At 39.3% G+C, this 144179-nt stretch overlaps 3 protein-coding genes across 4 annotated transcripts; 1 reads left to right on the top strand and 2 right to left on the bottom strand.

The window, feature by feature from the left end:
* Window positions 1-1938: 1938 nt before the first annotated feature.
* On the top strand, window positions 1939-4633 carry il19l (interleukin 19 like). Its single transcript, XM_033967244.2, has 5 exons — window positions 1939-2094; window positions 2745-2807; window positions 3248-3400; window positions 3965-4027; window positions 4535-4633. Exons 1-5 carry the CDS (start codon window positions 1939-1941, stop codon window positions 4631-4633), a joined length of 534 nt encoding a protein of 177 aa, XP_033823135.1.
* A 13161-nt stretch (window positions 4634-17794) lies between these two features.
* On the bottom strand, window positions 17795-97691 carry mapkapk2a (MAPK activated protein kinase 2a). 2 transcript variants are annotated; one of them, XM_055222190.1, is made up of 11 exons: window positions 96990-97677; window positions 72066-72205; window positions 66984-67048; window positions 66822-66901; window positions 65548-65674; window positions 65289-65364; window positions 63384-63508; window positions 62080-62165; window positions 61929-62009; window positions 59669-59814; window positions 17795-17805 (listed from the first exon to the last, which is right to left on the bottom strand). In XM_055222190.1, the coding sequence occupies exons 1-11, from the start codon at window positions 97239-97241 to the stop codon at window positions 17802-17804; spliced, it is 1182 nt and encodes a 393-aa protein (XP_055078165.1). In that variant the 5' UTR covers window positions 97242-97677; the 3' UTR covers window positions 17795-17801. The 2 variants fall into 2 exon arrangements, with proteins under 2 accessions (XP_055078165.1, XP_033822422.1); XM_033966531.2 differs by lacking the exon at window positions 17795-17805 and having other exon boundaries at window positions 57227-59814; window positions 96990-97691.
* On the bottom strand, window positions 22337-25219 carry il10 (interleukin 10). The gene is made up of 5 exons (XM_033966581.2): window positions 24966-25219; window positions 24826-24885; window positions 24136-24300; window positions 23200-23262; window positions 22337-22678 (listed from the first exon to the last, which is right to left on the bottom strand). The coding sequence occupies exons 1-5, from the start codon at window positions 25137-25139 to the stop codon at window positions 22556-22558; spliced, it is 585 nt and encodes a 194-aa protein (XP_033822472.1). The 5' UTR covers window positions 25140-25219; the 3' UTR covers window positions 22337-22555.
* Window positions 97692-144179: the final 46488 nt, after the last annotated feature.

Below are 144179 nucleotides of genomic sequence, written 5' to 3' on the forward strand. Positions count from 1 at the left end.
TTTGTATCTTACTGCTCAATGCGCTTAAAGGGCCTGTATTACACTATTTTCTGATCTATGTTATAATGTCGTTTCCTCATCACAAACAGACCTGGAGTTGTGTTTTGTTTCATTCACACATGTTTAAAACACAAATTCTGCATATTTAGGCTGAGTTCTTCTCTCAAACAGAAAACACTCTGTCCCACCTTGTGATGTCATGTGGTGATACAGGAAGTGCTCGACTGTGTTTTTAATCTCCATACATCATCACTAGAATCAGTTGGATAATTTCAGCCCTGGAATTGCCGATCTCGACATACTCAAGGCAAAAGCTAAATGTTAACTTGAAAACTATCTCTTCATGGCATCACAAAGTGGAACAGAGCATTTTGAGCTTTGGAGATGTTACAGACTAATAATAAAGTGTTACTCAAACATGTGCAAATGAAACAAAACACAACTCCAGGTATTTTTTGAGGAGGTAACAACATTATAACATGACTTAAAGCTTAAATATAAAACTTTTAATTGTAAGCAAATTATCAATACAACAACAGTTAATTAAAAGTCTATTAAAACAGAACTTAAAAGGTAACTATCTAAACTATCTAACAATACACCTGAATTCACACTTGAGAATTTCCCAGATTTCGTAAAGCTAACAGAGGAGCATGTCCAACTTCATTCATTTTTTTTTCAAACTGTTCATATTTCCACTTACATATTTAGCTAACAGCGTTTTTGTTTCTTTGCTCTCTTCTTCCTGGATGGTATTTCTAAACTTCCTATCTGCTCTTTTCCCTTTGGCTGAAATGTTTAGGTCTTGACTCGAAATTTGCTCCCCAGCGTATAGTCCAGTTGTTAGGGATTTCCATAAACGCGATGACGTTTCTGAAGTTTCTGGCTCCTGATTGGTCCAGACTCGTTTTTAGGTGACTAAGCTGATTGAGCGCCTACATGATGCTAAACCTTGCTAAACCTGTTGTTCAAGTCTAAATGCAATTGTGTAATTCCTCAAACATGATGCAAGGTGAACATGTGCAATAATAAAAGTAATAGTTGTTTAAGTGCCCTTCAAACATAATGATAAATGTCATCTTGGAGTGATTCATAGTTTAAAAAAAAAAAAAAAGACATGAACGTTATAAAACTGGACTTTCTTGCCTGACAATTACTGAATCCTCTTTTCCTGATATCGGCAGTTCCGTTAATGGGTTACTTCCTTCTCTAAAGGTAGATTTTTTTTTAGCACGTACGTGTGTGTGCTCTCCATCAGAAGTCCCCTGTTCTTCAGTATAAAGAGGAGGCAGCATGGAGGAGCAGACACACAAACGCACCTGGACTCAAGCAGCTAACACAGGTGAGACAAACACATTCATTCATTTATTACCTTGTGTTTATTCTAGTTTGAAATATTTCGTTCGATAGGGTACGATTGGCAAAGACTATCACCCATTCATTTCAACGCTGGTACTTCGCTCAGTTCTCCATAGTATTTTTGTGTCCTTGAGCAAGACACTTCACACGTCTCCTTGGAAACTGCTTTGAAACATGAGTAGATTTTAAACCATTCTGAGTTTAAAATGGTGGTCTGATCTGAATTTGAAGCGTGCAGTGTCGATAGAATAATTCAAACCAAACTTTAAATTTATCATTTTTATTTACTACTTGTAACTCAAGCATTGACCTACCGCTGGTCAATACCTTTACTCAGCATACCTGTGTGTACAAGTATGTTTAAGTTCAAGAGCGACCCTAGGCACAGTTGAAATTCTGTCCCAGTCTGTGGCTACAAAACTAGGTCACCGATCCTGAAGGCGAATAAGGGGCACTATTGATCCAGTGCATTATTAGCAGTTGTACAATTTGATTTTAACAATACTTCTATAGTTTCATGGACACGTGTATAACCTTTTCCTCTCTCGTCAGCTCTCTGCATAACCAAAGAAGACCACGATGAAGCTGCAGTGTTTCGCCCCTCTTTGCTTCCTGTTGTTTTTGGGATGGCTGAGTCAAAGGTCAGAGGGTCGGACGGTGATCATGGACAAATGCGTGGTGAATGTTCACATGAATGAGCTGCAGAAGCACTACTCCAGTGTGCGCCCCTCGGCTGTAAGTTACACACAAATAGAAAAATACAAATTATTTTTAGACTTACAAGGAATTTATTGATCGATACTAAGATTCAAAATAAGCAGCAAAAATAGCAAGAGACTTTATCAAATAAGGCAGTTGCAATTGAAGGGGCATTTGCAAGATATGTCTTTGTGTCAGGGCTAATGCTAATTTCGGAGACTAATAAATATTTAAATAACACTACAGACTGAAATAATCTACACCTAAAAATAATTGGGTCATCCTTAACATTTAAAGTTAGCATTAGCATTTGTATTGACACACAAACATCGACAATGTGCCAATTAAAAATATACTAAAAATAAAATATATCTGTGCTATATATATAAGAAGTGGTAGGATAAGGAAAAACAACAGTCCAAAGATGAAATAGTGATTTAATATGACACAGCTGAAGAAAATGGAGCAGGTTTATCTATTACATTCTATAGGACAATAATATTTAATACAGACGGGGGCAGCTAAAATTTATATTTGTGATAAAGTGAGTTCTTAGGTCCAGTCACTAATAGAAATGATCAGGTTCAACTTTTGCGTGTTTACCTTTTGTATAATTCATGGCAAAAAACAAAAACAAAAATCAAATGTAATCAAACGTTTAACTGAAATATTCACTATTTTTTCAGATTTCTGGAGACACAGCCATCGAGGTCAAACTGTTGGACAAAACACTGATCAGTAAAGTTACGGTGAGTCAAATACATCAACTTTGGAAAAAAAATATATTTAAAAAATCACATTTGAATTTTTGTGTCAAGTACTTAGATTAGAGTTGCTATATTTATTGACTTCTGCAGAGTCAGTTTACAGCTACACGCATGACACAAGTTCAAGCATTTGTATTTGTGAAAAGACTCATATTGGGACTGATGAACAGATACAAGAATCCCATGCATTTCCAATCATGTTTGTAGACATTTTAAGTACAAGATCAGGAGGTTATACAGCCTACAAAATACCACCACTTTCAGAAGAGATAAGATATCGTTCCTGTTTCATACCCTCACATAGTATGGAGTGAAATTTCTGTATAAATCTAACCCATTATGGTCTTATACTAAAGCCATTTCAATTAGAATTTTGTTTATGTTTTCATCCCTGGTTATATTGTTTTTTTTATTTCCATCAGGAGAGCCAGAGCTGCTGTTTCATTCGCCTGGTGCTACGATTCTTTGTGGAGCGAGTCTTTGTGAACTTCTCAGCGACTGACCCACAGGTGCAGACAGGCGTCAGCGCGATAGCTAATGGATTTATCAGCATACGCAACACTATACATAAATGTGTAAGTCAACTGTTTTGTTTTTTATATAGAGATTTTTTTATGACACAAAAAAATAAAAATAAAATCAAGTAAAATATGAGGAAAAAAATGGGGATTTTTGTTTAGAATTATGTCTTAAAATCAGGATTCAGTACAAAGTGCACTTGAAGGTTCACTATGGACCTTTGCCTGGAATGTTCTAATCCACACTATGACGTAAAGCATATCGATCTAAAAAAGTGCATTCTTATTGGGAGTGGGCTCGCCTCTCCGCAGATCTGATCCCCAGCTTGGCCTGGTGGTGTCACATGCTTGTCTTCAGTGAGATGTTTATGTGTGTCTGTACAACACTCCAGGCAAAGCACTAACATCACCATAGAGACTAGACGAAAAGTTCCTCTGGTTTAGTTTTGGACCATTCAGATTGTAAATAGTCTTGCAACCCATTATTTTTATTATTATTATTATTATTATTATTATTATTATTATTATTATTATTATTATTATTATTATTATTATTATTATTATTATTATTATTATTGCCTGTGTGATTGTGTTTGTGACCTCTGCTGTTCCTCTGTGCAGCACTGTCACTGTGAAGAAGAAACACAAAGAACCGTGGACTCCATCATCTCTCAGTTTGACAAGGTAAAAAGAGCCTCTAATGAAACATGTCACTCTAATGAATTTAATGTTCTGCAAAGATGGACGGATAGATAGATAGATAGATAGATAGATAGATAGATAGATAGATAGATAGATAGATAGATAGATAGATGATAACATTTCATCTTTGCCCCATTACTTGCTTATAGATGTCACGTGAGATTAAATTAACAATCATTGAACAGCAGGGGGAGCTAGACAGTTTGATAATATAGTCTGTAGACTATATTATTAAACTATATATATTATATCAGGTAGAGTTGTCCTTGTTATTTATAGTCATAATTGGACTAAAATATTTAACATTTGCCATAAGCTCATAGTGGATAAACTGAAATAATAATTACTATTACTATTATTATTATTATTATTATTATTATTATTATTATTATTATTATTATTATTATTATTAGTATTATTATTATTATTGTTGATTTATTTGTGAATTTTTAAGTCCAAGTTTTAACAATTTATTTATTTTACTTCCAGTTACAGACTGGTGAAGCTGCCAAGAAAGCTGTGGGAGAACTGGACACTGTTCTGGAGTGGCTCGAAAGCCTCAGTCAAAAAGCAAGAACCAGGAAATAAACTACTGCTACTACTAATACATGTACTACTACGTTCTACTAGTACTACTATTAACACTAACACTATTTGTGTTATTATGTAAGTGAACTCATAGTGAGTTATTGTTTTGTGTGGTTAAGCATTTCATGTATTTTATTTAAGTAATGTATTTATTGACAAAAACACAAAATTGTAAAATGTGGAATTTGAAGAATGTATTTATGGTCTTATTTCAACAATATAAATAAAGATTTATTTGATACAGCATCAGCTTTTTACTGACTGAGCAACACTGCCACCTGCTGGGTTGTACTAGCACTGATTCATGCAGGTTCTGGGGTTTGATAGTGACCATTCAGATCAGAGAGAGACATTTTAGGTTTAAAGGAACTGTATGTAAGACTTTTATTTTAAAGGTCCTATATTACACAAAATGAATTTTTGTGAGCTTTTAGCTGTGTTAGAACATCATTACCTCCTCAAAAACAGACCTGGAGTTGTGTTTTGTTTCATTCACACATGTTTGAGTAATCCTGCATTATTAGTCTGTTAAATCTTCAAAGCTCAAAATGCTCCGTTCCACCTTGTGATGTCATGAAGTGGTAGTTTTCAAGTTAACAGCTCCTTTTACCTCTAGTTCAGTAGAGATTGTCAATTCTGGGGCTGAAATCATCTAAATGATTCTAGTGAAGGTGTGTGGAGTTTAAAAACACAGTGGAGCACTTCCTGTATTACCACATGATGACATCACAAGGTGGAACAGAGTGTTTTCAGTTTGAGAGAAGAACTCAGCCTAAATATTCAGGGTTTGTGTGTTAAACATGTGTGAATGAAACAAAATAAAACTCCAGGTCCGTTTGTGATGAGGAAACAACATTATAACATAGATCAGAAAATATCAGAATATGGGCCCTTTAAGTTTCACACACTTCCCTCCCTGTGCCTCCAGATACGAGCTAAACATGTTGAAATCAAACACACCTTTTACTGATAATAATTCTAATGCTGATTTATTCTTCATTACAAAAACATTGGGCATTATATTTAGCTATTATAATTTGGATCATCATCATTTGGATCATCAAACACCAATCAGAACGAAGAATCAGCCCAGCATGAAGCTCCCTGGGTTTTGTGTTGCCAGTTTCAAAGCTGAAATCCAGTAAACCTAAAATGCGTCTTTCTGATCTGAATGGTCACTAGTTAAACCCCAGCACCTGCAGATAATCATGGCTCAGTGCTTTAGCTCAGTGAGTGAATTCTGGAGGTTCTGACCTTTCGTGTGAGAAAATGATCGGTGATACTGAGAAAACTGTGTATGTGTCTGTCTGCAGGTTTAGACACAGGCAGGTTTGTAGCTCCGTTTAGATACAGTTCCTTTAGCAGTACTTCAGTATAGAAACTGACAACCCAAATGACAGATTTGTGTAAGGCTCATTCTGCTTTCTGATTGGATGACTGCCTTAAACCAAAACACTAAATTATAACATAAACAAGTCCATCCTGTCCAGTGTTTTGTGATTAACAATAAACCAGCATTCATTACTATTAATAAAAACTATATTTGATTTCTACAAGTTGACCTCGTATGTGAGATCTATTTCTGACCAACCTGATCCCCGCCATCAGTAAAAAGCGAAATATATTGTGATGTGTTTAGCTAAAAACAGAAAACTGAGCTTGAAAATGCCAAAAATGCAGCGATAAGTGATGGGACTTTCAGCTTCTTTGTGGGATCTGAGTCTTTTGGAGCCGTTCAAAAGACTGGCTCTTTTACCATTTATTTATATGACAGAAGCCTCATTTTATCAACAAACTGATCCCAGAGAGAGATGACCAAGGCTCAGACGTGTTTAAAATAGTTCAAACTGAGCGTGAGAGTGAGTTATGAATAATCTAAATAAAACTTTAACTTTAATAAAAAATTTAACTATAATAAAAATAGCCTTAATTCAAAAATGAACTTTTATTTTGATCCCAGATATGTTTTCTTGATCACAAACCTCTCACTCGTGTCTCCTGCTCTGCTCTTGTGCTGGTTCACTTATACCATATCTCTATGAAGACAAACATATGACCTTACCAGGCTGAGTTACAAATTAGATCTGTGGAGAGGCGAGCCTACTCACTGTAAGAATTCAGGTTTTTCAAGGTATTTTAGCAAAATAAACACTTGGGAGGTATAAAACAGTGATGCAATACCTTGGAAAATTCTAAATGTAGCATTAATAGTTCCACGGATACTGGTGCCAGCCCATTCACAAGAAAAGTGACATAATCTCTCTGGATCTGTCGTAACGGATGGAGTTAGGAGGACCAAAGACGTGCAGACTCGAGGCAGATTTACAGTGTTTATTTACAAAGAGGTGAAACTCAGGTTTTAATAGTTCATTTAACACACTCAGGAAGCAGGGAGCGGGAGGCAGACCAGGCGGCGCAGTGCAGAGCGGGAACGGGAAAGCCAGGGCCGGAGCACGACAGGACCAGGAACGGGACCGCGGAGGGCCGAGCAGGAGTAATCCAGAGAGCGGGAGCCAGGGCAGGAGACGGGAAGCAAGCCGGAAACCCAGACAGGACAGGAGGTGAAGGCAAAGGGTGGACAGTACCGGAGCTGGAGCGTAGAGGAGCCGAAAGTTCCGCCCAGCTCCAGGTTCAGGCAGGTGAGGGAGGGGGAGAGCACACAGAGAGGCAGAGCAGAAGCAGAGATACGTGCCTCATGACAGGATCATTATGTTATATATATATATATATATATATATATATATATATATATATATATATATATATATATATATATATATATATATATATATATATATATATATATATATATATATATATATATATATATATATATAAAATTCGGCATTAAAAAATGCTCTAATCTGCCTTCAAATTAATGCAAGAAAACTCAAATGTGATAGTTCCTGCTGTGGGCCAAAAGTCATGAGAACAAAAAAACAGGTAAAGCACTTTTTATGAACACGTGTCAACCCACATACTGGTTTCACTCTTTATTCTTTCAAAAACAGTATTTCTACTCAAACAGAAACAATGCTGCTATTTCTCTGGAAACTAACCACAAGAATTAAAAAATATGGTACCTCACACGATCTCTCTCCACTTCACGTTTCCTTATTTGTTAATTATGCATTTTCAGTCTTACATAACATGAAACAGACTCCCTCTAAAAACAGAGATAAGGAGTTTTGAAATGTTTCGAGTGAGATTGTGCATGAAGAGGGTTAAGGGTTTCCCCCCTGCATTTGAGCACAATCTGTCTCACCCCAGTACAAATTGTGTAAGTTGCTCTTGGGGTCAAAATAAGTCCACTGTGTGCTGTCTGCATCTACAGCTGAAGCCAGAAATGTATGTACACTATATAAAAAGACACATATGCCTTTTTCCTCTGTCTGACATGGAATCAGGCTAAACATTTCCTGTTTTAAGTCAATTAGGATTACCAAAATACTGAGGAAAAAGAGAGAAGCTTGCAAGCCAGCACCATCACAGCCACCACCATGACAGCACCATCCCAACTATGAAATACAGGGGTGGGGTTGTTTTACTGTAGGAGGGACTGGTGCTTTCACAAAGTAGATGGCATCATGAGGAAAGAACATTATATAGAAATACTGAAGCAATATCTCAAGACATCAGCCAGAAAGTTAAAGCTTGGATGCAAATGGGTTTTCCAAATGGACAATAACCCAAAGCATACTGTGAGACTGGTTACAAAGTGGCTTAAGGATAACAAAGTCACTGTTTTGGAGTGACCATTACAAAGCCCTGAGCTCAATCCTGTTGAAAATGTATGTGCAGACCTGAAGAGGCATGTGTGAGCAAGGCAACAAACTTGGTTCAATTACACCAGTTCTGTCAGAAGGATTGGGCCAAAATGTCTGCCAACTATTGTGAGAAGCTTGTGAAAAAATATCCAAAACATTTGACCAAAGTCATACAGTTTAAAGGAAATGCCACCAAATACTAATGAAATGTGTGTAAACTTATGACTTTGAAAAAAGTATTGAAAAATTGTCCAAAAAATGTGTTTCTCATTATTCTGGCAATTAGCAAATAGAAATAATTTCGGTAATCTTAAATGACCTAAAACAAAAAAGTTTAGCCTGATTTCATGTCAGACAGTGAGGGAAAAAAAGTAAATTTGTCTTTTTATATAGTGGCTTCAGCTGTAATTATAAAGTGTCTTCCACTCATCCATTTTCTTCCGCTTTTTCCGAGCCTATAATCAGGAAGTGTGTGTTAGCATGCTGGTTGTTGTTATCTTAACTGTGTCAGCAAAACTCCGCTCTGGATGCTCAGCATGCATAAGTGAGAAATAACTTTGGACCACTGTAAAGTGTCTAAAATGAACTAAGAAAATTCTTTAAATGCAGATGTTTTTGTAGCTAAAGAAATACCTTGACAAATGTATTCTTGCTATGAGCGGACTTGCCTCTCCACAGATCTCTGGTCTTCCTCCTCCTCGTCTGGCCGATTTTTCTGGTTTTGTCTGATTTTTTCCTGTTGTTTTGTTTTTGTGTGTTGGCGGCACGGTGGCTGAGTGGCAACACTCATGCCTCACAGCAAGAAGGTTTGGTTCGATCCCCGGGTCGCCAGGCCTTTCTGTGTGGAGTTTTTCATGTTTCTCCCCGTGTCTGGATGGGTTTCCTCCGGGTACTCCGGTTTCCCCCATCAACCAAAACATGAACGCCCTTCGAGACAACTGTTGTTGTGATTTTGGGCGTTACAAAAATAAATGAATTGAATTGAATTGAAATGTAACCTGACTTTTTTTTTTCATATAAATTTAACAAAACAAAGTTGTCCATCAGAAAAGTTACACAGTGCAACTTTAACAAAAGCCAACAGACAAATAAATTTTCTTCACTGTGATATTAGCTTGGTCAGAAGTTTAATTTAAATTTAAATGTTGGCACAGTAAGTCACTGAACTTACATATCTCCATGAAGACAAGCATGTGAACCTGCCAGGCTGAATTACAGGTCAGATCTGTGGAGAGGCAAGCCCATTCACTGTAAGAATGCTGTTTTTCTGGGTAATTTAGCAAAATAAACACTTGCGAGGAATAAAACAGTGATGCAATACCCTTGAACATTCTAAGTGGTGCCAGCCCATTCACAAGAAAGTTACATAATGCCCCTGTAAAAAGGACCTTATTGTGCTTGTGTCGGCTCTATAGTTATAATCAATGACATGGATCATTCTGTTATAATTTACACATTTTAAATCACAATATTCATCTAAAACGACTTAATAAAATAAACAAGTCTGCTGATGTTAAAAAACTATGGTGTCCAAAGAGTCGGCTCCTCTGACAGCTGCAGATCACGCTATCGAGCAGTGGGTGTTTTTCATTTGTACCAAAATAAGTATGCATTGCTGCTGAATTCCAAAAATATCATTGATTAAGAAAGTAAAATTAGAGAACGGAGTAAGTGCATCATGGTGCTGAAAAGGTGGGTGGATCGGCAACATGGTAGCTTGGAAATAAGCGATTGAAGGCTCCTCAAACATGCACGAATCGCTACAAATACAACTTTGAGAGGGGAAATGAGAAAGAGAAAGAACTATAATATGGTGGAAAAAAAATTCACAGAATACGTCGGCTTTGAACATAATGAAAGTAACATGGGACAGCACAGGTCAGCTCGAGTTCAACGTCATGAGACTCAAATTTGAGTCAACGGCTTGTGATTCAGAGGAAATATCGCTGTGAATCTTTAAATGTGCCCGTATCCTAGAAACCAAATATCAGATATAGTACAGTATAAAAAATAAACAGATGATCTATTGTTGATTAACTGTAAAACTTGTGATGAAATATATGAAGTAGCATATATGGAATTATGAAGCAAAGAAAAAAGTGAAATAACTCTACTAATAATTTTTCGGCAAAGCAAAGAGTGAATAATTTGAGGATTTGAATATGAAATACAAACAGATATATTTAGTAGAGTTTTTTTCTCCTCACTACATAACTCCATTGATCTTACTTCATATATTTGATGTCTTCTGTATGTGTATAAAATGCAGAAAAATAAAGAAAAAACATTGAATGAGAGGATGTGTGCAAACTTTTGACTTTGTTCTAGAGTTTTATTTTCGTACTCTGTTTATTTTCTGACTTGTTTCTTTTATTTAGTCGTTTTAGATGAATATTGCAATTTAAAATGTCCAAATTATAACATAATGGTCCACTGATGTCATAGATTAGAACTAAACAGCAGATAAAAGCACAGTATGTCTGCTTAAAACTTTAAATATCCACATGGGGAAGTATTTGGACACTGAGTAGTAGTTAGTAACTTAGTAACTTAGTAACAAACAGGAAATACATTCGAATAAAAATAGCAAAGCAAAATAAATAAAGTCTATGGATTTAAAAGTAAAACAAAAACATAAAATCAACAGAAGCAAGCCTTTTTATCTTTGTGTTATTGCACCAGTCCAGTCAAAGCCAAATCAATATTCACCAAAAAAGTATAAAAGTGAACTATGTAACTTTCCTGGCCACTTGCTTGCCTCCATAGAGATGTCATTGCTGTTCCTGGAATGTTCTACACTATCTTATCTCTACGGGTAGCCGCAGGTCAGATCTGTGGAGAGGGAAACCCAGGTCACAGTAAGAATCCATTTGTTTAAAAGTATCAAAAGTTTAAAAAAAAATCGGACTAAAACTAGCATCGAAAGTAGACACTCATTTGAGCAGGTATCAATACTGAAAAAGTCACATTTACAGGACAGAAATGAACCTTTTAGAATGATTTAGAATGATCTTGAGCTGTATCAGAACAAGTATAAGACACGTAGACTAGACTACACCCATGGACCACTATTGAATCTAAGATACATTTGCTTAAAGGTATTTTCAAGCAAAAAAAACACCTTTAGTCGAATTAATGTGAGATATAGGGATATTCCAGACGAAGGAATAATATCTCCAAAAGGCAGATTATAGAAAATAAAATAAAAAGCTGTTGTTGCCTTAGTATGTGTTTCCCCGAACTGTAATAATGATTGAGACAGATCTGTGAGCGTATGTATAAATCCCTGTTGCCTCGAGGACAAGCAGGTGACAGTCAGACACACAGCGCAGAGCATAAGACGACTGGGCGACTGATGATGACCGAAGTTTCAGTTTTAAGAACAAAAATAAAACCGTGTCAGACTGTTCCCTGAAATCACAAGGACAATGGATCATCGTTGACGTCACGATCACATTCACTGCACTGATCAATCACCCAAGAGCTGTGTCATGTTAAAAGTCTGAATGAACGAAATCAGATAACTGAAATCAGACGACTCGATATTGAAATCAGACGACTTGATATTGAAATCAGACGACTCGATACTGAAATCAGACGACTCGATATTGAAATCAGACGACTTGATATTGAAATCAGAAGACTCGATACTGAAATCAGACAAGTCGATACTGAAATCAAACAACTCGATACTGAAATCAGAAGACTTGATACTGAAATCAGACAACTACAGTCATATCAAAATTACCATAGATACTCATTTGAACAAGTATCGATACTAAAAAAATCACTTTCACAGGACAGAAAAAGAAGAAATAAAGACTGTTTTTAGTATCATTGTGGTATCAAAATCAGTATTTAGTATCGAGTCTATTCCTTCCTTCTATGCCCTTCAAACCTGAAATCGTGTTTGAAATTGTGATATCGTAACAGAAGTGAGTCATTTAGGGGGTTGTTCTATCGTGCGTCTTTAACATTTTTGGCTAATGTGTATCTCTGTGGATGTGTTGTACTACTGCCAGGAAGATTCTGGACACAATTTGTAATTCTTCTGCGTCACCATGACAACTTTACATTTTTTATTGATATGTTTGTATTAAGCAGACTCATAACAATAACTTTCCCATGTGGCCTTATATCTGTGTAACCCCTTAGTCGTCCAGGCAGGTTCCATAGTGAGTGTTCTAATACAGCTCATGAATGACCTTAATTGCACTGCGGTGTAATCACAGTACAATTATAAACACGTACATTGTGTCAGCACGGTCAGCGATTCCTCGAGTCTCAGTTACATTTAAGTTTCTGAGGAAGTCTTCCCTTCCCTGATGTCCTGGATGATGCAAGCAGAGTGTGAGGCCTCTCACAATAATAACTACAGTTTTCGTTCAACATGTCATAGATGCAACAATAATAACTGGTGGTCAACATTTATTGTGGGAACTTTTTCTTTGTGCTAGACAGGAACTTTTTGTGATTTTTATGTTCTATGATCAGATTTGAGCTGTGGATTGAATAAATAACTTCTATGACTCATTATAGTTACAACATAAACACTAAAGTGTTTCATTCTGCTGTGTATTTATTTCAGTTTGTGCGTTTAAACCATATTAAACTATTAGAATACTTTTGGGGGATAATTCTATTTTTGGGTCTTTAGGACTCACAAGTATATCATGGACAAAGCCCCACCAGGCTATGAGCTCAAAGAACGTCTCAGACAGCGGAGAGCAGAGGAAGAGGTGCTGGAGGTACCATCAGGGAAAGACAAGCTCATGCATGGGATGTACCACATCAGACCCAAGGTGCAGGCTGTGCACACAAGTGCAGGGTGTGAGATGCTGGGCACAGTGTACATAGAGTCCAGATTGGAGACCCCGAGGTCAAGGCAGGAAACACCTCCCAAGGTTGTGGAGAATGACTGAGCCTAGATCCTGTGGGACTTCAGATACAGAATGGACAACATTAGGAAAAAGTAACATGAGAAAAACCAGGGGCTCAAAGAAGAGCTGGAGAAGGACTGGAAGGTGAAGGCATCAGTGGTGCCCGTGGTTATCGGAGCACTCGGGGCAGCGGCCCCCAAACTGGAGGAGTGGCAGATCCCAGGAAAAACATCTCAGTCCAGAAAAGTGCAGTATTAAAAACAGCAAAGATACCACACGGAACAGAGTGAGGTCAAGATTTTTAAATTTTTTTTTTTTTTTTTACAGTTGCATAAGAGTTTCAGTTGCATAAGATTTTGAGGAAGCTTTCCTTTAGGTTTATCCCTCTACTGATTCACTGACTCCACTTACAGTTTGGGAAGGTGCATTCAGAGAACTAGACCTGTCACAATAATTACTACATCAATTTACCATTCAGTATACTGTAATATATTGTGCTTAGTGACACTTGGTTGCTATGCCGACAAGTTGATGTGGAGGTTCTATTGTCAGTCACTTGTCAGTCGATTGAGACTGTGAGTTGTTTGACTCTTGGTTTGTTGTGGGTCACGGCCTACAGTTGCCCTCATGTTCAAGAAATAAGCAACAAGACGAACGTCGGAGTGTTTGCTCACACAAAGAACACTACACTGGTGTCTGAAGTGGGATGCTGCTTGTTTGGGTCCATGATAAACATTATTTGGCCTAAATGCATCAAATGCACAGTCAATGGCAGGTGAGATACTCTCCTTCACAGAGCCAAAACTGAGAAATGCCTCATTACAAAACCACAACAACAGTGTAGAGCAGGGGTGTCAATCATGCGGCCCGGGGGCCGGATCCGGTCCGCCTAGAGACTTGATCCGGGCCTCAGCTGATTTGTAATAAAAATACACCCAGCAAAAATAGAATTTTTATTTTTAATTTTTCTGATTCCTAGTAAAATAGCATAATCTTCAAAACCATAATAATGAACTTTAATAAAACAAAGCTACGCTCAAAGCTAACGCACAAGCACTTAAATGACATTTTGAAATTGGCAGCTACTTAGGATATGATGCCTGATATTTATGCACTTGTGCAGGCTAAAAGATGACAAGTTTCTGGATCAAAAACAAAACACGACTAAATCCTATAAAATAAAAAGGTAAAATGCTGATGATTTTAGGTTGGATCTTTTTTTTTTTTTATGTGCACAATGTTCAAATCATTTCTGTATTAATCTGCACATGCTCTAATAAAATCAAAATGTTTTTTTTTTTTTGTTTTTTTTCAAAATTACTGTATTGAGTTGTACTGCACAAAAATGAGACAGTTTCAGGTTGTTCTTAATATTTTATAAAGGAACAGTTCTCTTCAATAAAAATATTTTACATGTTTCGCTGCACAAATGTTTCTACTTATTGCTAGTATTTATGCTGTGAGTTTTCTGGTCCGGCCCCCTTGAGATCAAATTAAGTCGTATGTGACCCCCCAGACCAAAATGAGTTTGACACCCCTGTTGTAGAGTAAACTGGTAGCCTCTCTCTGATAGCTTCCTCTTGTGTTCAAAATATTAAATACCCCGAGATCAGCCGGGTGTGCTGAGTGTTTAAGTCAAAAATCTCATCTTGCTTCATTCTCATGGATAATCTCGTGTCTCGTCATCATATTCTTATTCTCTTTAGATCAGTAGCTCTCAAACTTTTCACGCGAAGAAAAGATTTGGTATTCCGAGTACCACCAGATCTAAACCAGGTCTATAACAGGACTTTTTCAGGTCTACTGTTGGACTAAACCAGGTCTAGAAGTTCTAAACAAGATTATCCAAAGGAGGACCAAAAAGTGGATAAAATTAACTCTAAATAGGGCAAACCCACAAACTAAAGACCTGTCTAAGTACTGCCTGAAGCAAACAAACTCCCTGATCCACTCGCTCCTCTGCAAACACAAATTGTAAGGTTCCAAAAAGATCCTCGGCCTTCGCTCAGTCACCTTTTCTTTTCAAACCATCAGATAGAGAATCAGCTCCAGACTCTGAAACTGTCTGTAGAGTTGAATCATTTTACAAAAAAATTGAAAAAAAAACCATTTCAGATAATTAAATATGTCCACATCAGTCTAGTTAAAATGTACTGTTCTGTATTCACTGTAAAAACCTGCACATACTGTTTTTTTATATATATTGGTTTGGACTGTAGGGGACATTTTAATGTAATTGTATTGAAATCTGGTGCAAATCATCTTTTCTTTTGTAAGATTAATGAATTTGTACATCGTCCCAGACAAATAAAGAAGCAAAAAACAAAGAAAGGTCATTTTGCTTTTATGACTCCCCCTTTTGCATATTGATGAACGGAGCAAGCCCACCGCAGCCCTAAACTCCACGTGCGTCTTTTGGAAACCCATTATCACATGGAATAAATTATTTTCTGCACAGATTGGGTGAACTTAATGTTCCTTACGGTCAGTGCTGTAATTTCCCTTCTCAAAGACACCCACTGTTTTTTTGTTGTGTAATATATGCATAATGTGTGAGTTACCCTGTGCTCAGCTTAAATATGTAAAGATCCCCCCCCAACCCTGTTCTCGACCCACTGCACTGTGTTCACTTTCTCTCCATGACAAAGAACGGTGAAAGTGAAAGGATAATGCAGTGTTTTCAATATTGTGCAATCCTCCTTCCGCTAAACTGATGACACGAAAAAAGCCTTTTAAAGTAAAGGTCTTCTATATGAGCATGTGAGTACCGTAAATTTCGGATTATAAGCCGCTACTTTTTTTCCACGCTTTGAGCCCTGCGGCTTTTACAGCAGTGCGGCTTATATATGGAATTTTACTGGATAACGGCCCCTGGGGGGCGCTCTCTAGCTGTAAACGTAAAAGTGAGACAGACGTGGGGAAAGATTCTGCTCTGAAGAATTCACTAGTTTTGATTTTGAACGATCATTTTGCGCATCATGAAATGGATATGATGCCGTTTTTAAGATAAAGAAACAGAAAGGAAACAGAGCAGGGGTCGGCCTTTAACACGCAAAGAGCCATTTGGATCCACTTTCCACGTAAAATAAAACACTGGGAGCCGCAAATACTTTTTGACATCTAAAATGAAGATAACACTGTATAATAACAATAATGTAACGGAATAATGTAGGTTTTACTTTCACGGACAAGCCTTCTACACGTGGCAGATAAATATGGCAAAAACAACTTAAGTGCATTAAAAAAATGCAACTCACCAAACCGCTGCATCATGCATCGCGCTGATTATGTGATTATGTCTACTCTACTCCGCAGTTTCTTTAAAAAAACAACAACAAAAAAACTCGCAGCGTATCATTTTATCCCAGGTGCTTATTCTCCATGTGCCAAAGCAGTTTTGAAGGTTTCATTGCCTTATTTGCTTTTCCCGTATGTTACACAGAGCGGACTGTGCGCGTGAGTCACCTGCAGCGACAAACCCAGATTTTAAGTAGGCATTGTCTGTTAAATTTATCTTTCTTTTTCTTGGAGGTCGTAGTCTCCTCTTCTGGCTCCTCAGTTGTCCTTTTCCCCTTTGTTAAAAGCTCTCCAAAGACTTTTGTTTTGGCTCATTTTCACTCGCTTTTGGCTCTACTTTTGTGCGTCGTGTCTGATGTGTTATACGTGATACGTAACCGCGGAGACAAGAGCAGATAATATACTTGCTACTACATCAAATAGATTTCTGTGGCGATTTCCAGCAGGATTTTCATGATACATCTACGGACGAGCTTATTAGTGTGTCATTAGGGACGGGCCAAAGTTGCTCCTGACCCCTGTGCGCACAGCGTCTGAAAATCAGGGCTCTTTACGCAGGACTGTGAGCTGTGTCTGTGTTAGTTCCCAAGCCACGCAGAGCCGCAGTATGAGGCTGAAAGAGGCGCATACGGCTCCGGAGCCGCGGGTTGCCGACCCCTGAAATAGAGCCACTGCACGTGAGCTCGACATCAATGAATCCAACTTGGTCAATGTAAAAGACGACAAAAGTTTTCAGAGGAAATAAAAGCAGATTTTCCGTGTTGGTGCAGCTTTATTTTCTAAACCTGCAGATGTGTTCATCCCGTGTTGTTGTCGTGTTGGTGCCAATTTTCAGGCACAGTTTAAAAAAAAGTGTGTCGGTGCACCGTCTTTCTGTGTAAATATCTCATGTTACAATATGAAAACCTGCGGCTTACATTCAGGTGCGGCTTATATATGTACAAAATTGATTTTCTCTTCAAATTTAGCTGGTGCGGCTTATATCAAGGTGCGCTCTGTAGTCCGAAATTTACGGTAAGTATAGGACTATATATGTACAGCCGAAACCAGAAGTTTACATACACGATGACAAAAAGACACATACACCTTTTGTCTCACATGACATGAAATCAGACTAAACTCTTCCTGTTTTAGGTCAATTAGGATGAACAAAATCATTTATATTTGCTAAATGTCAGAATAATGAGAGACTTGCCCATGCGTTACACGAAGAAGCAGTGTGTTTCAGGTGTACCATCAAATACATTCAATACATCCACAGTTGTGCCTCTAATTAACTCAAATGTTGTCAATAAACCAATCAGAAGCTTCCAAAGACATGACATCATCATCTGGGTTTAAAGTCATAATAATCTTACTGTATGTAAACTTTGAAGACAGTAATAAAAATTGTCAAAAAAAAATCCTTCTCTCATTATTCTGGCATTTAATAAATAGAAATAATTTTGGTAATCCTAATTGATCTAAAACAGGAAAGGTTTAGTCTGATTTCAGGTCAGACAGTGAGAAAAAAAAACAAACATGTGTATTTTTATAAAGTATATGTGAACTTCTGGTTTCAGCTGTATATTCAGGCTGAAGAGTTGAATTTGGCGTTATGTTCATTGAAATATTTAATGTTTTGATCCTTGTTTTTATCATTCTATCATTACTGCATTGATACTTTGCACTGGCACCATAATGGGGATGTTCTGCATGTATGTCTATGGCAGAAAGTTCAACAGTTTCCAGTTTTGACAATGCACATGATAGTAAACACAACCAAAAAACAGTTTAAATAGAATAGAATAGAATGGAATGCATTTATTGTCACTATACATATGTACACCATACACATGCACAGCAAGATTAAAAACAACTCACCCTTCAATACAAACAGACATGGAACAATTAAAGCATTAAAACATTAAAACACCCCAGACTACAACTCTCAACAAGATTTACAGTGAATACTGCAGAGTCACATGCTGCACTGAGCAAGTATTGCACTATATTAATTATTGCACTATGTTAAATATTGCACTACATTAAATATATTGCACTGTATCAAATATTGCACTCAGACATATTGCACTGAATCAAATATTGCACTATATTAAATATGAAATATTGCACACAAACGACCTTATTGCACTCAATAAAAATATTGCACTATTTTAAACATTGCACAAGTCGGAGGTCAGTGCATACGTGAGTTCAACAGGGTTATGGCATTTGGGAAAAAACTTTTTTTGAGTCTAGTGGTCCTTGCTTTAATGGCCCTGTAGCGCCTTCCCGAGGGCAGCAGATGAAACAAGTCAAAGCCAGGGTGGGAGCTGTCCTTAATAATGTTTTTGGCCCTGCTGAGGCAGCGGGAGGTGTAAATATCCATCAGCGAGGGGAGAGGGCAGCCCATGATCTTTTGGGCTGTCTTGACCACCCTCTGAAGCCTCTCTCTATCCACCATGGTACAGCTGCCATACCAGACTGTAATACAGTATGTCAGCAGGCTCTCAATGGATGCCCGATAGAACGTGAGCAGCAGGCTGGGGTCCGATCCATATTTCTTAAGCACCCTCAGGAAGTGTAATCGCTGCTGAGCCTTGGTAATAGCTATTATGTTCTCAGTCCAGGATAGATTATCTGAGATGAGAACACCAAGAAACCGGAAAGTGTGGACCCTCTCCACACACTCGCCATTGATGTAAAGGGGAGCGAGGTCTGTGCTGTGCCTCCTGAAGTTGATGATGATTTCCTTGGTTTTCTTGGTATTCAGAGCAAGGTTATTCTCCGAGCACCAAGCAGTCAACTTCAGGACCTCCTCTCTGTAGGCCGTCTCGTCACCTTTTGAAATGAGCCCGACCACGGTTGTATCATCAGCAAACTTCACAATGAGGTTGCTGTTACTGGCCGGGCTGCAGTCATGTGTGTAGAGACAGTACAGGAGGGGGCTCAGCACACAGCCCTGTGGAGAGCCGGTACTCAGCATGCGGGTGTGAGAAAGGTGAGGGCCAAGTCTCACAGTCTGGGGTCGGTTTGTTAAAAAGTCTTTAATCCAGGCGCATATAGGAAGTGGGAAACCGAGGGCATCCAGTTTGGTGATGAGAATGTCCGGGATGATTGTGTTGAAAGCTGAACTATAATCCACAAAGAGCATACGCACATAGCTCTGCTGTTGTTCTAGATGGCTCAGTGCCGTGTGGAGAGCTGTGGCAATAGCATCTTCTGTGGATCTGTTCGCCCGATATGTGAACTGGTATGGGTCAAAGTCTGCTGGGAGAAAGTCCTTAATATAACGTAGGACCAGTCTCTCAAAGCACTTCATGATCACCGGTGTGAGGGAAAAGATTAAGATTAATAAAAAACTACAAAAAAGATTAAGATTAATAAAAAGCTACAAAATTGATTTAAACAAGACATTCAAGAGCCTGCATTTGATTTTCAACAAAAAGGAGAGAGTGACTGAAAAACTGTTGGCTAATGCTAGCTAGCTTGTGACTGTAATGTTATTTTCCAGGGACTTGTTTAACAACACAAGTCAGCTCACCTGTTGGAGTTGTTCGTGGTCAGATTGTGTTTAAATAAAACTCAGATTGAACCCTACAGAGCTCCAGACAGAGCAGTGCCTACAGTTAGCTTCAACCCCCCCAGGGAATATTGATGACATCAGCTGCAAAGTATCAAAAACTACTCTATTTTTTCATGGTTATTAAACATGTACAGCACTTTGGGGCAGTATAAATGTGAAATCACTCCTACGAAAAACATGAACTTAAGAGGTCACTTCTTGACCCTCCCGTGTCCTAAAGTGTGATTTAAAGTAACTGTAGTAGTAGTGACAATAGTTGTGTGAAGACTGGCCCAGTTTTACCGTCAGAGTACAGGAGCCTTGCTGGTAAATGTACTAGTAGTGCATTGGGTATCTGGTACATGCAGTGTTGCTGGTAAACGCGTTCAAATGCAGTGTGTGTTGTGGGCCATAGTTGAGGTTAGTGGTGACACGGCTCTGTCGGATGTGAATGCACAGATGGGAACTGCTCACTTCAAAGTCTGAAGTCAGTGTGGTTCAGCTGATCTGGAGTTAATGTTGAAACTAAATATCGTTTCAGGTAATGTTGGGTGCAGAATGTGCAGTTAGAGTTACTTCACTCTGCTCTTCATGGCATATTTGAAACTCCTCACTGTGTTCTCTATGAAAGTGGGTTGGCCATCGCGGTCTATCAGAAGAGTACAGCACTGGATGAAATGTATCTGTAAGAGGCTACTTCAAAAATAGCCAGAATCCCTCACCTGCTTGTTGACACCGGAACATTTAATCCCAGATCACATGACTGCATAAGGCGGAGGATCAAAACTGAGGCGGGAAACAGTTTTTTTTTTATCTGTTCTGCTTCACAAAAATGGCATACACTCCAAGGAAAAGCAAAAGTGGATACACTGGTGACACAATAACAATTTAATAATCTGGCAATTAACTTTTATTTTTGAATGTTTTATATGGACTTGTATACTTGTTTATTTCATTTGTTTTTCTGTTTGTATTGTATTTTAAACAGTGCACCCATGAAAAAGAGTCTAAGTGCTTCCATTGGGTTCCCCTGTATAAAGTTATGGCAAAGCTCTTATAGTTGTCTAATTATAAGCTTACATGTGCTCATTTAAGAGCTTATGGGTGCTAGGTGTATATGAGTATATGAATCACAACTACTACAACAAATTGTGAGTTTTCAGATAAGAATGAAATCTTGAATCAGGTTTTCAAAATTGTTTTTTCTTTTTTTTGTCTTGGCCTACAGGCCTACATGGTGACAATGAAGTATGCCTTTAGTGTAACCGTCACCTTGTGGACTGTGGGTGAAATGGCGGTGAAGAGGAGGCAGGACATTCTCTGCTCTTCACCCCCATTTCACCCACAGAGCTGAGAATCCAAGTGACAGCAGCAGATTACACCACTGAACTACCAGGCAGCACAAGAGTACTTGTATTAAGAGTGGAAGTAGTAGTAACAGTGGTAATAGTAGTAGTAGTAGTAGTAATAGTAGTAGTAGTAGTAGTAATAATAATTATAGTAGTATTAGTAGTAGCAGTAGTAGAAATTCTTTTTCTAGTGCACATTTGATTACCAGTAACCCCATAATTATGATGCATAAAGCATTTAAATAAAATAGCAAAAAAATGCAATATCCTGTATTTACAAAACAAGTATTTTTATTTATAAAAATAAATACACATTTCTGTGTAGACTCTGCACACTTGACTGGGTGACAGGCGCGTCGGAGGAGGAGCACTTGACCTGACAGGTTAAGAACACTCCTGCACACTGTCTTTTTCTTCATTCACTTATATTCACATAATGTTTCAGTCCTTCTGACCTTCCTCAGGTCTGAGGACAGCCCCTTCCACTCCCCTTATATAAGTTAACAGAAAGTAATTAACCAATCACAACAGTGAAAAAACATACATTTACAACTTTGTGGTCTAATTGTAAATGTATGCTTTTGTGTGTGTTTGAATAAAAGTGAATGAAGAATGAGACAGTGTGCAGGAGTTTTCTTAACCTTTCAGATCAAAAATAAATACACATAAATACAAAAATACATCTTTTACTTTCAGCGTAGTTCAATAAATAAATGTATTTGAAATGAATTTGAAATTCTAATTGTCTAAAACTATAAGTCCCATAGGGACCAAAGAAGTTTAACGAGAACAGTCACTGTCCATAAGAAAAAATGGACTGTGTGAGGTTTGTTCAGGTAGAAGATGCTGAAATGTGATGGTCGTTCTTCATGTTCAGCCTGAGGAGGTCTATGCCAGGGCAGATAAAGCTCTATCATGTAACTTTACAAAAGGTCCATTCACTGCGTGCAGATGTTGAGAGGAGTCGTCTGGTGTTAAAGTGACTTCTAGAGCCTGGACAGTTCATTCTACACAGGCTGAAGATGGGCTGGGGTCATGGGGTGACAGGATCATGGGGTGAGACGGGGTCAGACTTGAAGATTTCAGGAAGAGGAAGAGGAAGAGGAAGCTGCACCGCGATCCCTCTTTGAGGCCAGGTACTTCTCAAAGTAGTTGAAAAGAATGTCCAACTCTCCCATTGCTTTAAACAGGCCTTTGCTCTCCATCTGTGAATTAAAAAACACTCAATAAGTCTGTCTTTATATACACATATTATAACATACAGACAAAATTGTGTTTAACTATTTGTAATATTGTGCTGAATTAAATAAACTATGTAACTAAGTAATGTTCTGCCTGTTCTATCAAAACAGATCACTATCAGGGTCAGTTACAATGCTAATTTACATTACTTTTGACTAGACAGAGTTGTTTACAGATTGGACCTATACTCTCTGATATATATATTTTGGATCAATCCTCTGCCCTTATATCATATCAGCACAAGTCAGTAATATGGAAGCAAAATAATCTAAAGCTAAACAGTTCTGGCACTAAACTGGGACTAAACATGAACTAGACCAGGACTAAACTAGCACCGTTCTAACCAAGACCAAACCAGGGCCTAAACTAGACTAGTTCAAACTACTCAAACCAAGATAAACATTCTGAATCCTAATGGTCACCGCTGTAACTGTGTGAGCGTTAAAACAGCGTGAATTTAAATAACTCATACAGCTGGACTCACCTGTGTGTAGGTGGAGTTGAGGTTCCGAATGTCAAACTGCTTCTTACATGAAAAATAATTCCTCTGCAACAAAACAAAAACAAATCAGAGTTCCTCAATGGCACATCATCATCGTTGTGTTTTAACATCTGCACTTCCACATTGCGTCTTGTGCAAACCCCGATGACGCACTAAGGAAGGTTCAACGTCTGACGCTCGGCTGTGACGTAGGGGTTGAGGGCTCGAGACAGAAACGTGTGCACTTGTTTTGAAATTACGAATGCAGATGGAAAGGAGTGTTGTTTAAAAAAAATTACAACTAGAGTTTGGTGTTTGGCTGTAGTTTAGGGCCTGTGAGGGAAAATTACGTCACAATTTTGAATGAATATTTTGCTCCTATTTCTTTCAATTGAATATTATTGTTAAAGGTGCACCGTGTAACTTTTCTGGGAGTGGTAACTTAGCCTGGTTGGGTCGCTTGCTTGTGTCCATAGAGATAGATAATGCCAGTTTAATGCCAGATTGTGAAATATTTCAGGCAAAGCAATAACATCTCCGTGGAGACAAACAGTTAATGACATTCCACCAGAAAAGCTACATTGTGCAGCTTTAATTATTATAAAGTGTTCATATTTGTACAGTGCATTTTGGACTCAGGACCACAGTAATATATGTAATACAATTTTATTTATTTATTTATATTTTAATTTATTTTATATTTTTAGGACCCAATTTGATTCCTGATTCCTATATGATTTTTTTTTTTTACTTGTTTTTTACATTTTATAATCTTGTTTCATCATGTGTTTTTAAGTCTATTTCTCCGCACATATTTGATATTTATAAACTATATTCGAACTGTATTTTCACTACTCAGCACAGCTATATAATAATGTGGTTTCTTTTTGTTTTATGCTCGTAACAGAGTGCAAACAGCGGAACACGTGGGTTACTTACACATTTGGTCACTTCGCGTTTCAGCTCGTCAAAGATCTGCTGTATAGACTCCATATAGGGCCGTAGCGTCCTTGCGTCCTCAGTGGCCACCGCGAGCGCGCTGGGCAGCACCGTGCGGAGGTAGAAGCCCAGAATCCCGTCCATAGCTTGGCACGCGAACGGACTCTGGAGGAAAGAAGAACAAAAAACAAACAATCAGTACAAATAGCGCCGTGTTACGACAGTCAGTGTTGTAAATAGCTGCGTTGCAAGTGTCTGAGTGCCAATGTTGGAACGGGAAATGGCTAAATGAATTGATTTTTAGGCCCGCTTTTTACGCATGACGCACGACTTGGAATGACATTGAGCCATGCTGTTTAGGTCTGTGTTATCTTAAACGTTATGTCAGTCAGTGAAGTCCGATTTTTTCCCTAGAATTTGTTGTTTACTTTAGATCGTAAATATTAGAACAACAAATTTACTCTGTGCGTAAAATCCCCCCGTTAAACACGTTACCTTGACTGGGTGGAATAGCTACTTGGCCAGTAAAAGAATTGCAGATTATTGGCAAATTCAATGTTTTACACAGTTTTACACACACAGAAATTCTCGAGTCTCCTCCCTCGTGAAACTCCAAAGTGCACAAATCTGCAACTTTTTCATTTGGCATTTTAAGGTTTTCGTCTTGCACTGACAGCTACAATCACTCACATTGAATGAATGCTCCACGGAATCGTCCAGCAGCACCGTGTCCAGCTCGTCATTGGCTTCCTGTGAAGAGAAAGGCGTTTTAATTTGAATGTAACCCGTGCGTAAAAGTTTGGAGAGCTTTTGGCACGGCGCGCACTCACGTAATAGTCGCGGATCTGTGAGTAGTCCTCTCGCAGTTTCCTCAGTCTGAGAGGGAACCCCTCTACAAAGCGACAGCATTGGTTATTGCAGGTGGGATTGCCTTGCACTTGTCTCGCGAGAACCAGAAACACGGCGAGGAGAGACGAGATGATGAGGAGCGGCCGCGGGTGCATCTTTATCGGTTGCTGTCTGCCCCAAATGGACTAAGTGGACAAAAAGGCGTAAGTAGTGGTTGAAATCTCGCAGAATGGAAGATTTGGGCTCTGAAACGCTTTAGAAAACTGCACTTTTCTAACATAATTTATAGTGGCAAAGGGTGGAGTTTGACTGGAAATGGTTAACGTGGGAATTCACAGGCAAAGGAGGGGCCTCCTTTGACACGAGCCGAAAATTGTGGTTAAATATTTATCTTTTTTTGCTCTTGGTTTTGTAGTATCAGTTATTCATAATTTCATTCATCACTGAATACTCGTTATTGAGAATATGCTGATCTATGCAATAATCTAGTGATTAGTAGTAGATGATTAGTAGATGTCATCTCCCTATGCATTCGCTTAACATCACGTTTAACTTAACTTTAGGTAGTAGTAGTAGTGATTTAAATGTGCAATCACAAGAAAAGTCAAATTATTTTACTTTTTAGTTGTAGATTTGTATTCATTTATTTTTGTAGCCTTGTTCTCATTTAAACAAACAAAACAAAGAAACACACATTTTTTTATCTGTATTTATTTATTTATTTATTTATTTATTTATTTACATATGATGCAGAAATGGGCTCACTTTTGACACTTTTGTATTCATGCCTTTGCTTATGTCAAAACACCTTATATTAAAATGGCCTGTGTAATATTCAGTCACGATTGCATCATTTTTTGTAGCACATTTTCTATTTAAAACATTCACTGAGAAAACATCACACATAAAAGGTCATACATATACACTTAGCTGTTTTATTTCACATTCCAACCCTGTTATAATGCTGATCTATTATCATAACATACCTGGGGTTTTGTTTAAGTATTCCTACATATGTAAGTGTAGAATAACATTATGATTGTGATGTGTTGTGAACATAACTGCTTATCACTGTCTGTCAAGTGTATTCATTTACGTGTGAGACTTCAGTTTTGAGGTGTTTGGTGTCTGCTGGGGTCATTTTTCTTTCTCTCTATGACACAGACTGTTCCCGTAACTCCCCTGTGAGTTTGTGCCCAGGGTGAAGTAGACACTGTATTTCTTATTATTATTCCCCCCGAGAGTATAGTGGTTTTATCAGTCAGTGCCATCGAGAGACAAGCAAATATCTATGTGATTGATACATGGGTGAAGTGTCTTGCTCAAGTACCCCACAGCAGTTTGCACAAGACCAGCTTTGATTTGAGACAGGAAATTTCCAGTTATAATATTGAATGCAGAAGATAACATTTTATTACTCAATATATTTCTGTATGCTTTCTAGGTAGTTTTCCATTTTAATGCCATACAGTTTGTCATTGGACTATAATTATTTGGCCATCCTCTAAATGACCTTTTCCATTTTGTGATGTCAATAGTTGATAATCAAGGAAGTGCTCCACGAGTTTTTTTTAAGTCTTTAAAGTTGCACCATGTAACTTTTTCTGATAGAGCGTCCACCATTTTGTTGTTTCCATGGAGATGTTATCGCTGTGTAGGGCTGATTTGACTTTGGAAAAATGTCGAATTTTGATTTTTCTGACAAGCATTACGATTAGATTTGAGATTATGTTTTAACAAAAGTGTTCTGTTCAAAGTTCACAGGGCATCTGACACACAGGGAGGGCATCTGACACACAGGGAGGGCATCTGACACATAGGGAGTTCATCTGACACATAGGGAGGAGTTCATCTGATGTCATTAGCTGGTAATCAAGGAAGTGCTCCGCTGGTTCCGCCGCCTGCTCGCTTTGCCTGAAATGTTGCATAGTACGGCATTTAACTTATCTGTTCTCTGATCTGTTATAATGTTTCATCATTAAAAACAGACCTGGAGTTGTGTTTTGTTTCATTCACACACGTTTAACACACAAACCTGCATATTTAGGCTGAGTTCTTCTCACAAATTGGAAACACCGTGTGATGTCATGTTGTGAAGTGCTCCACTGTGTTTTTAAACTCCACACACCTTCACTAGAATCATTTGGATCATTTCAACCCTGGAATTGCTGATCTCTATCGAACAAAACGCAAAATGCAGCTGTTAACTTGAATACTACCACTTCATGACATCATAAGGTGAAACAGAGCATTTTGAGGTTTGGAGATGTAACAGACTAATAATAAAGTGTTACTCAAACATGTGTGAATGAAACAAAACACAACTCCGGGTATGTTTTGATGAGGTAACAATAGTATAACATGACTTAAAGCTCACATTATAGAGTAATATAGGACTGTGTTTGGCAAAATGGGAGATATTGTGAAATTTGCTAGAGAAGATTTATTTGTTCGCTCTTGGTCAATATCGGGGTGAACCATGAGTGATCTCTGTGTATGGTCTGTACGGGAACTCCAGCTTCCTCTGACCTGGGTCAAGCAGCACTGGGTGATAATTTAAGGTTTATGTAACTGTTTTATTTTTACTATGTTGGAAGTATGCCAGTCTGGAGTAGTTGCATTACCATAGCAATATGTATGAATCCCCTTAGTGAGTAAATATTGCTCAGTCTTTAGCAGTGTTTTATGCAATATGATACTGTACTGCCTGCTAAATGTGTAGAAAAGGTATACTTAGAACAGGGCCTACTACTTTTAAAATAACTAAAAATAAAATAAATTAACTTTGTGTAGTCTTAAAAATAATTATAAAGTTATATATTTATATATTATATTTGTGGTTAATTTCACATTCACTTTCAGTATTTCACATATAAATTGTTTGTAAGCTACTATTTATAGCCACACCTGCCCCGGGGAAGACCGATAAGCCAAAACAAACCTGCCTATGTGCGTCATGAGCCTCTCCCAGCACCGGCAACACTCACCCACATACCACATTCATTCAGTGGGTGAAGTGTCTTGCCCAACGATGCAACAACTGTTTGCACAAGTACGGGGAGCGTTTGGCACAGAAACCTTCCAAAACAAAGACAGATAAGCTACATAGTTTTAATGCCATACTGCCATACATCCCAAGCAAAACAGTGGCATCTCCATGGAGACAAGCAGGTGGCTGACCCGTCTCCAGAAAAGTTACACAGTGCACTTTTAATCAACTTTAAATCATTGTTTACACTGAACCTTTAAGCATAGTAGTAACATCTGGTTTTGGAGTAGTAACATCTGGTTTTCTTCTTTATAAGACCCCATGAGGAGTTATATTTAGGCTTTTGTAGTAAAATAATTATAGCACCAAAATTGTGAAACCCAACAACTTCACATAAATCTCAATCCGTAGATGCTTTCGAATGAGTCAGAGAGAGCTTACTATAAAAATGTAAATCCTCAACCTTTACTCCAGGCTGAGTAATGAAAAAGGCAAAACTGGTTTGTCATAATGAACTTGTATGTAATTTTTGCGGTGAGTGACAAGTCTCAGTGGTTTGTTTATTTGCACTCGTGTGAGGAGGAAACTGCTGACAGATCAAAACGGACCAGCATTTAACAAATGGAAATGGAAGTGGGTTGTTGTGGTAAGATTCGCTGTATTAGTTTTCTGCTGGGGCGTCTGCCCGGCACTCCCTTGAAGCTAATGTTTTGCGTACAATGTTATAATATTTCTCTTCTTGACCTTCCCTCCATCCACCCAGATCCACCCACCAGCTGGTCAGCTGGGAATAAAACCCTGGAGCCACCTCCAGACCAGTGACCAGTGCATCCTCCACTGCACTGACCTTAGTTCATCTTAGTTATTTTTTATATTTATTTTTGTATTATCTAGTTATTTAATGTGTACACATTTTTCTGTATTTTTTTTTTTTTATAAATATTGTTTACCATTTTGGACATTTCTCCATGTTCCTGTTCTACGCCTGGTTCTACACCTTTCAGTTACCTACCAACACCCGAGACACAAGTGGCTCATAACAGATTGGGAGCTCGTCTCTTTGGTAATGTAGATCATTTTGTGTGTGTGAGTGTGGCTGTGTGTGTCACTGTCGGGTGGTGTTATGGGTGAGTGTGGCTCCTGTAGGGTGGTGCTATGGGTGAGTGTGGCTCCTCTCGGGTGGTGTTATGGGTGAGTGTGGCTCCTCTCGGGTGGTGTTATGGGTGAGTGTGGCTCCTCTCGGGTGGTGTTATGGGTGAGTGTGGCCCCTGTCGGGTGGTGTTATGGGTGAGTGTGGCCCCTGTGGGTGAGTGTGGCTCCTGTCGGGTGGTGTTATGGGTGGGTCCTGTTTGTTTTACACACATATCCCAGATTAGATTAGATTAGATTGTGGGGGATCTATCTTGGTTAATTTACTTCATCCACTCTAAGGGGCGCCCCTTGTTTAATTTTTTTAGTTTGTTATTCCCGGGGTGATCCTGGGTGGAGCTGATTCTCAGTTGGAGGCTTCACAGTGACCTCGAGCTCAGCAAACCCCAGATGACATACAAGGTTACTCAGGGCGTATGTGGTGCGCCCTGAGTAACCCTGGTGGATGGTATGTGTGTGGAGCCAGTGTGAGTCCTGACTAGGGTGACTCCATCGGGTCAGTTAGGGTGGAGCTCAGCTGTGAACTCCTTGTGTTTGTAGCTCAGATGTTGGCCCATCTACATCCTTTGATAACAACATCTGCACTGTGGCCGACAACCTGCAACTTTTACTGTGTTTTCAAGGGTTCCCATCTCCACCCGTGTGTGGTGATGGAGGCCTATATCCTTCTGAAAAAAAAATAATAATAATATTGTTGTGCTGGGCTCTTGATGTTGTGGGTGTAGTTTTATGCGGGGGAGGAGTTACAGACTAGTCCTATTTCTGTGCTTGGCCTTTCCTCCCCCCGTCCAGATCCACCAGTGACCAGTGTGTCCTCATTATTTTTGTATAATTTATTTTTTGTATTTTACAGTTATTTCATGTCTAAAATGTTTCACAGTATAGCATTATCTTAAATTCAACGACTGAATTACAATAGTTTCGAGTTGTGTTAAATATTAAAGATTCACTCTGTAACTTTTCTAGTGGGGTGTCTTGCCTGGCACCTGATTGTCTTTGTCGAAATGTTATTGGTTTTCCTGAAATGTTTCGCAGTATGGCTTTAAACTTAAAATACACTGAAAAACATGTCTTCTTACTCTGAGCAGGGTCGCCTCTCCACAGAGTTACACATCACTGTCTCGTTCCCATAGCGATGGTTAAACCCGGACTAAACGTTGAACTAAACCTGAAGAAGAATAAATGTTTCACTGTACAGCATTAAACGTAAGTTAAACTGTTTATGTGTTATTTTTTTTGCTGATGAATAACATGAAGAACATGCAGTGAGTGAGCGGGGTCGCCTTTCCACAGATGTGAGCTGTAACTTGGTCTGGTGGCGTCACGTGCTGGTCTTAGGTCACTAGTTACGTAGTGTTCCTTCAATTTTAAAATTGACCATGCGACTATAAGACTGCTTTAAAACACCACATCAAAACTGGAACTAGACCAGGACTGAACCAGGACTAAACCAGGACTGAACCAGGACTGAACCAGAACTGAACCAGAGCTGAACCAGAGCTGAACCAGGACTGAACCAGGACTGAACCAGGACTGAACCAGAACTGAACCAGGACTGAACCAGAACTGAACCAGGACTGAACCAGGACTGAACCAGGATTAAACCAGGACTGAACCAGAACTGAACCAGGACTGAACCAGGACTAAACCAGGACTGAACCAGAACTGAACCAGGACTGAACCAGGATTAAACCAGGACTGAACCAGGACTGAACCAGGACTGAACCAGGATTAAACCAGGACTGAACCAAGACTACATTAGGACTAAAACTAGGCCAAACCAAATCTACATAAAGACTAAACTGTCCTCAGACTTAAAGCTGTGAGCTCTAAACACATCTGTGCAGTGTGTGTGGTATTTCCTAATATTGACCAATAGGGGGAGTCCTCATTGAGAATTCTGTCTATTCACTGTTTCTATGCAAATGTGTGATGTTTTATGCAATACTGGTGGTGGTGTTTTTTATTTTAATTGAAGGGGGAAGAATAAAGCACATTTTACTGGCAATGTAAATATTTTGGGCCAGTTCCTTCACACACTGTACAGAGTGAACGCCTTGTGTGTGTGTGTGTGTTTGTGTGTGTGTTTGTGGTTATTAGTAGAGCTCAGATGATGTTAAATAGTTATTTCTACTGGGCTTTGAGAGATCCTTTTTTTTGCAGTTTTTTTTTCTCAGATTAAGGTAAACATTTTTGAAAATAAAGACATTTTCGGATCACGAATTAGTAAAAGTAAGTATCAGTTAGAAATGCATGTATCTCAAGTAACAGCAGAACAACCTGGTATAAATGAACATTCCTGGGCCTTTTTGGGTCAACTACAACCAGTAAATAGTCTTATATCATCAGTTTATATGGTCCGCCGGGTTATCAACTGAACCGATATTTGGAAGCCGATATCTCTCATCAAACGTGTCAGTACCGGCTCTGATATGTGACACCAGTATTTGATCGGTGCCTCCCTGTTTCAGTGAATAATTTTAATGTATTGGTCTGACACAGCACTTTTCCAGATCCTAAAAATCACTTTAAATTTTGTGCGTTATTTATTGCTGCCCTGAGACAGACTGATGGAAGTGAAGCTGCCGATCTGTGCCATGGGCCTCACAGACGCCCTCAGATCTGCAGATAAAATGATAAACAGTCACTCACAGTTACTGGCACCAGGACCGGAAACATCCTGTGTATTTAGGTAGAAAATGTTTTGGAGGTGATTATCTGAACATCAAGATGTTTCAGCTGCCATCCAGATATTTCAGCTGACACCCAGACGTTTCAGCTGCTACAGACTTCTCAGTTGACACCCAGACGTTTCAGCTTCTTCCCAGACGTTTCAGCTGCCACCCACCCAGACGTTTCAGCTTCTTCCCAGAGATTTCAGCTGCCACCCAGACGTTTCAGCTTCTTCCCAGACGTTTCAGCTGCCACCCAGACGTTTCAGGTGCCACCCAGACTTTTCAGTTGACACCCAGATGTTTCAGCTGACACTCAGATGTTTCAGCTGCCACCCAGACGTTTCAGCTGACACTCAGATGTTTCAGCTTCTTCCCAGACGTTTCAGCTGACACCCAGATGTTTCAGCTTCTTGCCAGACGTTTCAGCTGCCACCCAGACGTTTCAGCTGCTACACAGACTTCTCAGTTGACACCCAGACGTTTCAGCTGCCACCCAGACGTTTCAGCTTCTTCCCAGACGTTTCAGCTGACACCCAGATGTTTCAGCTTCTTGCCAGACGTTTCAGCTGCCACCCAGACGTTTCAGCTGCTACACAGACTTCTCAGTTGACACCCAGATGTTTCAGCTGCCACCCAGACGTTTCAGCTGCCACCCAGACATTTCAGCTTCTTCCCAGACGTTTCAGCTTCTTCCCAGACATTTCAGCTGACACCCAGACGTTTCAGCTTCTTCCCAGACATTTCAGCTGACACCCAGACATTTCAGCTTCTTCCCAGATGTTTCAGCTGACACCCAGAAGCTATTCTACCCAGAAGATTCTCAGGTCTGAGACGACCGCGATGTTCACGTGGACCAAAGTCTGATTCTTCTTTAAGATTATTTAAGTAACATGCTGCAAACTGCAAAATCTGAAGTGTGTTCAAAAGGGCCACGATCTGAATGAAGTGACATGTTTTTGCTGTTTCATGTCATTTTAGTAGTCTTATAAAAAAAAATAAAAAATCTGTTCATAATCAGATTTTGATCAAGCATGAAACCAGAAGTGTTACATACAATGACAGCACATCATTTCAGACGGCTTCCAGTAACATACTTATTCTTACATTTTCTCTGCCTGACCGCAGCTCAACTATGTTCTACTTTAAATCTATTTCAAACACTTTTCTGTTGAGACTGAGCTCGACACTTTCATGTGTCGCCGAAACAGGTCAGACAAGCAGGCACCTCTATGTAACATTCAAATACTGGGGTTTACCAAATTACCATATGTATATATATATATATATATATATATATATATATATATATATATATATATATATATATATATATATATATATATATATATATATATATATATATACTGCTGACGCAGACACACACCTGGAATCCATTTTATATCATAATAATATTACATAATACTTGTGTAGGGCTTTTCACGACTCAAAAACACTTCACACAATGCATCACACTGAGCCCTTTTTGGTTTATTAACTGGTTTTAGGTGTAGGATCTAGCAACTGAAATTGAGGAACTCATTCTGTGGTCTGTATGGTTTGCTAGGTTTAGAGCTGTAGCCTTGTCATGATACTATTTTTTTTTTTTTTTTTTTTAAACAATAGAATGTATTTTTCATCCATACTGGTCCATGGGTGTATACTAGTCTATGTGTCTTATACTTGTGAAAGATGTGACTTTTTACTGTTGACACCTGCTCAAATATATCAAGAGTATCAAGTTTCAATACTGGTTTTAGTATCGATTAGTCTGGTTTTCAATATCAAACCAAAATCTAAATACAACCAATATAAACTGTGGTTGTGTCCTGAGGCAAGACATTTGACCCGCGTTGCCTGGTGTAAATGTGGTGTAAGTGCCGGCGGGGGCGATGGTGCAGATCGGCCTCTACACTGTGGCAACAACTGTATCATAGCACCATGGTGTGTAGTGAATGAGAAATGTAAAAACAAAAACCCAAATCACAATATCATAACATTTTCACATAATTTATACCATTTAATTTCTTTAAGTACCAAATATGTTCTGTGCAGATATTTTAACAAACCCAGCCACAAAGCAGAAGCTAAAAGGTTTTGCAATCATTAGATCTGTAGGACAATATTCCAATAATACTCTTCCAGTAGTAACAGTATTTCTTATGAAGTGGTATTTCACATCACATCAATACGTTTGCACATTTGTCTGTTAAGAGGATTTTTGTAAGTGCAATCAAGTCTTGTCTGTCCTCATACACTTTTGTTTTCTCGTATTGTTAGTTGTCGAGTCCTTTTAGTAGCTGTTCTACGTAAATATGTTCCCGTAAAGCTGAAGCTAAAGATATGTACTCCGCTTCACAAGTAGAGAAGTTGTTTTCTTGTTTTCCATGAAGCTGAAGTTCTACATCTGTCTGTTTCATTTGATGCATCACAGTAAACTGTCAGGGAAAGTTTTTCGGTTGCATTTTTCTTGAAGTACAGTCCTTGTTCTGTTGTACCTTTTAAATACCTGAATACACGTTTCACTGTATTCCAATGTTCCACAGCTGGTCCACTAAAGTGTTGAGAAAGTTTACTGAAAACAAAGCTCTAGTACATGTGGATAAGTAAATTAAACGTCCCACTGCGTCTCTGTACTGCTAGTTTCAATTTTTCAGCATTTTCTGTATAATCCAGTTTTGATTCACAAGGAGTTTCTCTCGGTTTACAATTTTGCACGTCAAACCTTTGCAATATCTTTCTGACATATCTCTCCTGTGACATTTTGATTAATCCGGTTGATTATCTAGTCTGTTCCAAAGAAATGTTTCAGAGTTACCCAAATCTTGCATTCTGAATTAACATTCTTTTCACATCATTCATTGGATTTTTATGAGTAGCAGCAATAAAGATGTCATCTATTTGACATCATCTGACCATGTATTTCCTTTGTACACATACAGTGACCTGCAGCATTCTGTACAAAATCATTTTCACATAGATAAGTGTGTGGTACAGTATTCCAGTTTCTGCCTGATTGCTTGAGTCTTTCAGTCGACATACCAGTTTTTGAGTGTTTCACCTTGTGGTTGTTTTAAATAAATCTCACAGTCTGTAGGTACATGCAAATACACTGTCTTTACGTGCGTTTGGTGCAAAATCAAGTCCTGCACCGCTCTCTGCATAAGAGCTCTGGCACTTGTCATATCTGCTGTGGGTGAGAAAGTCTCCTCATGTATCCTTTACTAACAAATCTCGCTTTGTATTTGTTAGATCCATCTGTGCCTGTTTTCAATGCATCTCCCTCCTAAAACTTGTTTAGATTGTGATAAGGGACTCATTTTCCCCCTCAGAGCATTTCCTCATCCATGGCATTTTTCCACAGAACCGACTTGGAGAACGTCACTGCTTCCTCATACGTTTTTGAAATATCTCACAGACAGCTCGATAACAAAAATCAACACATGTTTTAAACTTGTCCATTGAATCGCCCTCAGTCTTAAAATCTTGCAGGTATCTTGGTTTCTATTTAACTCTGGGTGGATTTCTTCTCATCCCTGTTGCAGCGTTTATCTCTAGCTGCTTAGTATTTTCAAGTTTATCTAAATCCTCAGAACTACTTTCAGGTTGAGTTATGTCCTCATCTTTCTGGTCTGTATCATAGATGACAGTGTCATAGACACTGTCTCTGTTTCCATTGCCATATCCTTCGTTCGATTCTACAGTTTGTTTTTTCTTTCTTTTTCTCTTTTTGCTTTGGCTGTAAATTTCACCAACCTGTGCTTCTGGGTGTTGTTCACTTCAGGGTAAAATATGAGATTGGATTATTTTTTTTATCGTAGCCAATAAAAATACTCTGCTCCCCTTGATATCTCTTGCTTGTAGCTAAAATATGTAGATCCAAACTTTTGCATTTGTGACACGTTTGGTAACTTTCCTGTTAATATCTCATGCAGTTTTCTTTGTCCGACAATTATAACACCTGTTTGTCACGTGAGCAGCATGGTTCCATAAACAGTCTGGTAGCTTGCTTTCTATCAATAAACATCTGGTCTGTAGTAGCATCAACAGTTGGCAAATAATACAGTTTTTCATACTCGTGAATTTTAAATGTATTACCGTCTTTTGTAATCATGTGACTTTCTCTCTTCTTGAAGGTCACAGTTGCTCCTCCATTGGCTGCTCTGGCCACAGCAAAGATGTTGAGAGGATAGGAGGGCATGTACAGAGTCCTGTAGCATGAGCCGCCATGTTGCTCTCGGTCTTGCACCTTGTTAGCTAAACTTGCACTTTGCTATGCTAAGTAGTTCCTTAGCTTGCATAAAATACTGTGGTTACTTCTTCAAGAATGCACGCTACTTCACGTTCATGGTCGAGTTGTTCTTCTGCCCAAGTCTGTAGTAGTCTACATCCATACTTTCTCGGCTTCTCTGTTGGTGCATCAACTCTGCGTTACTGCGTGTGACTGAGCCCATAAAACTGTTAAGGTGTTTTGGACAGAAGTATTTCTTCATACCTGGGAAAAATGATTTTTGACTAGGTCGAGTATTTAGCCTTTGTGTGGCATATTTATTTAATACAACTTATGTACGGCGCAAGAGCGGCCTACAGTGTGAGCGCCATCATGAGAGGAGAGGGCGACATCACATCCTGTCTACAAAATAAATGTCTCTTTTATACAGGGAGTAAGAGCGCTACTTTTATCAACAATACTTAATAATTAAATGTGTTGAAACCTGATACTGATTTGAACAGATACCAGTACTGACAAAATGACATTATAGGTTAAAGTGGGGCCTTACTGTACATGGTCTAAAGCTGCATGAACGGAGCAGCTGGATAGTTCCAGTGTTCTGTCAAGCTTTGTTCCCCCATCGAGTTTGTATCTCTACAGGTTAAGGCAAATTATGCGAACCATAAATCCCTTCTGGAGATGCATGTTAAAATTTCACAAAGAACTAAAGAACATTTCAGCTCATGATTCATTATCAGCTTATCCTATTTTAGTTTATAAATCTTATATATTATAAATCAATGAAATCATACTTCGTAAAAACATCCTGAACAGAAGGTCATAATGTAGTGTTGCTGTTGATTTGCGCAGTAGTGCACTGAGCATGTGCAGTAGTGCACCGAGCATGTGCAGTAGTGCACCGAGCATGTGCAGTAGTGTGGGGACACATCTCTCCAGTAGATGAGTATGCTTACATATAAAGGCAATGGCCACATGAGCCAATAACTACTCTCTGCACAACATTAAATGCACTGTGGTGGGGTATAATGGTAGGGTGTAATAGAGGGGTGCAATTGTGGAGTATAATTGAGAGGTATACTGAGGTATAATGGAAGGGTATGACAGTGCAGTATAATTGAGGGGTATAACAGTGTGGTATAATGGTGGGGTTTAATGGAAGGGTATAACGGTGCGGTATAATAGAGGGGTATAACAGTGCAGTATAATGGAGAGATATAACAGTACGGTATAATGGAAGGGTATAACAGTGCGGTATAATGGTGGGGTATATGGAGGGGTTTAATGGAAGGGTATAACAGTGCGGTATAATAGTAGGGTATAACAGTGCTGTATAATGGAGGGGTATGACAGTGGGGTATAATGGTAGGGTATGAAGGTGGGTTAAAATGGTAGGGTATAATTGTGGGGTATATATTGTGTAACAAATGTAGTTCATGTAAAAGACTAAAGACATTTGCTCCACTGATGCAGCCTCTACTAGGGGTATTTTGTGCATTAGGAGTGGTAAGACTGGGCCTCTTGTTTTAATGTGATTTCTCTTATAGGCCCAAAAGATCTACATGATTCACATGTACTTTAATTTAGTGACAAATATTCTAACGATAACTATTATCTTAAACATGAGTTTTAGATAGTAGTTCAGAGTCAGACATTCTCCGTCAGTTATCCATTGTGACGTATGAAGTATTTTAAAGGTTAATGATGAGGACTCACTCTAATACACTGTGTGTATTAGAGTGAGTCATTTTAGCCTGCCACATTTTTCCTCAATACAAAGATATTTGGTGGAATTATTTATAAAACTGACATCACAGTAAATAGGTTTTATAAATGTTTTGAATTATAATAACTATCCCTGTTGTGTAGTTGTAAACTTGTATTCATATGCACTTTGTAAACTAATACTTTAGACCATGACACTGACTGAAGCAGATATCGATACTGACAAAATTACATTATTGGACAAAGTTGTGCCTTATATGGTTTAGAGCTGAATGGAGCTGCCTGGATAGTTCCAGTGTTCTGTCAAGCTTTGCTTCATGTTAAAATTTCACAAATAAACAACTAAACATTTCAGCTCATGATGACGATTATTAAATGTAGGTCTATATTAGTTTATAAATCTTATATATTATAAATCTATTAAATCATAAATTGTGACGGCCATAATGTAGTGTTACTGTTGATTTGTTATAATAACGTCATGACAGCATCATTTTACTAATTTCATAGTTTAACTTTTGACCTTGATTAACAAGGCGGATAATCTCTGGACAACATTAAATGCACTGTGGTGGGGTATAATGGTAGGGTGTAAGAGAGGGGTGCAATGGTGGAGTATAATTGAGAGGTATAGTGGAGTATAATGAAGGGGTATAATGGTGGGGTACCATGGTGGGGTGTAATGGTGGAGTATAATGAAAGGGTATAACAGTGCGGTATAATAGAGGGGTATAATGTGGAGTTTAATGTGTAACAAATGTAGTTTACATAAACTACATTTGAGCCGAATGACGTTCGCTCCTGTGATGCACACAGTCTCTACTAGGGGCATTTTGTGCATTAGAAGTGGTAAGACTGGACCTCTTGTTTTAATTGGATATCTCCTATAGGTCTGCCCAAAAGATCTAAAACTGATGCACATGCACTTTTATTTAGTGACAAATATTCTAACTATTAGCTGAAACATGTGTTCAGAGTTAGACATTCTCTTCAAGTGCGTTGCAGTACGATCCTCGCTATGATGTGTATTTTAAAGGTCAGTTATGGGGAATTCACAGGCACCTATTTATTTTTGATTGTTGTTCCTTTTTATTGTCTCTGTGCAGCACTTTGGAAACAATTTGTTTATGAAATGTGCTATATAAATAAAGTGGATTGGATTGGATAATGTGTTTCTTCAGATTTATGCGTGTCCCAGCAAAATTATAGTGAGTCATTTTAGCTGGAAACGTTTTAAATAAATGTATTTTTCCTTAATGCAAAGACATTGGGTGGAATTAGGTTCAAAAATTACACTGCAGAAATAGATTTTTATCGTTTTGCATTATAATAACTATCCCTGTTGTAAACTTGTATTCATATTCACTTTGTAAATCAATAGTTTAGACACTGTTAAATACTTCAGTGGTGCAGGATTTACCCTCTATTTAAAGAGTTGACAGTTCAATTCCTGCCCGATGTTGTGTTCATAGGTAACGATGCACATTCCAGTTATTACATACGATATTGTTGGCTGTGAGCGGAAGGGCATCTGGAGTGAAAGCTTGCAATTCACGAGGATTTTTACTTTTAGTGAATGTGTTGTTCTTGTAGAAATGTGCTTAGCGTTAGACCTGTAGCCTTACACATACACAGGCAGAACATGCAAACTCCTCAGAAAAGCCCCACTCTGTCTGGGAATAGAACCCAAAACGTTAAGGCAGCAATGTCTCCTTAGGCAAGACATTTCATCCACTTCACCTAGTGCAGATGTGGAGTGAGTGGTGGAAAATAATGCAGTGTAAAGCAGCACTGTGTCCATATGCTCTGTATAAATCAAATTCATTATTGTGCAGAATTCCTCTTGAATGAATAAAACATTTCTCTAGGCCTTATTGACCCTAGAGCCTCGTGGGGTGGAGGCTGTTGATTAAAAAGTGAAATCAGTGGCTAAATTAAATAGGAAGAGAACTGTCAGCTGACCACGGCAAACACACACACACACGCATACACACTTACAAACACATACATATACAAACACATATACCCACACATACATACACACACACACACACACACACACGCTCGTGTAGAGGGTCAAGAAATAGATTGGATTTTATTTTCAGAAATATTGACGTACAGCATTGTGGCCCTCCTCTTTCACGTTAATGCATTATAAAAATACCTGTCCAAAGCGTGCCGTTTTTACGCTACAAATACATGTGCAGAGTGCGGGGGCTTCTGTACTCTGCCTTTGCGTTGATGAGGTGGAGTCTACTGCAGCTGTCAGCTCCAGCTTTCTCCCGTCTGTCAGCTTTCCCATTTTTATTTCCACCTTTTTACGCCTCGCTCAAGGTGTTCTGACCACCAGGGTGGTAATACTTTATACCCTGTTAGGTATACTTCAGTAGTGCAGGATTTGCCCTCTATTCAAAGGGTTGGCAGTTCCATTCCTGCCTGAGTAGAAGGGAATCTGGAGTGAAAGCTTGCAAATCATTCTAAGGATAAGTCGTTATAAAGTTTCAATAAGGATGCAACCTGCAAATTAACAATTGGTATCAGTGTATCAGTGTTTTTATTTTTGGTGAATGTGTTGCTCTTAGATCTATATCATTACACATACACAGGGAGAACATGCAAACTTCTCACAAAAGCCCCACCCTCTGGAAATAGAACCCAAAACATTATGGTTATGAGCCAAGGCACCAATGGCTCTAGTGCATACTGTTGTTGTGTCCTTAGGCAAGACCATCCATCTTGCCTAGTGCAGATATGGATATGGATACAACTGGTGTTGAATATCCATCCATCCATTTCCCTCCTCCTTCCATCCTTCCGCTTATCCGGGGCCAGGTTGCGGGGGAAGTAGTCTAAGCACGGACTCCCAGACTTCCCTCACCCATCCTCCAGCTCCTCCGGTAGGACCCCAAGGCATTCCCAGGCCAGCCGAGAGACATAGTCCCTCCAGCATGTCCTGGGTCTTTCCTCGAATCCTCGCAGTGGGACATGCCCAGTGCCCATCCTAAACAGATACCTGAGCCACCTCAGCTGGCTTCTTTCAATGTGTAGGAGCAGCGGATCTACTCCGAGCTCCTCCCCTATGATCAAGCTCCTCACCCTATCTCTAAGGGAGCGTCCTGCCACCCTGTGGAGGAAACCCATTCTGGCTGCTTGTATCCACGATCTCGTCCTTTCGGTCATTACCCAAAGCTCATGACCAGAGGTGAGGGTAGGAACGCAAATTGACCGGCAAATCGAGAGCTTTACCTTTTCACTCAGCTCCTTCTTTACCACAATGGACCAATACAACGTCCGCATCACTGCAGATGCTGTACCGATCTGCCTGTCAATCTCACAGTCCATCCACCCCTCACTCGTGAACAAGACCCCGAAATAAGTGAACTCCTCCGCTTGATGCAAGGACTCCAAACCACCTTTTTCCAGTCGAGAACCATGGCCTCGGATTTGGAGGAGCTGATTCTCATCCTAGCCACTTCACACTCGGCTGCAAACAGTCCCAGTGCCTGCTGCAGGTCCTGGCTCAATAAAGCCATCAGGACAACAACATCCACAAACAGCAGAGATGAAATCCTGTGGTTCCCGAACCGGGCCCCCTCTGCCCCCTGGCTGCACTTAGAAATTCTGTCCATAAATGCAATGAACAGAACTGGTGAAAGAGGGCAGCCCTGTCGAAGTCCAACATGAACTGGGAACAGGTCTCACTGCCGGCAATGAACACAGCTCCTGTTCCGGTCATACAGGGACTGGACAGCCCTTAGCAAAGGCCCCCAGACCCCATGATTCCAGAGTACCCACCGAAGGACACCATGAGGGACATGGTCAAATGCCTTCTCCAGATCCACAAAACACGTGAACTCGTTGGACAAACTCCCATGAACCCGATGGAAAGTGTAGAGCTGGTCCAGTGTTCCACGACCAGGACGAAAACCACACTGCTCCTGCTGAATCCAAGGTTCAACTGTGGGTCGGATTCTCCTCTCCAGTACCCTGGAATAGACCTTACCGGGAAGGCTGAGGAGTGTGATTCCTCTGTAATTGGAACACACTCTCCTGCAGTGTTCCCTCTAATTTTTCACGAGTCTGAGCAAACACACAAACTCCCTGAGCGGTCCCATGGACCCCTGTGAGCGACATCAGACGTGCGCACTGTGGTCATGCTGCATCGCATCCATCCAAGTTAAATGGTTTATTAAAAGAATCAAATTACCGCATTTACTTTTCTGTTATAAGACTTTTAATTAAGTGCTTTAGCCACTTATACAATGAAAATGACAAAAATCTTGCTCATGATCTGTGTAGTATGTTAATGCTATTGGAAGTATAAATATTTAATTTAACTATGGCAAAACATGAGCTTCCAACCAAACCAAGACAACTGTAAACTCCAATGTTGAAAACACACTTAACATTTTTATGATAAAGCTCTGACTTGTTTTATGAGTATAAGCCATTGTGTGAAGCTTTTGCTGTGCACTGAGTGAGATTGTCCTACTGTGTCTGGGAGACAGTCCGTTAACTCTTTTTCAGTATATGACACGATCATTTGATTTTTACAACTCATAAACTAGTGACAGTATCAATGACCAACACACACTGAGGGGAATCTGTATCTGCACAGCTGCTCTATTACTGTACATTTACATAACATATCAAAACACAATATATCATGTATATGTGTATATAAAATATAGTCAAAACAAGTGGTATGGGTCAAAATAAATATATATTTACAAACCACACACTGCAAACAGTGAACAAACACACACACTTCAAAATGTAAACAAACACACACTGTAAACTAAAAATACACTCTACATGTGACAGTGTGACAGTCATTCTGTGACAGTGGCTCAGTGGTTAGAGGTTGGAGGATCGTGTCCCGCTCGGACCAACTTCTGTCATTGTGTCCTTAGGCAAGACATTTCGCCCAAGTGGTGTGTGCGTGATGATTGGTGGTGGTCGGGCTCAGATTGGCATTAGCTAATGCTAATGATTACACATAATGCACATTTTACCCACAATTAAGTCAATAGCAGAATAAACCACGTTTACCGACCAGGAACAGCATCCAGTCCATCAGCACATAAGGTCCTCTGCTCCTGAGTCCACCATGAGATCTTCACTCGGTTCCACGAACCGCTCCGGGTCCGAGATGCCTCTAGTTTAACTTGTACAAACATCCACAGTGTCCTCGGTCGCGTACTTCCTTTGTTTTGTTCGTTTCGTCATGTTTAAAACGCAAAACTGCTGCAAAACAGTGCGTAAAATTACGCAATTACGCGCGCGTAATTTTACGCTCGGATCTGTGCTCGAGGGCGGGCCGTCGGAACGTTAAGGGGTTAAACACTTAGAATCATTAGCGAGTTTTCAGTCCACATCGGCCACATCGGCTAAAACTCTGGCAGCGGCGCATGAGGAGCCTGTCAATGACGTGGATAAGCTGCGCAAATACGTGTGTGAATCACATAATTGTCTGGAGCAGCTCGTCCCCGGTCACACTCACTGACTCAGACTGAAAAATAGCGCAGAATGAATTGCTGTGTGTTTATTTTATTTTCAACTCCAGTTCGATTTTTTTGTGCGCGGCACAGATTTTCTGTGCGCGGAGACCGTGTCAGCAGTGCGCAATTGCGCACGCGCGCAGCTTAGAGGGAACAGTGCTCTCCGGTCCCTCGTCTTAAACAGAGGGACCACCACCCCGGTCTGCCAGTCCAGAGGTACTGTCCCCAACCACTACGTGATGTTGCAGAAACATGTCAACCAAGACAGCCAGTTGATTAAAAAGTGAAATCAGTGGCTAAATTAAATAGGAACAGAACTGTTAAAGTCCTGTGAGGAGCATCTGAATGTGTCCAACCTTCAAGCCCTAAACACACTGCACAAGTCAGCGTTTACGTGAGTGATCTCGAAAAACAACTTTAACGCCACAGTGGCCATGTGTGTACCATCAGTGCAGGCTGACCACGGCAAACAGGAGCATCTCCAAAGTCAATCTGAAAGCACAAACTAACAGTCTTTCTGAACCTGGGCTCCTTTGAACGATTCGTAACTGCCCCAGGAACACACTGTGCTGATGGCAAATGCACAAGAACAACAAATGCTTTCTCTGTGTTTCAGATGAGATACACTACACACATACATACTCACACACACATAGATGCACACCCACACATACATACACACTTTCTGCTCCAGTCTCAGACCTAGGCCTCGTGGAGTCTCAGTCTCTGGCGTTGCTCTCTCATTTCCAGCCCTCTCCTCCATCTCTCAGCTTTCCCCTTTTTGTTTCCCGGGCCATATAACGTCTGGTGTAATCTCACTTTTTAGACTCTGCTTAGATTTTTGCTGGACGCTGCCTTTAAGACAAATATACTGCTGTGACCATCAGTGAAGACGTAAAGAACGACTCCCTCTGCGTCTGTTCTTCATGCGGCAGAACAGAAGCCGACAGACCCTAAACTGACACAGGAGTTATTTGAGCAAGTATAGATCGCGTAGATTTTGCATTAATTCTACAATATCTGGACTTCTGGTTTGCTTTTCACATTCCCCTGGAGATATTTGTGAAAAATATACTTTCTGATAAAGCTCTGAACCTGTAACGTTTACTGATCGTGACAGTTAAAATGATGTGAAATTGATGAAATAGCAAAAACATGATGTTCTCTCACATGTTCAGATGCTGTGGCCTGTGAGCGGCTAAATCACGTCAATGTAAAAACACAAAAAATTGAATTAACTTTAGTTTGTGCTCTTATTTTCTATGTAAACGGCATTTGTGAACAGTCAAAAAGCATTGCTCTCTCCGTCTCTCTGTCTAATCAATAGACTATAATGCTAATGACAACACTCAAACCTACAATTTTTGAATTATTATGAGACTTTGTTTGAATCATTCAAATAAAACCGAAAAAACAAAACTATGTAAATGTAAAAATACATTTATAGCTGCAGTAATGTACGGCTTGATTAGCTGGAGAAATCATATCGATGTGGAGCTTTGTAAATCCTGTTAAAGGCTCAGTCTCTCTTCTGCCCCTGATAATATGGACTCATACACAACAATGATCCATCAATCTCTGAAACGCCTATAAAGTTTATTCATTTTGACTGGTGCTGTTTTTATGAGACTTCACTGTCAGTGTCGGTTTTGTGACCACAACTGCCCAGGCTCTGTACACACTTCTCCAATACTTTTAATTAGATTAGTGCTGTCATTATAGTAAAGTTACACACTCTGATACCACGATGATAATAAAAACACTCTTTTTTTGGACAATAGAATGTGATTTTCCACATTAAATGGTAGTACTTTGTTTTCTATTCCCATGTGGCCTTATATCTGTGTAATCCCTCAGTGGTCCATGGGTGTATACTACTCTATGTGTCTGAAAGATACAGCTCAAGGTCATTGTAAAGGTGTTCGGGAAAGGCTCAGTCCTGTGGTTGTGACTGTTTTAACATCGACATTGACACAAATCGAGTATCTAGTTTCGGTGTTGTGATCTAGATTGCATCTTTGAGTGAGAACTGCTACACGCTAGCGTTAGCTCGGTTTGGAGATGACTGGGCACTTCTTATAGGTCAGATCTCGTGTCATAAAAGAGGAGATATACAAGTAGTGACGCATAATGTACAAGACATAAAGGGATTTACTATAATCGGTCCAGAACATCTAATCCATTTGTTAATGTATAGTCTCATGTTTTTTCTCTGTTGCATATAACACCAAAGAACTTTCATTTGCCCATAAGAAAAGTGCAGATTTAATTTGTAAAATGGACTATTCAGGGCATTTATCCATGTTATAGTTGTTTCCTTCTCATTTACCCTCTCCAAGTTGTTTTTGGAGTGATTCACGTTTGAGCAATCTTTAATCACTTATTTTCAAGATGTTATTTTGCCGATCTATCTCCTTTTCATCATCTCTGGTACACGCCCGCTGTGACCGGTGACACTCATAGGATTGTTGTGATGACGTTTACAGTGATGTCAGCTTCCGTTGGACACCGCCCTTTTCTGTTTCTTGCGTTCAGTTGTTTTAGATGAATATTGCGATTTAAAATGATAACATAATGATCTATAATGATTTAATTATACTTTCTCACTATAATTTGAATAAAAATAAAGCTACTAAACTGTATTTTTCTACTGATTCAACAATTACCATTGTAATTGTAATACCATTGTTCATTCACAAGTAGAAGTATCATTTGCTAAAGTAGCCCTGACCGTCCTAGCAGAAGAAATATGAGTTTAAGGCAAGGAAAGTTTATTTGTATAGCATAATTTGTACACGAAGTAATTCAAAGAGCTTTACAGAAGAAGAAAGACATTAAAATCACAAGACAACAAATTAAAACTTAAATAATTACCATAAAATTAAGATTAAAAGAGAAAAGTGCAGAATAAAAACCTTTCAGTCGTATGCAAAGATGAAATGTACTGTTTTGAGCCTGGATTTAAACATTGTCAAAGTAGAGGCCTGTCTCACATCTTCAGGAAGATTTTAGCTGCATAAAACTGAAATGCTGAGTCCCCATGTTTGGTCCTGACTCTGGGCACCAGCAGGAGGCCGGCCCCTAAACCAGGACTAAAGCAGAACTGATCCAGGACTACATCAGGACTACAGCAGGAGTTGTAGCCCCATGTAGCCCTAGATAGTAAATTTCTGGGTCTATCTTTGACTTTCTAATTGAGTTTGAGCTTGAAAACAAAAGGACATGACTTGTTGCATGCGAGTACACAGTAAAAATCGTGGTACTACAATTAGAAGGACCAGCTGCTGACAGTCATAGCACAAGTAGTGTGGTTGATCGTGGTTGGAGTATTAGTAGTAGCGGTATTAGTAATAGTAATAGTATCGCCCTACAGTTTCAAGGATGATCAAACCTTTTTATGAAGACATCAGATGAAGAATTGATGACTTGTCTATGTGCGTGTAGATATACATTTGTGAGTACTTCGTGTGATGAGTTGTAAAATGCTTTGTAATGGAGTGACTGTATCCGGCCCATCTCCGTGGAACTGATGAACTAATGATGAATGGTGCATTTATATTATCTTTCAATAATAGGTGTTTTTTATTATTTCTAAACAAAATAAAAATCATAAAAACATGCATTACTGTGAGTGGGATCGCCACTCCACAGATCAGAGCTGCACTTCTGCCTAGCGATGGCATGGACCCTTACAGTGCCAGTGACTCCACTAAAACCATTGTTCATTTCGATTGTGTTTATTGCACTTAAAAACATGTGTCCCTCTTGGACCTGGGTGAGGACCTCCTTCTCCCTCTGTCCCTGAAAATGTTAATCCGTTGGTTATAATCTTCCACACGTTACGGCATAAGACTAAATATTTCGGAGTATGGTTTTAACTCAGTATTTTCATGTAATCGTGCAGGTGACATGCCACCTGACTCACAGACTCATCAGCTCTGTCCGTTGAAAAACTGCTGCTTGATCAAATAGTGATGATGATGATGATGTCCGACATGTCAGAGTGACTCATTCGTTTGGAGAGTTTATATTTTTTCCAGTGACTTCAGTAATGCACCTGCCATTGACTAGTCAGTGACAAACCCACATTTCACAATAAAACGCTCGCACACAGCAAATACATGTAATTGTGAAAGAGTTGGCATATAGACTTCCTCTTTTATGGTTTTGACCCTATATGTACATCCCTTACCGTAAAAATGCTGAGTTAGCACAAGAAGCTATAATCGTGCTAAAGATAGGGTTTCTCAGTTCTTCAGTGTTTCTTTTAATTTGCTTTGCAAGAAAAACCGCTTCCTCCTTTGCCCAGCCCCCAATACTTTAACATGACAAACTCCAGGCTCACGCTGTTACAATAATGCCTCCACTTCACCACCACCTGCACCTGCACAGCTCCACACCAGACATGTTTTATACTTTACTCTGGAATGTTATAGCCAAAGGAACAACATTTCCATAGAGACCAGCAGGTGAAGGCGCTCCTTCAGGCCAAATAAGAGTCAGGTTTGTGCAGATGCGAGCCTGCTCACAGAAAGGAAAATGTTAAAATAATTTTTTAAAGAAATCTTGTTATTTGAAGTTTTCAAAAAGCCTATGGGAAAAATGAATATAAAGTTTACTTCCAGAACCAGAGCTGACTTGGAAGTGGGTTTGACTGTTCACCTCCATTGTGCATGTTTTGGGTTGGGTTCATGTGAGCGGGTCCCTGTATTCCTTTTTGGGAAACATGTGTATAATACCTGTAAAACGAGCCGTGTGCGTCTGCCTCCCCTGAGCCTCTGTGATGTGGCTCTACAGAGGAAACATGCGGCTGCTCACGCTTCAGTCGGAAATCAAAACAAAACTACAGGCCCGAGGACACGTCTGCTGCATCAGGGGGAGGGGCTTATGGTTAATGAAGACCGTACAGTGCATGTGACAGACAAAACTTAAGAGAGATAAGAGACAGGAAGAAATATCACAAAACAGGCAAATAAAACAGAAGCTGGAGGTTTCAGTGGGTGACACAATGAGCCATTTAATCACATTTTACTACTGACTAAATGAATGATGAATAATGTTATGGAGTTGTTGTAGATAAAGGTGCACTATGTCACTTTTCTGGTGGAGGGTCTGCCACACGTGCTCGTCTCCATGGTGATGTTATTGCTTTGCCTGGAATGTTCCACAGTATTGTATTGAACTTACTTACCCTCTCTTTGGTTGCTATAGTACACACGCTTGGATTTCCAAATATGGATCTTTTCAGAGTATTTTTGGAAATGAAAAACTGTAATTAGATAAATGCAGGGTAAAGAGCAATAAGATCTCCATGGAGACAAGCAGGTAGCGGACCTTCCTTCTGAAAAGTTACAATTCTGTAGTTGCCATGGCTGCTCTTGTGGCTGACAGACTGACACACTGAGCAGTTATTAAACTTTCCATTTTTAACTTAATATTTGGGGATTTTGAGCAACCAAGAAGTGCAGCATGTGTAGTTCATTGTGTGATTTGAACATTTTGTTTTTCCTGTATCCATGGTGATCCTGTATCTATGGTGAGCCTGTATCCACGGTGATCCTGTCTGAAGCTAGTCATGCTGCAGACTTTTTACACTGACGTAACACCAAATACCAAATATGGCAGAAGGCACTCAGAGAAAACACTTTGAGGGAATGGCCTGTCTCATCACCGACCAAAACAACAGAGTGAAGGAAGAGTGAGCTTTAGAGAGGCTTTCCTGTGTGTCCAGACTTCACCTGGCGCCCGCTGGAGGCTGCTTTGATACTGCAAGACACAGAGGACACAGAGGAGGGGCACTTTTGCATCGAGGGATATTACTCACCTCAAACTGTGCACTGGATCTGATGACTCTCTCTGTTTGACCGTTCTATTACTATTGCGTTTTATTGCTCAAAGTGCTGCTCCGGGACAAATAAAATTATACTGATTGATTGATAGGCTGGAAAACACCAATGTCGAGGTGGGGAAAAATAGTTAAAAATGTCTGCTGCTCGGGTCCTGACTAGAAACAGGAAGTACTTCACACATGTGTCCTGTGCTCAGGTCTCTGGCTCCTGTGGCTCAGAGAATTGACTTTAAAGCAGCTCTGTGTGAACAAGTCTCTCCATGGACCAGCACCAAAGAACATCTCCCACATGTTAGAGCCACATGAACCATCTCACACTCTGAGGACAGGCCTCCTGATGTAGTCCTGGTTTAGTTCTGGCTTAGTCCTGGGTCAGGTCTTGTTTATTCCTGGGTTAGGAACTCCTGCTGTAGTTCTATAGTCCTGGCTTAGTCTTGGTCTAGTCCTGATTTAGTCTCCCTCAGACTTCAGGGACTGGCCTCCTGCTGGTGCCCAGAGTCAGGACTAAACATGGAGATTCAGTATTTCAGTGTTATGCAGCTAAAACCTGGAACAGTCTTTCTGAAGATGTGAGACAGGCCTCTACTTTGACAATGTTTAAATCCAGGCTCAAAACGGTTCTGTTTATCTGTGTATATGACTGAAAGGGTTTTATTCTGCCTCTTATTTTTTATTGTTCATATGTGATTATTTATGCTTTGATTTGTTGTATTGTGATTTTAATGTCTTTCTTATTCTGTAAAGCTCTTTGAATTACTTTGTTCTCTATAAATAAACTTCCATTTCCATATGATGTAAGCTGTAATCTGCCATCTTGTTCAAGTACTGAAGATGTTTAACAGAAAGCCAAGATTAACCGCTTGTTCCTATTTAGTCAAACGTTTTGGGCCACAATGACTGACTTTTCCTCATGTCTGTAATGGGAAATATTCAAACTGTCAAAACTTAACATTTGAATAGTAAAAGCTTAGATTGTAATCATAATGACTCAGTATTTGTGCAATTTGTTCTTTCACAGTAAAGCCGGATGTCCTGAGTTCTCTTACCCTGAAAATACTACTATGTGCCGTATAATAAATTTAAAAAAATATGACAAAGCACTGCTCCTCGAAAACAAAGTGAAATTGAAAATTCTCTGTAAAAGGAACTGGACATAACTCATTTATAATGTGAAGTTAATGTGATTCATCACCTAAGGTGATTATTATTATTATTTATTGTAATTAATGCTATTATATATTTGTTTATATCTTTTTATTAATTTAATTTCAATAAATTAATACTTTATTTATTTATTACTTTTTATTATTATCTGAAGAAGCGGTGCAATGAAGGGTATGAAAAGTATGTCTCATTTCTGGTTTCTGTCTCCTGCTCATCTATGTGGAAATGTTATTGATTTACCTGAAATGCTCCACAGTATGGCATTAAACCTATCTATCTTGCATTAAAGTATATGCAGAGTTATTGCTAAAAAAAAACTTTAAAAAAACATAAAACAAAAACATGTGCTCATAGTTTAAGCAGATTTGATTCTGTTTCCCTGTTCTTGAGTTTATCTTGTCTAACTGTAGTCTGTAGTACTGTAGTAAATACTGTGTGTTTATGTTTTATTTTATTTTATGTATTTTTTTGTAACACCCACCTGTAGCTGGTCTTCAGATGGAAATTAGCCCAAAGTCCAAATAGTGTGGAACGTTCTAGCCAAAGTAATAACATTTTCGAGGAAATAAAAAAGTCACATAGTGCAATTTTAAACTCTAACCCATCTCCAATTTCCCATCTATAATCATAATATCGAAAGGCAAAACAACAACGTGTATTTTTGTCAACCCACTGTCTAGACGTATCTCTTAGAATGAGCTGTATACTTCCTATAAGTGACTGTAATGTTATTCAAGATGGACTCATTGAGCAGCACGTATCCACTCACCTATTGTAGTTTCAGCCAAGTCTTACAAGCTTCAGATGGAGCAGTGCCTACAGCTAGCATCACACTCCAGGGGAAAGTTGATGACATCAGCTGCAAAGTATCAATACAGCAGTTTTAAAGTGGGACTAAACATATAAAAACTACACTCACAACCACATGCCACATTTCAAATACAGCTGCTAAACTGGGAAGTGTCTGGAGGACTAAAGAAGAGAGTGATAGGGGAGGAGGGGCGGGGCCTGGAGGTACAAGGAACAGTGTGATTGGTCTAACAGATATCCACATTTCGAACTACAGCCAGGTGTTTGTAATCAGAAACAGTCATGCATGATCTCACATAGTACTTGAAGAGAGTGAGGGGGGAGGAGGGGCAGGTCCTGGAGGTATAAGGAACAGTCTAATTCAGGGGTCCCCAACCCTTTTTTGCACCATGGACCAGAACAATGTAGGTTTTATTTTCACGGACCGGCCGTCTACGCATGACAGATAAATGTGGCAAAAATAAGTTAAGTGCATAAAAAATACAACTCACCAAACCGCCGCATCAGTGTGAGCCCTGCACTTGTTTCTTCTTTCCTTCTTGCTCACGTTTGTTTATTTAAAAAAAAAAACTCTAAATCTTATCTTTCAATCCCAGGTGCTTAGTCTCCATGTGCCAAAGCAGTTTTGAAGGTTTCATTGCCTCGTTTGCTTTTCACTTTTTCATTGCCTCATTTGCTTTTATTACACAGAGCGGACTCACCTGCAGCGACAAACCCAGATTTTAAGTAGGACTCCTGGTATTTCTGTTAAATTTATCTTTCTTTTTCTTGGAGGTCATAGTCTCCTCTTCTGGCTCCTCAGTTGGCCTTTTCCCTTTTGTTAAAAATCTCTCCAAACACTTTTGTTTTTGGCTCATTTTCACTCGTTTGCGGCTCTACTTTTGGGCAACGTGTCTGATGTGTTACACGTGATGCGTCATCGCGGAGACAAGAGGAGATCATGAACTTGCCACTACATCAAATAGATTTCTGTGGCGATTTCCTATCAGGATTTTCATTATATATCTACGGACAAGCTTATTAGCGTGTCATGAGGGACGGGCGAAAGTTACGTCGGAGAAGATGCGGTCGCTGATAAATTATGTACTGTTTTTGTGTGGCAGGGTAGCACATGCTTAACGGCCCTGGTGGATGGGGACCACGGGTCTAATTGGTCTCACAGGTATTCCCACTTCAAACTCCGCCCTTACAGCCTGGTGTTTTTAATCAGAAACTCCTGGCTGTAATCGGGGCAGTCATGCATGATGTCGCATAGTACTTAGTAAAGAGTGAGGAGAAGGAGGGGCGGTGTCTAGAGGTATAAGGAACAGTGTGATTGGTGTAACAGGTATCCACAGTTCAAACTCCGCCCTTACAGCCTGGTGTTTTTAATCAGAAACTCCTGGCTGTAATTGGCCATGCCTGATGTCACATAGTACTTGAAATTTAACAGTTTTTTTAATATAACGTTGCAAATGTATCTAATTTGCACAAAATAGCCAAAAAAAGACTCAGGACAATAGATAATGCTATTCCAACACCATGCATACAGCTTAGAAGCAAAGGGCTCGGGGATTTGATGGTTTGAAATTTCATATATTTTTGAGTTTGTGTTTTTGATGCAGACGTGTACAGTACAGATATCATGTATTCTTCCTTTGACATTGAATCATGCTTTTAACAGGAAGAGCCTACTTAAAACTGTTTACCTTTGTATATCCCATCTCCAGTCACTTACTTACTCATAGTTTAAGTCATCGTTATTTAGCTTTTCTTTTTGTTTCATCAGAAAAACGATCAGAGTCATGAAAACGACGAGGAAATGAAAAGGAAAATTCTGTGTATCTGTGGCATCTGACTTTAAATGTGGCTAAATCCTCAGTCACACTGGCAATTTTGAAAAGAGGAAATGGAAAGCAAAAATATAAACAGGTCGTGAAATTCAAATTACACAATATTATTATGTGCTTGCAGTGAGATTTGAACTGGTTACTGTGTCATCTGAGGGCAAACACTTTTGCCGGTTCAATTTTTGCCCAGGCACATGTGGAAATTGACAAAACATTTCTCTACATTGAATTTCTCCATCTCCAGTCTCAAATATAGTGGCAGCCAGAAGGGCATCTGACTTAAAATCCATCTAAAAAGTATTTCTAGTTAGCAACCTCAAAAAAAACCCAAAAAACTTTTTTTTTTTATCGAGGGCCACATATCATAGGTTGTGAACCTATCAACCAAGTTGATAGGTTCACAACCTATATTAGAGTTCAAAAGAGAAGAGAAGACAAGAGAGATTATTTTGTCTCAATATTGAGGAGAAAGAGCGGAGAGGCAAAAAACCCCAGTTACAAACCACCACCCTCTCTCTTGTCTTCTCTTCTCTTTTGAACTCTAATATAGGTTGTGAACCTATCAATATTTAAAGTGGAGGGCCACAGACAGTGATCAATGCAATGTGATGTTTGAGGGTTTAGTGGTAGAAATAGTTTAATTTGCTGTTAAAAGTACTGTTTATGATCATTTGGGCCGATTCAGCGGGAGGCTAAGGGCCAATAAAAACTTATCTGAGGGCCGCATTTGGCCCCTGGGCCGTAGTTTGGACAGCCCTGGTTTAAACTTTCAGAAGGTCACAAAATTTCAATATTTGGTTTAGGCCTATACAGCCTATAAGTTTAATATAGAAAAAAATAATAATAATAATAATATAATAAAAATATACAAAAAATAAAAATAAATAAAATAGAAATAAGAAAATGAGTAAGGAAAAAAAACAAAAAATGCTACATGTAATGCCTATTTTTAAAACTGCACTACATTTTAAACCTCAACTAGACACATATTAGCACATTTCTGGATTGCCAAAAGATGTAATTTCAGTCTCAGGATAAACCAAAAAAGAATCAAGTGACTTTTTATCAGTATCGTCCACCTTTACTGTGAGTGTTTAGGCGAGGAACAGCACCTAGGTCGACTTTTGTCCAATATAATGAAAAGGTGGGCCTCCGTTTGAACCAGTGGGACATAGGACTAAAGAGTTTGTGGACAGCTGACTCAGTGTTTATTACCACACACACGTTTATTCCATGTTTCTTTGAGCTGTAGATTCCTGTGTTCTGTCACTTCCGTCACACATCAAACGGTCACAACCTCTACCACAAGACGGAAACGTGATGAGGAAGATGAGATGGGAGTTTTAGGGGCATTTGGAGAGGTTTTTTTTAGGTCCCGAGTAAAGTCGCGTGAGACGTGACTTAAGTTAGGGAATGTAGTAATTTGTCCCAGCTCGGCCACACGTGCCTTTGGGTGATGACTTGTACGTGATGTCTAGGGAGTGAAAAAATTCCAAGATTCAGATTTCAAAACTCATTATTTTTTTTATTTTTTTTGGAGAATTACCGCAATGTCATGACTATTATATTCGATGGAGTTCTAATATATACTTTTAAGACAGTGATTTCAGTGTTTTTCTTAAATCATTATTATATTTTTTTATTTGACAGCAAACAAATCCTTTTTTTTTTTTTTTTTTTCTTACTTTGAATGCTTTTCTGCAGCAGACAAATATGGGTGGAGTGTCTTGCCCAAGAATACAAGGTTAATCTAATAAACTAGGAGCTGGAGGACTCCCAGTTAAATTTTTGTACAAGCAAATGCTGTTGTGTCATTTGGCAAGGCACTTCATTCACATTACCCTCCGCAGACTCGATTATGGTGGTTAGTTGCAGCTGGAAGGACATCTGACTTTATATCCGGTTAAATCCTCACTGAAGCTAGCAATCTCGAAAAGAAAAAAAAACAAAAAACACACACAAAAATAAAAAAAAAAGTATGTCCTGATATTTGAACTGGTCACCCTATGGTTTGCGGGCAACATGATAGCCTTATTTTTTCACTTATTTGATTTTACAAACAATAATAGTCTATGAACTGAAGAGTTGCCAGGTACATTTCTAAAATCTGGCTAAATTCTCACTCCTTGAACCTTGAAAAGAAAAAATCAAAAATATATTTAAACAGGTCATGAAATTCAAATGACACAATATTATGAGCTTTCAGTGAGATTTGAACCAGCCACTGTGTCACCAGAGGGCAAACACACCAGATGTGCAGCTTGACAGCCTTACTAATATTTGTTTGACTTTTGTTCCTTTACTCAATGTTCCGTACACTTCAGCATCCACCATGAGAGTACAAGGTGAATCATTAATCTATGAACTGGAGGGTTGCCGGTTCAATTTTTTCCCAGGCACATGTGGAAAGTGGCAAAACATTTCCCCACATTGAATTTCTCCATCTCCAGTCTGAAATATAGTGGCAGCCAGAAGGGCATCTGATTTAAATCCACCAACGTCAATAAGAAAAAAAAAAAAGAAAAGCAAAAATATATTCATGGGTTTCAGAATCATGACAGATCAGCGATTTTAGAGATGAACATTTCAAAACTAAATGTATCTTTTGAACAGCAAAAGAAAATTTCCATTCTGTTAACTGGATAAAAGTTTTAGAGTGAAGACATTTCGCCGCTCATCCAACCCACTTCTTCAAGCCGTTTCTTGAGACTTATCCCTGCAATTGTCTCCCGTAGGTTAGAAGACTGTAACGTCCTGTTCACTGGACTCTCCAAACGAGCCTTAAGACAGAACAGTACATCCAGAACACTGCCTGACTAGAACCAGGAAGTACTTCACACATGTGTCCTGTGGCTCAGGTCTCTGGCTCCTGTGGCTCAGAGAATAGACTTTAAAGCAGCTCTGTGTGAACAAGTCTCTCCATGGACCAGCACCAAAGAACATCTCCCACATGTTAGAGCCACATGAACCATCTCACACTCTGAGGACTAAACCAGGACAACAGCATATGTCTAAAAGGTTTTTATTCTTCACTCTTCTCTTTTAATATAAATTTTATGACGACTATTCATGTTTTGATTTGTTGTACTGTAATTTTAATGTCTTTCTTATTCTGTTAAAGCACTTTGAATTACTTTGTGTACAAATTGTGCCTTACAAATAAACTTGCTTTCTTCAGTTCTGGTTAGATTCCTGCTGGACATTGCCTCGTATCTGTCTGAAAAGAGGTGCCAACTACACTGAAACTAACACATCTGTATTTTCTTTTTGTTTCTGTTTGGTGGTTGGGTCTATTGAGCTACCTTAGATGTGAACTGTGGGAAGTCATTTTGTTCACACTTAGATAGGTTTCATACTGTCACCGAAGCATTCTCTCTCAGAGCCGTGTGAACCCAACAGTGTCACTCTGGACCGCAGTAAACGGCTGGTCCCAGAGCGGCAGTAAAAACAAATCAGACTTTTTTTTATTTATTTAAGGGGAAATTCAGATTGTAGGTCTCTTCAGATCTTCACTTGTCATAAACCTCCTTATTGTACAGTCTAAGGATTGGGCAAAAAAGCACTCAGGTCACGTATATTTCTATGAATGGGCGGTGCAGAGCTGCTGTTTCGTCTGACGAGGTCACTTGGATCAACTTAATATCAGCCACAGTCTCCTCATGGGTCTTGTGTGCGTGTTATTCAAAAAGCTTCACAGAGTATTTAGTCACAGGTGAAGGAAAATACCGCTGCGTACAGGTGAACTGAGCGTGTGCTTAGTCACGAGGCTCTGTCTGCTTGAAGCGCGTTGTCATAGAGATAAGTTCTTTGATCAGTAGATGGACTCTCACGTGGCTCATCGTGTTTGAGGTGAATGATGCTCAGTGTGTGCGAACAAGACCTACTCAAAAGTAAAGTAAACAGAACTAAATCTAGTGCCACTGGGGTCCGCTCCACAGAGCCACTAACGGGTGAAAATTTATACTTAACTTATATCTAACCTTCAGACAGATACAAGGCAGTGTCCAGCAGTATCTGACCAGAACTGAAGAAGCGTCTTGGATGAGCAGCGAAACGTCTTCACTCTAAACTTTACTGCATTTACAGACGTTAATTTCTTTTACTATGGATCATACCAGGACCTAAAGATGAAACCCATGAATTTTAAATCGTCATGAAATCATAATAAAACAAGAGGAAAAATGTGTGTTTTGTCGTTTTGTTTTTTTTTAATCCAAAGCAGCAGACATAAAAGTTGGATGCGTGGAGCTTTAACAAAGACTCAAAATGACAGAGAGAGATCTGTGCAGCCACTACAGAGAGTGTCCGAAAAAAGACAAGGAAATTAAACTGAAAAGTACAAACATTTAATGAACATTTTACAGTGTACAAGTGAGTTTACATGGTGAACTACATTACCCATGATCCCTTGTGTGTGTGTGTGTGTGTGTGTGTGTGCTTGTGTGTGAGTGAGAGAGGGGAGGAGTCATGTTTTTGTGCCTGTGGAGAAATAAAATGATTCAAACTGATGGATTAAATTGAATAGACAGCTGCTGGTGTGGTTTTGTACGTACTTTCTACTCCCTATGCTACTACAACAAGTATTGGGGTGCTGTCTAGAATAATACAGACCTATTATATGAAGGGGAGGGGGTTCTGCCTGGCCTTATTACAGGGCAATGGGACAACGGTAACAAAAATAATATATGCAAAAAATGACAAACAAAAAATAGAGCTTAAAAAGTCTGCCAGTTTGTCCCCAGGGGGCGCTACAGCTAACCCACGTGCATATAATACCTTTATATGGCGATCACTAGCCTAGCATTTACTTTTTTTCACTATGATGTCTTAAGAGATTTGGTAACTATTTATGGTTTTATTTCGCTCTCTACCGAACTTGCTACCAATTTGAGCTGTACACTTTTACTTTTACAATTAAATGCATCAGAAATCTCTACCCACATAGACTGGTTAAAGCTGCACTGTGTAACTTTTCCCGCCTGACTGTCTCCATGAAGACGCTACTGCTTAGAACATTCCACCATATGTAAAAACCAAAAGTAAATCTGTCAACTGGACAAAAAGTTGACTGTTTTTACTATGAATCAGAGCTGGACGACTGAGGGATTACACAGACAAGTTCCACAATATGGCATTAAACTTCTCTACCTCTATGGAGAACAAACCTGTGATGCAATTAGACCAAGTTACAGGTCAGATCTGCGGAGAGACGACGCAACTCACAGCAAGAAGGCGTGTTTTTCCAAGGTATTTTTGAGCAGTAAAAACACATGTAATTAAATAAATACTGTAAGTTTAAAGCAGTACTGTGGAACATTCCAGGGAAACGCGAGGGCATCTCCGTGGTGACGAGCAGGTGGCGGTGGCTGTTACGATTCCCATACCTGGAGAAGTTACCCAGCGCAGCTTTAACAACTGTAGGGCATATAAGCAGTTACATTTAACCTCGTCAATATTGCAAATTGTAAATTCAAGTAATTACAAAATCGTTTATGTTTTGCCGTTTAATTCGCTGTGAAAACGAACAGCCAGGCTAGTTCAGTACAGTACCCCGACATCGCAAAAAGGTCCTCGTCGTGCATAGACATTCTTCAGTGAATTTTTAAAAAACTAAACGCTTAAAATAAGGCTTCGAAGTACATCATGGGGCTACTCTTTTAATTAAAGCTACATTGAAAACATATTTTGATTCAAACTGTACCTAAAACATCGGTGAAAATGAGTGAGGTGTCCAGAAATGCCACTTTCCGTAGTATGTGCATAGGCCTATTTCATAACATTCACAACCTACATTTATATATAGACAATCCCTGCTTCACGAGGACAGAAAAAGCTCATTTGAAAACAATGGATCTTTTTTACATTCAATCTGTTCCATAGACTTCTGTTATGACAAAATAAATTTCCCTTATCTCGCTCGTTCATTTTGGGGATCTAGCCGTTTTTCCATTCATAAACATTCACAGGGGACATAAAAATTTACGAAAACATTTAAAACACACACGTTATAATAACTACACTTAAAACGCCTTGATTAAACATGAAAAAGACTTACTTCATAATGAACAAACAGTGTATTAACAATGATTCAGGCTTAGTAACTACTTAAAGGCCCAACCTACACGATTTTTTACCAGGTATTTGAGCAGAACGTGGGTTAATCCAGCACAGATATATTGCATAAGCAGCTCTTGAGGTCAAAATAAGTCCGCTGTGTGCTGTCTGCATCTAATTACAAGGCGTTTTAATGTCTGACAAACAGAAGTGGGCGTTAGCATGCTAGTTGTCATCAGCAAAACTCCACTCTGGTCTCTGAAAGTTGTGAAAAGCGCTTATAAACGTATCATTAGCTGCTCAGAGTTCATAAAATAAGTGAGGAATAACTGCTACAGCGCCTTTAGTAACCCAACCTAAACTCCTAACCCCTTTAAGTCGTTCCTAACCCTGGATCATCTGAATAAACCATTTGTTCATTACGACTACGTCTTTGTTCAAGCTTATTAACGCTAATTAAGGTGTAGTTATTATAAAGCAGTACTAAAAAATTAAAACAAGGCTAGGCTTTGAAAGTTTAAATCCCATTTAAAACCTTTACAACCTGATAACAAAACGAAAAATAACAAGTAAATTTCATAATCTCTTAAAATCAGAAACTTCTGGGATCAATAAAATGATACAAACAAAACAAAAATAAACATAGTAAATTGGGTGCAGTGCGACAGTTATTGCTTCCATGTTGTGTGTAAATGTGTTTGGGGTGTTTCATTGGCCCTCCCCCTGCACCTCTGCTATGGGGTTGCCTGCTTTCTTTCGGCGCTTGTTTAAAAGTGGGTTTGTCGAGTCTTCGATCGTCTTAATCTTGATCTGTTCGTAGTCGACGCGCATCGTGGCCAAGGCACTCGTCATCTCCTCCTGAAAAACAGAAAAACACCAAGAATTTACACAAGTGGAACACGAAACCCCACATGTACATGGTGTTAACAGCATTATCTACTGTTTCTAGTCCCTAAATCTAAGTAAGTGCTGCCTCCAGTGACCTCTGCAATTTAAAGCACTATGTGACATCACACAGGACTCCCCATGATTACAGCCAGGTGTTTATAATTACAAACAAGTGGCTGCAGGGGCGGAGTTTGAAGTGTGGATACCTGGTTCTCAAAATCGGGGTGACGGCCCAAAGGTGGGTTGTGGGGACGGCTGCCTGCTGCTAAAAACAGTCCAGTCCCTCCACAAACAGATAAAACACCAACATTTATATACAACCGATTGGTCTGTGCAGTGTGGGACCTGCATAACAGCATCACCCCGCCTGAGACTCCGCCCTAGACCCCGCCCTAGACCCCGCCCCATGCCCATTAAAAAAGGCTGCACTTTGAAATGCAACTTCATTATCAACTACGGTTTTGATTCAGCCTGAAGTTTCTGAAAGTAGGTAAATTCTCCCTCTCCTGTCTCTCTCTCTCTTTGTCTGTCTCTCTATATCATTCTCTTTCCTCCTCTCTCTCCCTCTTTCCTTCTCTCTCTCCATTTCTCCCTTCTCTCTTTCTCCGTCTGTCTCTCCCTCTCTCTGTCTGCCTCTGTGTCTCTCCCTCTCTGTGTCTCTCCCTCTCTTTCTTCTCTCTCTCCATCTCCCTGTGTCTCTCCCGCTTTCCTTCCTTCTTTCACTGTCTTCGTCTCCCTCTGTGCCTCTCCCTTTCTTCTCTCTCACTGTCTCCGTCTCCCTCTGTCTCTCCCTCTTTCTTCTCTCTGTCTCCATGCCTTTCCCTCTCTTTCTTCTCTCACCCTATCCGTCCGTTTCTCCCTCTTCCCTTCCTTCTCTCTCCCTCCCTTTCTTCTCTCTCTCTCTCTCTCCCCGTCTCCCTCTGTGTCTCTCCCTCTCTCTATCTGCCTCTGTGTCTCTCCCTCTCTCTATCTGCCTCTGTGTCTCTCCCTCTCTCTATCTGCCTCTGTGTCTCTCCCTCTCTTTCATCTCTCTCTCCATCTCCCTGTATCTCTCCCTCTCTTCTCTCTCTCTCTCTCCGCGTCTCCCTCTGTGTCTCTCCCTCTCTCTATCTGCCTCTGTGTCTCTCCCTCTCTTTCATCTCTCTCTCCATCTCCCTGTATCTCTCCCGCTTTCCTTCCTTCTTTCACTGTCTTCGTCGCCCTCTGTGTCCGTCCCTCTCTTCTCTCTCATTCTCTCAGTCTCCCTCCATTTCATTCTCCTCCTCTCTCTCTCTCTCTCTCTTTCCTCCTCTGTCTCTCTCTCTACAGAGGAGGAGAAGCAGACTTGATGATTGCAGACACACAGATGAGACAGAGGACAGAGGGGACAAATGAGACAGAGGGGACAGTGGGACACGCGCTAAGCTATAAAATGCTGTGTTTTAATACAATCTGACTCATTCACAGGGGAAACGAGTCTAATGAGGAAATTAATTTTGACACGTCTAAAAGCAAAGATGCACGTGCACCGCAGAGATGAAAGGCTGACCACCGCCTCACAGCCCCGCCCACGCCTTTCTTGGCCAAACCCGACCTGCAGGTAACGCACGAGATGAGCCGGTTGTGCTCCAGACAGATACAGTGGAATTGTTGCCGCAGCAAACAAAAAAAAACACCTTAATATTGCATTATTTATACAGGCCTATTATTAAGGAGCGTCGGGTCCCGAGAGGTGACCAATTACTTGTTCAAATGAGTCTAATTTCAATACCAGGATAACTATCTATAATAAGTGCATTTTTACACTTTTGACAAGATTATTGCATTTCTTAAAAAAAAGAAAAAAATGATAAATACTTTGGTGCCACAAATACAATTTAATAATGTGGTGATAAACATTTATTCTCATGGCTGCTCCTGTTTTGAATGTTTTAAATGGACTTATGTACTTTTGTTTCTTCAGTTTGTATTTTTCATTGACCTGTGTTTTCATTGGGCTCTCCTTGTATATATAAAGATACATAAAATAAAAAATAAAATGCAACACGCTTTGATTACAATGAATGACCATATGATTATTTTGAATGTTGTATAAATGTACAAACCTTGACGTCCTCCCATGCATCCTTCTCCTCCTTCAGGACTCGACTGGTGTGGAGAGGCGTCTGTGGCACCTCCATCGATTGCTACAAGAAAATTAATTATTAGATTATGTACTGCTCAGATATTATTGATGTTATGTTAATGTGTTTTTACATTGATCCAGGGGTGGTTCATGAACTCTGTGATGGTCATCCTCTGAGTGGGTTCAGTCTTCAGCAGAGTCCTGATCAACTGTTTAGCTGTAAACAAAATTACAAAATTTAAATAAAGTTACACCTATTCAAAAGCGCTTTTCTAGTTCAAAATGTGCACCTCAGTAAATCTGGTAAATGTGAAACTGTTTCTAATAGACACGAGGTTTAGGTGCAAACTAAATGTGGTCCCAATGTAAATGTTTTGAAATATGAGAACAACTAAACATTCAACTACACAAAGTCTTTAGTAAAGGTACAGTAAGTAACTTTCTGAAAGTGGAACGTCACTTGCATGACTCCACAGAAGACACTTAAAACCATATTTTCAGAGCTGGGTGATAAAAGTGTCATACTGTACTGTGAAAGACTATAACCAAACGAACAGCATTTCCATGGAAACAAACAGCTGCAGCTTTTAATGTGCACTATGTAACTTTTCGGGTTGATGTTCTGCCACCTGCTCGTCTCCATGGAGATATCGCTTTGCCTGGAATGTTCCACAGTATGGCATTAAGGTTTATGTCCAGCATTTATTTAATCACTGTTGGTTTTATTGCTTAGAAATACCTAGAAAAACGTGCATTCGTACTGGCTGCCTCTCCATAGATCTGACTTGTAATTTGTCATGGTGGCATTACCTGCTGGTCTCTAAGGATGTACATGTTTAATGCTATTGTGTGGAACATACCAGGCAAAGCAATAACATCTCCATGGAGACAAGCAGGTGATGGACCATAGTTTTTGCTTGTTTCCAAAGTTTCCATAAATATTTACAATTTTAGTAAAAATGTGGCCAAAAATTGTAATGGAATCCAATTTTAAATGTTTGATTACATTTTATTTTGCCTGATTAAACGGCTCTGCGCTCTGCTTTGTTTTGTATTTTAAATGTGTCTTGCCCCAGTGCAGTTATATTGTATAAGCAGCTCTTGAGGTCAAAATAAGTCCAGTGTGTCCTGTCTGTGTCTAATTATAAAGCATTTACTGTCAGGACATGCACAATTAGCCTGCTAGTTATTGTTTGCTTTACTGTGACTGCAAAACTCCGCTCTGGTCTCTGCACATTCAAACTCATCATTGTGAATAACTAGGACACTGGGAAAGTATAAGATAAATGAGGAATAACTTTGGACCATGGCTGCAAACCCTTTAAAATGAACTTTTTTAAGACGGTAAAAATCAGGTACAGCGCCTACACGTCTGATTCTATGGTATAAAAACTCAAACTAAATAAAAGCATGTTTAGTCCATGTTTAGTCTTACCTTCCTCAGACACATCGGACCACTCGGGATTGGGAAACTCGTACTGTCCCATCCGGATCCTCTTCTTCATCCCCGGAGAAATGGCTAAACCGTGGTTTGAATAAAAAGGGGGATATCCACATAACCTGCCAACACACACACACACACACACACACACACAGCACATACACAGATTATTAGGCACAAGTATTACATATTAACAGTGAAGCAGAGGTTAAACTGACTTTAAACAAAAATGGCTTGGGTCTTTTTAATCAAGAGGTCTACAGCCAAACCTCTGTGTGTAAAAAGTCTGGTTTGGGGGAAGAAATTGGACTATTTTTGTGTTAAATGGCAATAAGTAAAAGTATGTAGTATTTAAGCTCAGACAATTGATTTTAAAAGTAAAGTGTCATTACTCAGCCGTACTGGGTGACAGCATTAGAACCTGGTAACCATAGAAACATTTAAAATTGTATAGGCCTGTCATTAAAAACTATATCGACTTATCGTTTGTGGTAGAAATTTTAGTACAGTGGTCCCTTGTTTATCGTTGCGTTCTAAAAATAACCTGCAATAGGCAAAATCCGCGAAGTCGTCAGCTTAATTTTTTACAGTTATTCTATATGTTTTGCGGCTGTAAAACTCCTCACCACACACTTTATACACTTTTCTCACACAGGTATTAACATTTTCTCACATTTCTCTCTTATTTAAACTCTCAAAGAATAAATTATTCTTATTATTATTTTATTATACAAACCAGAATGAAACACCAAAGATCAAGACCTGTTTTTAGTCAAAACATTTGTTCGAGAAATAAATTTTCTTATACTGTAAATAAAAATTATAGCTTTTAGAAATACTATCAGTGCAAAACGTTTCATCGACATTGTGGGTTTTGTCGGGGAGAAAACTTGCAAACCTACAGCACTTCAGCGTCAAACTGCGATCCAACATTTATGTAAATTTGTCTGAACACATTCTGTACTGTACAGGAGACACGGCACAGAGGAGACTGATGGACAATGGTCTACAGTCCCTCAGCCAATCAGGACGCAGAACACAATGTGCGTTCCTACATTGGAAAAAAAACATGCAAAATTGTCCATGGTCCAAGATACACTGCAAAAATTGTTAAAGCCACATTAGTCTTTGTCAAATACTTTAGTCTCACAGGAGGCTATAGGTAACTTAATGTTTCCCATTTACATGTCTGCCGTTTTATTTCACACGTTTATTGTTTGATCACTCTGACCTGTACTCAAATGTTAATGTAAAGGTGTTACCTCTGAGCTGAGAAGGCCAAACGTCCAGTCAGACTGACATAAATGTAAATTATACTTGGGGAAGGACTTGGACCTCAGACAGTATTTATGTCTTGTGACTCCTTTGCTCTGGGCCACTGCAGCAGAAACTCTTGTCAGCAGTGGGACCGTTTGTTTACTGGTTCTATGTTTTGGTATTATTTTACAGATAACTTCCACGGCACGCTCCATATAAACAAGATACAACTATAATTTTTGGGGCTCAATATTTACCATGGGGACTTTTTTCTTGTTTTATCTGCACTAAAGCTTTGAGCTGTAGAGGAGCGAATACTTATCTTCTATGGCTCATTACAGACACAAACTACCAGGTAAGTATTTAAATATGTATTTCCTCTGTTTATTTCAGTTCATGTTTTTTAACCATATGCTACATTTCGAGTAGTTTTTTTTGCAGGTAATTCTACTTCAGGGCGATTGTGTCAGAAGTGTAAATTAGTTTCAATATTATCGTTTATGATCTATATTAAGTTTGGCAATATATTTTGCTCCAAAATGTGTAATCGTGACAAGCCTAAACATGTCACGATTACAAACAGGGGACACAGGATAATCTGTAAGACCAACTGCTGTACGTTAATATTGTGGAGAAACTTACAAAATATACATAATGACTCCCAACGACCACATGTCACAGGATTTGTCGTATTTCTCTGGACCGAGGACCTCAGGGGCTGCACGAAACAAAAACAAACTCAGTGAAAAGTCATAACACACGTTTACAGGGCTGATATTATGTGAACTTGGTCCAGGTCTATTTGTGATGAGGAAACAACATTATAACATAGATCAGAGAGCGGTGTAATATGGGCCCTTTAAATATTTACAGTTCAAATGTGTAAATACAGTTGTCGTACCAACGTAGTAGGGGGTGTAGCAGGGCGTGGCTAAAGAGTTGTGTGACGTCGTCTCTTTTGCGAAACCGAAGTCTGTGAGCTTCAGGAGAGCGTTGGGCCGTTTGGTCGAGTACAACAGGTTCTCTGGCTACAAAAAAAAAAAAAAAAAAGGTATTATTTTTACACTTTAATCTTAAAGTTGCGTCATTTTCCGGATATTCAAAACAACCGCTGTAGGAGTTGTTCATGTTGACATTTTTTGCAGTATGAGCTTCTTGTTTTGGGTTCATTTTTGATTTGACTAGTAATTGAAGGGCTGAATTAAAACCATACTTCAGAACAGTCTCCACGGAGGTAGGGGAGTTTTATGACTTACTGTGAAAGATTATAGCTTAAGGAACAACTGTCCCATGGAAACAAGTGGCCACATAGGAATCAGGTTTGTGCTCACAGTTAAGACACATGTTTTTCTAGATTATTCAGTGCAAGAAAAAAATAAATAAAACACCGACTTGTTTATATTTTAGCCTATCTTGTGGCTAAAAAGGTATATACTGTGGCTATAAAAAAGAAAATATATTATACACTGTCCAGCCAAAAAAAAAAGTCACCACCTGGATTTAACTAAGCAAATAAGTACTCTATTACTGCAGTTGGTCTGGTCTAGGTTCAGCAACAGTCTGTGCTCAAAGAATGAGGTCAGCTGACACCTGAATATACTGAATGACCAGGTTATTCCATCAGTGGATTTTTTCTTCCCTGATGGCACAGGCATATTCCAAGACGACAATGCCAGGATTCATTGGGCTCAAATTGTGACAGAGGTTCACGAGCATGAGACATCATTTTCACACATGGATTGTCCACCACAGAGTCCAGACCTTAACCCCATTGAGAATCTTTGGGATGTGCTGGAGAAGCTTTGTGCAGCGTCAGACTCGACCATCATCAGTGCAACATCTGGGTGAAAAATTAATGCAACAATGGATGGAAATAAATCTTGTGACATTGCAGAAGCGAAATTGAAACAATGCCACAGCAAATGTGTGACGTAATGAAAGATAAAGGCGGAACAACCAAATATTAGAGTGTGTGACCGTTTTATTTTGGTGCCGACTTTTTTTGGGGCCAGGCAGTGAATTTTACAGGTAAATGTTTTATTTTTTTATTTTATATGCACTCAAAATTACATTCAAGATTCAATGATTAAAATTCAGACACAAAATCATTCAAATACACTTTTTCAGTGTTAACATACATAGTCTCAAACTCAGGGTTCATATTGTGTGCGTTACCTTGACGTCTCTGTGTGCGATGTTGATTGCGTGGAGATATTGAATGGCTTCGCCGATACTTTTCATTATGTCAGACGCCTCTGGAATCACAACATAAAACCACAAAATCTGTGAGGGATTCATTTTATTTGGTTTAACATGAAGAGTCTGATGTGTGTTTACCTCTCTCTGTGAACGCCTGGTCTCCTCTGTCCTGGATCCGACTGAACAGCTCCCCTCCGTCCATACTGTAACACAACCGAGAGATTAATGCAACACAACCGCAATACAATACAGAAAACACAACGCAACACAAGCACACACACACAACCATCAGATCAACAGATGATGTGATCTGTACTTTCTACTCCACTACATTTTGAACAGAACTGAAAAGTTCTGAGTTTGTTTTATTATAGTCTGAGACCTGCTGAAAAGGCTGAAGGTTTATTTTTAACACATTTATAATTTAAGCAAAAAAACAACAACAAAAAAACAAATAAAAACAGTAAAAAAAAAAAAACATTCAGTTTTTTCTGTTGAACAAAATTCAGCACAAATCTTTATCAAAATCACTACATTTGAAGCTATAACACCTCAAAATGTGCGCAAAACACAGCTACTGTTTATTATTTTAGTACATTTTTTAAAGGGGTTCTTTAATAATTTTACTTAAGTACATATTTTCATGTGATTATTTTCCTTTTGCTCAAATATTTTTTTTTTTTTTTTGCTCCAGTGTCTGTACTTTAAGAAACAAAATGTAACACTTCTTCCACCACAGTATTTGATCTTCTCAGTTTCAGTTGTTTTCCGTTTCTGTCAGTTTCTACATAATAGTATATTTACAAATGAAGCTTATTTTTGGAGTGATGTAATGACTGGGTGTATATGTGACATGGTATTATAAATATATGGAAACTGTTTTGTATTCATATTTTTAATAGCCTCCCAGGACGAGTAGTGGTCAGTTTGGTGACAGCAGATCATCAGGATCCTCTGTTTCAATGGTTTTCACTAAAATATAAAACATATTTCAAACCATGTTAAGTGCATTTTTGTGTTTCCTTATTTTGCCGAGTTTGTTTCACTGGTTCTGATCCGGAGGAAAGTACTGACCACAAAATCAAAGGGCCAGTACCCAATTATTTCCCATGTATTCGAGTGAAATCTTGCCCCAGTACAGGTCAAAATAATTCTGCTGTGTACAGTTTGCATCTAACTATAAAGCATTTTATGATTCAGGAATCAGGAAGTGTACGGTTAGCATGCTAGTTATCATTACTATGACTGCAAAACTCCACTCTGGTCTCGGAAAGTGGTGAAAAACGCTTATAAACTCATCATTAGGTTGGTGCATAAGGTAAGCGAGTAATAACTCTGGACCGTAGCAAATAGTTTAAAATGAACTAGTTTTGTGTTTTTTTTCTCATTTTAAAAGACCTTTAAACATTTAACTGGCAGATGTAAAAATGTACATCAACCTGCCCAGGGGCCGCATGTAGCCACTGAGTTCCTCTTTTGTGTAGGTTAACGATGGGCTGAACAATTTGATAAATAATTAAACAAATAAATAAATAAAAAATAATAATAATATAAAAATAAGTAATAATAATAATAATAATAATATCCAAGTGTGATTTTTCTGAGAAACACTGTGACTGCGATAAGATGCCCAATATATGTTTCATAAAAGGATTTTGTTCAAAGTTCACATTAAAACACGTCCAGAACTGACAAAACAATTGAACAGGGAGGGCATCTGACACACAGGTTCATTTCAAAACATGATTGTACAGAGCTAATCTATAGGTGTAGCAGCTTTTTATGCAGAATAAGCCCTCATGGAGACACAGGGAGGGCATCTGACACACAGGGACATTACAGAACACGTCTGTACAGAATAAGACAGGTGGTTTTGTCGATTGCGATTCAGATTGTGATTTCGATTTGATTGCGAGAGATTGTGCAGCGCTTGTTCCTTTCTGCATTTGAATGTAAATAGTCAGAATATGCAGTGTTATGTAAATCTTAACTGTACAAACTGGGCAAGACAATGTAGATAAAGAGCTGCGCATGTTTGACAGGGTTTGAAAATCGAAGCGTTAACCTCAAATTATCAAACTGCCAGGGCTCGTTTCGTTTTTTTGGTTCGGGATGACTGTGCAGCGCCGTTAAACCGTTCCACCTCATCTCACCAAGGACCAATTTCGGGACACCCCTCCACACCTGAGCCAGACCAGAGCACCCAAAAGCACTAAACCACAACACCCAAAGGTCCTGTGTCAGTGAGGGAGAGCCATTCATAGTGAAATCAGCAGAGAGAAGAGCAGCTTGTGGTGAAAAGAAGTGCAGAATCAGAACCACTCAAAATGTTCTCAGGCTCAAACTGAAAACACTGAGTCAACTGAAGGACTGGAGTGAGCCGACGATGAGCCGATATGGGTTAAGCTGTAACGTGACGATGAGGCGAGCAAGTACACGCACGCTCTTTGAAGGTTAAAGGCGCTTTGCTTGATTTTTACGCTCTTAAAAACAGAACAAGGTCATTTTAAACAGTTTGCAGCAGTCCAAAGTTTTTCCTCACTAGTTATTCACAGCGATGAGTTTTTGTGCTTTTCAAAACATTAGCAAGTCAATAGTAGGCCAGTAGGTCACGAGAATCACATGGCGCCAATTATATCACCAGACTGTGCAGAAAAAAACTACTTCTCCATAATGTTCTTTTAGATCACTGTTGTTTTCACTTATAACCATGTAGAAAACTATAACAGCTGTTGAAATATGAAAACTGATCATAACATTAAAATCTGTATTGATCATATTCAGAACATTTTTAAACTGACAACAACTTTAATCATTATCGTGATTTTATATTTATAAAATCACAATTATTTTGGCCGTGATAATTGTGACACAAAATTTCAATACTGTCCCTTGCTTTATTTATCGAGGGGACTTGTTCTTTGTGGAAGTTTAGCTGTTTTTTTTTTCCTGTTCTATGATTAGATTTGAGCTGTAGAGGGTTGAATTAATAATAATACACTCTCTACTAAAGTGTTTCATTCAGCCATCTCTTGCAGCTCGTGTCATTTTACACATTTAGAATAATGTTTGGAGATAATTCTACTTTAGGGTTGCTGTGTTAGAATATAGACCATAACTAATATTATTGTTTATGGTCTATATACTCTTCAGAAATGCATCACAACAGGCTTTGTACGTATGTGTCATATATGTGACTCAGTAAAAATTAGCTGTGGATCAATAGTCCTGTCTTCTATTACAAATTTTTTCTAACATAGTTTTGGCTAAAGGACAACCTTTGTTGCATCATGTCTTTTTGTCCAGCTGTTCCTTTCATCACTTCAAACCATTTACGCTGAAATCACAACCACGCTCGTTCAGTTTTGTTTCATCAGCTTCTGTGATAAGAAAAGATACTTCAAAACTTCAAACTCAGACTCAACAGAAACTCGAAACACTCTGCAGAAACACACAGGCTTTACGGTTATCTTTAGTCACATTTACCTCCATGTATGTGTATGTGTATGTAGGAAATTAGTCATGTGAGCTACCTGTGCTGAGCCTCCTCTGCTTAACCGCAGGCACATGCAGATCTGATAGAATTGATGGGTGCAATTTTCTGCAAGTTTCAGTGAAAGATCTCCTGTTTACTATAATCCACATGCGCAGCACTTTTCGACAATTTGGGGTCAATGAGACAGTAACACATTAAAACCTCATAACCAGTGAGAGAACAAAGCTCGGATGGTCAGAAATATGGTTCAGCGAATGTGGGTTGAGTAAATTTAACAGAAATGGGGCGGGTTTTCAGTTAAAGCTGTCTTTCATATAAGTGTGTGGTTCTTTGATGTGTGATTGGAGTGTCATCTTGTTCACAGAGCAGGCACTGTATTAACCTATATATGCCCGTGTCTTCACTCAGCAGGTTAGGGGTTCAATGTAGGTCACTATAACACATTTTGAAGTGTGATATAAGTAAATATAGACAATGAACGATAATACTGAAACCAAAACAAAGTAAAATTATCTCCAAAAAGTATTTTAAATGTACAATATTATTAAAATACAAGAACGCAACGCTTTTTTCCCCTCTATAATGAGTCATAGAATTTCATAATTCAACCTTCCGCAACTTAAATATCATCTTAGAAGAGACAAACAACAAAAAAAATTTCCCCTCTAGTTCGAAGAAAAAGTCCCGACGATAAATATTGACCCCCAAAAATGACTGTCACTTCTGCCATATGCCGTATAGAACAATAAGTTGATATAGTAGGCATCATGACAGGCCTAGTTCAATGTCTACTTTGGTTAAACTGTTTTTAACAACATAACACAGGCTGGGTGTGGGTACAGGGTCTTCTGGATTCTACACAGAAGGATGGAGTCACTCTGAGCTATAATAATTGTCAGTTCATGTGACTATGATCTAAGGTCAGCTGCTTTTGTGTTTTTACTGCTGTTAAAATTAGATTAAATCTGATTAAAATATGATGAAATCCACTGCCCTAATTTTTGTTGAAGCTGATGTTTATATTAAAAGTCTCCCATATATTTTCACATTAAAGTAGTTTGTGTGCTTAGAGGTCCAATATTATTACACAAAATTGACTCTTGTGAACTTTAAGCAGTGTTATAATGTTGTTACCTCCTCAAAAACACACCTGGAGTTGTGTTTTGTTTCATTCACACATGTTTGAGTAACACTTTATTAGTCTGTAACATCTCCAAACCTCAAAATGCTCTGTTCCACCTTGTGATGTCATGAAGTGGTAGTTTTCATGTTAACGGTTCGCTTTTACCTTTAGTTCAGTAGAAATGGACAAATCTAGGACTGAAATTATCCAACTGATTCTAGTGAAGGTATATGAAGTTTAAAAACACAGTGGAGCACTTCCTGTATCACCACATGACGTCACAAGGTGGAAGAGAGCGTTTTCTGTTTGGGAGAAAAATTCAGGCTAAATATGCAGCGGGTGTGTGTTAAACATGTGTGAATGAAACAAAACACAACTCCAGGTCTGTTTGTGATGAGGGAACAACATTATAACATAGATCAGACAATAGCGTAGCATGGGCCACTTAAAATAACTGATAAAAATGTATTAAAAATTAAATTGATCAAACTGATGAAACTAAATTGTGATTCATTTTCACCAAATCAATTCCCTGTTATTAAAACGTATTAAACAAAGTAATTTAAAAGTATGTAGAGCAGACACTTGAGTACAAACGCACCACTCCATGACTATGAGCAGACACTTTCGGCCCTGGTACAGATTCTCATAGACGTCGATGATTCTCACGATGTTTGAGCACGGCGACGCCCTCCAGTGGAGCTCCACCTCTCTGCGGGCTTTGGTGCAGTCCTGAAGCATCTGAGGAGACACGGAGAAGTAATTATACAAAACATGCAAAAATTTACATTCAGCAAATATACTACACATGCAAAAATCAGTCATTACACTTTTATATATAAAGATCATTCACTAACAGCAAAAAACACATGTATTTATTAACAATGAGCTAAAGATGTGTTACGTATGTATGATCCTTTTGCACTCTAAGACTTTTAAATACATTGTCAATCAAATAAAATGCGGAAATGTGGTGACTAAAGGCTTCTAAATAAAGAATATTTATGAATAATATGAATTTGAGCTGTTTTGATTTATTTATGACACTGTGTTGGCTCAAGTTGTGGTTATAAAAGGTCTTTTCGTGTGTTTTAGAGTGTGTGTAGTTCAGATGACTATGGTTGCAGCCCTAGTATGTTATTTTTTCTGCTAGAGGGTCCGCCACCTGCTCGTCTCCATGGAGATGTCATTGCTTTGAATAGAATGTTCCACACAAAAGCATTAAATGTTTTTATCTCCATGAAGACAAGCAGGTGGCGCCACAAGACCAGGTTAGAAGTCAGATCTGTGTATGTGTTTTAAAGGCGTTTTGGGCAAATTAAAACACCTGTAATGGGATAAATGCTGGATAAATACGTAAAATGCGAGTGTGTGTGAACAAGAAGAAAAGTTGCATAGTGCATCTTTAAATCAGAATGTCAGCAAAAGCTTTTCAGTTAAAAGTTAAGTAAAAAATCTGATTAAAAAATGAGAAGAGCTGAAGTTAAGTGCTGTGAATGCATGTAGCATAAGACAGGAGAGAACTGCCCTCTGCTGACGAAGAGTGGTGGTGCAAGTGGTACTTTTTATGGTCATGTGGCGCCCTCTTCTGTAAGATTTGTTTAATGCAACCTTCACTGATGCATGTACTGTGTGATTACTGTGAACTGAATATTGAAACTAAAATTGTTTTCAGCCAAATAGGGCCATCACGATAACACACGTTGAAGTACAATATACTGCTGAAGTAAATATAGACGATAAATGATAATATTGAAAGAAATGTACGGGTCTGACACAATCACCCTAATTCAGGATTACCCCCAAAAAATGACTTTAAATACGGTTAAAAACACAAACAAATAAATACATGGAATAACTACATATTCAAGTACTATTTAAGTAAGTTTGTATCTATAATGAGTCATCGAAGAAGTCACACTTTTTCGTAGTACAGAAAAAAAACTAAAGTTCATGATAAATATTGACCCACAAAAAATATGATAATTCCATATAGAGATGTTCAGTCAGTTCATTTTCAAATACATGCTCAAATTTGCACTGTAGTGACCCCAAACTCCTGTAAACATGTGTTCTATTGTTGCATATCATTGCCTGGAGCGTGGTCAAGGCAGCTGTGGTTTTCTCCCACTGAACTGTTTGAGGAGTGGGCAGGGCTGGCATGTCTCACAGAATCTCATCGACTCACTCACTTTTGAAAACATACAACACATGAAAATCACTGGAATTATACGGATGGATGTCTGTGTAGTCCCGCAGTCGTCCATCCGAGCCGCTTCTTCAGTTCTGGTCAAGTTACTGCTAGACACAGCTCCTCCCTTCAGACAGATAAGACAAACTACACTGAAGCTAACACACCTGTTTGTTTACAGTTTCTGCTATATTGGAGAAACACAACAGCCACTCCATAAGAGAATGTACCATATGGTTTGAGAGGGGAGGTAAAGAGACAGTTTGTGTTGGGAAAAAACATCCATCTTTGAACTATCTCCTCAGACCTAAATCAAAACAAGGAAAACCATAGTGCTAGCCAGTATGCTAATAGGTGTGAGAGCATCCACTAGGGTCCTGAATGATTATACTAAATATGACTCAGGCCCAGTACACTCTTAATAGTTCACTTGTAGAGTATTATTATGTGTATAACTATCTTGCCCAAGGACACAACGACAGCAACCATCTGTGGGACCTGGGGGTCAGTGGATGTTTATTTTGAGAGCGGGACTTGAAGCACCAACCTTCAAATCAGTGGACAAACATTCTACCAACTGAGTTACTTTCTCCCCAGAAACAACAGCTTTTCGACTAATACAAACCATAATACAACAATACAATTCTTCCGACTTGTGACTCTCAAGCTTTTCACACAGTATCACCAAAGAAAAGATTTTTCTTTCTACCACCAGATCTAAACCAGATCTATAAAAGGACTATTCCAGGTCTAAAAGTGGACTACATCATTTCTGTTGTAGTTTTAAACAAGAAATAAAATTAACTCTACAATAGGCAAACGCACAAACTGAAGAGCTGTCCAAGTACCACCTGAAGGAGCTCATGTACCACCAGCAGTACATGTACCACAGTTTGAGAAACGCTGCATTGGGCCATTCAAATGTTATTAATTCTGTCATGTTCTGTGCACAACTCTGTCGTCCTCCATGAATGACACTGTTAAAGTTAGTGCATGTTACACAGTGGTGGAAGAAGTACAACATTTTGTAACTAAATACAGAAAAATACAGATACAGGAGCAGAAAATACTCACGTAAAAGTATCACATGAACAAAAACTACCTAAGTAAAAGTATTTAAGTATCACTTTAAAAATGTACTTAAAGAGTAAAAAGTAAAAGCATTTCGTGCCAATTTTGAGATCTTGAAAAAAATCACATTTTTTTTTAATTAGATTTGTGCTGGATTTTGTTCAACAGAAACATCTGAATCAATAGTTTTTCACACTTTTTTCACACTGCTTTTATTTGTGTGTTTTTGTTTTCTCAAATTATGAAAATTTTAAAATTAAACCTCAAGGCTTTTCAGCAGGTTTCAGACAATAATAAAAAAAATAATAATAATTTACTTTTCAGTCCTGTTCAAAAATGTAGTGGAATAGAAAGTGCAGATATTGCTCTCAAATGTAGTGAAGTAAAAGTAAAAAGTATCCACTTTAAAATCTACTCAAGCACAGACACCTATAATGTGTACGCAAGTATAGTGCTTTCCTCCGTTTACTCTCATGTTCCACCACTTATGTTAGCGTTAGCACATGTGACAGTTAGCACACGTGAACGCAGCGCTAACGTGTTAAACTGATGAGGAAGCGGACACCGGGGTAATATTAGCACTCTAAATTTAACCCAACTGCCCTCCACAAACACAAAGACTCTACATGAGGGGTACTGTACCTCCACAGAGGGGTAAGAGAAAAGGATGAGGGGGAGACAGAGGGAGGGAGAGAGACAGCAAGGAGAGGGAGATGGAGAGACAGCAAGGAAGAGGGAAAGAGTGAAAGGAAGAGGAAAAGAGAGCAAGGAACAGGAAGAGAGAGCAAGGAGGAGGGAAAGAGAGCAAGGAGGAGGGAAAGAGAGCAAGGAGGAGGGAAAGAGAGCAAGGAGGAGGGAAAGACGTAGAGGGAGCAAGAAAGAGAGGGTGTGAGAGAGGGAGAGAGTGCAAGGAAGAGGGAGTGAGAGGGACACAGAGCAAGAAAGGGGGAGAGAGGGAGATATAGAGTGAGACAGAGAGGGAGTGAGCGTAAGGAAGAGGGAAAGAGGGACATAGAGAGGGGGAAGGAGGGAGAAGGGAGAGAGGGAGTGAGATAGCAAGGAGAAAGAAAGGGAGGTAGAGGGAGAGATGGCAAGGAAGAGGGAGAGAGGGAGTGAGATATCAAGGAAGAGAGAGAGGGAGATAGCAAGGAAGAGCGAGAGGGAGATGGGGGGAGGGAGAACGAGATAGTGAGGGAGGGAGAGAGATAGCAAGAGAGAGAGAGGGTAGAAAATGAAGGATTGGGGAAAATTAGAGAAGAGTTGGGGGTTGAAAGAAAGATTGGGCAGAAAGACAAAAGAAAGTTGTGAGAGATGGAGGGATGAGAGAATATGGGAGGCAAAAGAGTGAAGACAAGAAAAAGATGACGAGAGAGTGAGTGAGAGGTAGAAAGATAGAAACAAATTCAAGCAGGAAATTAACAGGATGGGGGGGAGAAATAGTAGGAATGAGGAGGGGGAGAAAAAGGAGAGGGGGATGGTGGGTAGAGGGGTGTAGTGTGTTCCCCATCTGCTGTGGTCAAACAGAGGAGATGTACACACAAAGCAGAGTGTCACGGACAAACAAAAGACTCTGAGAAGCCTGGAGAGAAAGACAAGAGAGGAAGAGAGGAAAGAGAGAAAAGAGTGAGAGAGAGGACCCCCATCCTCCACCTGCTACTGCTCACCCTCTTTTGCTCTCTCCACCAACAATTCGATTAGCTAGTTTGCAAGTTTTGCCCTGGTTAGTCTTGGTTTGAGTCTACGTTCAAACCCAACCCAACTTTATTTGTATCATTGAGCACATTTGAAAAAAAAAACAAAGGGTTGCACCAAAGTTAACAAATAAATCTCTATTTCATTACTAGAACTGCAACTAGCAATTATTTAGCAAATAAATTAATACAGCTATTATTATTCTCTCAAACTTTCACACCAAGCAACAGATTTGGCTTTCCGAGTACCACCAGATCTAACACAAGTCTATAACGGGACAATTCCAGGTCTGATCTAGGACTAATCCAGGTCTAAAGTTGGACTGGATAACTTTATGTTTAGAACTAATGAAATGATGTAAAGGAGGAGGCAAAAACTAAAAAAAGAAACTTCCTCGAAATCAAGAAAACTGCAAACTGAAGAGCTGTCCGAGACCCACCTGAAGGAGCCCGCGTACCATCAGTAGTACGTGCGCCGCAGTTTGAGAAACGCTGCGTTAGTTGTTTAGATTGTGAAAATGTGTAAATATGAGGATTTTTCAAAAAGCTAAAATGATGCTGCTTGATGACATCCTGATGGAGTATACGTCTTTCATCAAAAACACAAATTGTCCACCATTGTTTCCATATTTTTGGGGCATGAAGCCAATTTTTAGAAGATGACACGTTTAGGGAAGAGGAAGAGGAGGTGGAGGAGGAAGAGGGGGAGGAGGAGGAGGAAAAAAAAGAGGTAGAAGGGAGGTGGGGTCTCTGAAGTGTGGCCGGAGTGTGCGCTCAGTGAAGCGGAATCATGTGACAAACTCTCATTAAACTCATCTTCAAGCACATGAGGGGAGGGAGGGACGGAGAGAGGGGGAGAGAAAGAGGAGGGGGTGGAGCAAGCTTAAATATAAACCTTATTTACAAATTTATATAGTATCGATACTAAGGGATAGACTTGATACCGATTCCAATACTACGATGTACAAAACCTTTATTCAGACAACAGAATGTGATTTTCCACATTAAATGGTAGTACTTTTATGTATATTCCCATCTGGCCTTATATCTGTGTAATCCCTCTGTTTTTAAGTATCGATACTTGCTCAAATGAGTATCTAGTTTTGATGTTAGATTTAGTATCGATTAGTATCTGATTTTGACAAGCCCTATTAGACACGCAACCATTTTCTGACTAAACTGAGCAGAGTGCAACTAGAATCGTCTTTGTTACACAACTGACCAACTGCAGCTTTTATGAATGAGCTAACCAACGCTAAAGCTAACAGTCCCCTCTATTTGTAAGACTGGAACTTTGAAATGAGGAAATCCACTCTCCGGGTTCCGTCTTAGTCATTGTGTAAAACCCCTTTTAAACCCACACGCAACAACAACAAAGTCACATTTCCTGTTTTTATTTCAACAGAATTAGATAAATATTTGCGATATGGGCCAGTTACAAGACTAGAAGTTTCTATCCGGGGCTGCAAGATTAATCGCAAAACAATCGAAATTACAATTTGAATCAACGCCAAGCAAAAATCACAAAGGCAGTTTTTAAAAGCGCCATCATTTCTTCCACAAACTGCTAAATCCTCTGTTTTATTCTGTGTAAAACTGCTAAGGCTGCAGTTTAGATCTGTACAAACATGTTCTGAAATGTCCCTGTGAGTCAGATGCCCTCCCTGTGTCTCCATGGGGTCTTATTTGGCGTAAAAACTGCTAACTCTGTAATCTTATACTTGTTCTGATACAGCTCACGATCATGCTAAAGCTTCAGGAAAGGTTCATTTCTGTCCTGTGAATGTGACTTTTTTAGTATCGGTACCTGCTCAAATGAGTATCTAGTTTTGCTACTAGTTTTAGTAATGATTAGCATCTGATGTTTGATACCTTTGACATCCCTACTGCTTTGGTTCAAAAATTCCACACTATGGCGTTAAACCTATTTTTACCAGAAAATACACAAATATTTTGTTCCAACGCCTGTGTCTCCACGGAGATAGACAAGTTTATAAATTGGGACATTCCGTGAAACCACACCTTCTGTCAGTACAATTATCACTATAAAGCTACAATTACAGCTTCCTCCTGGTTCAGTCGTTAAAAGAAAAAAAAAAAAAGTTTGAGAAGTTTGATGAAGCAAAAATGAGTTGGAAATGACTGTATTGCTGTGTAGTAACTTTGACCGGTCCATCTCCCTGACGCTAACCACACACCACATCCTTCCTCTGCTCACACAGAAAGCGAGAGGAGAGACAGAGGAGAGATAAAGAGACTGATGGAGGGGCAGAAACAGGAAGAGGGAGGAGAAAGAAAGGAGAGAAAGAGCAGTTAAGGTTAAACGCTTTATCCTCCTAGGACCTGGTGTCCTCATATTTGAACAACACATTTTGGGTTGTCAAGGCTACAATGCAGATTTTTAGAAGAAGAAAAACAGCAACAAGAACAGCAACAATGCAAAATGCTCAATTTAGAATATTTTTTAAGAGTTTAGAATATTCAGATTTTTTTTTTTTTTTGTAAAGGCACATGTCTTCCTGCTCCTGTCAGCAGCTCTTCACATGAGACACATTGTTCCAAGAGGCACAATTGTTGTTTCTCATTTTGTTTTTACATTCAGGACCCTGAACACGGCTTTGCTGTGTTCAGGGTCTTAATAAATACTTTTTGCAAATCATTATTCAAATGTTTTATCAAAATGATTAAAATGTCCACATATGACGACATTCGTTTTACATCACTTTTCTCAGAAACTACATAATGTAAAAAGATAATTCTTTGTTTTTACACTCATCAGGTCCCTGTCAGCCAAAATAACAAAGACAAATTAATAAAACATGTCATGCAAGAGCTCGAGTCTTAGGAGGTTTATGTCCCCACAGGGAGATTTGTCCTACGTATTTGACCTAACAGAAGAGAGACAACACAGAGAGAAAGAAAGACAGAGAGACACTTTTAGTAACAATAATAACTTGGCATTTCAAAAGAAATGTTCAAAACCACATGCAGTACAATCACATGTCCATCACAGAAGAGGAGAAAGAAGAGAAAGAGAGAGAGAAAGAGAGAGAAAGAGAAAGACAGAGAGAAAGAGAGAGAGAAGTTTTATTTCCAGTAAAAAGTCTGAACATATTTAGAGTTGTGTTCAGTGACTGATTTTAGGAGGACAGACGGCTGTGGGCTCACTTCCATCTCCTGACAGGCTACTCAGGGCAAAACGTTACACAAGTAGAAAATAACTCATTTACGCCACTGACACAATCATCCTGAAGCAGCTTTATCTCCAAATTAAATGTTAAATGTACAATACGGTTATAGCCTGAGCTGCCATAGATAAATAGAAGAATGCAACACTTGGTGGTTGGTCCCGACGATAAATATTGATCCCCACCCCCAAAAAAATACAGTTCCATCGCTCTATATAGTCATTATCTTGTCAGGCCCAGTTGTGTCATCTGAAACCCAGCAATCGATTAGTAGTTTTCAAATGGTCTTGCTCTATATCTGTTTCATCATTATTACTGTGTCTTCTAGTTCTGATTATTTAGCATTGTTTAAAAAAAAAAAAAAGCTTTCAAATTTTCCTTAGAATAAAAAACTACATCAAGTTTTAAATTTTAATCACAAACACACAAATTCCGATTACAACTCCATCGGGATGAACACTTATGTTTGACGCCTTTATGTTCAATATATAGAACCACAGAAGCTACTTTAAATACTTGACCCAAGATGTAGTTCCGTGTAAAATGCAAGGCTTGTGTATTTTTAGAGTCGTCTTCTCAAGTGAAAGTTTACATGCGTCAGGCTGTATGTGTCTGACAGGAGAGCGCCACAACATCTTCCAGCAGTGACAGTGATCGATCGTAGAATGGGGAATTTGTAATTTACACACACGTTTAAAGACATATTTATGCCATTCGTCAAGTCCCAGAACAGTTAATAGCGATAATGATGATGAGTTCAAGCTTTGTAAAAAACAGTGGGGAATTAAGTGCCTCTTTATTGCATCACTTCACTGTAACAAGCCCTTTTTTTTCCATCATTTTTGAACAAAATTTGATCCAGTCCAGATATATTGCATAAGCAGCTTGTGAGGTTGAAATTGTCCATTAAGTGCTGTCTATCTAATCACAAAGCGTTTTACAATGGATCATCAGGAAGTGCGTGTTAGCAGAGTTTTGCCGTGACTGCAAAACTCTGCTCTGGTCTCTGAGAGTTGGGAAAAGTGCTTATAAATACATCCAGGTGAATAATTATGATGCTCTGAATGCAAAATGAGAAATAACTTTGGACCACTGCAAACTAGTTCCGTTTTTCACGTCTTTAAAACCGTAAAAATCAGGTGCCTTTAAGATGATTCATAAAGTCAAAACAGTAAAAGCTGTTGTTTGTCAGCCCGTATTTGACCTGTGACAGTGACTTTGGTGATGCACAGATCGACAGGGGGAAGTACAGCCTCTTCCTTCCTCTGGCACAAAAAAAAAAAAAAAAAAACAGGACTCACAAAGAGACAGATTGTAAATGAACTAACAAAAGATTGTTGGAGACCGAAAATCAGATACTAATTGATACTAAAACTAGATACTCATTTGAGCAGGTTATGAGTTTTTCCATGGCCAATGCAGATGCCGATGGTTTAGAATCCAGAGAAACCGTTGGCTAATAAGCTCTTTCTGAGCAGATATGTACAGTCTTGTTCAAAATAATAGCAGTACAATGTGAATAACCAGAATAATCCAGGTTTTTAATATATTGTTTATTTCTACATGGCAAACAAGTTACCAGTAGGTGCAGTAGATTCTCAGAAAACAAACAAGACCCACCATTGATGACATGCATGCCCTTAAGGCTGTGCCACTGGGCAACTAGTCGAAAGGGGTGTGTTCAAAAAAATAGCAGTGTCTGCTGTTGACTGTACAAACTCAATTATTTTGTAGAAACATTTTTGTTTGTAGGTTTTAGCAATCCTGTGAATCACTACACAAATATTTAGCTGTATGACGAGTTTTTTATAACTGCTTCACATTTGTGTGGCATGGAGTCAACCAACTTGTGGCACCTTTCAGCTGTTATTCCACTCCATGATTCTTTAACAACATTCCACAATTCATTTACATTTCATAGTTTTGCTTCATAAACAGCATTTTTCACATCACCCCACAAATTCTTCATTGGATTAAGGTCCGGGGATTGGGCTGGCCACTCCCTAACATTAATTTTGTTGGTTTGGAACCAAGACTTTGCTTGTTTCCTCGTGTGTTTGGGGTCATCATCTTGTTGAAACACCCATTACAAGGGCATGTCCTCGTCAGCATAAGGTAACATGACCTCTTCAAGTATTCTGACATATGCAAACTGATCCATGATCCCTGGTATGCGATAAATCGGCCCAACACCATAGTAGGAGAAACCTGCCCATATCATAATGCTTGCACCACCAGGCTTCACTGTCTTCACTGTGTACTGTGGCTTGAATTCAGAGTTTGGGGGTCGTCTCACACACCGTCTGTGGCCCTTGGACCCAAAAAGAACAATTTTACTCTCATCAGTCAACAAAATGTTCCTCCATTTCTCTTTAGGTCAGTTGATGTGTTTTTTAACAGAGGAACTTTGCGGGGGATTCTTGAAAATAGATTAGCTTCACACAGACGTCTTCTGTCACAGCACTTACAGGTAACTCCAGACTGTCTTTGATCATCCTGGAGCTGATCATTGGCTGAGGCTTGGCCATTCTGATTATTCTTCGATCCATTTTGATGGTTGTCTTTCATTTTCTTCCATGTCTCTCTGGTTTTGCTCTCCATTTTAAGGCATTGGAGGTCATTTTACCTGAACAGCCTATAATCTTTTGCACTTCTTTAAAGGTTTTCCCCTCTCCAATTATCTTTTTAATCAAAGTACGCTGTTCTTCTGAACAATGCCTTGGAACGACCCATTTTTCTCAAATGCATGTTCAAGAAGTGCTGGCTTCATCCTTAAATTGGGGCCACCTGATTCACACCTGTTTTTTTCACAAAACTGATGACCTCACTGATTGGATGCCACACTGCTATTTTTTTTAACACACTCCTTTCGAGTGTGGCACAGCCTTAAGGGCATGCATGTCATCAATGTTGGGACTTGTTTGTTTTCTGAGAATCTACTGCACCTACTGGTAACTTGTTGGCCATGTAGAAATAAAAATATACTAAAAACCTGAATTATTCTGGTTAGTCACATTGTACTGCTATTATTTTGAACAAGACTGTAGGTCCGTTGTATTTTAAATTTACTACAAACTCACACAGTGCTTTTTTTAAATCATAAACCGTTAAGAGCACTGTGTACTCATGTTTAGCACCGTTAAGTTTTCACAGTAAAGCGTTCAAATAAAGTTGTAAGCATATTCTTTAGGCAGCAAACGACCCACATAAAATAATCGGCCCCTGCTGGAGGTTTAAGGCCAATAAGAGATGTGCTGAAAAGTGCAAATATCAGCATATCTCTAGAACCTATCTAGACGACTGAGGGATTACACAGATGTTATTATCTTTGTAGTAACGGAATTGGTATCAAGTGAATTCCTAAATCGAGTTTGACATTTCTGTATCATGATAATACCATTAGACCACGGGCAAAGGGTAGAGCTACAACAATTGTCTCTGCACAACCGTAGCTGCTAGTTCCAATCAGAAACAGTCGGCTCAGCCATTTCCGGCGTAATGTAATGTCTATGAGGTTTTGCTGAGGCTAAAATCAATATATACTGACAGATCAGACAGTGCACGGGAAGCTGTGGGTGGATCTCACTGAGGAGAAACCTTTTGCTTTTAGAAAAGTGCATCTTTTTCAGTGATTGTAAGTTATTGTCCAGTCTCACAACACACATCATCAGGTTTAGAGATGCACCGATACAGCTTTTTAGTTCCAATATCGATTTCGATACTACGGCTTTAAAAATCTGCTGATAGCTCATCTCAATTGATACTAGTGGAATGAAAATAGACTTTATTTTCCTTAAAACAAAAATAACGTTTGACAAAATGTGTTGTAGCTGTTATTTATCCGTCAAGTAACAGAACAACTTTGTATAAATAAAAGTAGACAGATACTTGGACTTTTTAGCGTATCGCCTATTGGCCTTACATTTCCAGCTCAAGCTAATATTTTGTTTTGGTCAATCTTGTGTCTAAAAAAACACATATTAATACTTTAATACAAAGAGATAGCCGCACAAAACATAACTACACAGCTCTTTCACAAGTTCATGGTAAAAAAAGGGCTTGGGGAGTTTTGTAGTAAATTTAAGTCACATATTTCGGGAAAAATAACCAAAACCGGCCTTACATATTTAAAAAACACAAAAAAACATTAGAGCTTATCAGCTATCTAAATAAGGATAAGGATGTTCTGGCTCATGTTCCGACTACAACCAGCAAATAGTCTTCAATCAATCAGTTTATAGGCCCAACCCAGACATCGCCAGAACCGATATTCTGGGGCCAATACCTGATCTAGCAAATTTCCACACGTCAACACTGATATTCAAAACCAGTATCGGTATTGGTGCATCCCGCCGTTCAGAAAATAAATATTTCAACAGGGCTTTGAGTTTTATAAGTTAGGTAATTTTATCCAGATTTCAAGGGCTGCCATCTTTGACATCATCCTTGAACCTCTCATAGAAAAGTCCAGAGTCTCCACAGAAATAGTGTTGAGTTGAAGTGTGTGCCAGTCACAGCGAGCGCATCTGCTGCTACGGCGTTACACAAATTAACACCTTCTTTAAATAGACCTGTATTAGCGGATTTTATTCCCACCATTTTCGCAGAGCTCGAATGCGTCATCGCCATAACTATTCTCAGACTTGACAACATGGATCGTGTCAAAACTAAAATGCACCCGACGGAAAAAGATACCTCATAACACTTCCTTGAAAAGTACTACAAGACAGAAGACAAAGCCACATTAAAAGGCCCATATTAGGCCATTTTCTGATCTAGGTTATGTTGTTTCCTCATCACAAACAGACCTGGGGTTGTGTTTTGTTTCATTCACACATGTTTAACACACAAATCCTGCATATTTAGTTGAGTTGCATTCTTCACTTAAAACAGAAAACACTGTGTTCTACATTGTGATGTCATGTGGTAATACAGAAAGTGCTCCACTGTGGAATGCGGCAGTAGTCCGTTTATCACGATGGTTATGTTCTAAAAATAACCCGTAATAGGTGAAATCCTCGAAGTAGTCAGCTTTTTTTTTTTTTTAACAATGATTCTATATGTTTTTGGCTGTAAAACCCCTCACCACACACTTTATACAGTTTTCTCACACAGGCATTAACATTTTCTCACATTTCTCTTGTTTAAACTCTCTCAAAGTTCAAACCTTCGTAGGCGCCTTTGTCGGTGCAGAACGTTTCATCGACATTTTGGGTTTTGTCGGGGAGAAAACTTGCAAACATACAGCACTTCAGAGTCACACTGCGATCCAACATTTATGTACATTTTTATTTATGTACAGGAGACACGGCACAGAGGAGACTGATGGACAATGGTCTACAGTCCCTCAGCCAATCAGGACGCAGAACACAATGCACATGTAAAAAAAAAAGTATGCAAACTTGCATTAAAAAAATCCGTGAAACACCAAGGTTGCGAAAGGTGAACCGCGATATAGTGAGGGACAACTGTAAACAGCCTATGATACAGATGGACCATGCACTTCTCTGATTGGCTAAAACCCCTGTCAATCACACACATCTGAAAACAGGGAGATTCATCCGTGTCCAGACTCACATTTTTGTAAAGTTTTGGAGAACTGTGTATTCTAGGTCCCAGACAAATAAACTAGATCTTCACCAATACCATCAAAGGTAGAAAGAGGGCGATATGACAAAAATGTAACTTTTTGGTGCCCATCTCGGGACTAAACAAAGTCTCTAGACCAGTCCTACTTTTACACCCTCATTAAAACGGGTCCATTTCATGATCAAACCAAAACTAAACCAGGTCTAAATCAGGATTTGGTCTGGTCTTTTTCACTTGCACACTGTATTGTATATGCTGGGAAATATTATCGGAAGACAAGCACTTGAAGGTCGGTTGCGAACACTATAAATGCTATCGATTTAAATGTGGGAGTCCATTTTGTAGAGTGCTTCATCAGCACCTGCACCGCTCAGATGAGTCAGCGACGTGACGGGAGCAAGGTGAGGTTTATGATCCAATGTCAACTCAGGAACAGATGTGCTCTAGGAATGTAAGAACAACACAACCAGTGATTCAACAGATGAAGAGAGGGAGAGGAAGAAGAGAGGGGGAGGAGAGGGGGCAGGAGGCTGAGAAAGAGAGGAGAGAGGCGAGGAGAGAGAGGAGGAGATGTCCGGGGGTGAGAAAGAGGAGAGAGAGGGAGAAAAGAGGGAGAAGAGAGGGGAGTAGAGGGTGGAGTCAGGGGGAGAGGCAGATGAGAAAGAAAGAGAGAGGAGAGAGGTAAGGAGAGAGAGAGGGAGATGTCGGGGTGAGAAAGAGGAGAGAGGGAGAAGAGAGGGGAGTCAGGGGGAGAGGCAGATGAGAAAGAGAGGAGAGAGGCAAGAAGAGAGGGGAGGAGATGTCCGGGGGTGAGAAAGAGAAGAGAGAGGGAGGAGAGGGGGCAGGAGGCTGAGAAAGAGAAAAGAGAGGCGAGGAGAGAGAGGAGGAGATGTCCGGGGGTGAGAAAGAGGAGAGAGAGGGAGAAGAGAGGGGAGTAGAGGGAGAAGAGAGGGGAGTAGAGGGAGAAGAGAGGGGAGTAGAGGGAGAAGAGAGGGGAGTCAGGGGGAGAGGCAGATGAGAAAGAGAGAGGAGAGAGGCAAGGAGAGAGAGAGGGAGATGTTGGGGGTGAGAAAGAGGAGAGAGGGGAGTAGAGGGAGAAGAGAGGGGAGTCAGGGGGAGAGGCAGTTGAGAAAGAGAGAGGGAGGGGAGAAAGGAGAGAGAGCGACAGAGCGAGAGGTCAGGGAGAGAAGGGTTGAGAAAGAGAGAGGAGGAAGGGGAGATGAAAATAGAGAGAGGGGGATAAGAAAGAAGAAAAGAGAAGATAAAAACAGAGAGAGGAGATAAAGAGGAAGGACAGAAAGGGAGGGGAACAGAAAGATTTAGAGAGAAGAGGAGAGAGAAGGTAACAGAAGAAGGTGGCGAGAGTTGAGGGGCGAGAAATAGATGGAGATAGAGAGTGAGAGTAAAGGAGGTTGGGGGAGAGAAAAGGAGGATTAAAGAGGAATGGTGATAGATGGGGGAGAGAGAGGAAGAGAAAATGTAATAGAGAGGGAGGAAGATGAGACTGATAAAGGAAGGGGTAGAGAGGGGGCTTGAGGGGAATAGAGCGAGGGAGGAGGGGAAGAGAGGGGGAGAGGGAGCAGGAGAAGAAGAGGAGAGAGCAGGGGATGAGAGACACAGCAAGGGGGAGGAGTGGGGAGGGTAGATGAAGAATTAGAGGAGAAGAGAGCATGAGAGAGAAAGAGAGACAAGGAGACAGAGAGAGAGTGAAGGGTGAGAGAAAAAAGACAGGATAAGAGTTCAAAAAGAAAGATGCGTCAGAGGAGGATAAGGAAACAGCTGAGAACACAAAAGACTAATGAGAAGAATGAAGGGACAGAACAGCAAGTCCAGGGGAGGAGAGAGGGGCAAAATCAGGTCATTATGAAAACAAAATAATTTGAAAATAATTTACATAACATGGCTAAAAATCCCAGAGGTTTACAGAAAAAAAAAATTACAAAATAAAAACAAGTGAAAAGAGAAAGTTAAAAAGAGCTGATCATAGACTGTTTATATAAATGGACCTAGCTAACATGCTAGCGGTTGCGGTCCAAACAGAAAGTGAGCATGGACACGCTTCCGCCTCCATCAAATAATAATATGAATCGAATAGAAACAATACAAGAGACTGAAACTTGACAGCAGTCTGCGCATAAAGAGCTATATCTGAAGAATCTGAGAAAAATCCAACTTGGAAGCACAACCTAATGTAAAATGACCAAAGTAACAGTCACAACAAAAATGCAATCACAAAAAGAAATTTGAAGCACCTCTCTGGGACAAACTCATTCGTTGGGAGGTGAAATGGAAAAAATGCAGAGCCCCAAAGTCATGGAAAAAGTGAGAGAGGTCTATAAAATTCAAGAGCAGAAGTTTGGACCAAGACAACCAATTCAGACCTGAGCGAGAGGCTGAATACTTTACTTTAATAACATACCAGTACTGGAGAGTTACCATGGCGATGTTCATGTGATACTATGGCAATATAGATCAGGAAAAGGTTTATGGAAATAAGGGAGTCGAGTGATCTCTCTGCACTTTTGTGATATGTTGTTCAAGTCACATTTGTCTGAAACGTGGTCGTGTTTTAGCACAGTTCATTTGGATTTATAAGAGAACCTTGACCATCGCCCAGCCCTGCTCGCTGTAGTGTGGTCTATCGGTGTAATCGCAAACAAATCAAAAACACCATTTCAGTTATACAATTTAGGCAATCACAAATGAGTCAAGCATATATCTTCATTTGGTCGTATAAAACCTGTTCCCCCAGTAGTCTACACCTCTACAAACATGTTCTGAAACGTATGGGATTCTTGCAGTCTCCTGTCGGTTCATATTTCAGTCTTCCCTTAAAGGTTTACGCCCCTGGATGTGTTCAAATGTGAATCTTTATAACTCACATTTACGGTATAGACCATGGGTTCGCAAACTTTTCCGACGATCAGTGACCCCCGATGCCCCTTGGTTAGTTATACAAACTCAAGACTCTCATGTGTGAGGACTAGGGAGCACACACCGCACTGAGGACGCTGTACCTGATTCATAACGATGCACATGAAGCCGTATATTACGAATTCCTCTCTGTATTTCTATTTTGGAGGCCTGCTGTGTGTGTGGGTGTTGGGTTTGGCGGGCTCTCCTCTTACCAAAAGGTGGACGCCATTTCGAGCGACTCAACGTCTTCTCTGGATTCTCCGTTGACTCTCTCTCTCTGCAGCGAGCTTCTCCTCTGCCACTCTCTTTTTCTTTTGATGATAATAACCACACTTTCATGTTTTAATTAACTCATGCCATATGTTGTTGTGCTGGAAATTGTCATAATTATTAGAGGGAATGAGAGAAAACATAAAATACCATTTGAATTTCAGTTTATTAAGTATTAGCCTACATTTTCTCAACATAATTTAAAGTATGATTATTATTATGAATAACATTTTTTCTGTAAATCGTCTCACGACCCCCCGTCCCCTCTGGTCACGACCCCTCACTTTGGGAAGCTCTGGCATAGACTGTTAGACGTGTGCATGTGTTTCGGTCAAGACGTCACCGGTGTCAGTGTTTGAGCTCATATGACGTACTTCATTAATCATTGACTTCTTCTCAAAAGTCGCTCTGGCTGCTGTACAGACCGAGGCCACTTCTGATAAATGAAGTTAAAGGGACTTAGTCTAAGCTAGTGCTGGGTGATATGATGATACATATCCTGAGGACAACAGAAAAGTGTCTATAGTGCCATTTCTCACCTAATTTTATCAATAAATGTAGCAAATATATCATTAAATAGCCTGTTATGATTGTATTAGTGTTGTCTCGTCACTATGCATACTCTAAGTTTATATAAGTCAAAATAAAGAATATGAGAAACTCCATCTTGTAGTTTTGCGACATGACGCTGCTTTACGTTCTTTGATTCTCACGCAGGTTTGCAACATGCTTTACGTTACTTAACTCGTGACGATGGATGCGCAACAGGTTGAATTTTCATGCCCGGAGTCGCAACAGAAAGAGACAGCTACGCAGGCAGTCCAAGAAGAAGCACTTTTACCGAAAAGAGGAGGTGCGTCTGTGATTTGGTTACATTTTGGATTCAAGGGGTCTGACATGGAGCAGAAGATGGACATATGCAAACTATGCTACAAGATTATTCCTGCGATGCCAACACCTAAAAAAGGTTCACGAAAAAGAATACATAAGAAAACCAAGTTGTGGAACTGCGGGGGCAAGATGTGAAAAGAAAAACTATAGCCAGCCAAAGATAAAGCACTCTGTCGCACAAGCCACGCTGTACGAGAAAACGTCCATAAACAAATCACATGTGCCATCTCGCGTTACATTTGTAGACATGAGTGGGAACGTCTATAATGCTTTGGTCACTGTCTACAGCGAGACTTTGGTGTAAAACAATCTAAAAATGGCTTAGTGTAATATTGCAATGGGAATATTATAGTAACAACAAAAATATTTGAATTTAAATTAGTTTGGTTCTCCTGTGTTATGTTTGATCAGCCCATGTACAAAACATTATTGAACAAGTTATTCTCTCCATTTTATTCATCATTTATTATTCTTTACCTGTCATGGAAAAGAATGAATTGCGATATTAGCTGTCTACAGTATCTAATTATTAAATCAATCCAAAAATCATTAATCATTTAAGTGATACATGAAAAATTGCTGTCAAAATGTTATTACGTTACATACTTTTTTGTTTTATTTCAACAGAGAACACTCCAAAAGCTCTCACACCAGCATCTACAAAGCTTTTCAGAGAATAACTGAAAACATACTTTATTGTTATATATCGTGATACATATAGTTATCGTGATATGGAAAAAACTCATATCACGATGTGGATTATTTTATATCGCCCAGCACTAGTTTAAGATGGTAATTATTAAAAATTTTTACACGCAGAGGTGCTTTCTACTAAACTAATCTACTAATGATGCCGTCTTTACCACACCTACGCTTCAGGGACTATATAATCTCAAGTACTTCTACTAACCGCAGCTCCAAGAAAACCTTTGTGATATTTTTTCCAGGGATTTTCAGATTACGAAAGATAACTGCATTTTTTTTTTTACTCATAAGAAGAATGGAAAATGTACTGGTAACTAATACATTCTGACGCAGTATAAGACCCATCTGACACACAGGGGCATTTCAGAACATGTCTGTACAGATCGAAACTACAGGGTGAGCAGTTTTTATGTAGAAAAAAACAGAATTTTGTAACCAACTTCTTAACTGCGGTGCTCCAAAAATGGCAGCAGTTATAATTTGCCACTTGCGTTCCATTCAAATTGCAATTTTGAAACTTCAAAAAAAAAAAAAAAAAAGATTGGACCATAGCCAGAATCAGTCTTGTCTTGAAACCAGCAGTAAATCAGGAAGAGCAACATAAATCAGACAAAACTGTGCCTAAAATAGCACTATAACAATAGTCAAAAACACACCCGGAGTTGTGTTTTGTTTCTCCAAAGCCCAAAATACTCTGTTCCACCTTGTGATGTCATGAAGCAATAGTTTTGAAGTTAACAGCTATATTTTACCTTTAGTTCAGTAGAGATTGGCAATTCCAGGTTTGAAAATATCTAAATGATTCTAGTGAAGGTGTGTGGAGTTTAAAAACACAGTGGAGCACTTCTGTATTACCACATGATGACATCACAAGGTGGAACCATTTGAGACAAAAACTCAGCCTAAATATGCAGAGTTTGTGTGTTAAACATGTGTGAAAGAAACAAAACACAACTCCAGGTCTGTTGGTGATGAGGAAACAACATTATAACATTGATCAGAAAATAGCGTGACACAGGCCCTTTACGTCCCAACTGAGAACTATACCAGCGATAAAAACAGGGTTAAACCACGACCATAACCATAATGTTGCTCTGCTTTGTATAACTTAAATAATTCTTAAAATGTGAAGCAGAAGTGAAATATATCAGAGTCATAAATAAACACAAGCCTGTTTCCTCTTTGAGTTAACCATTACACGGCTCCTGAGGCGCGGCTGGGTTTGGAAGATAAACTGAGCCAAACAAACAGAGCCATTCATAAATATCAGATTTGAATTAGTTATTCAAATTATAACCACAGAGAGAGCAGTGATTGTGAGCTGGAAATGAGCTAGGCCTGTCACGATATTTTAAAGTTCAATATATCGCTCAAGTAAATATAGACGATAAATGATAATATTGAAACTTATTTATGCCACTGACACAATAACTCAAGAGCAGATTTAGACCACAAAAACTATTCTATATCACCAATATTGTTAAAAATCATGAGCTGAAGTAAATAAATAGCAAAATAAAACACTTTAGTTGTTAGTTTGCATCTGTAATGAGCCAGAGAAGTTCTTAGTTCAACCTTTAACGGCTTAACTCTTATCATATAGTAAAAAAAATAACCAAAAAACTCCCAGGAGTGCAACGAAAAGTACACATGATAAATATTGACCCCAAAAATATACTGATCCAACTTTCATAGTCAATATAGTCATGATCAAAACAGACCTAAATAGGACTGTATAAAGATTCTGAATCATTCGGGAAATCTTAAAAAAAAAAAAAAAAAGTGAAATTTACATGGGAATTAAATACAAGAAAAAGTTCAAAATATTTGCTACTATAGCCTTTTTAAAGCTCAGTGAACTTCTTGCTACTTGGAGAAGGATGAGAGCAGTTAGTTTAGTCGTTATTTGAAAAGACAGTGTACAGAGACATTAAGCTAATATAAGAAACACTGTTCTGCATCAGATTATAGCCAAATCAAAAGTTTCCAGCTGCTGTCCCTGATTGTCTGGAATGAATTAGATGGTGAAATGTATTTAGAAAGAAAACAAAACCTAGATTAAGCCAGAGTGAAACCTGGGGAAAACCATGATTTGGCAGTAACACAGATGTTTCACCAAAGGCTAACGCTAAAAGCCAAGTTAGCAAGTTGGTCTTATTTTATATAATGGTTTTTAGCGCAGTAAACTAACTTTGTTCATATGTAGCTTATTTTCAAAGGAAAGATTAAACCTTGGTGCAGGGAGCCTAGTGAGTAGAGATGAAATATTTGGTGAGCCAGTCACAATAACACGTTTTGAAGTGCAATGTGTTGATTAAGTAATTACAGATGATAAACAATAACACTGAAACTCAATTATGCCACTGACGCAAAAATCCAAGAGCAGATTTAAAGCACAAAAACTATTATAAATGTACAGTAGTGTTAAAACTCCATGAGCCGCAGTGAATAAATAGCAGAATGAAACAGTTTAGTTGTTAGTTTGCATCTGTAATGTGTCATAGAAGTTATTTATTCAACCTTTTATGATTTAAATCTTATCATATAATCAAATGTCACAGTAGTGCAAAGAAAAAGTAACATGTTAAATACTGACCCCAAAAAACACTGCGATTTTTAAGGCAATCATTGAGATTTATGTTTTAATATTGAAACAGAACCATAAATGCAAGTGAATAGTAAGATCCTTTTAACTAAAGAAGTATGGAATGTGATGTTACTTCAACGTTGCATTGGGATGTGATGATATTTAACTCATTGGCCATCGGGGGAAATCCATGTCTATTTTATGAATGAGATCAAACTAACAATAACAGTGTTGTTACCTTAAACTCACAGCTGATGTGGAGGACAAAGACGTGATTTACACTTTCACATTTTATGTCACTGATTTCAAGTCCGCTCTGGCTCTGAGATAAACTCCTCTGCTTTTCTCCGAGAGTTACAAACACACACAGAGAGCACATACAAACAAATACACAAACACACACATATAGCACATACAAACACACACAGAACACATAAATTCTAAGGCAGCGCTCACATTGCCTCCATCGAGCTGTGCCCGAGCACGGAGAGCCCCTAAAGTGTGGTACGTCTGTCCAGTGTGAGTGGGACTTTGGCACGGTGGCTCATGTACACGCACACACACCATTTATGTTTATGAGCCCGGTCTTAAGCGCGGAGAGGACAAAGGATAAGAGGAAAAAGTGAATGAACTCTGTTCCAAAATTCACCTCAAACCCACGCTCAGCTTCAGTCAGGACTGTGACAGACAGAAGTTTTGATGCCCTTGTCTTCTGTTTAACCCTTACTGCTCCACACTGTTGTTTAATCCAGTGTATTTCAACCTTTTTTGAGCCAAGGCACATTTTTTTCATTGAAAAAAATCACGAGGCACACCATAAGCAGAAAATGTTAAAAAATGAAACTCTGCATCCTATATTTACAATATAAAGTAATTCTCATCAGATTTGTTTGAACAGGAATCAAATAAACATTAATAATAATTATATAACATACATAATTATATAACTTACATAATTTCCTACGGCACACCAGACAATATCTCACGGCACACTAGTGTGCCGCGGCACAGTGGTTGAAAAACACTGGTTTAATCCATAAACTCAGAGTATCATCACAGCAGGACGCATATCTGCCTCACTATTTAAGACATATTTCATGCCGTTGGTCTTACTTTCTCCACTAAAACGGGCCATGGCTCAGTGCAGGCCATAAAATGCTCTGCATTTCAAATGCAAGAAAGTGGGGGAAATAAAATTGAATTTTCTTCCAAACAAAACTTAACCACTTAGCGTTCCGACGGCCCGCCCGCGTCACCCACACAAACAATCTACACATCAAATGAAAGCTACGGCATTCATCTTTCTGAATATGTAAACCATTTACACCTCTAATCACCACAGTGCTGACAGGAAAGCCGTTTTTACAGAGAAGTCAGAAATGTGGATTTGGACTTGAGCGCTTTGGTTCTGTCAAACATCAATATATTCACACAAAGTTGGTCTCATTCGTTCCGTAAAGGACTCGATCCTCCAACCTTAGGGTTGCGGGACCAAAGCTCTAACCACTGAGCCACTGTTGCAGAATGACTGTCTCACTGTACAATCATGTACAGTGTGTTCTCAGTTTCCAGTGTGTGTTTGTTTACATTTTGAGGTGTGTGTTTGTTGATTGTTTGCAGTGTGTGGTTTGCAAATATATTTATTTATTTTGACCCATAGCACTTGTTTTGACTGTATTTTATATACAAATATACATTTTATATTGTGTTTTGATATGATATATAAATGTACAGTAATAGAGCAGCTGGGTGTGCAGATACAGATTCCTCTCAGTGTGAGTTTTCAGTAGAGCCCTCACTGATGTCTGTGGGTTGAAACATTCAAAAGTTATTGCACTTTTTCCAAACGTTCTCCAAATGTCTTCATTCGGATAGGTTTGGAGAGGCCTGGACTTACTCATGATAAAATGATTGTAAAACTCTCAATTTTACAGGTATTGACCTCAAATTTGAAATGTAAGTGGTCAACAATCTTGTCAGTTGAGATATAGTGTATTTTTGTCCCTAGCTACCTACTGCAGCTTTCTACACCTTCATTTTCACCAAAAAATTTAGGCGAGGATGAGAAAAACAATTTTTTATGTGTGTTCCAAAGTGTATAAATGCTCAGCAGACAAACTTACAGTGATTCTGATGCCTGTGGGTAAAACTATAGGGTGTTACCTTTACAGAGACCCCAAACATGTGCATTTACTACTGAGGGTTCAATAATGGTGATTATTCTAATTTGGAGAGGTCAGAACAAAGGCAATTTCACCAAAATGACCCGGAATGCTAAGGGGTTAAAATTTGATTAATAGATTTTTTTCCTAGCCCTAAACTAATACAAGAATCACATTTCAGAACATGTTTGTACATCTCTAAACTACAGCGTTAGCAGCTTTTATGCAGAATATTTTGTTGTTTGGGCTCGGCTGGTCACAATAATTACTATATCGACTTATCGTTCGATAAATGAAAGGAGGAACTACTTTTTGTTTGTAGTAACGGGAAAATATTTGTATTTTTTATATTTTAGAAGTAGGAGCTAATTCTGCTTTATGTTTTGGTTTCAATATTATAATTCATCATGTACATTCACTTCAAGGATATATCGCACTTCAAAATGTGTTATGAAGGGCCGCGTTTGAGGAGGATATTATGCTTCTTCAAAAACTGCAATGAGCTGCTATTTTTCGATTTTGATTTAACAGCAAATATTCTTACAGTCCAGCTCGTCAGGAACAAACATGACAAACAACACAAACTTGTCTGTATAAGCCAGAGTTATGATAACCTCTTATCTGTACTAGATCAGAGTTAATCTTGGCTAACCTCTGACCTGTGATGTCATCCAGAGTCAACAGTTCAGTTTTGTTTTTCTCCCAAATATTTTAGGAAAACAAGGGATTGCTTTGATTTAAAACAAGCATGTTTGCAAAGAGAAAAGAACCAGAATATGTTATAAACTAGTCTCTCGTGTGCAGTAGAGTCAAAGAAAATACACTATGACACAATAAGGAAGTAAAGACACTGGTCTCTGGGCTTCCTTAAACTTTAGCCAGTTTTATCATGTGAAAATTATGAATGAAGTCCCAGAGTCGGGCATTATCAGCTGAAGCCAAAATAAAAGATAGGTTTCCCTTCACATAATCAAAATATCATACTACAAATACATAATATACATTATTCCATTGACAAAGTATTTGAAAAACTTTTTTGGTAGTTAAGTAGTCCCTAATCATTTTTTCCTTGATTTCATTTATTTATTTAACTTTTTTTTTATTTAACAGTCAATCAGTTATTTGTCTTATTTCTAAAATTTTGTTCATACATTTTTAACCTGATATAAAAAGGTAAAATATTCAGACTTGAGGCTTCTAGACAGAGAATATTTACAAACTAAAGAGTATTATTAATGATATTTACAAATTGTTTCTTTTTTGCCATTTGATGTAATAATGCCACGGTCTTTGTCACAAAAAGGTCTTCTGGCATGTGTTCTGAATAGTCAATAGTTTGAATAGTTCAGATAACGATTAACTTTTAATTAAAATAGTAAACAATATTTTAGAAGTCCGCTTAACAACCCTGTACAAAGTTCAAAGTTTGCATTGCTCTTAAATAGGTCCTACATTACAAAAAAACTGATTCTTGTGAGCTTTAAACCATGTTATAATGTTGTTACCTCCTCAAAAACAGACCCGGGGCGTTTTGTTTCATTTACACATTTAAGTAACACTTAAATATTATTAGTCTGTCTAATAATCTCCAAAGCTCAAAATGCTCTGTTCCACCTTGTGATGTGATGTAATGGTAGTTTTCAAGCTAATAGCTACCCTTTAGTTTTAGTTCAGTAGAGATTAGCAATTTCAGGTCTGAAATAATCCAAATGATTCTAGTGAAGGTGAATGGAGTTTAAAATCACAGTGGAGCACTTCTTGTACTCTTACCCCTTGACATCACAAGGTGGAGAGAAGAACTCAGTCTAAATATGCAGGATTTGTGTGTTAAACATGTGTGAATGAAACAAAACACAACTCCAGGTTTGTTTATGATGTGGAAACAACATTATAACAGATCAGAACACAGCATAACATGGGCTCTTTAAAGGGTTACATTAGCTCATAACTAGTAATTTAATTGAGTTTTAACTGAAAATGTCATCATCCATATGTGATTGCAAATGACGTCATACGCACGTCTATGCAGGTTATGGTTACTCAGTATTTGTCACAGCTAAAACTTCCTCCCAAACAAAAGGTGTAAGCTTAACTCCACAGCAGTCTTAACACTCCAACTGTTGACATGTGTGACCCCAGGCGATGTATTAAACTTCCTGCGACTTCTGTGACATCATTTCGAAGAATTTCAGCCATTTGACCCCATTTTGGTACCCTATCCCGTCCCAGATCTGACTGTGGCTCTTTCCAAACCACATCCTTACCTTTAGCGCATACTTGTCCCCCGTCTTTTTCTGAAATATCTCCAACACTTTCCCGTTGATTCCGAGTCCCAGGACTTGGCTGGTCACCTTGTAGTCGTCTGTGATGGCATTCTTCTTTATCTGTAGAGTGGGTCTGGCGTGGAAAGCCATGAAAGGGGCCGAGGGGTTCTGCTGCTGCTGCCCGCCTCCCTGGTTCTGCTGCCCGGCTTGGTTCGGAAAGAGCGGCTGCTGGTTCTGCGCGTTGGATAACATGCTACAAACTAGTTATTTCTCCTTTTAAGGCGTTTATCTTCTTTATAAACTAGTCCAAGCAATCCTGCCAGTGGAGGTGAGAGTGTATACGACGTTAGAGCTTAACAAAGTCACTTGATTTAGCGTCAAAATGCTAAGTTAGCTCGCCGTTAGCATGTTAGCTTGATCCTATTCTTGACCTGTGATTTTAGGCTAATCACTCGAGCTAACAGTTAGCAGCTCCATCTCCCCCGCCGGTTTTCTCAAAAAACACGTCGATAACTTTCTCAAATACAATCCCATTCACTCGGAGCCACCGCGGCTTAAATGTAGACACGTAAAGTCATTAAATAAAAGCTTCAAATGTAAAAGAAAACGGGTAAAATTGGAGGTAAAAGTGGTTTAGTCGCAACACGCCAGACACAGGACTTGTAGAGACGCCCCAGCGCGAGAGCAGGTTTTACAGCTGACGTCATGGATGGGTTTTTTCGGCTTAAAGCAAAAGTGACGGACCCCAAACGCCTACAGGTGATCTCTACAACTATTTTCAAACTAAAACTATGTCCAAATGTAAGTAAATGGGGCACTTTTAACAGGGAAAACCACATATGGTGAATCTTGACTAAATTGACAGCAATAAAATGCACATTAGAATAGTTTACATGATGAATGGGACACTACAAGTTAAAAATGGGGTTCGTTGACTTGGTATTCCTATGACGCAATAGTCCTACAGTAGAATTAACACTTGCTTTACCATCAGTACACCAAACCCAATAGTTAATGGCTCAGCTTGGTTTCAGCTTTCTGTTATATACAACATTTAAAGGACTTTTTTAAGTCGCTACAGCAACGATCCTAACTTGTCATCATACTGAAACCCAAGCATTTGCCCAGCGTGTTTACAAAACTTAGCCTGAATATAAACTCATAAACTGGAAATGTAAAATTTTGGAAAAATTTCCACTCACAGCACAGTGACAGTATAGACTTTATTTAATTGTATTATTTTTGTTTATTTATTAGTTTATTTTCTTTCATTATTTATTGATTTGTTTCTTTTTTTTAATTATTTATTTGTTTGTTTGTTTTATTTTGTTTTTTTTATGCCAGAAAGGAATTAATTACAGTTTATTTCATTGTTATTTATCATTAGTAACGCATTAAAGCGTATTAGTCAGAACAATAGATGACGTAAACATGATTTTTGGGCATGTAACTTTAACACCATGAACCTATCAGCCCGATTAATGTATCGATATGATTATTGTTATGCTTTGTTCCGGCTTAGACAAAGTGTTATATAACATAAAGATTACAATTTCAACCATGACTCAGTCATTCTATATTTAAGTTAATATTATCCAATTGGACCCAGAAAGTTTGAATGAAAAACAGAAAGAAGTTCATGTTCAATTTCAGCACGCAATGTGTTGTTATGTAGACTATATTTATGTAAAAGAAAAATAGAAAATCTGTGAACTGGACAAAAAGTTGTAGGAGTGAAGACATATCACTGCTCATCCAAGCTGCTTCTTCAGTTCTGGTCAGATTACTGGTGGACGCTGCCTTATATGTATTTGAAGGGAGGAACTAACTACACTGAAACTAAAATAGTTTTAATGTATTTCATTCTTGCCAACATCTGCACATGAGAAGATAATCTGAACTGAAATTGTGTGTGTATACGAAACAAAATTGAACCACATTTGCACATTTTGTTTTATAGTAGGGCTTTACAGATATATTAACAATAAGATGCTGCCACCCTCTGTCGTTGTCATATCATTTTCCATGTATAGCCAACAGTTCAATTCATTCACTGTATTTACTGATTTTTCTACAAAAAATCCCATTGCTTTTTAGTGAAATCTGAACTGCTCAAAGCTCTTCTAGGGACTGGAGTTGCAAATCTTTGTCATATCTGTCCCTATTCAAACAAACAAGCAAATAAATAAACACGTTGGCCGTATATTGTCCCTTTAAGAGCTCCGGTCCCGTGTTTTGATAGGGAAGGACCAGGGGTAAAAATAGGCGCAGTAATCTTTGACAGAGGTTGTCTCAAGAGCACGCAGCTTGGGTTTCCTGTCGTCACGTAAGTTTGTAGGAGCTAAGGAGCAGGCTAAGAAAGTATTAATCGTAATTTGAAGTATTCACTTTGACAATCTTTATTTATTCACAGACAAGATTATATGGAGACAGTAGTTCATGCATTACAATATAATACAAAGAATGAAAAATATATACTACCTGACAACAAGTTTGGATACATCTTCTCATTCAGTATTTTTCTTTTTCTTTATGTTTACTACTTTCTATTTTAGATACATATGGAAGACATCAAGATATTGCTTTGTTGAAACCCTCAGCCTTCTTTCAGTGAAGTTTATAATGAAGTCTCCTGAAATGGTTTTCACTTCAGCTGTGCCGCCTCAGGGTCAAGGAATGTCAAAAGTGCAAAGCAGTGGTCCAATCAAAGCGTGGCTATTTTTCCATCCATCCATCTTCTTCTTATCCAGGGTTGGGTCGCGAGGGCAGCAGTCTAAGCAGGGACTCCCAGACTTCCTTCACTCCAGACACTTCCTCCTGCTCCTCTGGTGGGACCTCAAGGCGTTCCCAGACCAGCTGAGAGGCATGGCTATTTTTTTTTCCTAGAACAACTTTTCAGTTATTATGAGTTTATTTTTTGTTTGCTAGATCCCATTTGTGTTTTGATGTCTTCAGTGTGAATCGACAAGCAAATAATCTTAGAAGTAAAGAAGAATGTATGAAAAGGTGTGTCCAAACTTTTGACTGGTAGTGTACATAGTAAAAAAAAAAAAAGACAAAAAATGACAAAAGAAATGTGTCAGATCAGGTACAAGTACACATTTGTTTATGCACAAGTACAATCTAATACAATATAGTAAACAAATAAATACAAATAGGCTAAAATGGAGATAGGCTAAAAAGATATGCCATTTCTATGAGGTCTTATTATGTGTACGCTTACCCTGTATTTAGGCGTTGTTGTGTACTTGGGCAAGGCACTTTACCTATCTTGTCTATCTAAATGTGTTTTGTGTGAGAGTATATTGGTCAAAGGAGCCAATGCCCCAGATTGGCATGGCAGCCTCACTTCTGTCAGTCTATCCCAGGCCAGAAGTTCTGAGGCATTAGTATATCCCTTCAAACATGGTCGTAATATGTGATTTTTTTTATTTTTTTTTTTATTAGTTTAGCACTTTATATTTTGGATTTGTCATAAAACCTTTTGATGTGAAGTGAATCCTGCTTTGTCCGTGAATATTTCTTCTCCAAACTGTTGTGCTCTACAAAGGTTTGAACATTTCAGAGAGCTCACAACCCTCTATTTAAAAGCCTGTTCTACTTAACCCCCATTCCAACAAGACACTGCAGTTACAAGTATGCCAAACATTTGACCTTGTATGTATGACCTATATCTGTGTATTACATAACGTTTAATCGTGTGGGTTATCCCTCCCTGTTATTTCGATCTTACAGACCTACATACACACCCACAATCACACTCGTATTATGTGTATTATGTGTGATGGTATGCCAAATATTTGAAAGTAACTTGAGAAATTGAAAGTATTGCATCTTCCTCATTGCTCACATACTTTTTTGTGAAACAGTTTATTATTGGCTCTTTGGCAATTCTGCCTTCTGCCTTAAATTTTAAACTTAGAATTAGCAATTCTTTTTGTCAGACAGAGGAGTTGTTTACCTGCTTTACAACTTTCAGCTACTTCCTGTCACCTTCCTCAAAAATGTCACATGACCGTGCAGTGATGGTGTAGAGATGGTTTAGTGACAATGTAGTGAAAGTGTAGTGACGGTGTAGTGATGGTGTAGTAACGCTGTAGTGACAGTGTAGTGATGGTGTAGTAATGCTGTAGTGACAGTGTCGTGATGGTGTTGTGACAGTGTAGTGACAGTGTAGTGATGGTGTTGTGACAGTGTAGTGATGGTGTTGTGACAGTGTAGTGACAGTGTAGTGATGGTGTTGTGACAGTGTAGTGATGGTGTTGTGACAGTGTAGTGATGGTGTTGTGATGGTGTAATAACGGTGCAGTGACGGTGTAGTGGTGTTATAGTGATGGTGTAATGATGCTGTAGTGACGGTGTAGTGGCAGTGTAGTGATGGTGGAGTAATGCTGTAGTGTCGGTGTTGTGATGGTGTAGTGGTGGTGTAGTGACAGTGTAGCGATGGTGTTGTGATGGTGCAGTGACGGTGTAGTGGTGTTATAGTGATGGTGTAATGATGCTGTAGTGTTGGTGTAGTGATGGTGTAGTGGCAGTGTAGCGATGGTGTTGTGATGGTGTAATAACGGTGCAGTGATGGTGTAGTGGTGTTATAATGATGGTGTAATGATGCTGTAGTGATGGTGTAGTGGCAGTGGAGTGATGGTGGAGTGATGCTGTAGTGACGGTGTTGTGATGGTGTAGTGACAGTGTAGCGATGGTGTAGTGACAGTGTAGCGATGGTGTTGTGATGGTGCAGTGACGGTGTAGTGGTGTTATAGTGATGGTGTAGTGACAGTGTAGTGACGTGCAGTGACAGTGTTGTGACGGTGTCATGACGGTGTAGTGACAGTGCAGTGATGGTGTTCTGACAGTGTAGTGATGGTGTTGTGATGATGTAGTGATGGCGTAATGATGGTGTAGTGATTCTGTATTGTGCTGTAGTGATGGTGTAGTGACGCTGTAGTGATGGTGTAGTGATGGTGTAGTGACGCTGCAGTGATGATGTTGTGACAGTTTATTGATGATGTAGTGATGGTGTAGTGATGCTATACATTCGGCCAGACAGCAGGGGAATCATGCGCCCCCTAGTTTCCGACATCTTCTCCAGTGTGTGATAAGGTGTACACTCCCTTGTCTTGAGTCATGCTCCTTGGACCTGGTTTGTGGACCTCGATGGCCTCTCTGTCTGTTGCTTTCAGCACAGATGGCATTGTTCCAGTCCGTGATGTGGTTTTGTCTCTTGCAGTGGTCGGATATGGCTGATTTCAGATTTTCCTGCTCCTGCTTCCTGATTTACTGGAAGACCATTTGTAATGCGGAAAAAATAACATCAAAAGAGTGTGAAAAACAAATGGCCAAAAGACAAACAAACAAGAGCTATAAAAGAACAAGCAGAGCAGATAAATCTGAAAGTAGCCAAAACTTGTAAAGCAGGTAAACAAACACTCCTGCCTGAGAAAAAGATTTGCTAAGTTTATAATAGTTAATAAAAGTTTATTATTAACATGTTTGTAAAGACGGAAAAGCAAAGTCAGTTTTAAAACATCAATGTATAACAGGGCTCAACATAATTTTACATAACAAGTGATCTTTTTAAACACTATTTTACCTTTTTAATACAAATATTTCTATAAAAAACAACTTGATAATTAATATGAGAATGGATTAGTTGCTGAATGTTGTGGGACATGGAGGGATGGATTCTGGAAATGTAAGCTCTTAGATAATAACACACAGAGAGATTGGAATCGCAACAGGTGCCAACATCTTACAACTGTAAAACAAATACACCCAAAAAGTCGTATAATACTGGGGGGCCACTGTCACCCCTCTTGATTTATTTGAAGAAAAATATTACCATTTTTCTCTATGTAAATCTAATTTTCCGTGCTTTTTTATATGTTTTTACACTTATACTTTGTACAAGTCACGTGGCATCAATTAAAAAGGGGACATTCTCTATATAAGTTGGATGAGGGTCAAGGGCCTAAATGACCAAAAGAGGGGCGTGTGGTCTCTGTAGTGACTGAAACTCTCTATAGCAGGGATGGCTATTTGAGAATTTCTGAATAATTTAATTTAATTCAGTTTTGTTTTGAAAGGACTGTCAGGAGATGGGAAGGAGGTCAGTCTTGTCTACTTGTCTACTAATATTTAAAGTCATCATATCACATCATATATTTATTTAAACAGCATATTTTTTGTGTCTGTTTATGTGTCATTAGGTGTAGCCCTTGACTCACTGATGTGCATTCATTTTGTTCTTCCGGAGGGAAAAACTCTGGCGCCTCTGCTCTTTAGTAATATAATGAGCATTACCTCCATTGACCACTAGATGTCAGTGCGCTCCGTGTATCTGACGCAGGTTAAACAAGCCTCTTCATGTCTGCAGGTTTTACGGGACGTTGGAGGTGGAATCAGAGCCTCAGGACACACAGTCACCCCAACACTGACTGTGACAAGTGCATTACTCACTTTGCACAAATTGTTCTCTAATGTTTACTGTGGAACATTTCTGCAAGTCTTTATTTTGTACTAAATGTTGAAACTCAGGAAAAATAAAGCCGACTCAACACAACTACTCTGCAAAAATGTCTTAATTAATCATGATTCATTTAAGTATAGTAAGTTTTGCACATCACTAAAACTAATAGACTAATACTTATATCTGCTGATGACACTAGTACTGCCACATCAATTACTACTACTACTACTGCTACTACTACTACTACTACTACTACTACTACTACTACTACTACCACCACTAATACTATTACTACTACTACTTCTGCTACTTCTAGGGTTCTAACTACTACTACTACTACCACTATTACTACTACTATTACTACTACCACTAATACTACTACTACTACTACCACTGCTACTACTACTATTACTACTACTTCTGCTGCTGCTATCACTACTACTAATTCTAGGCTTCTAACTACTACTACTACTACTACTACTACTACTACTACTACTACTACTACTACTACTACTACTACTACTACTACTACTTCTGCTACTACTATAGGCTTCTAGCTACTAATACTACTACAATCACTACTGCTACTACTACTACTGCTACTACTACTAGCCTTTAAACTACTACTACTTCTACTATAGGCTTCTAATTGCTACTACTACTGCTACTACTACTATTACTACTTCTAGGCTTCTAACTACTACCACCACTATTACTATCACTTCTACTAGTACCATAGGCTTCCAACTACTATTACCACCACTACTATTATTACTATTGCTACTACTACTACTATTACTAGACATACTACCGCAACGTCTAGCACTACTACTACTATTCCCACTAATACTAATCCTACTAATATTACTGTTGTCATTTGCCCCAACAAATAAACAAAAGTACTTCTGAACCTCCTAACCCTGTGTGTGATTGTGTAAGATTAAACCAGATCAAATCAAACTGGCTCCGCTTTAATCAGCTAAAATTTGGCAAAAGTCGTATTTTTCTACTTTCACTAATCACTTCTGAGTAGAGAAAATGAGTAAATTAGTCTTAGTATTGTATCTGTGTTTTTGATCTCTGGATGATTCCCTGAGGCAGCAGTAAAAACACAGAACAAGTGTTTGGTTATACTATTCCCAGAACCCCAGTATGTCACGGTGCATTTCTGAATGAAGTCATATGGGTCCTGATAGGCCAAAACGTAAACAAAATCGTTATTTGAGATACTACTACTTCAAAATGATTGCTGCAAGATGTACAGTGGAACTTTCCTGGTCACACCACCTCCATGATGTTACTACTTTACCTGGAATGTTCCACAGTATGACATTAAAACCTTTCTATCTTCTATTGCTCATAAATACCTTGAAAAACATGTATTCTCACTATGAGCAGGATCGCCTCTCCGCAGATCTCACCTGCCTGTACTACCCTTGGAGATACCTTTAAACGGCGTACTGTAGAACATTCCGGGTAAGGCAGTGACATCTCCATGGAGACAAGCAGGTGCTAGCGTTCCACTAGAAAGTTGCGTAGCGTTTTTTTAAGTTAGACCTAAAATCTGTGAATTCTAAGAGATTAATATGGGTTGTTTATGCGATTTTAGGTGTAGTTTTGGTTAGATTTTGTTATGTTTTGGTGAATTGAAGCGAAAATCTCACAAAAACAGCGATGGTGGCTCAGTTGGTAGAGTGTGTGTGTGAATGTGTGAGTGGTTTCTTGATGTAAAGCGCTTTGAGTGACTTGAAGGTGGAAAACGCAATATAAAAAGTGACCATTTACCATCACGTATACAACTGTTACATAGGGCGTACTTCTGTTACTGATGTCCTCCACTCCAAAACTGTGGAGTAAAATGCATATTGTTGCAGAAATGAGGAGTCACAAGATTTCCAAGTATAAATATAACTTCTGCTTTTAGGATGTTTTTCACTGCACTTATGTATTGTGAAATTACAGATGTGATTGAAGAGCCTAGAAGCAATAAGAATTTTCATAAACAGTTTTTGTCTGATCTCATGATTTTTACTGTTATACTTTACTACACCAATGGCATTTGCAAAAACCGGTTGTGGTTGCTGGAGAAATCATTGTTAGTATTAGTCCTAAAACAGATCTAGTGCCTAAAAGCAGCTGCCCAGGTAAAGAAAAGGAGCGCTCCCATTTATCCAGCTCCACCCAGTTTCACCTGCTGCAGTGGACAATACCCAGCCTATAAACGCCCCACTCCTCATGCATCCGCTAAGTTTCTGTTGCCAGCACTGGGGGGGAAGTGGGTTAAGTGTCTTGCCCAAGGACATAAAGACAGCATTCACCTGTGAGAGCTGGAATCGTACCGCCAACCTGTGTGTCAGTGGACAAACGCACCCGTATTTGCCCAATAATATATAATTTTACGATACTTAAAAGTAGCAACTAGAAAAAAAAATCTTTGATAAAGTTCTTCAATAATAATAATAATTTAAAAAAAAACTTAACACATTTTAATAATATTTGAGCAGATTTTTATTTTAATCTCTTGGTTTTTTGACAACAGAATAAGAAGTTTCCGAATTTTAAAGATACAGTATGTAAGTTTCTGGCTGTCGCGTGTGACCTACTGTACATGATTCCATTAAAATAGAAATTTAAAACCATACTCTGGAACATTCTCTTTAAGTTTTGTGCAAAATTATATGGAAACAAATAGGAGTAGACCCTCCTCCAGACCAAATAAGGGTCAGGTTTGTGGAAATGCAAGCCCAATCAGAGTAAGGACGTAAGATTTTCACTGCAAGATGAACAAAAAAAACTACTTATATTTTAGTTCATCTTTTGGATAAAAAGTTATGTACTGTTGCAAAAAATAGCAAAAAATAAGTTATTTTTCATAGTTAAGTCCTTTTTCTCCTTGACATCTGAAATCATATTATTGCTACTATTGCTCCCTCCACCACAGCTTGAGAACCCCTGCCTCATAAACCCACACTTCTTTATAGTCACGAGCTGTTCTCATATCTGTAACATTACACAACCCCTTTAACTGTGTGTTTTGTGCTGAGCTGAGTTTCCACAAGTTTTCCTGACATTCTCCGCACTTACATAATGCCCTCCTCTTTACAGTATGTTCTAGTGGAAGTCTCCTGTACCTTTGTCAGATACCTCGGAGCACATGGATGGCGGGCCGCTGGAGGGGGCGGTCCCGAATTGGAAAGCGTTGCATAAGTTTTGACAGGTCAGTGCTGATGAATGCACCCAGGTCACATAGCTCCCTCTCTTCGGACACTAGCGACATCTGCTCCTTGGGGACATTGCCTCCATTAATCTCTGTCTGCAGTCAGTCTGATCAGGCCATAGGAGCGAGCAGAGGAGTACAGGCCAAACCTGAAAGTCTGGGTTTCATTTAATGTCTCAACATGCTATAGGTCAAAAATATTTAAAGGTCCTATATTACACAAACTTGCCTTTTGTGATCGTTTAGCCATGATATAATGTTGTTACCTCCTCAAAAATATACCGGGAGTTGTGTTGTATACCGGGAGTAACACTTTATTATTAGTCTGTCTAAATAGAAAGCTCCAAATGCTCTGTTCCACCTTGTTATGTCACGAAATGGTAGTTTTCAAGTTAACAGCTCCTTTCACCTTTAGTTAAGTAGAGATTGGCAATTCCAGGGCTGAAGTCATCCAAATGATTCTAGTGAAGGTGTATGGAGTTTAAAAACACAGTGGAGCACTTCCTGTATTACCGCATGATAGAACAAGGTGGAACAGAGCCTAAATATGCAGGATTTGTGTGTTTAACATGTGCGAATGAAACAAAACACAACTCCAGGTCTGTTTGTTATGAGGAAACATAACATAGATCAGAGGAATTCCATGGAAATCCACCATGTCTCTGGAAGTGCAAAACTCACACAGAGATTTATTGGCTAAAATAATGTTAAAAAGAAAACAAAAGCTCTGTGGAACAACCCGATAAACCACTGGGTCACTTCTCATACATACATCTATCACTCGAGTCAGAAAACATTTGAATGAAACTTGTTGACCTGGTTTATGGTAAGACTAATATTTAGCATCTTAAATACTCCATTAGTTTAACATTAGGCTAACTGATAATTCTATGAGGTGTGAACATAGACTGGGGGTGCATGGGGGCGTTTCCGGCTCCATCGACTCTGGCTCCAATTCACTTTCTATTAAAAAACTGTGGCCCCTCTCTCTGTAACTGCTGATGTCAGACTCGTTATTTTGTTTTTAAAATGTTCGTATTAACCCGCTCTACATGATCCTGGTGTTTTTATTTCACCCTTGTGTCCGTAAATCAAGATATGAACGTTGATAACAGACAAATCAGGCACATTCTTTCCCCGAGGTCGCTGCCACTAGCCTTAGCCTTAGCAACAGGCTTGATTGACAGCGTCGCTAAGAGCCCGCTCCCTGCTGCAGATTGGTTCTTTGGTTGCTATGATATGCACAGTTGGAATTCCAAGTATGAAACTCACACTCACTTAGTCCACTTCTTTATACAGTCCTTTATACAAATGGATGGCATCTGAAATTAATATTGTTAAAATGCACATTCTTGTTGTAATAGATGAATAGAAATTATCTAATTCAACATAAGTTAATTTACCTTTTAGATATTTCTTGGTACAGTACAGTGTTATCAATGAATCCTCCCCCGTATGAATTCTATTATGGAATTTGCTGTTTAACTGTCAAATTACAGATGTGTTGACCTTGTTTCTGGTTAATATCTCTGTAATTACTGGGCCTCTCCACTTGAAGCCAAAACTGGCTCAGAGTTCAACGTCTGTTCTGTCAGTATAAATAAACAAAAGTGAAATTGTTTGCTCACAATAGCCTCAGAAAGTGGTGCCATTATTCAACTGCAAAGACGTTATTGTTGTCAGTAGAAAAGACTTTAAGCCATTAAAGTTTGCTGAGCCAATCCCCAACATATAATGATGATTCATGCATGTTTGAGTAATCCTGTTCCTGTATTGTCCTGCATTTGAGGCTTGTGTGGTCAGAAAATGTCTGTCGTGAAGTTACTTTAAATTCTTTCGTCTCCAAGTTATGCACGTATGTTGTAATCCTGTAATCCTGCACAAAGGGAGAACATGCAAACTCCACACAGAAAGGCAGAAGAAGCCGAGAAATGAAGCTTTTCTTAAAGAGAAAAACACAGACATCTTTGCAACAACATAATAGGACATATTTATGCTAAAATATAGGTTTAAGCACGATCATCTGTGTTGCCATGCTTGTTTTGGGTAGTTTTTGGCACTTCACCTTTGGCTCTGTCCAAACCACAAAGGGCAATCGCAAAGGTGGGAGATGGATTGTCATGAGTTTGTGAGCTCTCATGTTAGCAAAAGGTTGGTTCTCTTAAGTTTTTTTATGCCATTGGTCCAGAACTTTATGTTTAGCCCCATTCATACATAGTTCCCAGTAAGTTGCTGGGTACAAAATGCCAGAAAACACAGCAGTGACCCCCATTCAGACATGCACTAGTCCAAGAACATTGCAAATGCACAAATACTGGCATTTTCTGTCTCTATTCGCACAGTAATTTACCTGGGAAATTGCCAGATCAAAAATGCAGGAAAATCAGTTCTGGCTTTGTTAATTCACACAAAATGCAAATTCTCAGATTAGGCTGCATGTGTGAATGGATGATATTATTCATAATCCTGCTTCTGTAGTACGTCTTTTCCATTGCACTTAGCAGTAATTCAATATATGTCCACCTGGGTCTCTAGTCCAGACAAGGATTTTGTGTTGAAGACTCTAAAGATGGATGCCTGTGCTAGTCCTGCCCTGGTTTGTGCTTACAGTGGGGCCATTCATTTGTCCTCTCTGCTCTTCATTAGTCTCTCAGTCACAGTCCTGATTGAGTTGAGTTATTTCAGAGCCGGTTCGGCCCGTGGTTCTCAGAATAGTCCGTTTGGCTCTGGACCTGGCGGTAACTGGAGCCTCCCCTGGATTTAGCTGCACTTTGGGACTGGATTCTGGCACCTGAGCCCCAAGTGGACCTGGTGAACCTGCTCACTCCCCCTCCCATCATCATAGACTGTCTGATCTCTGGGTTTGTCACTTCTTTTCTACTATAGGGCTGTGTTCAATATATCGGTAAGGACATACATCATGACAAACATTTTGGCCAAACATATAAAGTTATAAAATATACTTATATCTTCTAGACTTGACCCATCTTTCAAGGTAAGGTTAAGGTACACTTTATTGTTCCCATAGTGAAATTTGTCCTCTGTATTTGACCCATCTTTCAATATCTTGGGTTAAACTTGTCAGGAGCAATGGTTGGGTCAAATCGGATCAGAGAATTGAACCCAGAACCTTCTTGTTGTGAGGTTATAGTCTTAATCACTGTGGTCACTGTGCCACTGTATCACACAATTGCTCTAAAAGAAGCAAGTACCCAGGGACAATTTTCCAGATCGGAGACAGGACCTTGGCCAGTAGCAGCTGCAGTTTAGCCTACCACAGAAACTACCACAACGGTTTAGTTTGTCAGTAAAAGAATCTAACCTTTTGTCTTCAAACAACATCTGAAAGTCTAACATTGCAATGTCTGAAATTCCTCAGTCTCGAAATCTTACATGTTTTGTCTGTTTTAACTGAACTAAAATCCCTCTGGAACTGTCGGTTTTTCTCTCATAATTTGTAATATTCAAATTTCAACCAGACTCAGTTTACATGATCACAGTTCAGGGTAAAAAGGATCTTCGGTGTTTGCAGTTTCCTGAGTTACTTCTTTAAAGGTCTTGACCCTTCTCCACTTTGGTCTTGATTTTCACACCGACGCACAAAGTCGTAAAACTCTCAATGAGGAGTCAAGAACATAGGGAGGACATGGGGCAGAACGAAGCCTAGTTTTCCACAGCTGTGCAAAACAATGTCTTCTGTGTTTATGTTTAAACTATGTAACAGAATGTCATGGTGAATAGTGGTGGACCCAAGACACAGCCCTGGGGAATACCAAAGGCAAAATTACAGTGTTTTCTATATTATATTTCATTCAACATTGTGTTTAACAGTATATTTGTGACATTATTTTGACACAATTGATTTATTTGTACATTAGATTTACATATTTTTTTAATAGCTGGCTCATTGGGTCTCAAAGCCAACAGTCACTTTTATTAAAATTGGCCTATCAACCTATTAAAATAAAAATTAATTGTTTATGTATATTTCAGTTTGTGGTGTTATTTTAATATGTATTATGTCTCAAAATTAGTGTAAGCGTTAGCACTGAGACAGAAACATGTCTCTTTCTAAGCGTAAGTATTTATTTTTATGTTGTCAGTGAAATCCACCCGCAGCTCCCTGTCCACTGCCTGATCTTTAAATATTTATTCATTTTAGCGTGACATGGCAAAAACCCCACAGAGATACAATTGAACAGGAAGTGATGCTAACAGTGAGGCTGCTGGGCGCTGTTGTGCACAGGGCCATTTGATGTGAGAAGAGATTTTGTGACTTTATCAAAGCAAAAATACTCACAGCCTTTTACTCCACACCTGGTCATGGGAAAGGATTTCTTTAGTCACAGCTGCCCTGGACGAAATCGGCACCATCGTCCCCTCTGACCACCACCAGTCACTCACGCATACGCAACAAACCCAGGACTGATCCGAATGGGGTTTGAACCACTGACCTTCTGGTTGCAGGTTGGCTGTAGATTGCTTAATTAACAACAAGTTAAAGGTAAGGGAATGGCAGTTTATTTCTGCAATTGTTTTAATGACAGTCACATATGAATACAAAAGAACATGGGACAAAGAACTCCAAAGCTGCATTGTGGTGTGTGTAGATTTAAACCTACATGAAAAATACCTTCACGTTCCACCTCCAAATATTACAAAGGCTGCCCTCTACGCTAAGTCCTGGTATTAACAGAGTAAATGGGACAATGACACAGAAAAATGCCAAACAAAAGCTGCCGTGTGGAGCAGTTCATTCCTCCATGGCCACAGGGACATGTGACCATCTGGAATCCCCCTCTCTGCCCCCAACAAGCCAGCGAGTCCAGTACTGTAGGCACTGACACACAACCTCTGCCTGTGCTGTAGATTACACATATCTAACTCATGAAAAATGCACTGAAAGATATAAAACAAAAATAAATGTAACATGTTTTTACCATTCAAAAAAAAAGAAAAAAAAATCACTTGAAATGTACTAATCATGGGTTTTAGCTTCCTGTTACATGTGATATTTTTAGGACTTTTCACCATTCAACAAACATAATATATATTTTAAATTGTTAATTGCTATGACAACAGCCCACCTTTCATCATTCTGAAACTCATGGACAAAAAAATGAAACGCAAACATGGAACTTTGATATAATTAGTCCTAGAAGTCGGTAAATGCTCATATGTTTATATAGCACTTTTCCACCTTCGCCAGTGTACATAGACACGAGGGGTAAGATGGGTTAAGTGTCTTGCACAGGGACACAACGACAGCATTCATCTGTGGGAGCTGGAATCGCACCAACCTGTGGGTCAGTGGATCTGACCACTCTACCAACTGAGCTACTGCCCAGTTGGATTTTGAGGTCAGAATAGCTATAAAACTTCACCATAATGTTACTATTGTTAACACTGTCATAATCCAATAATGATAAAATGATATTAGTTAAAATAGGATTAAGCAGGATAGAAAATAGCATTTGTTTCTGGTTTAATCTCATAAATTGTAACTGTAATTGACAAGCTGCAAATGTGGTTAAAACATAATGCATACTGTATACAATTGTACTTTGGAATGTATCTATACTATCTGTCGTAATGGCTAGTGCGGGTGCAGACTCGGAGCAAATTGACAGTGTTTATTTACAGTTTGTGCTAAAACAGTTTTCAATAGTTCATTTAACACACACGGGGAGCAGGGAGCGGGAGGCAGACCAGACGGGCGTAGTGCAGAGCAGGAACGGGAAAACCAGGACCGGAACGAGGACGAGACCAGGGCAAGCCAAGCAGGGGTTGTCCGGAGCGGGCACAGAGACAGCCAGGGCCGGAGCACGACGGGACCAGGGACAGGAACAGGGAAGATCCAGCAGGAGTAATCCAGAGAGCGGGAGCCAGGGCCAGAGACGGGAAGCAAGTCGGAGACCAAGACGGGACAGGAGGCAAGGCAGAAGGGTGGACTGTACCAGAGCTGGAGCGCAGAGGCAGGAGCAGGAACGAGCGAGAGCAGGAATCTGGAAGGTGGCAAAAATCCAATGAATAACAGGCAGACAGGTAACAAAATGCAAAAACTAAGCTGGAGCATTCACATTGACACGCGGACGGTCTGGCCCCGAGTGTCTTCTGCCGAGCCCTCATATACTCGACAGCAGGTGGTGATGATTGTGCTAATGTGCTCCAGGTGCGCACGGGAGGAGTAGGAACTCCGCCCAGCTCCTGATTCAGACAGGTAGGGGAGGAGGAGAGCACACAGGGAGACAGATAATGCAGGCATCATGACACTATCATACCATAACATACTTTATACTACTTGTGTAATAAAATGACAATAATGTTTGATAATGTTCATGATCTATTGCTATTGGAATATGCCATTTTAAAACACATTCCTTGTTTGGTGGGATAGTACCTGTAATAAATATGTATCATAGTTTTACATTGTCAAGTTGAAGTTTGTATAGAAAAAGTTGAAAGTAAAAGTTCAAGAAGACCTATATTTGTGTCTGCTCTATAGTTATAATATATTACACCCATGGATCATTATGTTATAATTTGCCTATTTTAAATCACAATATTCATCTAAAACAACTTCATAAAAGAAACAAGTCCAATAAAGTTGGATAACAAAGTTGTGTTTAAAACGGGGATAGATCGGTAATATGGCGTCTTGAAAATAATCCATTAAAGATTGCTCAAACATGCAAGAATCACTCCAAAAACAACTTCGGGTGAGTGAATGGTGAGAGGAAACAACTATAACATGGTTAATAGCTCTGAAAAGTTGATTTTGCGGAATAGGTCTGCTTTAAAAATACAGGAAGTAGTGCTGAGTTATCAAAAGGTCTCCCTCTATACAGAACAGTTGCTAGGTAACAGTTTTATTACCTTTGTGTCACATCTGCTGCCCAACCAGGAAGTGAAATTTTACAGGCAAGATTTTAATATCATATCTTAAATATAACCACAATAACTATGTTTTGAGTATTTTTTTCTCACATTTTTCACAGCACAAATTATGAATGGGGTTAATATAGAGGATTCCTGTTGGCTGTGTGGGACAGTGGCTCTATCAGAATGAGGCTAACCACTCTGCGCTCATCAAAAGCCTCTTGTTTTATCCAGATCCGAGGAATGCCCATGTGAGCTTGAACGTGAGAGGGCACCACACTCACAAAATACGGCTGTCCTACTGACCCAGAAACAAGAAAACTGAAAAAAAAAAAAAAAAACACAGAGAAGCAAAACAAAACAAGCAGAAATAGTTGGATGCTATGTCAGTGTAAACCAAAACAGGACAGTAGCAGAGTGGTTAGCATATTCAGGCTTTTGAGGTGGGGTTATTCAGTGTGCAGGAGGCGCAGATTGAGGGGGGAAACTAAAGTACCCAAAGGAAACCCACCCAGACATTCAAAGTATAGGCCTCTCAAATGTTGTGAGACAATATTGTATTTCTTCATGACTTCTATAAGGGTCTGGTTTGGTCATGGTCTGGTTTAGCTCTGATATAAACTTGGATTGGTAACAGGGCTAGACCAGGACCAAACCAAGATCAGGTTTAGTTCTGGGCTTGGTTCCAGTTGAGTCCCAAATCTGATGTGATGTTGTTGAAGTTTACTTAATTACTTATTTATAGACATATTTGAATTTGTACACTGCATTTGACGCATCCTTCAATGGGGCAAACTGTCAGGATCTTGAGCTAGTCTTGGTCAGAACAATCTAAGCTGAAGGATTTGCATGTTTTGGGTTGATGGGGGGGGGAAAACTGAAGGAAACCCAACCAGACACAGGGAGAACATGCAAACTCTGCACAGAATCAAACCCAGAACCTTCCCGCTGTGGTGTGAAAGTACTATCAGCCTTGACACAGTCTGAGTAAACGAGTGGACTGCCCCTGGGGAACTAAAGATTGGGTCAAATGTAGAGGTCATTAAATGTGGGACCATATTATAATCATTCATGACGTCTGTGAGGTCTGATTTGGTCCTGGTTTTAGCCCAGTTTAGTCCTGATGTAGACTTGGTTTGGTCCTGTTCTAGTCCTGGCTTAGTTCCAGTTTTATGTGATGCTGGTGAAGTTTCTAAAGCAGTGCTATAGCCTGCAGGTCAAATAAAGCTCATCGTGGCTATCAGTTATAGGAGCGAATTTGGCGCAGAGTTCCACATTTGGACTTCCGATCATGAGTATCATAGCAACCAAAGAGCCAATCCAGAGCGAGGCTGTTGAAGGCAACGCCCCTTCCTGCTTGCGCCGCTATTTTAGCAGGGAGCAGGCGCCTAGCAACGCTGTCAATCAAACCTGTTGCTAACGCTAACAGGAGCGACCTCAGGAAAAGACGGCACCTGATTTGTCTGTTATTAATGTTCATATGTTGATTTAGAGACAAAATGGCAAAATAAAAACACCAGGATCATGTAGAACGGGTTAATGAGAACATTTTACGACCAAAATGATGAGGCACACTGCAGTAGTTACAGAGAAAGGGGTGACAATCATATAAATCAAATGCTTTTTCTTCAAACATTATTACAATTTATTTGAGCTCATTCATGGTAATTCATCAAGATTTGTAAAATGCATTTATTTATGTATTCATTTATTGTGATAGAGTTGTGCTCTCCCTGATCTAGGCCGTGCTGTCTGATGGCGTGTTAATGGGAGTGTGAGATTTCATGTTTGTCTTTGGGGCAGAGGCAGTGGCCTGGACTCGATTATAACAGAACAACAACAGTGACGTGCGTGTTGTGTGTCTGAAGAAGCAGCTTTCTGCCAAATCAGCAAAAACACTGAAACCAACTCTATGCTGGAGAACTGGGCCATCCACTGTTCTCTGTGTCACTGGGTCAGAATAACTAGGCCTGTTTCAGTTTGGAGTATTACTCATCGCACTTGATAGAATACGTTGTTAAATTGCTAAAAACATTACTACGCCCCCTGCTGTTCGTACTTCACTCTTCAGTTTTATTTTCTTAATCAGTGATCTGTGTTGGATTTGGCAGTGTCACGTAGTCATTTAGGTAAAAAAGTTCGTGACTCCCTCGTGTGATGTGCAGTTATCCGTAGGAGGAGCCGACAGTGACACGGCTTTTTGTTGTGATGACGTTAATGATGTCATCAGCTCCCAATGGGCACCGCAGTTTTCTAACCATAGACTGTATATATAAATGGACACAGCTAACCTGCTAGCCGTCACGTTCCAAATAGGAAGTGATCATGGGTACGCTTTTGGCTCTATCGACTCTGGCTCCAATTCACTTTCTATTGAAAAACTGTTGCCCCTCTCTCTGTAACTGCTGCTGTCAGGGTCATTATTTTGGTCTTAAAATGTCTGTATTAACCCACCCTACATGGCTCTGGTATTTTTATTTCACTATTTTGTCCGTAAACCAAAATATGAAAATTAAAAACAGAGAAATCACGCACCTTCTACCCCTGAGGTCTCTCCTGCTAGCCTTAGCAACAGGCTTGATTGACAGCGTTGCTAAGTGCCCGCACCGCTGATTCAGCAGGTAGTGGGCATTACCTTCAAAACCCTCACTCCGGATTGGCTCTTTTTATGAAGTTGTTTTAGATTAATATTGTGATTCAAAATGTGCAAGTTATAACATAATGATGCAAGGGTGTCGTAGATTATAACTATAGAGCCGACACGAGCACAATAGGTCTGCTTTAAGGTATTGAACTAAACTAACTGCTAAACTAACAATTTTAAGTTTGTTGAAAGTACTCACGATAAACTGCATTTTAGATGTTGACAAAATATCTTACAGCACCACATCTCAATGGGTGGATGCCGTAACAAAGGGCTATTACAGTACAAAGAGTTTGAGTGTTTTCAAATGAGTAATGTGGATCCAGGAGGTGGGCCGTACTCATCGTTACATAACTTTAATCAAAAGTATTAGTTATGTATTTGCACCATAATTTGAGCAAGATTATTGAAAAGTAAAAGTATTTTTATTTACTACATGACATAACTTTAAAGGGCCTGTATTACGCTATTTTCTGATCTATGTTATAATGTTGTTTCCTCATCACAAACAGACCTGGAGTTGTATTTTGTTTCATTCACACATGTTTGACACACAAACCTGCATATTTAGGCTGAGTTCTTCTCTCATACTGAAAACACTCTGTTCTACCTTGTGATGTCATGTGGTAATACAGGAAGTGCTCCATTGTGTTTTTAAACTGCATACACTTTCACTAGAATCATTTGGATAATTTCAGCCCTGGATTGCCAAACAAAAGGTAAAATGTAGCTTTAAACTTGAAAACTACCACTTCATGACATCACAAGGTGGAATAGAGCATTTTGAGGTTTGGAGATGTTACAGACTATTAATAAAGGGTTACTCAAACATGTGTGAATGAAGTAAAACACAGAACAAAACTCTAGATATGTTTTTATGGAGCTAACAACATTATAACATGGCCAAAAAAAAGGCTATTTTGCATAATATAGGACTTTTAAGTAGCTTCTAATCATAAACCCTATATTACACCCAGACTGTTTTAGTAGTGTCGTAGTGTTTCCCCAAAAACTTTTTTTTACTCTTACCTGAGTAATATCTTAGAACCTAACTCTATACTTCTACTTTAGTGATATTAATTTCAAGTAAAGGTACTTTGCAGGCAATGTGACCAGGCTTGCATGTTTTTTTCCCCAGTAAAAAGCAATGAAAACACCTGTAATTGAATAAATACAAGGCTATACTGTGGAACATTCCAGGCAAATCAATAATTTTTCCATAGCAACAAGTAGGTAGAAAAGTTACATAGTACACCGTTAAAACAAGAAGCAAAACAGGGAAAAACAGACGGTCGTTGGCAGTACATGGAGTGCAGTTTGAGAAGCACTGACCTGGTTTATCATCATTATAAAAGCACTTTGTTTACACCGTTTTTCCTTTTGTTGATTTGATTTAATGCTCCGTCAGCACCTGTCCTCAGCTCAGAGCACAGTCGAGCTCAGTCTGCAAATTTCCTTCAAATGGAAATTATTATCGAGTGAGTCATGCTAAATCACGTTTTTATAAAGCACTTTTCTATCTTCAGGGAACTCAAAGCACTCACCCTTTCACACACACATTCACACACCAGTGTACACAGACACAGTGAGGAGGGTTATGTGTCTTGCCAAAGGACACAAAGGACACAAAGACAGCATCTGTGGGAGCTGGAATCACACCGCCGACCTGTGAGTCAGTGTTTCTGCTCTACCAATTTTATTTTATTTTTTTAAATTGTGTGAACTTTTTTCTAACCAGAGCTGTTTTTGCCTGTGTCTAAACTATGAACGGGACGACTAAGAATTTCAGCTGATAAAACTGGAAATGACAGGATTTATCTCTGGCAGCTGGAATTGTACTGCCAACCTGTCAACTACTGATGTTTATGTCGAGAGTGGGATTTGAACTGCCAACCTTCGGATCAGTTGACAAACGTTTCATAAACTGAGCTACTTTTGAGTCATTAACAAAACTGTTAGTGTTGAGTAAAAAATTAAGTAAATAAAAACAAAATAATAATAATAATAATAATAATAATAATAATAATAATAATAATAATAATAATAATAATAATAATAATAACAACAACAGCATAACCTCAAATACACTGTTCTCTAGTAGACTCATAGTACAGTCAAGTTGAAATTTATTCGTTCTTTGGGTTTTCAGGTTAAGTTGACTTTGGGCAACTTAGCATGGATTTTACAAATAACTTAAAAATAATATTGTTTCTGTTTTAAAATAAGTACTTAGCCCTGTATCCAGTTAAGTCACAGTGTGTCTGCATCTAATTATAAAGCATTTATTGATCTGAGTATCAGGAAGTGTCCATTTGCATTATAAACTGTAGAAGAAGTGGACTAAGTGAGTGTGAATTCACCCATAGTGCACAGCTCCAGTCAAATGAAGCTCAGCAAAGCTAGAGCAGTTATAGGAGTGAATTTGTTTTTGTTTTTTGTTGTCTTTTATGTGAAGCACTTTGTTCATCTCAAGTTGTTTTAAATGTGCTATAGAAATAAACTTGAATTGAAACTCATTGCTGTGAATAATTACGATTCTAGAAAAACAAGAAGTAAGTGTAGGAAAACTTTGGACCACTGTAAAGCTAGTTCTGTGTTTTAAGACTGTAAAAATGAGCCACTGTGCCTTAAACCCTGCAGTACAGTGAGACAGTTTGTATGTTTTTAATCAAAAACACTAAACATAGATTTGAGGATCTGGTCAGAGCCAGTGTGGACACAACTCTTTAATAAGAAATAAATCATGTGTAGACACTTGGAAACGTAAAAATCCTGCAATATTAACAGACTATAAACTGCAATAACTTTCTCTGCTGCATAAAATGAATGAAGCGTGCTTTACATTTGAGCCACCCATCCTTTTGTCTCTGCCTACGCCTGAGGTCCTTCCATATAATCCAATAATCCCAGTTAATCCCAGGCCAGATTAGAAGAGGTGAAAGAGCCACTTTGTGTGTGGGATTATCCTGAAATCACTCCACTCTTCACAAGTCCGCACACCACAACACTGTTTTCATACAGGACTTTATCCATACAGTACATGTGCTGGTATAGGGCCCCAGTTTAAATGAGCAGCTGTTGGTATCGGGGCCGTTCTGGGGTCCGCGGGCCGCCTCTTGGTTCTTGTGCCGCACTTTGAGGTCACTGCTCTTTAATCTGGTGCTGTCTGATCCTAGTCACGTTTCACCTCATAAACTCAACCCACTGCCCCACTGGCCCCACGTCTGCGCTATACAGACTTATACTTACAACAACACTGTCAGAAGTACAAGTATTATATAGATGTATAGTAGATCATATAAAAAATATATCTTTAATCAGGATGTTTCCACAAACATGGTAAAAATAACCCCTTAAATTATATGAAAAGTACTTTTTACTTTTCAGTCCAATTCAAAAATGTAGTGGAGTAGAAAGTACAGATACTGCTCTCAAAAGTAGTGAAGCAAAAATGAAAAGTACCCACTGTAAAATTGACTTACGCAAAGTACAGATACCTAAAAAGTTTGTTCAAGTACAGTATTTTACTACTTGTACTTCGTTACCTTCCACCACTGCTAGTACTAGTACACAGTAGACAATAGTAACGTGTCTGCTCTGACACATAGACATACTTATAGCACTAATGTAACTGAATGAACTTTGGTAGTGAGTAGTAACAGTTCACTCATGTCTGTCCTTGGACTTTATACAACAACTGGTGCACTGTTCATGGAAATGATATACTTTGAAAATGCCTCATGTTCTAATGTTGATGATTTGTTGAACTCTGTAACTTCGAGTGTTTTGAATGTTCTGGACACCATTGCCCCAATGAAGGTTAAAATGGTTAAAGATGAGCAGAAAGCTCCATGGAGGAATGATGACTCGATCAGGGCACAGAAAAGGGAGTGCCGGAGGGCCGAGCGGGAATGGCGCAAGTCAAAGCTCCAGATTCATTATGAGATTTACAGAGAAAAGATGCACATGTACAACCACAGTTTATGTAGAACAAGGCAAAGGTATTTTTCTGACATTATTGGAAGTTGTAGTAACAACTCTCGTGTCCTGTTTGCAATGGTAAACAGATCAACAAACCCTCAGCTCCACTGCCGTTAGAACTAATTTCCACATCTAAGTGCAATGAGTTTGCAGTGTTCTTTAATGACAAGGTTCAGGGCATTAAAAATGCCATAAATTCCACAACGCAAATAACAACCCAGCACCCACCTAGACACTTGGAGCTGACTCACTTTGCACCTGTAACTGACAAAACTGTCCAAGAGATTGTCACCAGTCTGAGTTCATCTACATGCTGCCTCGATATGTTACCCACAAAATGTCTAAAGTCTGTGCTCAACAGTTTGCTGTCACCACTCACTCACATAGTTAATATGTCACTTCAATCTGGAACATTCCCAAGCGCTTTGAAAACTGCGGTTATCAAGCCGCTCCTAAAGAAGAGCAGTCTTGATGCCACAATATTGAACAATTATCGACCGATCTCAAATCTGCCGTTTTTAGGCAAAGTCCTCGAAAAAGTTGTTTACCAACAACTTATTAACTTCCTCGAAATGAACAACTCCTTTGATGTCTTCCAATCAGGTTTTAGACCCCACCACAGCACTGAGACTGCTCTTATCAAGGTGACAAATGACATCCGCCTGAACACTGATACAGGCAAAGTCTCAGTTTTGATCCTGTTAGATCTGAGTGCTGCCTTTGACACTGTGGATCATGGGATTCTCTTACAGAGACTAGGGGACTGGGTGGGCATCTCTGGTACAGCACTAAACTGGTTCAAGTCCTATTTAGAAAACAGGGAGTACTTTGTTGAAATTGGAAAATGTATATCAGAGAAAATGTCCCTGACCTGTGGGGTGCCCCAGGGTTCAATCCTGGGACCCCTGCTGTTCAATCTCTACATGCTGCCGTAAGGCCAGTTAATACACATCAATAATGTGTCTTACCACAACTATGCAGATGACACTCAGATCTATGTCTCACTGGCAGCAGGTGAATATGGACCAGTGGATTCACTCTGCCACTGCATCCAGCAGATCAGTGTGTGGAGGCAAAACAACTTTCTTCTGCTAAACTCAGACAAGACTGAAGTCATCATCTTTGGCCCACAGCAGTCACCTCCAGTCTCTCTCTCTCTAAAACCTTCAAATCAGGCTAGAAATCTAGGGGTAATAATGGACTCAGACTTGAACTTTAACAGCCATATCAAATCAATAACATCTGCAGCTTTTTACCACCTAAAAAACATAGCAAAAATCTAAAGTTTACTGTCAAAACCAGACTTAGAGAGACTTATCCATGCATTTGTCTCCAGTAGGTTAGATGCCTGTAACGGCCTGCTCACTGGCCTCTCCAAACGAGCCTTAACACAGCTGCAGTACATCCAGAACGCTGCTGCTCGGGTCCTGACTAGGACCAGGAAGTACGAGCACATAAGTCCTGTGCTCAGGTCTCTGCACTGGCTTCCTGTAGCTCAAACAATAGACTTTAAAGCAGCTCTGCTTGTGTATAAGTCTGTCCATGGCCTAGGTCCAAAGTATATCTCCGACATGTTAGTGCCATATGAACCATCTCGCAATTTGAGGACTTCAGGGACCGGCCTCCTGCTGGTGCCCACAGTCAGGACTAAACATGGGGAATCAGTGTTTCAGTTTTATGCAGCTAAAACTTGGAACAGTCTTCCTGAAGATGTGAGACAGGCCTCTACTTTGACAATATTTAAATCCAGGCTCAAAACGGTTCTATTTAGCTGTGCATACGACTGAAAGGTTTTTATTCTGCACTCTTCTCCTTTAATGGTAATTTTATGATGACAAAAGAAACATGGACTGATGGACTTTTATTAGACATAGTAAAGTGACAGGAAAGTATTTGAGAAGTGACAGGAAAGTTTTTTTGTAAAGTAATGGGAAAGTTCTTAAACTGAGCAAGAGTGTGAGAGAGAGTTTTTAAAGGGTGCAAGTGGGTGAAAGAGTTACAGATTGGGTGATTATTTATGTTTTGATTTGTGTGATATTAATGTCTTTCTTATTCTGTAAAGCACTTTGAATTACCTTGTGTACGAATTGTGCTATACAAATAAACTTGCCTTGCCTTGCCTCGCCTTACTGCTAAAATATTTGTATAATCAGTCGTAGTAGTTGTTGTTATTCTCATTTATACGGGAGACTAGACTCTGCAGTAATAGCATTTTAGCAATATTTATTTTATAAGTAAGATGTAAGAAGTAAGAAGCATTTTTTTATTTATACTTTTGAAATACTTGTGTTGCTGTTGTGTTTCTATATGTGCCAGGGTTAGAAAAACAACTTAACCATAGAATACATCCTAACCTGATTGACTAGAGTCGACTATGCACTTGATTAACTTCTTTTCTGTAGTCAGACTCCTGCCCTATCTCTCTCCTCCCTCCCTCCCTTCCTCCCTTCTCTCATCACTCGTCACATTGACACAGATCCTGTCTCTCTCTTTCTCTCTCTTTCTCCGGAGTTCTTGGTCATGTGCCCTGTCAGTCCCGTGCAGCTGTGGCTCTGCTCTCAACACTATTTTAATCCTCAGACTGCCAACACCAACCTCCCCCTGACTCCTCCCTCTGCTGCTACCGACCGCCATCACTAAAACCCAGGCATTTCGGCCAAGAAGCTGGGTCCTTTGTTTATTACTTATTGATTGGTTCAGATTTCTTGACGATAAATCAATATTAATCAATCAATAATACTGTAATCAAATCCAAGTGGTTACTCCTGCTAACAAGATTCATGGACTAGCCTACTCTTTGGATTAGCCAGCATTGGCGTTTCATGTTTACAGACTAAACAATTTTAAATGTCAGAAAGTTATTCGGTCCTGATGTCAGACTAGATGAACCGTCACAGTTGTAAAGACTCAGTCCGTGGGGTGTGGCAGTTTAAATGTCACTAAAAACAATATCTTAACTAAACGTCCTGTATTGCAACCTGTAGAGAGACATGGGAAAAGTACTGTATGCAGAAGAGACAATGTATGAATGAAAAATGTAAGGAAGGACTACAGATGGATATTAACTATGAGCTACAATCTAGTACAAACATATCTGCCACTGTGCTTAATGTAATTGTACACTGTCCTAATAAACCAATAAATGAAATGAAAGTATTTGGGTGAATGTATTTTTGAATGTGTATAAATAAAAATAAAAATAAATTAAATTATCTGAGTAAGTAAAAAGTTAATAAAAATAGCAAATGGACCTTTGTAAATCGGACTAGACCAGTGGGTATGAAATAAACCATGTAGCACAATTTTCTCTCTAAGACATTTTAATATGTTTTTTATTGAGCAAGATCAGATTTGTTGCTTTTAGCCATTTTGCTACTGATTTTTTCACAACAACTGAACCAACAACCTTAAACCCCTCCTCGATCTAAATGCCTGGGTTTTAGCGAGCCTCTTCCTGCCCCTCCCCTGGGTCTGAGTCTCCGCCCCCTGTCTGTGGAGAGGTGCGGTGCAGGTCGGACACTGGGCATGTCCTTGTAGGGTGCTCTGACCCACAGACTTCACGCTGGTGTAGATTTCCATTCCTGGAGTCCGCTCCATTCACAACACAAGCCCTGATAAGAGAGGCCACATACATCTGAGCACATTTGCAAATTGCACTGACCCAAAATGTAAGTCAAGTTAAAATATGATGCTAAATTAACTTGTGATGGCATAAATACATTCATGTTTTTATGAGACCCCTTTTTTCTGGTATTCTAGAAAGTTTACATGGTTTACATGGGCTATGAAGTTTTGATTACAAAGACAGTCCCAAAGTACCGTAAAAACCATACCATCAGTGATTGGAGGAATACTTTGAAAATGTTATTTTATTATTTACAGAATTCTGAATATCAGCATCAAGTAAAATGTTGTATAGTACTCTGTTACATGGTCCAGAGTACTGTATTCAGAGTATCATAGCAACCAAAGGACCAATCCAGAGCGAGAGTGAAGGTAACGCCAAGTTTCTCGACGTAAACATCATAGTTAGAGTTGTTGCCATTGTGTCCTTAGGCAAGACATTTAACCCATCTCACCCCCAGTGTCTGTGCACACTGGTGTATGAATGTGTGTGTGAATGTGTGAGTGTTTCCTTGATGTAAAGCGCTTTGAGTGTCTTTGAAGGTGGAAAAGTGCTATATATATATATAAAAAAGTGACAATATTACATGCAAAAAACGTGACGTTTTAAAACAGCTCCTTGTTTGTCATGAATTTATTTAACACTGATTAGAGAAAGAAAAACATTGCACATACACTTAGTTATAATTTTCATACTACTGTATTCTTTTGATTTGAAAAAAGTAACTGTATTCTGAATCCCGTCATATTAAAGTGTATTCTATGCTAGAATGCAGTTACTCAAAATTATTATTCTAAATATGTATATTTGGTACATGTATTTAGTTCATTCCAACAGTAAATAACATGATTTGAACAGATTTTTATAGGGTTGTTGTCATAAACTGTATATATAAATGATTCCAGCTCCATCGACTATGGCACCAATTCACTTCACATTGAAACTTTGTAACTGCTGTCATTTTGGTCTTAAAATGTTCGTATTAACCCGCTCTACATGATCCTGGTGTTTTTATTTCACTATTTTGTCCATAAATCAAGATATGAACATTAATAACAGACGAATCAGGCACCTTCTTTCCCGAGGTCACTCCTGCTATCGTTAGCAACAGGTTTAATTGACAGCATTGCTAAGCGCCCGCTCCCTGCTAAACCAGCGATGCGGACGGGAAAGGGCGTTACCTTCATCAGCCTCGCTCTGGATTGGCTCTTTGGTTGCTATGATACTCGCGGTTGGAATTCCAAATGTGGAACTCAGCTCCAAATTCGCCCTATAACTGCTCCAGCCTCGATGAGCTTCATTTGACTGGAGCCGAACGCTGTGGGTGACGTCACACTCACTTAGTCCACTTCTTTATACAGTCGATGGTTGTCGTTTATCGTCTCTCTATAAAGGCTATAATTTATTCACTGCAAAACTTCCAGACTGACCTTTCACGAGGAGCGAGGATCCTTCTCCAGATGTCATTCCTTGATCAGGAGTACCTTGCTGGATGATTATTCTAAAACAGCATTAAAATCTATGGGAGAAAGTAGAGCATCCTGACAAAACCCACTAGACTATGGGAGACCATGCAAAAACGGTTCGGGAATTGAACCTGTAACCTTGTGCGCTGTAAGTCACTCATATTAACTATTATTTCAAATATTTACCAATGCATGGGAAACACTGCCGCTACAGACATGGCCACTAAGCCAGTGCTACACACAGTTCAAGGTCTTAGTGCGAATTCACGACAGGCTTTACACTTGGTCTATTTAAAAACTGCTTACAGCCAGTTTTAACTCCAACCCCATCACACCCCATTCAAAACGTGGCCCTTTAACCCACAGCACTAACTTTATATGGGCCTGTTGTAGCCTGCATAGTCTCTAGTCCCTGTACTGCGACTGCATTAAGCCCTATAGTTCAAGAGTTCAAGCCTTATGTTGCTAATCCCGGTGAAATGTACACTGGAAACGTGAGGCCCGTGCAGCTGTACTTATACATGTGTGTGTTACTGTTACTGTACTGTATGTATAGGGCCCATATGGAGCAGGACATGGAGGAGGAGGTTATTTGTGTCCCTCCCCCAAACAGAGACCTGCACGGGCCCATAAGTGTCAAAGCAGGTGTATGGAAGGTATGCACATCGAGCTGACACACTTTCAGCACATGTGAGAAACTTATCAATACAGGATGCTCACCATTCAAATCAAACCGAGATATGTTTACTTAATAAAGTGAGATCTACTACAGCTGTTAGCTTTATGCAGAGATTATCATTAGAGATAACAAGTTTGACACGTCACAACAGGGGAGCAGACATTTTTCCTGTCCACAAACGCACAAAACGCTTCCCTCTACTCATTTTTCCAAAAGAAATATTCTGTATTTCTGCTAAAACAAGACTGGGTATGATCGCTGCTATGTTTGTTTTGGTTCATTTGGGCTTCCGTCCAAACTACAACGCTACTCTACTCCCTGACGGTGGATTCGAGTTGAAACACAGCAGTGGGAGGAGTACAAGATGGATTTTCGACAGTTTGAACTGGCAAAACAATAACATGCCTGACCAGCCAGTCTCTTCTACATCCTGACTGAATCCAGAAGGGTTTGGGACCGGATGAAAGAGACTGAAAATCCTCCATCCGAACCATAGACTGTATACAGAAGTGGATTAAAGAAGCGCGACACCTGGCATGTCACCTTTAGCCTTCGGCTCCAGTCAAATTAAGCTCATCGAGAGTAGCAGTTACAGCGGCCAATTTAGAGCCAAGTTCCATATTAGGAATTCCGACTTGGAGTATCATAGCAACCAAAGAGCCAATAAGGAGCAATTCTGTTGAAGATAACACGCCTTTCTGCCCGGACCACTGATTTAGCAGGGAGTGAGCGCTTAGCAATGCTGTCAATCAAAACTGTTGCTAACGCCTGACTTGTCTGTAATTAATGTTCATATCTTGATCTTGATTTACGGACACAATAGCAAAATAAAAATACCTGGATCATGTGGAATGGGTCAATATGAACATTTTAAGACCAAAATGACGAGCCTGACAGCCGCAGTTACAGCGAAAGGGGCGACAGTTTTTCAATAGAAAGTGAATTGGAGCCGATGGAGCTATAAGTGCATCCAAGATCAATTCCTATTTTTTAAAGCAGCAGGTAGCAGGTTAGCTATGTCTATGTATATATAGTTTATGGTCTTAACTTGAGACAGTCCAACCACAGTTACTAATTTAAATCACGAGTTTTTCAAACGCAGAAAACGTCTCTCAAAAATTGTCATATCATTCAGAACAAAATATTACTTCTTTTACCTGAGATAAGTAAGAGTTTGATGCTTTGATAGTTGATTCTGCAAAAATGTCTGCATTTTTTTTCTCAATCCTTTATGTTGTTTTTTTCCCCATTTTTCCATGCGATCAGCCATGTTTGTTTTTAACATGAACAGACCATGTGTCTCTCTGATTGGTTAATCCGCCTGTCAATCACGCCCTCTGATGAAAATGGAAAGACAGGATACGGCTCCAGATCTACTCATCTTTGTAAAGTTTTGTCAAAGCCTGTGGTTCTGGCTGGACAGTAACAGCAACACACAACATGCATTACAAATTTGGACAAAGTTACATCTGATAAATGACAAATTTGGACAAAGTTACATCTGATAAACCCTGGATCCAACGCTTTTTGTGAGAAGTACCAACAAAGTGTTCTCCAGATACTGCTGCTGCTGATTTAAACTGCTGATTAAAACTGCTGATTTAAACGGCAGAACCCCTCTCCTCCAACAAGGTCAGAATGGAGACCGCCGGCGCCTAACAAGTCTGGAACAGCTGACCCCAAAACTTCAAATGAAAATAGACAGATATCCATTATTGATTCTGCTTCATGACGTTCAGGCTTCTGTTACTAGCAACATTTTGAGGATTTTTCCCCTTTCAAATAATAGGATATTTCATTTTAAATTGTTAATCGCTATGGCAGCTGTAGTAATTTCTCATCGTCCTAAACCCCATGCATAACCAAAACCAAAAACGTTTTCTTTTTCCTTTGTTGATGCAATTACCCTACATTTCTACAAAGAACCTTGCACCAAACCCTCTTGAATACTACAATCTGCATACATTAATTAGCTATTTGCCTGTTGTAAACACGCCCCTCCATCCTCTTTATCGCTTGGCCCTGGTTTGTCTAATCTTCTGGAGCTCGTAACAGGAGTTTGCCTCTCAACACGGATCTCCTGTTCTTAAAATAGCTCAGACTGAGGCCAGCGCAGCGCAAACATTCAGCTAACAGCTACATCACAATAAATGCATTATTGATGGAGCTGTGATGGCTCTGTTCTCTCTGCATCTCTTTTACTCAGCGCCAGGGAAAATGTGGGCTTTGGAAACAGGCAAGAGTGATGAAGAATTCGGACAGTTGCTGTAGCGATTAACAAACTAAAACAAAATTAATATATCTTGTGAATGGGGAAAAGTCCTCAAAGTGTTGCATATTTAACAGGAAGCTGAATGCCTTGAATAAAGTGTTTTGCAGTTGTACTGTGCAATGTTACTGCGTCAAGTTTTAGCCTTTAGCAAAGTTATAATACTGGTGCAGAAAACATTAGTTGTGTTGTGTCTTGAATATGACTGCACATTTAGATTGTTTCTCAAGACAGCCCTAAACGCTCTAATACAACTCGTGATCTCATTAGGTGGTAATCCAGAAAGCACCTCTGTGTGTTTTAGGCATGGATCTTTAATAAGGACTGGATAAGACACTCCGCCTCCCCCATACAATATCAACTAATGACCGCTCCATAGGTACTGAAGCTCCCGGGAACTCCAGCCCAGAAACAATTTATTTTATTTAAGCGTTGTTTGAACAGCATAACTCCTTTCTAGGCAAGTGTGGCATTTTCACTGTATATGGCGCCACAGTGATTGGTTTGAGCACTCATCCACCAACCTGAACGTCAAAGGATCGATTCCCGCTCGTGTCCTCAGACAAGACACTTCACCCACCTTGTTTACAATGAATGTGCTGTGTGTGTGCTCTGGTTGTTAACATAGACCAACTATATTACTACTATATTATCCTCTGCAGAGCATTAATGTACAGGGAGAACAAGACAGGCGACAACACGCATCCCTGTGGCACGCCGGTGTTTAAAATGACCTCCTCAGACATTCATTCATGTGCTCTCTCTCTGAGCTCGATCAGTTGGGAAGTCTCTGAAGCAGTGAATCAGCTCCCCATTCACCCAGAGCGGAGAGCTGTTTGAGCAAAATGTCAGTCTGCGTTGTATTAAAAGCGGAAGTCAGATCAATAATGCATAAGCACTCCTCTGCTGCAGGTGGCTGGACATCATAGTCAGGGTAGTGTCTTCTGTCCCCCTACAGGGCCGAAAGGTGAACTGCAGAGGGTTGAGCTGATCCTTCACCTCTCTCTATACATTTTTGTAGCACAGAAGCGACCGCGGGGAGGCAGAAGTTGTTGAGAGCCTTAGATCCTGGACCAAGTTTGGTTGTCACTTTCTTAGGCAAGACACTTCACACATTTTGCTTAGAATAAACGCGCGATGTGTGTGAGTGATTGGTGTTTCTTATTACGTTAATGTGAAATGGCAATGATATATTCAGTCTAAAGTAGCGTCAGAATTAGTATTAGTAGTAGTAAATCCTATGAATGGCTTATAGGACCTTATAGGACCTTTGATACTGACCAGGTCAATGCTTACTGGTGAGTGAAAGAGTGCAGTACATTTAAACATCGTCCAGTCTCTCTCCAAGAATACAAGGTCCTATTTAAAACTGTACAGTTCCCCCTGACTCTGTGGGTCAGTCCCGTCAGTCACAGATGGAAACTCTCAGCAGTGCCACAGAGAACTCTTCACCTTTGGACCATCACAGCTGCTGCAGGACAGGCGGGGGGAGAGAGAAAGAGGGGGAATGAAGGACGGGGAGACAGAGAGATAGAGATGAAAGAGAAGAAAGAGAGAGGGTCAGGGACAGAGAAAAAGAAGCAGGAGAGAGAGGCGTTGACGGAGCTAGAGAGAAGAAAATGAGAGAAAGAAAGAAGGAGAGACAGAGACAAAAGTAAGGAACAGACAGACTGAATGAGGACAGGGGCGTGACCTTAGCCCCTCAGAAACTTGTGCTGATCCCTGGTGTCCTCTGACTCCTGCAGACTGATTCACTGGGGCAGCCCCTGAAAACAATGTTATGGTCCAGTTCTTATAATAGACTGAGAAATGTGTCATCTGTAAGTTACCACGGAGACGCATGACAAAGGGCAAAATAATCAAAATCTGCCCTACATATCGACTTCAAAATATCACTGCAGACTCTATGAAAAAGTAGGTTGGCTATTGCTAGAAAAACATGGTATAAACACAGTATACTTCATAGACTGCCTGAGTATCACACTTGTTTGCTGAACTTTGATACGGGAACTTTTACAAGATCTCATGGTTGTCGATGTCTAAAAACTGGCCGCACTAGAACTGAAAAAAGCTTTTGGTGATTTTTCTTCACAAAAATGGAATATATTTCAAGGACATGCAAAACTGGATATTTTGGTGCCACAAATGCACTTTAATAATCTGTGGATAATCATTTATACTGACACCTGATCCAGTTTTTAATGTTTTAAATGGACCAATGCAGTTATTTGTTCAGTTAGTGTTTGTTTGTATCTTTCTCTGTAAATCCATCAAATCGGACGTGAAAAAAAACATAGGTCGATCTCCATTAAACACTTTCTTAATGTTGACTGCGCTCAAATGGAGCAAAGGATCATGGTCTATGTAATTCCAATGAAAGACATTGTAGATTTGTTTGGGACAGTCTGTTATATGTGCATGGGGCAGACCCTAAATCAATGTTATGGTCTATTTCTTAGAATAGACTTAGAAGTGTGTCATCTGTAAGTGACCACAGAGACACATGAGACAGGGGAATGTTTGTATTGTGTTCTTCTGATGTATGGAAACATGCAAAATTTATTATGGTTGTTTATTTTCTGAGCACAACTGCTACTGTAGGTCATAACCATGGATCTATTCAAATAATTAGATAGGGCATTGTTATCTCAGTGTTGTCTCGATTTGGACTAGTGGCTACTCATTGGTACTACAATGAAAACATCCCTCCTGCCCAGAAAGGATTTTTCTCATAAAGCACAATGTAAAAAAATACAAACTGCTCGTGTTTGGATGACAGGGACTGACAGGGACTGACAGAGTACCTACCACTTTCACAAAGGTGAATTTTGTGGTGATTTATGTGGCTCTGTGTCCGCTCTAGCTAAGCTCAATCGCTGAATGTTTAGAGCGGTCATGTGGTACAACATGAACAAGCATGTGAGCGATGCAAACGAGCCCAACTGTCCTGAATGAGCCACAGGTTTAGAACATGGCTCATAAGCTCCTGGAAGCTTAAACATTATAATTGATCATTTATTTATTATTATTTGTTTTCTTTCATCGCACAAAGGTTTCATGGGGCGGAGTTCAACGGCGCATGGTTGATGGGCAGGGCAGAACCTGATGGACCTAGCCACTAAAGGCTAAACTCGCGACATGTACCATTCAGCACAACCCGTTCTTCCACGACTTCAATGGGCGGCCATGTTTAGGCCCCAGGACTCTGCCGTAAACCACACCAAAACAAGAGCAAAACAACAGCAGTCTCAACTCACTAGAGCCAAAACAGACCAGTAACTGACCAACAGGGCCTTAACGTCAACTTGTTGTTATAGCAACCAGGTGTCACTTACAAAGGGGGCAACGTTGTTGTGGACTGTCGTTGTGTCCTTAGGCAAGACACTTCACCCACATTGCCTAGTATGAAAGTGGTGTGTGCACGAATGATAGGTGGTGGTCGGAGGGGACAATGGCAGATTGGCAGCCTCGCTTCCGTCAGTCTGCCCCAGGGCAGCTGTGGCTACAATAGTAGCTTACCATCACCAAGTGTGGAAATGAATGAATAATGACTATAGTGTAGCGCTTTGAGAGGCTTTGACAAGCCTGTAAAGAGCATTACAAGTGTAAGCCATTATTATTATTATAAAAGCAGGTATGTTAACAACAACAGCACATGAACAAGAACAACGAAAGGTGTCAACTCTGAACTAAACACAAACTATCAGATCATTACAATATTATTTGATTTTATCATAAGCTAGCTGAGGTCTGTAGCCACCTGCCCTGGGGCAGACTGACATGAACATGGCTGCATCGTGGATTAAAGGAGGTATGTAAGAATCTACTTTTTAAAAGTGTTCCTTGTCATTTATCAAGTGATTCAAGCAATTTTGAATTATTCTGTCTTGTATTTGAGGCTTGAGTTTTCTGAAAAAATGTTTCACTTACCCCCTATCCCCACCCACTTGTAAATAAAGGTTTTCTGCGATGAAATGCCACTGAAAAGGTGGGGCTTCTTGAGTTCTGCAGTTTTGAACAGTAAAATAATGATCCTGTTTCTGTTATTAAATGTCCCATATTACACCGTTTTCTGATCTATGTTCTAATGTTGTTTCCTCATCACAAACAGACCTGGAGTTATGTTTTGTTTCATTCACACATGTTTAACACACAAACCCTGTATATTTAGACTGAGGTCTTCTCTCAAACAGAAAACACTTCCACCTTGTAATGTCATGTTTGTAATACAGGAAGTGCTCCACTGTGTTTTTAAACTCCACTCACCTTCACTTGAATCATTTGGATGATTTCAGACCTGGAATTGTAAATCTCTACTGAACTAAAGGTAAAAGGAGCTGTTAACTTGAAAAATACCGCTTCATGACATCACAAGGTGGAACAAAGCATTTTGAGCTTTTGAGATGTAACAAACTAATAAAGAGTTACTCAAACATGTGTGAAGGAAACAAAACACAACTCCAGGGATGTTTTTGAGGAGGTAACGACATTATAACTTGGCTTAAAGTTCACAGGAGTCAGTTTTGCGTAATATAGGACCGTTACACATTGTGGTTTACAATTAACCAAATCTAAAATAATGATCTATATATGTTATAGTTTAATAATAAATAAGAAACATACTATGTAAATGTCTTGCCAAATGACACAACATTCTTAACCAGGGAGAAAAGTAGCAGGATATGATATTCCCATTGCCTCTTTGCACAGGAATGTACAGGAATTCCACGCATTTTCCCAGCTACATACTGTATTATACAAACAGAGGGCTACACATGAGACCGTGAACATTGGTTAAAATGAAAATTGGAAAATGCATTGCCCTATAGTGCAGACATGGGCTGTGTTATGAAACAGCTGGATTCCTATTCTGAGCAGTGCTGATGTAAACATTCAGAGGAGCTGTTTGTGCCAGAGAAATGGATAATAAAGTTTCACACTTTTGAATGCACTTTGGGTCCAGCACATTAACAGGGCCGACATGTGACTGAGGGTCAGGCTCTGTTTACTCTGAAAACGACATCATCAAAGACATAAGAAAAAAGCGAAGCAAGGCAAGTTTATTTGTATAGCACAATTTGTACTCAAAGTAATTCAATGTGCTTTATGGAATAAGAAAGACATTAAAATCACAACACAACAAATCAAAACATAAATAAACATCGTAAAATGAACATTAAAAGAGTTTAGAATAAATACCTTTCCGTCATATGCGCAGCTGAACAGAACTGTTTTGAGCCTGGATTTAAACATTGTCAAAGTAGAGGCCTGTCTCACATCTTCAGGAAGACTGATCCAGGTTTTAACTGCATGAATTGAAACGGTGATTCTCCATGTTTAGTCCTGACTCTGGGCACCAGCAGGAGGCCGGTCCCTGAGGTCTGAAGGAGACTAAATCAGGGCTAGACCAAAACTAAACTGTGAAAAGATAAAAAATGTAAAAAAAAATAAAAAATACAGCAATAACAAATACAATTAATAGAAATGTCTGATATAATTTCCCAAACAATAGTATAAATTGATATTTTTGATATTTTGGTTGTTTTATGATCCAGTCACAGTGTGTTCAATAGTTGAAGCCCAATCAAGACATTAAAACAGACATGCTTTAACACGTTCATGGACCACTATGGAATCTACCTGGACACTGAGGGATTACACAGATATAAGGCCACATATAAAACAAACTGCTACCATTTAATGTTGAAAATCACATTCTATTGTCTAAAGAAAGAGTGTTTTTATCATCATCATGGTATCAGAGTCGGTATATCATTCATTCTAAATCAAGTCTGAAATTTTAGTATCATGACAACAAGGTATTTGCGGTAACTCAAGGTAAATGTGGCAAGTAAGTAATTGTGTAAAACTATCTAGTTCAACAGCAGATGTGTGTCATGTAACTGGAGCTTCGTCGTAAATATCCCGTTTACCCAGCAACAGAAAGGTAAGTGAAGGCAGCGTTTATGAGCCAAATGTAGAACAGGATAGAGCCAGACAATGGGCCACTAGACTACATAAAAAGCACTATCAAACCAAGACTGACCTAAATACAAAAGCTGTACTGGACCAGGACTCAGCCAAAATGTTACTATTTGACCACCAATATACCTGCAGTGATATAAATAGGAGTGTCTTGCCTAATGACACAATAATGAGATCAGATTTGGAGTTTTAAGAGTCTTTTTACATACCACATGACTTTATATATCATTGTGTTAAGGTACTGGTTAAGGTAAACGTATGATTTATGGGGACAACCTGTCAGGAGTATAATTCCCAGGACCGCAGATATGTTACGCAAAATTGACTCTGGTGAGCTTCAAGTCACGTTAAAATGTGGAGTTGTGTTTCATTCTACATCTCCAAAGCTCAAAATGCTCTGATCCACCTTGTGATGTCAGTCAGTTTCACGTTTCTTCAACAGAAATCGCAGTACCAGGACTGAAATTATCCAATGATTCTAGTGAAGGTGTATGAAGATCGGAAAACACAGTGGAGCACTTCCTGTCTAACACAACAACATTATACCATAGATCAGAAAACAGCGTGATATGGGTCTTTTAAGCAAGGATCAGCATTGGAAAAACCTAGCTGGAGTGTTAGCCTGTTTATTGTGCATGTTTTATTCAGACGGTGGTGGCCCTGACAAACACAAACTGTATAGAAAGGCCCTATCTGGTTTGGGAATTGAACTGGTGACCTTCTAGTTGTGAGGTAGTAGTGCTAACCTCACCTCACTCACTGAACCCGTGGTTAACAGCATCCTTCCAGAGATCACAGATACAGGTAGTGTTGCATAGGCTTAAACAGCTATCTGGGTTGTTCAGTTCAAGTAAGGACGGATCACTATTATCTCTAACACGTAAAGCCCCAAAAGACCCACTAACTCTCTCAAATACTACGAAACAACCATCATATTGCAATAATAATAACCGTCCCCATTGCAGAGAAGTTCAAGCAATTTGCAATTAATCAAAACGCCAACCGATATTAAATAATTTGTTTTTTTTTCCTTCACAGTTCATGTCAGGACAGGAGAATTTCTTGGGTAAAGTGAGGTATTTACAGAGGAGACAAAATGACCAAGAATCAGATGCTACTGCACGGAGGCATAGACTGTATATATAAATGGGCATATCTAACCCGCTAGCGCCGCGTTCCAAATTCAAACTGATCATGGACGTGCTTCCGGCTGCATCGACTCTGACTCCAATTTGCTTTCTATTGAAAAACTGTCTCCTCTCTCTGTAACTGCTGCTGTCAGACTCGTCATTTTGTATTAACTCGCTCTACATGATCCTGGGGTTTTTATTTTACTATTGTGTCTGTAAATCAAGACATGAACATTAATAACAGACAAATCAGGCGCCTTCTTTCCCCAAAGTCTCTGCTACTAGCGTTAGCAACAGGTTTGATTGACAGCGTTGCGGAGCAGCCTCTCCCTACTAAACCAGTGTTGGAGTGTTCCCTTTAATTGGCTCTTTGGTTGCTATGATACTTGTGGTCGGAATTCCTAATATGGAACTCGGCTGCAATTTCGCTCCTATAACTGCTCTAGCCTCGATGAGCTTCATTTCACTGGAGCTGAACACTGTGGGGGACGTCACACTCCTAGTCTACTTCTTTATAGAGTATAAAGTGAAAATGAAACTTACTTAAGCGTCATTGTGCGTATTTAGACCAGTGTATTTCTGTATAATAGTAGTTAGGCTATAGCTGCAATATTTTAGTTCTGATGTTAATTACTAGACGCCCCTGAATGCTTCGGAGTCCCTGTTCGTTGACTCATGGCTGCGAGCTTATGCACGTAAACACTTTGGCTGATGCAGTGTGTTTAGAGCCGTGTCTGTGTTTCTCATTGGGAAAGTCGATCAAACCTGAAGGGCAGCATTTAACCACTTTAGACAAACAGGTCTACAGTGAAAATAACTGGGTGAACAGGTTTGTATTTACTGTGTGTATATGCTGACCACGGCAAACATGAAGTGCTCCAAAGTAAATTTCAAAACACAAATTAACAGTATTTCAGAACCTGGGCTCCTTCAAAGACACATAACTGGCTCAGTTGTTGTGCTGATGGAGCTCAACAGTGACCACTCGATTCCAGAGGTCAATTTTGCATTCATTTTCCTCGTAGACTTTTTGAAAAAATTCTAATATTAAGAGTTCAAAGGCATCGCAGAGGTAAATGTCTTTTGGTAGTTGTGTTTTTACTGTTTAAATCCATAGTAAATGTGTGTATTGCATGTAAGTGCTTTGTGTGTGTGTGTTTCAAATCCTAATGCTATACCAATAAGGACAGACAGAATTACAATGCTGTGTGTTATTAGACTATGCTCATGTTTTGGATTTGATGACATCCCAGTCTTAGATGGTTGCCAAGAGCTTATAACTCTGTGGGAGATTTAGTGTAATAAATATTGAAAAATAAAAATAAAACCTTATTGCCTTTGATTTTTCATATCATACACTCACCCTCAACATGGAAAACACATGAAGAAATGCAGATGATGCAGCTTTTAAGATAAAGTCAATGGCTCTGGCATCAGAGAAGGAAATAGAGTCACTGCTTGGCATGAAGGAACTGACAGTGTGACGTTGAAGGCAGCAGCGGAAAGAACTTAGTCGGTGTAAAAATACGACAAAAGCTTCCAGAGGAAATAAAAGTAGATGGCCCGTGTTGGTGCAGTTTTATTTGTTGATGACGTGTTGATGCCGATTTTCAAGAACAGTTTAAAAAAAAGCTTACATTAAAACTAAAAAAACAGACTTCCACGTACCGCCTTTCTGTGTAAATATCTCATGTTACAACATGGAAACCTGTGGCTTATATTCAGGTGTGGCTTATATGTGTACAAAATAGATTTTCTTTTCAAATTTAGCTGGTATATATGGTGTATATTCGGGTGCGCTCCATAGTCCGTAATCTACAGTAAACGCTGTGAGGTGCTGTGTGTTTAAGGTCTTGTGCCACGTTATTTTTAAAGTGCACATCTGCCGCCTGCTCAAAGTTGAGGTCAGTTCGCTGGTTTCAGACGTGACCATCGCCTTGTCCTTACCTCAATTTTCTCATCATTGTCTTAATGACACTGGTTTAGTCAAAATCAGTTTGATAGGTCAGATTCTTGTGCATAAAAAATGATTAATTTTGGTTATCTTCTCAACAAACGATATGGCATCCACCCCTGCCATTTATATGTGACTGTATATATAAATGTACTTAGCTAACCTGCTAACCGCCGCGTTCCAAATAGGAAGTGATCATGGGCGCGCTTCCGGCTCCATTGATTCCAGTTCACTTTCTCTTGAAAAACTGTTGTCTCTCTCTTAATAACTTCTGCTGGCAGGTTTGTCATTTTGGTCTTAAATTTTCATATTAACCAGCTCTACTTGATCCTGGTATTTTTTTAATTTCACTATTGTGTCTGGAAATCAAGACATGAACATTAATAACAGACAAATCAGTTGCCTTCTTTCTCTAAGGTTGCTCCTGCTTTAGCAAAAGGTTTGATTGACAGCGTGGCTAAGTGGCAGCTCACTGCTAAACCAGCGGTGTGGACGACAAGAGGTGTTACCTTCAACAGCCTTGCTCCGGATTAGCTCTTTGGTTGCTATGATACTCACGGTTGGAATTCCCAATATAAAACTGGATGAGCTTCATTTGACTTGAGCCGAACGCTGTGGGTGATGTCACACACACTTAGTCCACTTCTTTAAATAGTCGATGGCCCTTACATAAGTAATTTTCATACTTTGCTCCACTATTGCCACCTGAAACTATACTTTTATGATTATGAATTGCTGTAGAAAAATTACATTTTATTCAGCCGTACCATCTTTCCCTGTCGCAGTTGTTGACGGGCGAGTTTGCAGGTGTCTTGTGAACTGCATCTTCCCATAGCGTTGCTAAGGAGGCCGCTGTCTCCGGGCTAAAGACGGGTGTAAAGGCCCAAATATCCACAAACGTATGACCAACATATGCTAAGAGACACAGGGTATAGATAGAGCGTGAATCAGCGTCTAAAATAGGCGTGTAAACAAGAAACCCAAAACCTGAGGAGTGCAGGATGAGCGGAGACTAAGGCCTCAGACAACAGCTCCACTGAACATGCCCAGGTCAGCAGGTCGCACATCAAGACTCTCAAATATAAAAGATATGATTCGCTGACAGGATAGACAGAAATAGAAACTAAACGAAAAACAAATCTATGCAATGACCTTGTGTTCAGTGTGATGCTTAAAAAACTGCCATTGCACCATCAACCATAGCAACACAATCCAGCAATACCGATTAGCAGCAAGGGCCTTTTGGATACAATATTTTGTGCAATATCAGGGTTCCCACGCGTCCTGGAAAACCTGGGAAATAATTGAGCTTTTTTTCAGACATGGAAAATGAGAAAAATGGATATTGAACTAATACATTTTTACTGGCGTTGAGGTTTTGAAAAAAAAATTCCCATAAAATCAATTAAAATGCAGGAAATTACATCTGTTTTGCACAAAATTTCACAAAAGTTGGTATGATTGTGCTCTACATCTAATTTGAATTTCACCAGAAAATATTTTGGCTCATCTACACAACAAAATATAGTGTGCTTGTCTTTGTGTATAAATAAATGTGGACTTCAGGTATAGACAGCGCATTTTTCATTATAAAAACTATATAAAAAGGAGGTAATCTGTTTGTAGACACCGTGACGATATAACTAAAACTGTCCTGGAACAGTCCCGGAAAATGATTTCAAGCAAAGTGCAAAACAATGTCTATGTTATACTAAACTGATATTTTAGATTTTGATCTTTAAAGGCGCTGTACCTGATTTCTGTGTTTTTAAAATGTGGAAAACAGAACAACTTTCATTTTAAACGGTTTGCGGTCGTCCATTGTTAATTCACACTTGCCTTATGCATTCTGAGCATCCTAATTATTCACCGCAATGAGTTTATAAACGCTTTTCAGAACTTGCTAACAACAACTAGCATGCTAAACACGCATTTCCTGATTCTCAGACACTAAAAGACTTGACGGTACACAGCTGATTTATTTTGACCTCAAGAGCTGCTTATATAATATTTCTGTACTGAAGCAAGACACATCAGCCTTTTAAATACTTCCCTCATAGTATCTGGAGTATGGGTGGTGAAATGGACAAAAATGTGCCTGTAAATGTCTTGGTTGAAGTACCACTTTTGCACAAAAATATAAAATAAAGTATAAAATTGCAGAAATATCACACTAGACCCTTGTAGGAAGATTAAAATGCACGTTTCGTTTTAATTTATGGGCTGGAGTTGTGTTTTGTTTCACAGTTTTCCGAGTCAGCAAGCCTCAACGCACACTGTTCCACCTGCTGATGTCACAAGGTGGGTGGTATGTTTTAAAGTCCATGATTCACCTTCCCTGTCAGTGCAATGCGGTTTGCTGTTTTGTGTTTGTATATTCATAAAAAATGTGATCTGGCCTCCTCCCCCTCAGTCTCTGGGGGTGTGGGGCCAGTGCTGACATGTGCAGCTCTGACATCAGCTGTGTGTCACTTAAAGAACGAAAGAGAGAAGGAGAGAGAAAGAGGGGAAGAGAGAGAATGGGCGGTGTGGGGTTCTACAGGGTGGCCCAAAAGTCACTGACACTTTTAAATCTTCAGTAGCTCCTATAATTCTGAAGTTATACTCACAGAATTTTAGCAGTAGGTAAAGATTTTTGTTATAATTGTTCATTTACACTTGAACTTATCTCTACTTAAACCAAGGGAAGTTTTAAAAATGATCTCATTGTTAAAAATAATGTTTTTTTTAAGTGGCCACCATTTTCGGTTTTGCACTGAACAGCCCGATCCAACACACTTTACATAACATTTGAAAGCATTTCCAGGCTTATGGCTCTTATTTGATCCTTGATATTATGTTTTAAGTCGTTTATTGTCTGAGGTTTATTCACAAACACATTTTCTTAAATACAGCCCCACAGGAAAATGACTTATTATTCCTTTAATGGCATAAATTTGACCCATGTGACTCTAAGTACCACTGTACAATGAGGGTTTGCTCCTCGGTGCTGTATTTGCTCATATTAATGTCGGAAGGGTCGTTCTAAATGCTCTGAAAAAATAAAATAAAAATATTTAGAAACAAAAGAGTTATGATTTTTTTTTTTCAACTGTCAGTGACTTTTGGATCAGTTCAATTTGTTTTTCTTTATCGCTAAAACCTCTAATCTCGATAAAAACCCTGTAGACCCCTGTAGTTTTTATGAAGTGAAACTGGTACTTTTTGTTGTTTATTCGAACGTAAACACCTTCACTTCCCTTTTCTTACCTCCATTGGGCTCTCAAAACAAATTACATCAATAAACCACTCACCCATTCGCATATCCGTGCACACGCAAACACTGGGGGCGAGTGAAGTGTCTTGCCCAAGGACACAACGACACCGCGCACCTGTGGAAATTCAAAGGAAGAACCGACTGAGCTGGAGCTGAGTCACTTGTTTTTGTCGACAAGTCTACCTGCCCTTTTCAGTTTAAACTATGCACGGGTTTCAGCAAAACAGTTCAAAACTAAATCTTTTATACGGTTAACGTCGCGTGGTCCTTAAAATGGCGTCCGTAACAGGAACTATGAATAGATCTTAGGTTGGTTGTTTGGAAGTAGGAAGATGGGGAGAGAGAAAACGAAAGATAATAACGGATTAGATTTATATAGCACTTTTTCTGCATTATTGTGTCATGTCTTGCCCAAGGACACAACAGCAGGACGCAGTGAACGGAGCTGAAATCGACCCGCTAACCTTCGTATTGATGGATGAATGTTCTGACCAGGAAAGGATAGACAGAGGAGGAGGGGAGAGAGGGGAAAACACAGCGGGAGTAGAGAGGGCATGGTTGTGGGTGGGGTTGGGGAGTTGTTGGTGGTATTCTGGTTCTCTTGTGGCACTGGTCGTCAGCTGTTCCCAGTGGAGCAGAGCCAGACTACACACATAACTGTAACTGCCAGGGGAATCTGCACTCGCTGACCCTGTGTGCGACCCAGAATATATTTAATCAGAGTGAGCAATTCAGGGCAGGTCCTGGGTTAACGTCCTGATAACAAATCCAACAAATATATTAAAGTTGTACCTCATTTTTCACATATATTTGAGCATGTATTTGTCCAGCCCGAGGGTGTCCAAACTTTTCTCATTAAGGGCCACATATAAAAACACAAACAAAGCTGAGGGCCGATTGAGGGCCATAGACTGGTCGACAATACAGTGAATACTTCAAATCTGTGTTATTATTACAAGTTAGACTGAACCACTAGACCTTTATTCATGCTCACATCCTCATTGGGACACATTAAATATTTGATATGGGCTTGTTAAAGTAGATTTTCAGAAATTTACAGTAAAAAGTACTGTTTAAGGTAATATGGGCCAATTCACCTGGAAGCTTGAGGGCCAAAAAAAATTGGTCTGAGGGCCGCATTTGGCTCCCGGGCCATAGTTTGGACATGCCTGGTCTAGCCTCAATGCTGTATAAGTATTGTATAAGCAGCTCTTGAGGTCAAAATAAGTTGGTCTGCATTAAATTATAAAGCATTTTCCAAGTTTCAGGAAGTACACATTAGCATGTTAGTTGCTGTTAGCTGTTGTTTGTGTTACTATCACGGCAAAACTCTGCACTGGTCTTTGAGAGCTGTGAAAAGTGGTTTTAGAGTAATTTTAGGATGAATTTAATTGAATTGAATGTGTAAGTGGCTTTAAGTGTCTTGAAGGTTGAAAAGTGCTGTGTAAAAATGTGACCGTTTACCATGTTCGATATGCATAAGATTCAATTCAATTCAATTCAATTCATTTATTTTTGTAACGCCCAAAATCACAACAACAGTTGTCTCGAAGGGCGTTCATGTTTTGGTTGATGGGGGAAACCGGAGTACCCGGAGGAAACCCATCCAGACACGGGGAGAAACATGAAAAACTCCACACAGAAAGGCCTGGTGACCCGGGGATCGAACCAACCTTCTTGCTGTGAGACATGAGTGATGGCACTCAGTCACCGTGCCGCCAAGACACAAAAAACAAAACAACAGGAAGAATCAGACACAACAAGAAAAATCAGACACAACAGGAAAAATCAGACACAACAGGAAAAATCAGACAACATAAGAAATCGGCCAGGAGACCAGACGAGGAGGAGGAGAGCCGGGCGAGGAGGAGGAGAGCCAGGCAAGGAGGAGGTCCAACTGTCATCGGGGCATCTGAAAGAGATACACTCCACAGGGGGAGTGGGACAGGGGACAACATGTGAATAGCATTGCTGATGAGAAAATAGGGCAAAGTAGAGGATAGTGCTCAGGTTGCCATACTTCCCCCAGCTAGTTACTCCTACTGCAGCTTATCTTATCCCGGGTTTTAATAACCCTAACTCCCTCACTAAGTAACCTGGTCATACGCTATACCGAAGAGGAAGGTTTTAAGCCTGGTCTTAAATACAGAGACTGTGGGGGCCTGTTTAACATCAGCAGGGAGTTGATTCCATAGCACAGGAGCTTGGTAACTGAATGCTCTCCCTCCCACTGTACTTTTGGACACTCTAGGAACCACTAATAGTCCTGCATTCTGAGAGCGGAGTGCTCTGTTTGGCTGGTACGGGACAATAGCATCTTGCAGATAGGATGGGGCCATACCGTTTAGGGCTTTGTATGTCAGGAGGAGGACTTTGAATTTGATTCTAAGCTCGACAGGAAGCCAGTGCAGATATTTTAGTACAGGACTGATGTGGTCTCTTCTTTTAGTTCCTGTTAGGACTCTGGCCGCTGCATTTTGGACCAACTGGAGGCTCCTTATAGTACTTTTGGGGCAGGCGGCAAGCAGGGAATTACAGTAATCAAGTCTGGAAGTAACAAATGCATGGATGAGTTTTTCAGCATCGTTTTTAGGTAAAATATTTCTAATTTTAGTTATATTTCGCAGGTGAAAGTATGCGGTTTTACAAGCTAGGTTTATATGGGCTGTGAATGAGAGATTTTGATCAAATAGGACTCCAAGATTTTTTACAGTAGGGCTAGAAGCTATATTCACATTGTCGAGTGAGAATATCTGGTCTGACAGAGAATCTCTTTGACCTTTGGGACCAACGACAATGACCTCTGTTTTTTCAGGATTTAAGAGCAGGTAATTCAAGGTCATCCAGGTTTTGATGTCCTTCACACAGGCACTGAGTTTATCTATTTGATCAGTCTGATTTGGTTTCATTGATAAGTACAGCTGAGTGTCATCAGCGTAGCAGTGAAAATTAATGCCATGTTTTCTGATAATGTTACCCAATGGCAACATATACAGAGTAAATAGGATTGGACCAAGCACAGATCCTTGTGGAACACCACAGGCTACTTTAGAACAGGGAGAGGTGCTCTGGTTTATACTAACAAACTGGTACCTATCTGATAGATAGGATTTAAACCATTTGAGGGCGGTCCCTCTGATTCCAATGTCACATTCTAACCTCTGCAGTAGAATGTTGTGATCAATGGTGTCAAACGCTGCACTGAGGTCCAGTAGGACCAGGACTGAAGCCAGCCCGTTATCAGCAGCTAGTAGTAAATCATTTGTTACTTTAAGCAGTGCAGTCTCTGTGCTGTGGTGAGCTCTGAATCCAGATTGAAATTTTTCAAATATATTATTGTCCTGCAGGTGGCGGCAGAGCTGTTTCACCACAACTCGTTCTAGAATTTTTGAGAGGAAGGGAAGATTAGAGATAGGTCTATAGTTGACTAATTCATCAGGATTTAGGTTAGGTTTTTTCAAAAGGGGTTTAATCACAGCATACTTAAAGGACTGAGGAACGTAGCCATTTTCTAACGACATATTTAATATGTTATGGATGGAATCTATTATTAGGGGGAGGGCTTCTTTGAGGAGTCTGATTGGAATAGGGTCGAGCAAACAGGTTGATGGTTTTGACGACATGATGACTGAGGTAATC

Source organism: Periophthalmus magnuspinnatus, chromosome 5 (genome assembly GCF_009829125.3).
Source record: "Periophthalmus magnuspinnatus isolate fPerMag1 chromosome 5, fPerMag1.2.pri, whole genome shotgun sequence".
Classification (NCBI taxonomy): domain Eukaryota; kingdom Metazoa; phylum Chordata; class Actinopteri; order Gobiiformes; family Gobiidae; genus Periophthalmus; species Periophthalmus magnuspinnatus.

Coding starts and splice junctions, on each gene's coding strand:
- il10 (XM_033966581.2), bottom strand. CDS start 25,139: ATGCACCCGCGGCCGCTCCTCATCATCTCGTCTCTCCTCGCCGTGTTT. Junction 24,886..24,965: donor CACAGATCCGCGACTATTAC/GTGAGTGCGCGC, acceptor TTCTCTTCACAG/GAAGCCAATGACGAGCTGGA. Junction 24,301..24,825: donor CCGTGGAGCATTCATTCAAT/GTGAGTGATTGT, acceptor TCTTTCCTCCAG/AGTCCGTTCGCGTGCCAAGC.
- il19l (XM_033967244.2), top strand. CDS start 1,939: ATGAAGCTGCAGTGTTTCGCCCCTCTTTGCTTCCTGTTGTTTTTGGGA. Junction 3,401..3,964: donor GCAACACTATACATAAATGT/GTAAGTCAACTG, acceptor TCCTCTGTGCAG/CACTGTCACTGTGAAGAAGA. Junction 4,028..4,534: donor TCATCTCTCAGTTTGACAAG/GTAAAAAGAGCC, acceptor TTTTACTTCCAG/TTACAGACTGGTGAAGCTGC.
- mapkapk2a (XM_055222190.1), bottom strand. CDS start 97,241: ATGTTATCCAACGCGCAGAACCAGCAGCCGCTCTTTCCGAACCAAGCC. Junction 62,010..62,079: donor TGAACCACCCCTGGATCAAT/GTAAAAACACAT, acceptor ATTTTCTTGTAG/CAATCGATGGAGGTGCCACA. Junction 59,815..61,928: donor ATGCATGGGAGGACGTCAAG/GTTTGTACATTT, acceptor TCTGTTTTTCAG/GAGGAGATGACGAGTGCCTT.